The sequence below is a fragment of the Akebia trifoliata genome, chromosome 6 (assembly GCF_017979445.1).
Source record: "Akebia trifoliata isolate Shusen 1 chromosome 6, ASM1797944v1, whole genome shotgun sequence".
NCBI lineage: Eukaryota > Viridiplantae > Streptophyta > Magnoliopsida > Ranunculales > Lardizabalaceae > Akebia > Akebia trifoliata.
In genome coordinates, this window is record NC_141380.1 from 28803146 (window position 1) to 28925041 (window position 121896).

General features: G+C 34.2%; 9 protein-coding genes, 2 long non-coding RNA genes, 1 other non-coding gene and 2 pseudogenes across 23 annotated transcripts; 7 read left to right on the plus strand and 7 right to left on the minus strand.

Annotated features, from left to right (window-relative positions):
- Positions 1-6575: 6575 nt before the first annotated feature.
- Positions 6576-11573, plus strand: LOC147400660 (alpha/beta-Hydrolases superfamily protein). Of its 2 annotated transcripts, none has more exons than XM_086446444.1 (4): positions 6576-7111; positions 9353-9702; positions 10846-11042; positions 11159-11573. In XM_086446444.1, the coding sequence occupies exons 1-4, from the start codon at positions 6682-6684 to the stop codon at positions 11499-11501; spliced, it is 1320 nt and encodes a 439-aa protein (XP_086302570.1). In that variant the 5' UTR covers positions 6576-6681; the 3' UTR covers positions 11502-11573. The 2 variants fall into 2 exon arrangements, with proteins under 2 accessions (XP_086302570.1, XP_086302569.1); XM_086446443.1 differs by having other exon boundaries at positions 6580-7117.
- Positions 11574-14131: 2558 nt separating this feature from the next.
- On the plus strand, positions 14132-14234 carry LOC147400661 (U6 spliceosomal RNA). The gene has a single exon (XR_015179571.1). It is a non-coding gene; the product is annotated as a U6 spliceosomal RNA (small nuclear RNA).
- Positions 14235-16642: 2408 nt separating this feature from the next.
- On the plus strand, positions 16643-20044 carry LOC147400662 (uncharacterized). Its single transcript, XR_015179465.1, has 2 exons — positions 16643-16826; positions 19184-20044. It is a non-coding gene; the product is annotated as an uncharacterized LOC147400662 (long non-coding RNA).
- Positions 17533-19680, minus strand: LOC147400663 (expansin-A15-like; annotated as a pseudogene). Its single transcript, XR_015179464.1, has 3 exons — positions 19527-19680; positions 19126-19435; positions 17533-17894 (listed from the first exon to the last, which is right to left on the minus strand). The product of XR_015179464.1 is annotated as an expansin-A15-like (transcript).
- A 2963-nt stretch (positions 20045-23007) lies between the features above and the next one.
- LOC147400664 (SNARE-like superfamily protein) lies at positions 23008-29069 on the minus strand. Of its 2 annotated transcripts, none has more exons than XM_086446445.1 (5): positions 28748-29068; positions 28532-28646; positions 28045-28163; positions 25034-25094; positions 23008-23195 (listed from the first exon to the last, which is right to left on the minus strand). In XM_086446445.1, the coding sequence occupies exons 1-4, from the start codon at positions 28972-28974 to the stop codon at positions 25043-25045; spliced, it is 513 nt and encodes a 170-aa protein (XP_086302571.1). In that variant the 5' UTR covers positions 28975-29068; the 3' UTR covers positions 23008-23195; positions 25034-25042. The 2 variants fall into 2 exon arrangements, with proteins under 2 accessions (XP_086302571.1, XP_086302572.1); XM_086446446.1 differs by lacking the exon at positions 23008-23195 and adding an exon at positions 24376-24454 and having other exon boundaries at positions 28748-29069.
- Positions 29070-31909: 2840 nt separating this feature from the next.
- Positions 31910-41209, plus strand: LOC147400665 (2-C-methyl-D-erythritol 4-phosphate cytidylyltransferase). Of its 4 annotated transcripts, none has more exons than XM_086446448.1 (10): positions 31925-32069; positions 32182-32344; positions 32434-32555; positions 35983-36085; positions 36236-36295; positions 38494-38556; positions 38667-38867; positions 38967-39078; positions 39167-39384; positions 40855-41209. In XM_086446448.1, exons 3-10 carry the CDS (start codon positions 32440-32442, stop codon positions 40945-40947), a joined length of 966 nt encoding a protein of 321 aa, XP_086302574.1. In that variant the 5' UTR covers positions 31925-32069; positions 32182-32344; positions 32434-32439; the 3' UTR covers positions 40948-41209. The 4 variants fall into 4 exon arrangements, with proteins under 4 accessions (XP_086302573.1, XP_086302574.1, XP_086302575.1 ...); XM_086446449.1 differs by having other exon boundaries at positions 32182-32323; XM_086446447.1 differs by lacking the exon at positions 32182-32344 and having other exon boundaries at positions 31910-32069.
- Positions 41210-45703: 4494 nt separating this feature from the next.
- LOC147400666 (transcription factor Pur-alpha 1-like) lies at positions 45704-52271 on the plus strand. The gene is made up of 5 exons (XM_086446452.1): positions 45704-49077; positions 49201-49248; positions 50613-50753; positions 51548-51793; positions 51897-52271. The coding sequence occupies exons 1-5, from the start codon at positions 48823-48825 to the stop codon at positions 52047-52049; spliced, it is 843 nt and encodes a 280-aa protein (XP_086302578.1). The 5' UTR covers positions 45704-48822; the 3' UTR covers positions 52050-52271.
- A 3266-nt stretch (positions 52272-55537) lies between these two features.
- On the minus strand, positions 55538-58633 carry LOC147400667 (uncharacterized). Of its 4 annotated transcripts, none has more exons than XR_015179469.1 (4): positions 58276-58633; positions 56426-56495; positions 55973-56327; positions 55538-55878 (listed from the first exon to the last, which is right to left on the minus strand). It is a non-coding gene; the product is annotated as an uncharacterized LOC147400667 (long non-coding RNA). The 4 variants fall into 4 exon arrangements; XR_015179467.1 differs by having other exon boundaries at positions 58164-58633; XR_015179468.1 differs by having other exon boundaries at positions 55973-56495.
- A 1221-nt stretch (positions 58634-59854) lies between these two features.
- On the plus strand, positions 59855-71507 carry LOC147400668 (DNA-directed RNA polymerases II, IV and V subunit 6A-like). The gene is made up of 7 exons (XM_086446453.1): positions 59855-60102; positions 65853-65961; positions 68738-68771; positions 68882-69057; positions 69136-69187; positions 71022-71089; positions 71205-71507. The coding sequence occupies exons 2-7, from the start codon at positions 65927-65929 to the stop codon at positions 71272-71274; spliced, it is 435 nt and encodes a 144-aa protein (XP_086302579.1). The 5' UTR covers positions 59855-60102; positions 65853-65926; the 3' UTR covers positions 71275-71507.
- Positions 71508-73254: 1747 nt separating this feature from the next.
- On the minus strand, positions 73255-74028 carry LOC147400669 (vacuolar iron transporter homolog 3 pseudogene; annotated as a pseudogene).
- Positions 74029-77092: 3064 nt separating this feature from the next.
- Positions 77093-81798, minus strand: LOC147400670 (S-adenosyl-L-methionine-dependent methyltransferases superfamily protein). 2 transcript variants are annotated; one of them, XM_086446455.1, is made up of 4 exons: positions 81658-81746; positions 79601-79721; positions 78457-79509; positions 77093-77551 (listed from the first exon to the last, which is right to left on the minus strand). In XM_086446455.1, exons 3-4 carry the CDS (start codon positions 79476-79478, stop codon positions 77467-77469), a joined length of 1107 nt encoding a protein of 368 aa, XP_086302581.1. In that variant the 5' UTR covers positions 79479-79509; positions 79601-79721; positions 81658-81746; the 3' UTR covers positions 77093-77466. The 2 variants fall into 2 exon arrangements, with proteins under 2 accessions (XP_086302581.1, XP_086302580.1); XM_086446454.1 differs by lacking the exon at positions 79601-79721 and having other exon boundaries at positions 81658-81798.
- Positions 81799-85949: 4151 nt separating this feature from the next.
- Positions 85950-87913, minus strand: LOC147400671 (Pentatricopeptide repeat (PPR) superfamily protein). Its single transcript, XM_086446456.1, has one exon. It carries the CDS (start codon positions 87757-87759, stop codon positions 86218-86220), a length of 1542 nt encoding a protein of 513 aa, XP_086302582.1. The 5' UTR covers positions 87760-87913; the 3' UTR covers positions 85950-86217.
- A 3152-nt stretch (positions 87914-91065) lies between these two features.
- On the minus strand, positions 91066-105056 carry LOC147400672 (RNA-binding (RRM/RBD/RNP motifs) family protein). The gene is made up of 12 exons (XM_086446457.1): positions 104650-105056; positions 102238-102309; positions 100846-101088; positions 99510-99591; positions 99199-99378; positions 97871-98065; positions 97598-97774; positions 95954-96041; positions 94744-94802; positions 93702-93767; positions 92684-92788; positions 91066-91886 (listed from the first exon to the last, which is right to left on the minus strand). The coding sequence occupies exons 1-11, from the start codon at positions 104847-104849 to the stop codon at positions 92705-92707; spliced, it is 1446 nt and encodes a 481-aa protein (XP_086302583.1). The 5' UTR covers positions 104850-105056; the 3' UTR covers positions 91066-91886; positions 92684-92704.
- Positions 105057-114792: 9736 nt separating this feature from the next.
- On the plus strand, positions 114793-116796 carry GAMT2 (gibberellic acid methyltransferase 2). Of its 2 annotated transcripts, XM_086444533.1 has the most exons (3): positions 114794-115387; positions 115739-116032; positions 116348-116796. In XM_086444533.1, the coding sequence occupies exons 1-3, from the start codon at positions 114860-114862 to the stop codon at positions 116708-116710; spliced, it is 1185 nt and encodes a 394-aa protein (XP_086300659.1). In that variant the 5' UTR covers positions 114794-114859; the 3' UTR covers positions 116711-116796. The 2 variants fall into 2 exon arrangements, with proteins under 2 accessions (XP_086300660.1, XP_086300659.1); XM_086444534.1 differs by lacking the exon at positions 116348-116796 and having other exon boundaries at positions 114793-115387; positions 115739-116038.
- Positions 116797-121896: the final 5100 nt, after the last annotated feature.

The following is a 121896-nucleotide window of genomic DNA, read 5'->3' on the forward strand; positions in this document are numbered from 1 at the left end:
CCTCCTCCGACCTCTAATCGAACTCTTACCTAGATCCTAGATAGACTAGTATATGTACAATAGTCACTACAAAAAAATACATTTCCAAAAATTATCTTTCGGGTGCTCATTCACATCCTTTATTTAAAAAGAATGGTGGCTACTCCAAATCCATGTAATGGTGAAATTTAGACTCGAAAATCACGTAGCCACAAAATTGTTAGAACTCCAAAAGAATTTATATAATTGAAAAACAACAGATGGGTGGCTACATTTGTATTCAATTTGAAAAACAAAGGGTTATTTATCTAATATGAATCATAACATTGGGGGATAAATTTAAAAAAAAAAAATCAAAATGTTTAGTGGGGACTATAGCCACCACTCATCCTTACTTGACTCTGCCCATGACCTTGGCTTAACTCTTTAAAGAAAATCCTATATTTTTTCTACCCAAAATTCAATCAATTTCTACTTCCAAAAAAATCATATTTTGTTTTGAGGTTTAAAAGTTGAATTAGATAGAATCTTAATGCCGAAAATGACCAATTTTGAGAAGAAGAAGACGAAGAAGAGAATTTTAGTAATACTTCCTACTAAATTGGTTATATCAGGTTTATTCCCTTAATTGATAGTTAACATTCATTTTTGTAAGGGGGTAAATTTAATCTTCCATTTTGTACTGGGATAAATCTAATATTGTCAATTTCGCACTCATATTATAACCCCCCTAAGAAAATTTTCCTATAAGTAGAAGGTCATTTTAACTAGTTTAGTACAAAAGACCAAGTTCAAGGGCATTTGTAACATTCTTCAAGACGTGGAAGGGTATCTCTAAAACCGTAATTCTATTACACATAATTTGTTGCACATATTACTCAAAACCTAGAAATCAGTCGAAACCTGACCCAAAAAGGATCTGAACCCAGATCAAACCTGAAAATAAATTAACCAGATTGAACCTGAACCCAACCTATTTTCCAAAATCAATCCCAAAAATCTATCTTTTAAATTTTTTTTTTGTTGAAATCCCCTCTCTCACACTCCCAAAATTAATATATTTATAGTTTTATAATTAATTTCCTTATATCTACAACAATATTAAATTGAACCAAATCTAAAAATACCCATATTTTTGGGTTTGGTCTGATTTTGGATATGTTATGAACCTATATGGTTGATTTTGGTTATTTTTATTTTTGACCAAGCCCGAAAATTTTGTTTAGATTCGGGTTTGGGTACTCGAATGTGCATCTTTACTGACACAACATTTAACGATAGGTACCCGAATGTACAATCTTACTAATGTTTAATCCTAGAGATAGAGAGTAATTGGAACATTTATAAGGGAGGGCCTCAAGTTTGACCTCATTTCACACTTTTATACATATATATATATATATATATATATATATTATCAATGTTTAAAAGGGAATTTCGTGACATAACAGGTATTGAACCTTTGCCGTGCAAAACTACAAATTAGAAGGAGAAAATAATTGAGCCAAATCCAAAAAATACCCAAAATTTTGGGTTTGGTCTGATTTTGGATATATTACATGTGATACACCTGAACCCGAACTTATATGGTTGGTTTTGATTGTTTATGTTTCTAACCAAGCTCGAAAATTCGATTGAAATTCGGGTTTGGGTACCAAAATGTACAAGCTTAGTGATACAATTTTTAACTCTAGGTACTCGAATGTACAACCTTACTGACACACTATTTAACCATAGAGACAGAGAGTCATTAGAACATTTATAAGGGAGTCCAACTTTTTTTTAATAATGCTAAATTAATTTTAAGTTTGACCTCATTTCACACTATTTTTTATTAATGTTTGAAGGGGAATTTCATGGTATAATAGTTATCTCACTTTTGTCGTGCAAAACTTCAAACCAGAAAGACAAAACATAATTGAATCAAACCCAAACAAATATCCAAATTTTTGGGTTTGGTTTGGTTTTGAATATGTAATATGTGATACAGCTGAATCCGAACCTATATGGTCGATTTTGGTTATTTATGTTTCGAACCAAGTCCAAAAATTCGGTTTGGGTCTCCTGAACGTACAACCTTACTACACAACTGTTAACCCTAGAGATAGAGAGTCGGTGGAACATTTATAAGGGAGGGCCTCAAGTTTGACCTCATTTCACACTTTTATACATATATATATATATATATATATATATATATATTATCAATGTTTAAAAGGGAATTTCGTGACATAACAGGTATTGAACCTTTGCCGTGCAAAACTACAAATTAGAAGGAGAAAATAATTGAGCCAAATCCAAAAAATACCCAAAATTTTTGGGTTTGGTCTGATTTTGGATATATTACATGTGATACACCTGAACCCGAACTTATATGGTTGGTTTTGATTGTTTATGTTTCTAACCAAGCTCGAAAATTCGATTGAAATTCGGGTTTGGGTACCAAAATGTACAAGCTTAGTGATACAATTTTTAACTCTAGGTACTCGAATGTACAACCTTACTGACACACTATTTAACCATAGAGACAGAAAGTCATTAGAACATTTATAAGAGAGTCCAACTTTTTTTTAATAATGCTAAATTAATTTTAAATTTGACCTCATTTCACACTATTTTTTATTAATGTTTGAAGGGGAATTTCATGGTATAATAGTTATCTCACTTTTGTCGTGCAAAACTTCAAACCAGAAAGACTAAACATAATTGAATCAAACCCAAACAAATATCCAAATTTTTGGGTTTGGTCTGGTTTTGAATATGTAATATGTGATACAGCTGAATCTGAACCTATATGGTCGATTTTGGTTATTTATGTTTCGAACCAAGCTCGAAAATTCGGTTTGGGTCTCCCGAACGTACAACCTTACTACACAACTGTTAACCCTAGAGATAGAGAGTCGGTAGAACATTTATAAGGGAATCCAATTTTTTTTTAAATAATGATTAAGTGACCTCAAGTTTGACCTCATTTCACACCTTTTATTTATTTATTAATGTTCGAAAGGGAACTTCTTGGTATAACAATTATCGCACCTTTGTTGTGCAAAACTACAAACTAGAATGACAAAGCACAAATGAACCAAACCCAAAAAATAGCCAAATTTTTGGGTTTGGTCCTATTATGAACATGTTATATGTGATACACCCGAATCCAAACCTATATGGTCGATTTTGGTTATTTATGTTTATGATCCATAGGGACTACTATATGTTTAGCTAAATCCGCCCCCGGCTCCGATTATAATTTCTCACCCCGACCCCAATTCAGTTCATAATTTTTTTGCCCTGCACTCGCCCCGCCAATTATATAAAACTTTTAGCAACTATTCAAGAAGGTTTGAACCTGAGATCATGTTCTTGCGTCTTACCATTAAACCAAGCTCTAGCTATTGTTTTATAAATATATAACAATATATATAATATATTATCAATGTTTAAAAGGGAATTTCGTGACATAACAGGTATTGAACCTTTGCCGTGCAAAACTACAAATTAGAAGGAGAAAATAATTGAGCCAAATCCAAAAAATACCCAAAATTTTTGGGTTTGGTCTGATTTTGGATATATTACATGTGATACACCTGAACCCGAACTTATATGGTTGGTTTTGATTGTTTATGTTTCTAACCAAGCTCGAAAATTCGATTGAAATTCGGGTTTGGGTACCAAAATGTACAAGCTTAGTGATACAATTTTTAACTCTAGGTACTCGAATGTACAACCTTACTGACACACTATTTAACCATAGAGACAGAAAGTCATTAGAACATTTATAAGAGAGTCCAACTTTTTTTTAATAATGCTAAATTAATTTTAAATTTGACCTCATTTCACACTATTTTTTATTAATGTTTGAAGGGGAATTTCATGGTATAATAGTTATCTCACTTTTGTCGTGCAAAACTTCAAACCAGAAAGACTAAACATAATTGAATCAAACCCAAACAAATATCCAAATTTTTGGGTTTGGTCTGGTTTTGAATATGTAATATGTGATACAGCTGAATCTGAACCTATATGGTCGATTTTGGTTATTTATGTTTCGAACCAAGCTCGAAAATTCGGTTTGGGTCTCCCGAACGTACAACCTTACTACACAACTGTTAACCCTAGAGATAGAGAGTCGGTAGAACATTTATAAGGGAATCCAATTTTTTTTAAAAAATAATGATTAAGTGACCTCAAGTTTGACCTCATTTCGCACCTTTTATTTATTTATTAATGTTCGACAGGGAACTTCTTGGTATAACAATTATCACACCTTTGTTGTGCAAAACTACAAACTAGAATGACAAAACACAAATGAACCAAACCCAAAAAATAGCAAAATTTTTGGGTTTGATCCTATTATGAACATGTTTTATGTGATACACCCGAATCCAAACCTATATGGTCGATTTTGGTTATTTATGTTTATGATCCATAGGGACTACTATATGTTTAGCTAAATCCGCCCCCGGCTTCGATTATATTTTCTCACCCCGACCCCAATTCAGTTCATATTATATTTTCTCACCCCGACCCCAATTCAGTTCATATTTTTTTTGCCCTGCACCCGCCTCGCCAATTATATAAAACTTTTAGCAACTATTCAAGAAGGTTTGAACCTGAGATCATGTTCTTGCGTCTTACCATTAAACCAAGCTCTAGCTATTGTTTTATAAATATATAACAATATATATAATATATTATTGGGGCGGGGTGGGGTATATCAAAACCATCCCTAACTCTAAATCGAATAGACTTTTTAGTTTTAATACAAAAATCGATCCGAAACCGTTTAAGGTGCTAAAAAAGTGACCTTGTAGGGGCGGGTTAGGGTGGGGAAAATTTTCCATCCCTAATGACAAAGTCTAAAAATTGGATTCGAGTCTAGATATCCAAATGTACAACCTTACTGACATACTTTTTAAGGTTAGGTAGCTGAATGTTCAACCTTACTGTTACAACATTTAACTCAAGAGACAGAGAGTCGCTGGAACATTTATAGGGGATTCCAATTTTTTTTTTTTATAAAGAGAGAATGACTCTGAAGGACTCTTTATTGAGAATATGTACTAAATAGTCTTCTAGTAAAGAATACAGATCATATAAGTCCCACTTAATAAAATATTAGTCTATCAAGGATCTTTTGAAGATTTTTTTAAGAAAAATACCTGATATACCCTTTTAACAACTTTCCAAAGTGTTTGATATAAAAATATAGGGACTACAATAAAAAACTTGACTAATTTATTTAGTTATTAATATTTTGAGAAAAATAAAAAATAAAATTTTTATTTATTAAAAACTAATTCAATAGAAGTTTATTTGACTTATTTGTGTCAACGTCCTAATTTTTGAGTTGAATCAATTCGATGAACATTCAAGTTGAATTTTAAAATAATGTTTTAATTATTTAAAATTATTTATATTTTTTAATAAATCTATTATAGATAGACCAAATCAGTTTGATGATGATCATACTCATCTCCATCATCATTATTGGTGTAGTCACCATCATCTATGTGATTTAAAGATGACTAGTTTTAATAAAAGAAACACGTTTTTTTTTTATTTTAAATTTGATCTAGATGACCATAGTTAAGGGACATGTCAACATTGAAATTGACATCGTGGGGGACATTGGCGTGCACAGAACCATAGATGCTTCTCACTTGTATCGAGATGCTTCTCATTCGTATCTCGATGATAAGCATCTATGGTTTTGACATACATCCATGTCAGCAATGTCCCTCACAATGTTACTCTAGCACGACTCAATTATAAAACATAGAAGTAGCTCAAATATTCTCAAATAATTATGTTTCTTTAAATTTAAAAAATCATTGAAAGGTAATTATGGTATTTTCATTTCAAAAATTCTTTTTAGACTAATATTTGATAAATTGGATATTAAAGAGTCCATATTTTTTTTAGAAAGGATTTTTTGATACATATTTTCAAAAAATAGGTCTTTGTGATCATTCCCCCCTCCCCCCTTTTTATAATAATGCTGAAGTGACCTCAAACTTGACTTCATTTCACACTTTTATTTTTGAAAGGGAATTTCGTGGCATAACAATTATCGTACTTTTGTCATGCAAAAATACAAATAAAAAGGATAAAAATAATTGAACTAAACCCAAAAAAAACCCAAAATTTTGAGTTTGGTTCGATTTTGAATATGTTACATGTGATAGAATCCAAACCTAAATGGTTGGTTTTGATTATTTATGTTTATGACCAAATTTAAAAATTCAATTTGATTCTTGATAACCGAATGTACAACTTTACTGATACAACATCTACCCTTAGAGACTAAGATTCGCTAGAACATTCAATTTTTTATTTTATTTTATTTTGAATAAGGTTGAAGGCACCCCAAATGGTCAAATTGGAGCTCATTTCACATTTTTTATTTTTATTTATTTATTAGTTCGAAAGGGTACTTCGTGGCATAACCTATGTCGTGCAAACAACTGACCTGAACAACACTCAATTTTTTTATTTTATTTTATTTTTAATAAGGTTGAATGCAAATAATTATAGTCAAATTTGAGCTCATTTCACACTTTATTTTTAATTTTAATTTTTTGTTATTTATTAATGATCGTAAAAATACTTCGTGGCATAACCTATGTCGTGCAAAAACAATCCACCAATCTTACAAAGACCCATTTTGGAATCTCATTTTATCCGGCCATATCTAACCGGAAAATGCTCAAAATTCCGGCCATTTCTGCCTGGAAGTGGCCAGAAAAAGCAGCTCACAATCTCATATCAGCGATTAGTTTGATTGTTTTTGGTTTCTTGGATTTGTTGGACATTATTCTTTGCATATTTTATAGATTTTTTGATGGATTTATGGAAGAAAATCCCACTCCTTGTTACTGTGGAAACAAATGGAATGATAGAGAACAAGTTGAAATTTCAGAGAGTTTGTATCAGAGAAAGAATATATTTAGGGATGTTGTGATAATGGGTCTTCTTAAATTGAGGAGAAAGAGAGAAGGTTGTTGTTTTTCTAATTCTAATTCTCATTCTATGAAGAGTAGGTGGTCTGATTGTGATTGTGATTCTTGTGTTTCATGGCAGCAAAGTGGAAACCATAAGCTTCATGTTGTTGTAATGGAACCATCATCACAAGGTGAAGGTATATAAAGCTATAAACAACTCTCTCTTTTTTTTTTTATTATAAATTAATTTGCTCTCTTTTATGTTCTTCTTTTGGTTTAGTAATTGGTATCAAGTACCATTGATTAAATTAATTAATTAAAACATAATAATCAAATTTTTTGTTCCTCTCATCATCATCATCAACAAAACCTTTACCCAGCGATTTGGTGTTGTTTAAATGGTTCTTCTAAATGTAAATAGCCTAATATACTTTTGAGTCTCCATATGAACCATATTGAGAACTATATATCATTTAAATGGTTCACTTTGTTCTCAATTGTTGTAGTTGTTGCCCAAGTCTTTGTTGAGTGTATATTTTCCTTCACTTTCGGGTGTGTCATACTCCTGTTAAGCCCTGTAACCCTCTTATATTCATAGTTCTCCCCCTCTCCAACGTATTGGTCTTTTGGAGTAGTTTGTTGCTTACCATGGTATCAGAGCGCCAGGTTTAAATAGGTCATGGGTTCGATTCTTTCCACCCTTATGGGTGAGGGGTAGTGTTGAGTGTATATTTTCCTCCACTCTTCCGGCGGATCCAGGATTTTACCCATGTGGGGGCAACGTAAGCGTGAAATTTTTTTTATTTGGGGGGGGGGGGGGGGGGAGTAATAGCGACATATTTCTTTATCCGCCGATGTTATCTATCGCAATAACTCATTAATCCTTAGTAGATTTGAAAATTCTAAAGAGGGCAAGTGCCCGACTCTAAATCTGCCCCTGCTCTCGGGTGTGTCACACCCCAGTTAAGCCTCATGACCCTCTTATATCCATAGTTTTCCTTCTCTCCAACAGATTGGTCTTTTGGAGTAGTTGGTTAGTTAACAATCAGTCTTATCCCAAAATTTTGCAGTTAGCCAAGCAAGTCTTGTTTCTCCACCCAATTCCATGTCTCTCATACTCTTGTACTTCATTTGATTCTTATATAGTGGAAATTCTTGATCATCGTCGCTCATGGATATAGTCCATGGTAATAAACTATACGATTTTGTGTCTTGTTTATATGGTTGTTTGTTGGTTCTCTTATTTCTTTGTGATTGGCATCGATTTTGCTCAATCCACAATTTCCTCTGCACTCTCCATACTTCTAATAGTAGGGATACCCTCATATTTGACCCAACTTCTCCAATAATTGTAGAAGCTCTGAGTGTACATAAGAAATAAGCTGTCCCAACTTTCTAGTTAGCTCAAATCTGTCTGATCTTTATGGAGGATTAACCCTCACTTGTTATGTATTTATTTATTTTTGATAGGTAAAGATAATTTCATTAAAAAAAGCGGAGGTCAAGAAGACCAACCAAAATAAAACAAAAACAAACCTATCAAAAGGAGACAAACTGCCAAGGAAAAGAAGCAAGACTACCCTATATTTACAATACACACCCTCTCCCATTTAACAAGGAAATCTTCGGAAAAAATGCCCCTAAATTCCTTAAACCTCTTACACCAAAAGAATAACAAAGCTAACACATTCAAAAATTAGCTCATGCTCATCCTTAGCTTTGCTCACTTGTTATTGAGTGTCAATGAATCTATTATGTCCAAAGAATTTGGGCTTTAGAACCCTAATCAGTTGTATCGATGCAACACTAATCTTCTTGCAAATTTTTTTTTCAAGCCGATGATGAGATTTTCATGTTGGAGTTGAGAAAATCATCAGTCCATTGAGGAACCTGTAAATAATAGGTGTGATAATCATTGAATGCAATAAAATAAATTGCAAATTAAAATAAAAAAGCACATGTCATGGAATTTATGGGTGAAATCTTGTTCCATACTATTTCTTTTCGAGAGATTCTATTGCTACACAAAATTTTGCTAAGAGCACCCCCAATTCATATGAAATCAACAAAGAATTAGCATACATCTTGAGGTGCTCTTAGTAAAAGTTGGTGTGGCAATAGAAGATCTCTTCTTTTACCCTCTAGAATTGAAAGTTTAGATCACCTGTTCAGACTAATTTTTGGGGCTATCTTCATCCAAGAGGTGATCCGCCGATTAAATGGGCCAAGTATTGTGGTAGAGTTCATTGAGTATAGTGAACATTGTGGGGTAAATTAAATGGGTCTTTCCATTAAATCTATGTGAATTTTTTTTATTATTTCCTTTGGAGTGTAAAAAAAAAGGTGAAGAAAACCAATGGAATGGTTGTGCTTTTTGGACTTCCTTGATTTAAATGATAGCTATTAACATTATTTTGTTATATGTTTGACAGAAACCAATGATGACTGCAGGAGAAAGCCAGTCGAAAATGTAGTTTTCTTGCATGGGTTTCTCTCTTCCTCCTATTTTTGGACAGAAACAGTGTTTCCTAATCTCTCTGAAACTGGAAAACAGAATTACAGGTTGTTTGCAGTGGATCTACTTGGTTTTGGTAAGAGCCCCAAGCCTTGGGACTGTTTCTACACATTGAAAGATCATTTAGAAATGGTTGAGAAATCTGTGATCAATCAGTTTCAATTGAACACTTTCCACATAGTTGCTCACTCCATGGGCGGTATAATTGCATTGGCCTTAGCTGCAAAGTACATGAAATCTGTGAAATCGATCACCCTCATAGCATCGGTTAGTACATGAAACAATTTGATAAATATGTTTGCATGGTGTGCATGAGCATTGCAAAGAACAAATTAAAAAAAAAAAAATACTAAATGATGGTCTTCTCCAATTCTTAACAGCGGAGTTGGACTTCCTATTAGACATTTAGATCCCTACCGAAGAGTTACCGTAGCCACATTTCGAAGTCATGAACTTGTTTTTTACGATTTGTGTGAGAAACTAGTCATAATGTATTCATGTAATGGTACCTATAAAGTCTCCGCTTGCTGTGTGTGGGCGTGGGTGGGTTGGGGGGGGGGGGTATGTAGCAGCGCACATAGGTTTTTCAACATACTCCTTTATAGTGAGGTTCTGTCAGGGCCTAGGTTTGCTACTAAGAGCAACTCCAACCGGTCTCTAAAACTCTAAATTTAGAGATAGAGACATCCGAACCTAACTCCAACTGGTCTCTATTTTAGAGAGACCCCCTCTAAATCACTGTTTACATCTCCAAATATAGAGATCCTGAGAAATTTTAGTGGGCCTCTCTAAAGAATTTTATTTTGCTCACATTTCTCACAGAATCCAGGATCCACTAATCACATGAGCCTACATGATTGAATGCATTCCCAATTTACAACATTACTGTTGTTAGGCTTGACGTGGCACACGTTAGAGTGAGTACTGTGACGATAAATTCTCTGAGCAAAAAGTCACTCCTCTCTAAATCACTATTCATGTTTTCTAAATACCCATTTTATCCCCTTATTTCCATAAATGGCATTTTTGACCTTCTCTTTTTATGGAACATATTTTAAATACCATTTTTACACCCTTCTCTTTTCAACTTTTTTAGGTGAATGAATAATGTTTTAGAGAATGGATAGTGTTTTAGAGAAGGGGTCTGTTGGAGTTCAAATTGTTTTGGAGGTGAGCATCTTCTCTAAATTTAGAGAATACCAATTTGGAGGAAAAATTTAGAGACGTGAGTTGGAGTTTCTCTAGTGCCTTAGAACTTTTCAGCTTTCATTTGCTTAGTTTAACTTTTAAGTCTAGGTTGTTTGTCCATCTTATCTTGGTTTTTCTTATTTATATCATGCTAGATACTGTCTTATTTAGTTCATGGGGGAAGGATTTATTTATTTATTTTTTATTTTTTTGGATGTTCAGCCTTACTTCCCTCCATCAAAAGAGAGAGCAAGTTTAATTGCACTTAACAGACTGGCCGAGAGGAGATTGTGGCCACCATTACTGTTTGCTTCATCATTTATGTCGTGGTATGAACACTTGGGTAGAAGTGTCTGCTTCCTAGTTTGCAAAAACCACAGGAGATGGGAATGGATTCTAAACTTACTCACTCAAAGAAGGCAAGTTTGCATAATCGTACCTTCCAAAAAAAAAAAAAACGTTTGCATAATCGTATGTATTCTCTTGTTTAATTTAAATGGAAGCAAAATATCTCAACTGATTTTTAATGTTTCAGGGATCTGCAGTTAAAGCTTTTTGACTTGACGAGGCACACACATCATTCGGCATGGCACACTATGCATAATGTGATATGTGGGGGAGCAAAATTAATGGATGAGAATTTGGAAGCCGTGAGAGAATTGCGAGTAGTGCTGACGGTCATCCAAGGCGACAAAGACAATGTTGTCCCATTGGAGTGTAGCCACAACATGAAGTTGAAGGTTCCCCATGCCGACGTTAGGACTATCTTGAATGCTGATCACACTACTGTCATCCTAGGCCGAGAAAAGCAATTTACGAGGGATTTAGAATACATATGGATCTCTGTTGAAGAAAATTATAAACTGAAAGATATGTAGTTCATTTAGTAACAGAGCGAGTCTGGTCATGTTAGTATTATATTATATGTTGATGACATGGTTATTATATTATATGGTGGCCCTGGTGGGACTGTTAACCAATAGAATAATAATTTTCTAACTAGAAAGTCCTTACTTGGTCAATACTCAGAAGACGTGGTACAGATACGGAATCATAAATATTTTTCCTTGGGATACATAATTGCACATCTTTTACATTGTGTATCCCAAGGAAAAAGATCTATGGTTCCGTGTCCATGCCACATCAGACGAGACTGAGTGAAGACTTTCTAGTTAGAAAATCTGCCCTTTAACTAATATGGCTAAAGCTTAGAGGGAAGGATTGTCTAGAACATTTAGAATCCATTTCTTCTTCATCTCTGAAGAAGCTCTTTGATTTGGGCTCCTACTCAGTGAGAAAAGTTCAAGCTTTGGAAGAAATCAAAATTTCGTTGTTTTAAGATTGGCATCCTAACTAATGTGCTCCTCCTCCCTTGAGACTTTTTTGTCGTTTTTTTTGTTTCATAATTCCTTTTTGGTGTGTTTATATAGTATTTGATTAGTCGCGGCTAGGGGTGCAACTTGATCTAGTTCAACCGAGTTTGGTTTGGTTTATAATCAACTTCGATTCAGTTCTGGGTTAACTAAATAGAGAACCGATCAATTTGATTTGGTTTATAATGAACTTCGATTCAATTCCGGGTTAACTAAATAGAGAATCGACCAATTTGGTTATGTTCTTAGTTCATGCTTTGTAAGAATCGAACCAAATTGAGAACCAAAATCTTATATTAATAAAATTATAAATAAATATTATTAATCTATTTAATAAATTATACCCATTTTTTTATAGATAGATTAATGATATATATATTTTTGGATGGATGGGATTAATGACTTTCTTTAATTGATGAAAAAACTATTGACTTTTTTTTTAACGGATACATTAATGTTTTTTTTTATATTTTATATTATTAATGGATAAATTAATAACTCATTATATAAGATTTCATATTCATATCTATTTATTTTTATTAAAAATATGTTGATTCAATTAGATTTTTAAGATATTGGCAATCCATAGAATTGAACCAAACTTAACTTGGTTTGATTTTATGGCAATTTGGTTTGAATCAGATTCTCATTTAATGAAACCGAATCAAGTTGCACCCTTAGTTGTGGCTGTTGTAAGGAAAGAAAGTAGGCTGTCACGTTCAAGTTTTTATTTATGTCCCACTTCAAACGGTACAATTGTGATTTATTCTTCAACAAATTATAAGGAATGTGCTGACATATGCAATCTATATGGTCACACCCATGTTGAAAAAATAAAAAGAACAATGGGACCAAGAAACGAATTGAAAAAAATAAAGAAAAAAGACACAAATCACGCACAAAAACTCATAATTTTACATGGTTCCCTTAAGATTGAGGTATGTCCACGGATCACACCAATTCTACTATGAAGAGAAAACTCACAATTATAGATTATACCCTTTCATAAAAAACAAGAAATATAAGTACCCCAATACTATCAAGCTCCACAAACCACAACAACTCATGTGTATTATTCGAAATCCAATTTCCTCTGATGTGTCAAAATTCATAAGAGAGGATCCAAGTGAAGAGAACCGATTACAAGGATTTTAATCAGGCATCATTCAACCACAACAAATAATAAATAATCAACAATAATAATTGAAAGAGAGAGGGGGGCGGGGGGGGGGGGGGGGTTGCATATAAAATTATATGAAAGAGAGAGGGGGGGGGGGGGGTTGCATATAAAATTATACAATAATTTTAAGAGTCGTGATTTTCTGACTCCCCCTCTGTCTCATGCCCCCATACACCCCCTAATGTGGTATGGCCTAGACACATAGACTTTTTCCCTTGGGGTAAACAATTGTACATCACTACATCCTCATAAATATGTGCAGTTGTGTATCTCGAAGTAAAGAATCTATGATTTTAGCACATGCCACGTCGGGGGGGGGGGTTTAGAAAATCATTATTCAATATTAAACCCTACAACAATTTTCAAAATAAAATTATAAATCATAATTCAATCATCTTGGTAATGGTGTAAATCGATACCTATTAATTTTTAAAAATCTTAATAAATAATTACCATTTACTTATATTCCAAGATTGTCTAGAGGGTGTTCGGGTACCACTCAAGTGATCAAATATTTCACCTTACTTTTGAGTTTTGATCAATCAACCATTTGATCTTTTAGTAACCATAATTACTGTTACTCTAGACCTTCCCTCATTTATTTTTCACTCTTGAATTTACATAAATTGATTTGAAATTTATTTTTGTGGATAAGTTTTCTCCTCATATAGACAAATTCATTTTTTATGGTCCAAATGTTTCATAAATTCTCTTGAAAAGATTTAAAAAACTTCCAAAGTAAAATATATTTTCTTACAATTCTTACCACTGCTGGAAAGTGCCAATTCCTGCTCCATCTCCATACATACACGCGGTCCGTAATGGGCCTGGGCTTCTTACTCAGCCCAAAAATCCTTCGGTTTTTAGAGTAGGGAACTTTACGTAAGATAGTCCCACATCGACCAAATTTAAAGCTTTCTACCAATATTTAATAACAGAAGTAGAAAGAAACATTGTCTCTTCGGAGACATCCGATAAAATTGGAACGATACAGAGAAGATTAGCATGGCCCCTGCGCAAGGATGACACGCACAAATCGAGAAATGGTCCAAATTTTTTCGACTTTTTTTCTTTGAATTTGATCTGGAAAGAGAACCACACTGATTTAGAAACCCTAATTGATTGATTTCAGATTGAGAAATGGTTCGAATTTTTTTCCCCTTTTTGGTCCATAGAGAAATGCACGAGCAGCTAAGAGTTTGATTGAATTGAGGAGGTAAGAATAGAACCAGAGTTATTTAGAAACCCTAATTAATTTGATTTATTACCAATAATTCGTAATATTGTTGATATTGAGTTACAGTCGAGAAACACACACTTCTTGTTCGATAAGAGGCCCGATTCGCAAGAGTTTGCTTTATTTATTCTCTTTAGTATTATTATTATTATTATTTTTTGTGGTATAGATTTGAAGATGAGGTACCAATGGGTCCAACCTCTCGTAAATTGGAAACAATCAAAAAAGCTTTTTTGTTTTTTTTTGTTTTGTTTTTTAAGATGGATTTGTATAGGTCAAGGAATTGGAGAAATGCTGGAAGGTGATAATGTCCAGCTTTTAATGGGTTGCAGTAAGCAGTGGTATCGCTGGGATCAGCATTCCAGTGCATTAAGACGTGCAGATTCGAGAGAGTTCTCGAATTTGATATGGACCCAACCAATAAACCAAAAATACATAAGTGTTAGTCGTGCGGAAAGTTAAGCCCATACCTCTTTGGGTTATTAACATGCCACAATGCTCCACAGCTGGCATCTGCGGTGGCCCACTATGTGGTGGCTTTTGCTTTGGTACCCTATCTCTCGGTCCACCAATGCTCTTGGTGCCCACTTTGTGGTGGCTTTAACTTTGATACCCTTTTCTTTAGGCCCTGAGGTAGCCCTTTCCCTGAGTCACTCCTTCAGAGTGTTAGGACTATGTTATTAGATTAGTTTTTTATTTCAATTAGGATTTTCGGTGTAGGTTAATTATTGATTTTGTTGGTCTTTTAGTAAAAGTAGAATTATTAATTGATTGGTATTTTAGTAAAAGTGGAATTGGTAAGTTGTTAGGAATATGACTCTTTATTTATATATAGTTGTAATTCCATCATTAAAAATAATAAGTGAATATTTCTTTTAATCGTGTTTTTAGAGCACTCGAGATTGTCCTTTCTCTCGTTTGAGTGGTCACTTTAGGAACTAGGTTCCTAACACCGAGATTTGAACCTTGGCGAGTGGGCACTTTAGGAACTAGGTTCCTAACACTGAGATTTGAACCCCCCAGGTGTGGTATAGGCTCTAATACCATATGAGAACTAGGTGTTAGTGGTGAAGAAAGTTAAACCCCATATCTCTTTGGGATTGTAGCATAATTTTATAACTCGTTGTTGATGGAAGATAGTTTGATAGTTATAACTGTTGTTTAAAAATCAAACGAATTGAACTGTTGAGTTTATACACTTTTGGGTAGGAAGGGACCTTAGTGACCAAAGAGTTTCATTGGAAGCTGCAATCTGCGCTTTTGAGGGAAGAAATGATCTATTTTGTTAACAACTTGACATCTATTTCATGGAGAAAAAAAAGACAATAAGTAATGGATGGAAATATTGTGATTCTCTGTTAATGACAATGTCTTGTGAGCTTTTTTATTTATGTTTTTTTTTATTATACTTATTTCGAAGCTGTCTTTCATTAAGAAAATTTGGATTTTTGACACAAATTTTATAGGAAAAAATAGATCAGAGACTCTAAACCAGAAATATTAGAACAATGAATAAGGAAAAGCAAGATATATGAAATAAAGAATATCATGAAATTCAATATTTTAATCAGGTCATTTTAGACAAAATTATAACAATTGACCATCTTATTGCTAGTAGAAAAATCATTTTAGACTTCTCTGCTATGTTCAAATAAAATTGAGAAAGTGTTAACCACCTTCTCCTTTATTGTTCTGGAGCTTTAATTGTTTGGTCTCATTTCTTCTTGTTGTTCCATATGAATTGGGTTCTATCTTTTACAATTTCATAGTTGGTCTTCTTATGCTTTTAATTCTAAGGATATGACTTTTTCCCGAAGAAAATAAAACAAGTTGTCTGTGGAGATTACTCCATTGTTATCTGTTTGGGTATTTGAAAGGAAAGGAACTAAAGCTCTTGAAGGCATGGAAGGGAACTTGGAATCAATTGTTCTGAATGTTAAAGTTTTGGTGTGCTATTAGTCATCTATCTGTATAGAATGTAAGAATTAAAATTCGAGGATTTTGGTGTTAAGATGGGAAGGAAGTATATATGAAGGCACTTTTGAAATAGTAGTCTCATTGTCCAGAGATAAATATTTTTCCGAATCTTCTAATCAATTGGCTAATGCAAATGAAATTCGTATATTTTTTTATTTAATTCACAAATTTACTAACTATGATCTAGGGCTTTTTCTATTTTTCAGGGCTTGAATTGTTTGGTCGATGCAAATGAAATTAGTATAATTTGTTTAAAAGTGAGATTTTACTTAAAACTGATAAATTTGGCTAAAATATGTATTTTTCAAAGAAATATGTCTCACATATGAAAATGTTCCATTGGCCTAATAGTTTGATATAGAACCTTTGTTCGTCCCAAGAAAGGTAACCAATCAACACTGGAGACTGCATATATACTTTGTTGAGAACAAATGAGGTGTGTACCCAGTTTATAACCTCACACATAATTTATTAATTTCTACATTTCATCTGTGGCTTTTTTTGATACATTGTGCACATTTATTTAGTTGCATGTTTTTATGGACATCATGGATCCTATTTATAAGTTTTCAAACCTTTGAAATTTCTCAGCTTCGGAATTGGAAGTTGGTTAAGTTTCTACTGTTTCATTGTTTTTCTGCCTTTTCAAATTCTGAGATTCTATTTGTTATCTATAACAATCTTAGCATGAAAAAATTGAACAATTTTCATTCTCAACCAAAAAAGAAATTCAAATATCTCAATGGTTAGCACATACAGCAGTCAAGAAACTTCAGCCAAAAGCTGATTACTACAAATCCTCACCTCAAAAACCCTGACATGAATTTGTTCACCTCACCCCAAGCTTAAGCCCCGTCCCCCCACCCACACACACAAAATTCCTCTAAATTTAGTGAACGTCCTCTAAAGATAGTGGACTCCTCTTCACATCAGGCTTTGTGGCGTGTGTGGTGCTCTGCCACTATAACCCAAAAACAACAAAACTATTTCATAATTCAGGGCTATTTTTTTAAAAAAAGAACACATACCCTAATGTCATTTGTATTTTACAACATTAAAATTTAAAACTCTCATTACATGATATAATAATTAGTTGAAGACTTGGAAGTCCTGCTTAAGTTGGTGGGGTGGGGGAGGGGGGGACTATATTGAGAAGTGTTTTTGTTAGTTTTGGAGCAAGTTTGGTTGTGTGTTTAGAACTTAAAACTGTGTTCCACTGAAGGTTTGACCAAAAGTCCAATGGGGAGGAGCCACATTTTTGGAGACTAAAATGTGTCCATCACTTGTTGTGACCTTGAACGAGAGGGCTTGTCCATTGAGATAAGTGTGGCTTTGCCAATTTTGGCCCCAGTTTCTAGACATGACTTGCCAATCAGTCGTAGAGCCTTTGATGGATACAGCTACTACATCTCCAGCCCCACCAACATTCGTGATGAGGACAAGATTGAAGTAAGAGTGACCATTAATGGTGAATCTTATCCCACCAGTCTTCGTACAAGCAACCCTGCATGGTAAAAAAATTATATTAAAAGAAAAGAGAGCTTATATTGAGACACCAACCTTTTTTTTAAACAAATCAAACAATTGTGGTGTTTGGGTCAGAAAACATTATGTTTTTCATTTCTTATCTTCTAGTACATCTGCTCACTTCTACCTCTTCTTTTTTGACTTTACATCATAACATCATTTTTCCCTGGTGCTATATTCTTGTTTGGTATGTTAGCATGGTTGATATGATTTCATTAATGGTGTGTTTAAAAAATTTGTGTGGAGATATAAGATTTCAAAGAAAAATATGTTTTTTTGTGTTGAACATTCCCAACCAACACATAATTTCATTAATTGGTTGTGAAAGAGGTAGTGTGGCGGTATAAGATATCAAAGAAAAAAATGTGTATTTGGGTGTTCACACACACACACACACCATGGTTTCAAATCTCGTCCGGGTGAGTCATCCTCAGTATCATCCATGAACAAGACGGATAGATATGGCATCTCAACTGTGCAGAATCTTGGGAGACAAACAAGATGACTCGGGCAAGATTTTGAAAATCTCTTCGAAGTCAGTAAAACACGGCCAAGTCAACTGGGATTTTGTATATTTTAATTAAAATAAACAATTTTTTTAGAATCTAAATACATATTATCTAAATAAAATATGATTTCATGTCTACACTTTTCTAATACCTTATTTTATATTAAAAAAATATTTTAATTATTTTCATATATATAGGGTTGTGTTCAAGAGCCAATAGTTAAATTGTTTTGTCCTATATGGGCTGATTTTTGGTGAGGATGATCTCTACATCAAGGAGATCCTCACAAAAATCAGCCCGTTACATTGAAAAAATGTTTGGCTCTCTTTAGGGAACAATGCTGGATGAAAAAATTTGTCTATATGTATGGCTTAAAAGTTTCGGATTGGGGTGACTTTTTTGTGAGAGTGGTCTATATGGTTAGGAGATCATCCTCACAAGAAATCAGCCCAATCTGAAACTTCTAACCCTATTAAAAGTGAATTACAAATTAACGGTAAAAAATCAACGGTCTTCAATTTTAAACCACACTTGATGGAGTTAGAAGATTTAGATTGGGTTGATTTCTTGTGAGAATGATCTTCTCACAATGGGGATTATTCTCACCATGGAGATTATCCTCACAAAAAATCACGAAACTTTTTAAGTCATATAGGACAAAAATTTATTGATTCTTTTCTTTGTTAGAAATTTTATTACCTTCTATACTGAACAGGGATTATTCCTGCTTTGTTCTTGGCTATGTGTTGGAAAACAGGCTGAGAGAGATCAAAGTGTTGTTGGGGAGGATTACACTACCCTCCATTACTAGGAAGAACATTATTTGGTGGGCAAAAGTTGGTTGCAGACACTATGATAGAACCTGGTACACACCATATGGGGTCATTTACACATTTGATCTCATAACAAGCACCACAGCTCAACCCATTGTTGAACAAAGCAGTACTCAATGCAGCAGTATTAGTCCCATAACCCTGACTATAAAGGTTTCCATACCCACAAGCCCCTCCTACAAAAGCAAATAATAATAAAAACCAGATATTAACAAAATCAAAGGTAGGATATATGATTTGATTTGTGTGTGTGGTTTTAGTTCTTACCTGTTGTGCCAGAAGCATCATCACCTCCATAGAAAGTAGCATGGGCACTAGACCACCCACCTCCATGAACAGTCTTCAACATGGTGAGAAGGGCTAGTAGGGAAAATCCAAGAAAGTTCATTTCCTGCAAAAGAGAAAAAGAAAGAAACCTCATTTGAGAATTTGGTGTTTTTGTGACGGAAACTTTGAGAAAAAAAGCTTCAAAACTAGAGAAAAATAAAAGGTTTTGTGGGGTTAGAGAGATTATAGATGCCTGATATTGGAAACCCAAGTTGCTCAAAAAAGAGAGAATGAGGGAGAGAAGGTGAGATACATGTGTGAGTATGAGATGTGTATTTATAGATATTGAGGAAGAGAGAGGGGCCCATTAAATAAGGGGAAATTCAAATTCATTTCATTTGTTCTATCAACTTATCTTAAGAAACTTTCAAAGCCCTCCAAAGAAGAGAGCTGAAATCTTAGTTCAGATGCTTAGCAATAATTATTCGATCTTGTGGATCGGCATTTTCAGCTTGAGATTTTGTTTTTGATATTTTTTTAGAAATATTTTAATTGAGTTATTCAATTATATATATATATTTGATGCTCCACCTAGGCACATGAAGTGGGTCACTCTCCCAGATGTTCTTCCCATTAGAATTCATTTATTGATGATCGTTTACTCCGACAGCATACAGGGTTGGGATCCTTGATATTTCGTTTCAGGTAAATTAATCTTGAGTTTTGACACCATTGATGAAATAAGAATCTTTATTTACAGCAGAAAAATCAGGTAAGTTAACTTCATCACCTCAAATCTAGGATCTAAAAGATTTTGATCAAAAGGCTTTTGCATGTGGCAAACAGGCCCAGCTTAAAAAAAATTAATGAAAATCTGTCTCTCTTCTTTGTAATTAAACTGTCTTCTTAGCAAAATCTCAGCTGTACCGAGTCCACGATCCTCCATATTTTATGCTGACAATCAATTATACATAAAATCCTTTACAGCTTATCAGAATCAAAATAATGGATGGCAGGAATAATAGCTCTCTCTCTCTCTCTCACACACACACACACACACACACACACACACACATTGCTTTCTAATCCTTGTTTGAAAGTTTTTTTTTTGTTGCTTTCTAATCCACTTTCTCTTGTTAACAAAATCTCAGCTGTACCAACCTAGAGACCATGATCTTCATAGTTTTATGCTGAAAACCCATTAATGTATACAAAAATATACTCTTTACAGCTTAACAGAACAAAGATAATGGATGGAAGGAATGAAAGAGAAAAGGGTCAAATTAAAGTCATGGGTATGCAACTATGAATAGTTTTCAATTGGGTTTTAAATGATTTTGTATTAGAAACAATGAGTTGGGCAAAGAAAAATAATAATTTAGCAGAGATCATCACCTATCTGTTTCATTAATTATTCTTTTTTTCTTTTCCCAAGATGAGGTACTAAAACCCAACTAAGCATATAATCTCAAGCAATATATTAGGATCTAATATATGAAGGTGATGATGCTTAAATGGATAAACAAACATCTCAGTTATGTTACTCTCTCCAACAAATCAATGTGGTCATCAATTTTGCTTGTTTATTAATGAAAAGTACTCAGTTTGGGATGCTTTTGGTTTCTTGGAGATTTCCGAGGAATTTCATCCAGTTAATACTTCGATGTGGATGGTGATCTATTGGAAATTTTTTTGGTATTGGGTGCGCTTAAATAGATCGCAGCTTAGATTGATTGATCAAATGGACCCTAAGATTTGATTTTGAGTGTGTGAGTGTGACCCATGAATGTGATCCTTTAGTCACTATTTTGATAGATGCTGAAGTGTAAGACATTTTGAAATCTTGATGGGTTATGATTCCAATGAAATATGGTGTTCTTCATCATTTGTTCTCTAATTGCGGATTTCAGAGCTCCCATCAACTTCTGCTTCCAAGATAGGAGAAATTATAAATTACCAAAGAATTAAACATCGTCATCTTTCCATGGTGTGAGGAAGTTGATTTCCATATAAAAACAATTTCTCAAAGAAAACACCAAAACAAATGTGAGCAACCATTTTTTCGAGAAATTAATTTCCTTGGGATTTTCCTAACAACTAGATAATTACTATTGGAAGATCCTAACAAGTTCTAATATTCTTCCAAGACCTATTTTTTTAAGTAGATTTTTCCTATTTTAAATTAATTTTTAATCCTTCTATTAGGAATAGGATTGGTCATAGACTCATAGTTATATTTAGGCATCAGAGTTTAATTATAATTATCAGTCATATTTCTTGTGAATAACATTGTTGTAACCAAAGATTGGTAAGTTGATAATTGATGAAATTAGCTCAATAGAATAAGTTGAGAGAAATTATGAGAGTCGTGATAATCTGATGCCCCCTTGGACATATGCCCCCATCACAAAACCGTAGATCCTTTGCCGCGGAATACACAAGAAAAAGATTCATGGTTCTACGTATCCCAAGGCAAATTATCTACAATTCGGAAAAATCAGGGCATTATGTCAAAGGGGGGCATTAGAAAATCATTACTCAAATTATGATACCCGAAACATTCTTGATTGGGTGTTTCCCATCAAGCTTACAAGATGACATTCGACTTAAATGTAAAGAAGTTCCAATCAATAACACTTGTGCAGTGCAGGCCTTTGAACTAGCGTCACGATAAGAAGAATTAACTGTTAAGATGGACCCTTCCTGGTAGGGCTATGATAAATTAACATGGCAAAACATACGTGGCTGACATGGCAAGGGAACAGAATCATAGATCTTTTTCTTCAGGATACATGAGGAAATGATCAACGATTACAGACCAGTTATGTTTTGCCACATCGATTTATCATTAGTCTTCATTGTAGGCACCTGTTAACATTGGCACCAACAATAGCATCTCACGATGCCTTAAAAAAAAAAAAAACAAGCAATGGACCTCGATGGAGATGAATAATGGTATGTTATAATAGTGTTTTCTAGAAAATTATAGTGCACGTGAACATACTTCAAATAATATAAGATGTGATTCTATAGACAGAATAGAATTGTGGATTAGGATTCATTTAGCCTCTTCAAATCTTTGGCATAAAGCTTCGACGATAATGATGGACATATATAGCTTAAAAGAGTTAGGAACACATAATTCTACAGGTGTGGCTGGTGCATGTGAGAAATGAAACTTGAGCCTCAAAGGATCTGTATGATTTGAGCATGGAAAAAAAAAGCAGAAAAATGATTTTACCTGAAAAATGTGATTTACAAGAATATATTGCAGACCCTTTCACTGAATATAATCAAACAGTCAAATTCATATTCCCCTGAAAATGAACTATTTGAAATCATAGAGACCCTTGGAGACTACTAAAATAGAGAGAAGTAAAAAAAAAAAAATTGCTTCAAATGGAATAAGTTAGCAGGGTCCGTAAGTTTTGGCATCAAAGGGCATGGTGAACACTAAATCTGTTATAAGAAGCAACAACGATGGGGAAAAACAAAAAGGAAATTTGAAAAACCATGTTAAAATTCATTGTCACATTAATGTAGATTAATTACAGGATATTTTCATTCTCAACTCTTTAGTATTGTTCATCTCCATTCCCTAACCTCCGTGAACTTTCCAATAAATAGTTCCCAAGATTCCACCACCGTGACGAGCAAGAGATCAGTTACCTGGATGTCACAACTCAACGTAATCAGAGGTATAAGATGCTTTTACATTTCGATTTCAAAGAGATGCAGATTGACAAATGATTTCATGTTTATGAGAAACAAAGAAGGATTAAAGGTATAGAACAAAACAAGCCTATGGAACAACCCAAAAGAAATAAATGTAGAAGGGTGTCAACATTTATCTTTTAAAAGCTACTCGTCAGTTCAGATTCTATCACCGATGAACAGGTCATTGGCTTGTAGCTTGTCTACTTCTCGAAGGAATAAAAATGTTAGTTTTGTTTATAACTGATTATTTTCTGCAAATCCCCAAATCAAGGAATTGCTTTCCAAGGTTGGTTTAAGAGCTTTTAGCATTTTTCTCCCCATTAGAACCAGATTACCCATTAACAATGCGCATAACAGAAGTCAGATGACAATAGCTTCCATCACTTCCCCTGGGAGAGAAGGTTCAAACAGAACTCTCAACTCATTTTTCACAATGTCGAACTTGTGAACAACTTAGGTTTAGTCTCCAACAAATTATTTATTGGGTATGCGGAACCAATCCCATTGAAACAACCACGAGAAAATTCTGGCTCAATCTGAAATAATATGCTCCTCTACTGGGGTGTGATAAGAGGAAAATTAGAAGATATACAACAATTACGGGCTTACCTAGCCAAGCCAAAGAATTGTGTAGTCAACTCCAAAACACATTCCAAGTGGAATCAATACAACTATTATTGATGAAAGACACAAACGAAGAAATGTAAGGTCAAGCAATTTAAGCATTTGGGTGAGCCCAGTAGTTTCGAAAACATATTGGATTGTTTATATCATGGTTTAAAATCTTGTTTCAATCCAATCTTTCAGTTTATTCAAAAACTGAAACATTACAAAACATTCTTGACATTCGACACATTGAATTGATGTTTCTTAAAATAATAAGAACAAAAATCTTTCAAAAGAGACTGTGGTCAAGGGATATATCATCCATTTGAAACACAAGGGTATTTCAAATATTTACCAAAACTTGAGGATGTTATATATATAACCTAGTATTCCAAATAAGACCAAGGTCAAAGGCTCTCATTCAATTAAAACTAGAGGGAGCTTTCATTTTGAGATAAAAAATAGAGAAAAACCAAAAAACGAAGAAGAAGAAGAGGGATACCCTGACATGGGCAAAACAAGGTACCTCTGTGTTTGTGTGTATGTGTTTTTCTCCCCAGATCTCTTTTTCTCTGTGTTTTTCTCTCTAGATCTCTCTTGTAGATCTATAGATCAAGAGCAATCAGAAGAAAATGGACGAAACCTTGATTGTTTCGACTTGGTTATTGTTTCATCTTGGCAAAGCTAAAATTCGAAAACGTTTCATACGAAACGAGATGAAACTTTAAACCATGGTATATACTATAAAATGTTGATTATAGACAAAGACAATGGTATAGCTGACTTAATGGCACAGCATTTACCCTCAAATCATTTAAGCACAATAACCACACCAAGTGCTATTTTTACCCAAAGCTTTGAAACTTAATCCTTAACTTAGTTGTTTAAGAAGAATTTACACTTTGAAAAAAGAAAAAAGAAAAATGAAAAATGAAAAATGAAAAAAAGAAATTGAAGTCTGAAGTCGAATCACAGGTCGACCATAAAGATGAACAACCATCAACACCAGTGCACATGGGACAAGCAGTGGTTTCAGAAGCACCAATTGGTCCCACCTAGGGATTCACTTATTCCAGAATACACTGGATCAGATGATTTTATCATCTGCTTTCCCATGCCAAAAATAGATGGGTCGTACTACTATGCTGTTTATGGATAATATGGTCAAAAGTTGCCACACATACCTCAATATGTTATGCCAAGTTCTTCACGTATTGGTCAAGACTTGTATTGAATAGCTCACACCTGCACGTACGCACCCATAGTGCATTAACTAGTAAGTTAGATCACATCTTTTACACCGGAGGAGAAACCCATGCAACATGCACGATTAAACAAAAGAATCTTAACATACTCTATATAATGAAATCATAGCTTTGAAAAACAAACTACAACAAAAACTAGAGTCCCGATTATTAATAGTTACAAAAAAAACATGCAAAACAAATAGGAAAAAAAAACATACAATTCATTTATTTACAGTCCAGATGTTTGCAACAAAATATGTATATCAGTTCATTCCATCTTTTCATGTTAATGTTCAAAAAATATTTGGAGCATGGTCTTACAATCTTTAACTTGATAAAAGTAAAATCAACTTACAGTTATCAAGAAAAGAAGAGTAAAATCAACTTCATTTACCGAAAAAAGAGGGGGAAAAGAAACTCCAATAAGCTTCATGGTTTCATGGGTGTGGACTTCAGACTCTACTATTAACTGCAAATACAAAGACACTTCATACCTACTTATTTTATTGGAGTATATATATATATATACCACATGAAAATTGCTATCGTATCCACTAATTAAATCTATAGTATATAATATGTTGATTTCCAATTGTAATATCAAATATGGGTTGTAATACCATAGACATGGGATCAAAACTATAGAAACAAAAATATTGTACATAAACAGCTTAACAGGCGCGTGTTATAAGATACCCAAACAACAAATACACGGTTATGGACACAGACATGCGAAACCTGGCAACGACTCCAACCAAAATTTTATTTTTAGTTCTTTAAGCCAAGTATAATTTTTTTTTTCTTTTATAATTTATTCCATGCCATATGTAATGAATTGTCTAATATTGCAAAGAATTTTATTTTTTTAAAGATAATATTGCGGGGAGAGGTGTGTGGAGAAAGCGTGGGAGTTGCTTGCAGAGTGAAATTTGTTTTGCAAGAATGTGATTCTTTTTAAGAATAAATGGTAGATTGCGATGCAATACAATGGATGGGGAATTTTATTTATAGGATCTTTATATGGAAATTTCCTATGAAAATAAATTATGTAAAAAGGTAAAAATTCTAACTATTTATAAAAGAATGCATCTCAAATAACCAATTCCGCATCATCATAATCAAAGCCTTATTCCAAAAATTCATGGGCCAACTGAAGAAATATTGTTCCTTCATTCAATTATGTCTAAAACCCTATATTCTTTTAATTCAAGTGTGTTCCATTTCCACTCTCACCACATCAATCTGTTCTTTATCTTCTTCTCGATCTTTTAGAATGTTCAAGCCAGTGCTATAATCGACCTTAGTTTATCACCTATTTTTCACAAATGTGTTTATTACTAGTTATTTCTTAGTCTTTCTACTCATCTATTCAGCATCACCATTTGAGTTACATAACCTTTGATCATGTTGTTTCTTGATTGCCCAACATTAAACTCCACAAAGCATATTCGGTCTTACTGCCATCTTATGAAACTTTTCAATTAATTTGATTGGGATGTGTGAATTAAAAACACACACTCACTTTAATCATTCTGCTCTAATTCAACATTCTCCATCTCTTCATCCTTAAGTATAACAAAGCCAAGGTAACTAAAATGGTTCCTATGGGATATTTCTTGGCCATTGATTTTTTTTACTTGTTTGTCCCCTCTATGGTGTCATTAGTAAGTTTGCCCCTCACTTTGTTTCTGTAAAGCCCTTGGAGCAAAATAAAAAATAAACTTAAAATACTTCAAAGCTCTATTGTTGCAATAAATCCCTCTCAAGACTTATAAATTAACATTAAATTATCCATAAATAACATACACCAAGGGACCTACAATCAAATATGATTGTTAGTATTAAAGTTATGCTACACATCCTAGGTTCCACTTGTTCAAGAGCTCTTGGACTCCAACACAGCCCTTCGTGACTCGAGTTTTGTGTTGATTCTCCCTTTAGTCGTCATCTACAAATAATATACACCAGGATACCTGCGCTCTTGTATATGTGAAGTTACTTCATATATAACTAGAGCAAACAAATATGATCTCAAAGCTAGTGCCAGATATAAACAAATTGTAACTTGGAGGCTGGAGCTCATCTCTCTCCTCTCCATTTTCCCTCACACCATTCACAATCCTTTCATATATGTCTTTAATTATGTTAGTATATCTATTTGGGACTCCTAAAATTCTCAATACTCACCAAGTTAACTCTCTGAGTACTTTGTTGCATGCTTTCTCTAAGACCATAAAAATCATATGGAGATCCTTCCTCCTTTTTCTGAACTTCTCTATCATTTATCTAAGTAAAAAAGATTGCTTTGATGGCTATCTACCAGGCATAAAACCAAATTTATATACTAAGGTTAAAAAAAATTAGTTTTTATTACTCTTAATATAATATACCATCAACAAATAGAATAACACGACATGTAACGCACTACATTAAGTTAACACCAACCATTTACTTGTCCAGTATTAGAAGATCCCCAAGTCCCATCATGGTTTTAAAACTCATTTTGATGTCTCGTCTCGCCATGAACGAGACCGAATCGTCTGATTTGTTCAAGTTGTCTCATTCAACAAAGAAACAATAGACTGACTTTTGAGAAACACATCAAATTTGAGATAAGTTGTCCATCCGTCTCATTGGTGGATGATACTGAGATGAATCGGGAGTTGTCTTGGTCTCAGACGAGATTTAAAACCACAAATCCCATATCACTCTAATAGAATAATGGCAACCACCTGATCTATACACTACTTTTAAATAGTAATTATTTTCTTTCTTTGATCATCCAAAAGACCAGAAAAAATCAGTTCTATTAGTGGTGTATGCATCAAACAACGCAGTGTGGGTAGCACACATTTTGATATTCAATTATTCAAGATTTACAACAAATATTACTACAGTGATAATTATCATTTACCAAATTTATGAAGAATGCGAGTTAAAAGAATTACCTAATTGACGTTCCTGGAGTATAGAGTGGATTCTTGACCACATACTCCACATACAAGTTGTAAATGTACTTCAGTGACTCCCGTAGATCACCGGTCTTAGGTTGAGTAACCAAAATAATCTGCACCATCAAAAAATAAATAAAATGGTGCAATCAAAAATATGCTTTTCTTAATAATTATCAATTTTACTAAAGAAAAATAATACAGAAAAATAATAATAATTAAAAGACCTCAAGAAATTCTTAACAAGTGTGTTTTTCTTGATAATTAACATGTTTACTCAAGAAAATAAAGAAAAAAAAAATCAATAAATTATTAACAAATGTGTTTTTTCTTGATAATAATTAACATTTTTACTCAATTTTTTTTTTACAAACAATAGAAAAGATCTCATGAACTTCTCCACAAATGTGTTTTTCTTGATAATTAGCAATTTTACTCAAAAAAAAAAAAAAAACATAAAGATCTCAAGAAGTTCTTTGCTAACCTTTATACCAGAAGGACTCTCCATGAGACTCAGTTTATAGGTATTTGTGCGGAAGCTATGAAACGAACATCCTTGGCCTGGTAATTGAGGTACTCCAAGGTTTCCTTTATCAGGACTGCTTATTCAGATCAAAGGAAATTAAACAAAATTGAAACCCTAAAACAATGAATCTTTTTTAATGGTGAAGAGATTCAAAAAAGTAAGATAGTTAGTTACCTGATGGGATCCATCTTGGCTGTGAAGGATTTTAGGGAAAAAAGGAGACCAAACATGAGTTTATGATCTTGTTGAGAGTTGAGAGTTCTGAGAGGGCGATTCCACTCTCTGTAGAGAAGACAGATTCCGTTCCTGTTGAAGATGTAAATCATGTGGCCGTTATTGTTTCCTGATCCAGTTGGTAATGGTGGGGATGGGCTGATCTCTGATCCTCCAAAAAACTGCATTTTTCTTCCTTAATCTATCAATCGATCTAGTTTTTTTCAAATCGAGAGAGAGAGAGAGAGTTGTGAAAGTGTGACTCTCCCTGTCTGCAAATAGAACTAAAATGAGCTGTCTTTAGGAATTTGGGTGGGTTCCGTGGGCAACTGAGCATGGGTTTTAAAACTCGGTATATCGTCTATTCTCACCTCCCAATTGACTCGTTTGATTCATTAAATCTTGTCCGAGATGGAGAGTATCTTCGACCAACCATGGTTTTAAAACTCGTTTTGACATCTCATCTCGTACACGAACGAGATCGAGTCATCTCGGATGAGTTGTTCAATTTATTTGAGACATCTTGTTCAACATGAATGGGTTTAAGGCACCGGTCCGCCGATAGCTTTAATGCATGTTTCTTCAACAACAAAAAAAGAAAACTTAGGACATCATTAGAGAGGATTTGATAAAGAATCGTGATGAGTGCACACGGTTTAGGTACAAGGCTGACGTGACAAGGGCACAGAATCATAGATCTTTTTCTTCAGGATACACAAGGAGAAAAAAGATGTGCGGTTATGTTCCCTTGCCACGTCAGCCGCATACCCAACCACCTACATTCATCATTATTCTTTGCTAAATATCAAAAGCTTCTTTAGGACATGGAAGAATCTAAAGGAATCAAATGCTACAACTCACCTTAGCTTTGTAATCTGCTAAGGCCATCAACAAAGGTTGAAGTGAGTTCAACAAGCTTACAGGCCTAGAGGTTAACCTAGACAAGACCAATGTCTTCTTAGCTGGTGTGGATTTGAGAATTGAAGAACTCATCTTGGGAAGTCTGAAATTCAGTAAAGGTCACTTCCAGTTAGATATTTGGGCCTCCCTCTCATTCCTACTAAGCTCACAACAAGAAATTGCAGCCCTTAGTAGAGAGGATTACTCTACAGATTAGAAGTTGGAAAGCCAGATTCTTGTCTAATGCTGGTTGAATTGCGCTTGTCAAGTTTGTTCTTAATGCAATCCATATCTACTAGAGCTCCTATTTTGTGCTACTTGTCAAAATCATCAAAATTATCAAAGGGATCTGCTCTATATTCATTTGGACAGGCACCCAACTAACTAGTAAAAGATGTTTGGTCAACTGGAAGGAAATGTGCAAGCTGTGTAGTGGAGGAGGATTGGGGTTGAGCAATGTTAGATTATGGAACCAGGCTGCAATTATTAGATACCTATGGATGATTCTTGCTGATAAGAAGACTTCATGGCTCCTATGAGTCAAGACAAACCTCGTCAAGCGAAAGAATTTTTGGACTATGCTCTGTCCTAGCGAGGCCTTGTGGAGTTGGAGAAAAATCTTGAAAGCTAAAGGGGAAGCTGTGAAGAGTGTCCTTCGTCTCATTGAGGATAGAAGGAAAATTAAGCTTTGGGATGACCCATGGCATCCCATGGGTATTTTAAAAGAGGATTTCAACGACTAATTCCGTGATGGAGTCAATTTTATCGAATGGTTCTTGGTCCTTGCCAAGAGGGGTGGAGGCTTCGATGGTCCAATATCACCCTAGGGTTCCTATCCACCATGGAAGAGTGATGGATTGGTTTAGAAAGAGAACACAAATGGAATTTTCACAGTCAAATCTGCCAAAAGGGTCTTCAGATAGTTGGTGGAGTCATAAGATTCCTCATCAGAGCATTATAGTATAGCTCACTGATGCCAATTGTTGGTTTTGTAGACAAGGAGAGGAGGTCACTAGGCACTTATTCATGGGATGTCCGTATGCTAAGAAGGTATGAAGTTTTGTCTTAAAAACATGTCTTGTGAATAAAGCTCTGGGCTCCTAGGAAGATGAAATGAGATGGGTTCAGACCAATTTTAATGGGAAATTCATCCTTGATTCCATAAAACATGTGGCATTTTGTACCTTTGCTTACCATATATGGAAAGAGAAGTGTTTCAAAATCTGTCGATTAGAGTTCAAAAGTGTTGAGAATTCATTCTCCATTTGTTCCAAAACTACATCCACATCAAGCTCCCTACTCTATTGGATAAAGTAGAAGAGTCGGGGTTTAATAGAGACACAATGCTTCATTTGTTGTTCCAACTTGGAAATACTATTAAGTGGCAGAAGCCATTGGTTGGGGGCTGGGTTATAAATTCAGATGGTTCCTTGTCTATATAGTTCAAGGGGTGGACCATGTTGTGGAGGTTCTCGTAGCTACTGCTGGGTGCCATTCTTCACTTTTTGTTCTCTTTCATGTTCTTCAAGGAATTGAAGTTGGCCTTAAACTAGCAAATTAAGGAAATTGCAGCAAGGTAGTGGTCCAAGCTGACTCTAAGGTTGCTATTACAAATCTTGAATAGAGAATGCAAAAGCCCTTAAAGGTCGAGTTTGTTCATGTATTCAGGGAATCTAACAAACCTGCTGATTTGCTAGCTTCTTTGAATATGTCTTATGCGTGTCAAGCCCTTGACAGGAACATGTCGAGCCCTACCCTTTGTAATCTTTTGAGTCAGGATAAGAGAATGGCTTTTTAATAAACTAAAATTAAAATGTAACGGATGCACTGTGACCTTGCAAGCTTCAGCTTCTATTGATCTAGTACGTGGGGACAGCTTAAGTTCCTTATTTGAAGAAGAGATGAAGAAATGTTTCGATACCTTTAAGTAAGTGTGTACGATAAACATTTATATTGGAGGTTAAAATAGATTATTAAGTGTGTGCAAAGGAATATTTAAAAGTTATGGTGGGTATACAAAATAAGCCATTTCCGCGTGTGCAAATAGACACACACACTTTACTTTAACTTGTTATTTATTAAGGTGGTGGTGCATTAAACAACATATATTGGTTAGTCAAGACGTGCACGCAGTCCGATGTGTTTGAAATCGAATAAGAATGCGCCACGTAGATACCTAACGTTGTTATGATAGGAGTTCTAATCTGGATCGCGACTCTAAACATAAATATAAACCCTGACAGACAGAGACACGTGTTCAATAGCCGAGCATCTCTTCAACGGTTCAGGTTGAACCAAGACGACGAAGCAAAAGGAGTGCTAAATCGCCTACGTTCCTTCGCAATTTGCGAGTCAGGCTCTCAAAATCTCAGCTCCAAACCAGGTAATTCTTCTACGAACGTCTGATCTCTCTTTCTCTCGATCGGTTTTTGCTGATAGTTCACTTTCGTTTTATTTTCGTAGAATCTCTGAATCCTATCGTTCATTTTTAACAGAAATTCAGTTGAACTGTAATTCAATCGAACTGGAGTTATTGTTCAATAATTCTAGGATTGTCATCTGTGGACGCTCAAATTTGATTAACTTTTATTCACATTCGATGCGAGAATCCAATGTTCAGTTGATTTGATACCTAAAGTTCTGTTTCAGATTCAATTGGTGCGATAGTACAGGAAATCCAAATTACCATCTTTGATTTTGTTTTTTAAGTTTTAATTGTCGTTTCTGGTTTTATCTTCGAAATTCAGGAAGAGATGAAAGGAGTTCTTGCAGCCTTGGTTACCTTTTTTCTTGTTGCGGCACAGATACAGTTTGGGTTGACCTTTCCATCCACGATCCCTGCGTTTCTGTGGTCTTCGCACTCGCATCAGTACTGTCTCTTTGCCCTATTTCCTTTGGATTTTGTGATGAACAGTTCATATCCTTGGAGTTATTTGATAGTGTTATATTGTTTACTTGAGTGATTTGGGATCTATATTTCTTTCTACTTCTGTTTACTATAACCAGCTGCCATTGTGGTTTTTTTTTTTTTTATATAAAATTTTTACAGTGTCAATTGATGGGAGTATGTTTTAAATTTTTAGTAAGTTTATGTCTACTATCTGTTTGGTTTAAAATGTCGGAATGTATCGGTATCGGCCAAAAGCGATATGAAACATTGAATGTTTCGGGAATGTATCGGGTTTGTCTCAAATGTATCGGCCGATACCGTATTGATTTTTTAATAACCAAAACATTCAATCGATACGACATTTTTAAACCATGCCTTATAACGAAACTTATTATCTCCAAGATGTTGCTATAAAAAATGATGAATACTATTAATTGATATTTATTGATATCTTTATAAATAAGTGAAATTAAATATAGTAAAAAGTATTTATTACCATTTCTCGGTCAATCCACCATTCATCGCTCATGATGATGGAATAGCCGTTCCAACCGATTCCAGTTACACTCATTAGATTGGACCAAGCCTTCCAATCTAATTTTGTTTTGTTCCAATGGTTATTGAATTGTTTTTGTTTGAATTGAAATCTCGTTCTCTTGAGAAATTCATTTCGAACAAACTTCTATTCTAACTTGTCTAAAGTTGACCTATTCCTACGATCTTGCGCAACTACTTCGACACCTACTTCAACAAAGGTTTTGTGTAAATACGGGCTCCAATTTGCTTTACCTTTGTCACTTTGTATTGTAACTTGTTTGTCCTTGTTCATATTTGTTGTTTCAGAAAACGTCTTGAAATGAAAAACAAATAAATATGTGAAAAAAAACTTAAATAAATAAATAAGGAACATATTAATTATGTGTCAGAGAAAAACATAAGTAAATCAATAAGGAACATATTATCAAATTTATGATTATGATTTTCTTAATCACCTTTTCATGATGTTTTGTATTATGTAGCATCCCACATGCTCTTATAATAATAACCTCATTCTTATTATTATTATTATTATTATTATTATTATATATATCACAAGTCCCACATAGAATTTATCTAAGATCTTTATATTTGTAAGCTAACCATGTCTTTATTGTTCATAAGACTATCTCCATAATCTTTACAAGTATACAAAAAGTAAGAAAACTCAGAACATGAGAAGACAAAAAAGAAAACAACAAAAGAGAAAAATTGAAACACTATTAAGGGACTTCTCAAGCTTCATCTCTTCCCTTCTCATCCTTGGACTAATACTACTCATGAAGGGTATGAATTTGGATACCCATACACCCTTCCAACTATTCCAAAACACCCTTGCATATACCATCTCCCCAATATTAACATAGGGGGTGATGCACAGCAAAAACTATAATTTTGAGTGTAATATTGTTGTTGTTGATCTGACTGAACTTGTGATTGTAATTTGTATGAACTACCATGAAGTTGATGTATAAAAGTAGTTGCGGGAGGTCTACATGGTATCTCTACACCAGGGATGTTGCAATCGTATGAACTACCATTGTCAAGGCAAATGTTGCAATTGAACCAACCATTAAACAAATAAAAAAAAGAACCCAAATTTTCACACCAAACAATACAAATTCACAACAAATAATTAAACAAATCTCATAACCCTATTGAAGCAACGAATTTATGTTGTTTGTCATGAATGTTTATGGGTTTTCGGCCTAAAATATTTTTGAGTAACAACATAACCCTATCAAAGCAACAAATTTCTATTATTTATCGTGAATGTTTATGGGTTTTAGGCCTAAAGATTAAGAGAAATAAACCAACAGATTCATAATCATAAAATCCCTAACCTATTCTTGCATTAACCAACAGATTCTTACAAGAATCAATATGAGGAGAGAAGAGAGAAGAGAAAATTGCATGAAAAGTTCCGATCGACTTACCTATGAGGAGAGGACTAAATTGCTGCTGCAATCGTAGGAGAACTTGCCGTCGTAGTTGCCTGAGGGAGGAGATACTTTCGGAGGGAGAGAGATCTTCTCTTGAGGCCTCCAATCGAGGGTTCTGTCGAGGGTTCTAAATGAGAGAGACTCTGTCTCTGTTTCTGTTTTGAGGTTTGGGTAAAAAAAAAACGAAAAAGGGTTTTTTTTTACTTTTGAGGGTAATATTGGAACCGCATAATAAAAATGATGGAAAAAATTGTTCTCCACAAAAATGAAATTGTGAAGCACCAATTTCGGTACTTCTCATAAAAGTACTGTTTTGACTTTTTTAAAAAGTTGCTTTTCCAAAGCATTGGATGTCCAAATGATAGAATAAGTGCTTCTGACTCCCCGCCAGAGCCAAAAGCACTTGGAGAAGTCAATCCAAACAGGCCCTATCTTTCTACTCACAACATCTCTAAATACTCACTTCTGTTATCTCAACGTATGAACATGTTGTTTCTTTGTGGCCAACATTCAGCTTCATAAAGTATACCTGGTCATGCTGCCATCTTATAAGTACTCTTTTTATTTAATTGGTTGCTTGGTTACGTTGCATTTAGAAGTACATCACTTCAATCATCAAACTCTAATTCTATGGACAACATCCTTTTCAATCTCTCTTCCTGGATGGATAATAAAGCCAAGCTATAAAAAGAAATATTCAAGTTGTAGTTTCTAAAATATTCTATTTGAATCTTGGGATACTTTCAATTTAGTGAAGTTTCGGAACATCTTCAAAAGGAGCAAGAGGAAGACCCAAAAGAATGTGGACTGTGAAAGCAGATCTGAATATACTTTCAACTACATAAGACATGGTTCTAGAAGAGTGAAATGAAGGAACAAAATTCCTTTAGCTAACCCCAAATCCTTGGGTATGGCTCTTATGATGATGATCTATGCTGAATTGTACTCTCTCTCTCTTTCTCTCCTCTTACCAATCACATCCCATCTGTGCAGAAAATCTTCAAGGACGAAACCCTTATTCTTAAAATCATTTGCTCCATAAGAAAATGAGACTAAGATGCTAATGATCACTTCCTTCCCATAAAAAACATGTCTGTTTCTCTCTTCAACACAAAACAAAAGTGTCAAACTCCATTAAATCCTTTCCCTCAAATTAAGAGCTAGAGAATGCCAACTTTAGAAAAGAAGAGAAATCGAAGCAGGAAAATACCAAAACATGTGAAAAAGGGTTATGGCATGAGCCCAAATTTTGTGAGCGCAATCGTTTAGCATTTGATTGACAAACTCGCCACTGCTATCAAAGAATGCAGCTTGTGGTTGTTACTTGCTATTCCAAGTGTTAGTTATTTTGGTGCTTCAAATTAGTGAAATTAATATGAAGACCAATGGATCATTTTTTTTTTATATTGTTTTTATCTTACGTGCAGCTCTTTGTATAATGGAATGAGGGAAAGTGTTAACTATCATACCATCTCACAAAAGGATCTAGCCAAGTTTATTCTTTCTGAAGGGGGCTGGTCAAAATTACTGGTATTTTTCTTCTTTTCAACTAAGATTGTTGCAATTTCTGCTTATTTTGATTTTGTTCTCCTATAGCATTCTTCCCAAATACAGAAAGGGGTTTAAAACATTTTAATGTGGTACTCCTAAGTCCCTCATATTAGTTCGTCTTGTCCTTAGTGCTCAGGGGAGAACATTCAGCAGTCTGTGGATATTGCACTTGTCTTTGTTGGTAGAGAGGTAAGGACCTATAGAAGTCATACATCTAATATGGTCAATACTGACATTGTAATTCTTGTTGATTACTTCTGCTGCAACTGCATTTGCCTTATCATTGGACTTGTTGTCTGAGTTTGTGAAAGCCTTTGGTTACTATGCAAACAATGGTTCAAAGTTTTTTGCCATTTCAGAATGTTTTGTGGAACATTCTGGATTTGGCCAAGACCAGAATGAAGCGTAGACCCCGAAACATTGAGTGTTTTAGAATATTTCAGTCCAGACTCTTTGTTTTTCTCTTGGCTGAAACATTGCATCCAAACAAGATTTTAGGCCTTTATGTGAACTACAATCGATAAGAGCCAAGTTGATCTTTCCCTATGTTTCTCACTTGGTGATATTTGAGTCACATACAAAATATCTCTCTTTGATTTTTTTTCCCAGCTTGTTAAATTTATAAAATACTGTAGTATGGCTTTGTATTTATTTACATTTTCTTATAAATGATATGGTATGAACTAATATTTGTTTCTTAGAATATCTTCCAATATTGTATAATTAACTAAATGCACGATCGTGATATGAAGGGCAAATTATAAAATTAAAAAAAAAAAAACCATTATTTTTTTTAAATAATTTCCACCACTTGAAGTGGTGCATATGTTTTTGTTTTTAAAATTTCCGCTACTTAAAGTGGTGCAAATTTCTTTTTATTTATTTATTTTTTATTTTAGCTTTTCCACCACTTGAAGTGTACACATTTTTATTTATTTTTTTATTTTTTTAACTCCCTTACTTTATACGTTTGTTACATGCGCAAACCTTACTTTATGAATCCGACTATCATGATAAGATTTAAAATCTTACTATGGGTCTTTGGGCCCAGCAATCCAACTAGATTTCATGGAAAGACTCAAATTTGAACACATTCCAAAAAAAAAAAAAAAAAAAAAAAAACCCTTTTGAGCTTGATCATAGATGTTGAAAATGGATGGCTATCGAACTCCCGAATTTAGAACTAAAATTCAACGGTGAAAATAAACTCCTTAAATTTTTTTTTTTTTTTTAAGTTCTTAGCATTTTGTCCTTTATACACCTATGCATCAGATCATGTTTTTGGATGCCACAAAAAGATTTAAAAAAAGCAAAAAAAATAAAAAAAAAGGGCCAACTTTTACCAATGCCACACCAATTCCTATATAAATAAATAAATGTTTTTGGGACCCACATCATTGCAAATGATTAAACATAGAGAGCTACTATTGCCACACCAACTTTTAGTAATGCCACACCAATCCCTATATAAATCAGTAAATCACCAAAGAATTGCACACAATTGGGATCCACGTCATAAATTTCAAATTTATGCAGTTAATTAGTTATTTAACATACCTTGTAGTGGATTCTAATTTCTAACCACATCAATTTGTGGCAGGCAAAAACATGATCTGATGCACAGGATTATAAATGACAAAATTCTCAGAACTTAAAAAACAAAATTTATAAAAAAGGAGTTTATTTTCACCGTTGAATTTTTGTTGTAAAATTTGGAGTTCGATAGCCATCCATTTTCAATATCTATGGTCCAGCTCAAAAAGATTTTTTTTTCCCGGAATTTGTTTGAATTTGAGTTTTTCCATGAAATATAGTTGAATTTGTTGTTGGATTGCTAATTTGATAATCCATATGGGCCCAAAGACCCTTAGTAAGATTTTAAATCTTAGCAAGTTAGTCATGGTAGTCGGATTCATAAGTTAAGGTTTGTGCATGCAACAAACATATAAAGTAAGGGAGTTAAAAATAAAAAATGTGCACCACTTTAAGTGGCAGAAAAGTTTAAAAAAATAAAATAAATAAATTTGCGGCAATTAAAGTGGCGGAAATTATTAAAAAATTAAAAAAGAACTTGCGCCACTTAAAGTGGCGATTTGGGTTCCTTTTTGTAAATTTACAAAAATTTGTACTTTTTTTCTAAATACTTATTTAATTTGGTTTTTTTTTATAATTTTCCCTTGTATAAATATTTCTAAGCGACATCATATTTGAGATCCGGTGTCCATTTCTGATACTGACAAATGAATCCACATCTAAGGTTCTTTAGCACATCCTGTTTGCTGAGCAAACCAATTGTGGTTTGAGTTTGTGATCTACTTTGTGAACCTCAGTTTGGTATTTTGTCAGGTTCCAGGCTCTACTAATATGTACTCTTTTTCAATCTGTAGTTGCAATCTTCAGATATTTCTAGAAATGAGAATTCAGATCCAACTCTCATGGACTTCCTCAAGGTAATTCTTATGTGCTAAAATTAGATTGAATTGGTTTCTTGGCCAGAATTTTGAGGGTTAGGATCATCATAGCTTGGACTGTGCATTACAACCCTTCTTCATTTAAGCAGGTCTTCTTCACGAGATCCAATTTTTCCATGGCGTTCCCATATGTTGCTGCATCGGGAGAGGAGACAATGGAAAGTTCTTTGATTTCAGGGTTTACAGAAAGTTGTGGGCATGGCTTAGGAGTCAAGAATATTGCTTTTCTAGAGTCTTGTTCTGTCAATGGTGAAGATTTTCTGAAACTTGCAGATATGCATTCAGCCCATGTAAGTTAACTTGGAAAATGTTATATTATTCATTTCGAGTTGTGAAAAATCTATGATGAAGGTCTGATTTATTTTTCTTTATTGAAAAAAAAAAAAAAGGACTATCTGGTTTCAAGGATGGAAAATAGACAAAAGGGGCAAACCGATTTGATCTTTTTCTGCAATGGAGGCCCCAATTCTTTGGAAGAACTTGACCCAACTTGGTCAGAAGGTGTGTTAATCTAAAAATATATTTATATAAGGTATTTTATTCTAAATTCAAATTAAATTGCTTATTTCGGGTGTTACTGGATATGCAGGAAATTTTTTCTCCAAGCTTATCAGTTCAGTGGAACAATTGGGGGCATCGTACACAGTTCTATATGCTTCAGATCCATACAAGTCAAAGCAATACCCTTCTTACCGGGCACTGGATAGGTTTCTTTCTGAAGGTACCCTCGGAAATGCTTCAGCCAATGCAACTTTCTGTGATGAAGTTTGCCAGATTAAAGCATCACTTCTTGAAGGGGTTCTAGTTGTAAGTTACCCCTAACACTTACTTACTTAGCTGTTACTGATGATGGAACTGTGTTTGATGGAGTGGTAATTTGTTAAAGAGAAATATATGATGAACCTGAAGTCCATCATCCTCCACGAACCCATCCCTCATGCATCTGGACCTGTTCAATCTGTGGACATGGGGCATAACCAAGGTTTTAAATAGAGAGCTGCTATTGGCACCCCAACTTTTACTTATTACACGCTAAATTCTTAAATTATTTATCACACCCTAATTAAAGATTAAAACACACCATTTAAACATTACAGAAGTTTGCTTCAAGTTATTCCTCAACATACATTACAAAAGTTTGGTTCAAGTTATTACCCCTGTAGAGGTAAAATCTCTGATGCCATTGATTCCTCGAGATTTACCCCTAGCAATTGATCTCCATTGGGCACTGCTCTTTGGATTATGTATAGTTCTCCTTTATACTAACAATTATAGGGTCCACTTAGCTACAGTTTTGTGGGGAATAAACGTCCTATCGTGGGATGCACACTACGCACTTTGTTACCTTTCCTCTTCACCCCCTTCAACTTTATAATCTCCTCCCCTAAATAAAATCCCTTCAATTTTACTATCTTTCCTCTTTTACCCTAAACCTACTTTATTGTCTTTCCTCATCTCCCCCTTTCTTAATAATACCCATCCAACCTTATTATTTTTCCTCTTTTACCCCCTTAACCTCAAAGATTTTTAATAATACACCTCCAACTTTATTAATTTTTCGTTTTTACCCCCTTAACCCCAAAGAGGATGCCCATGCTGTATGCACGGGCGAACTCTAGTTTGAATATAAAGAATGTACTGGTGGAACCTTGTGGGCCTATTTGTAATTTCCTACAAATGGCTTTATATGAGGCCCTATATTGTGTGGAAGTCAAAAAGTTTTAAATTATGACGATAATTTGAATATTCCAAGATTTCATTCTAGTTTTGAGCAATTTCATAATTTCATTCTAACAGTGCCGACTAATCCTTACAATAATTCCAGTATTATTAAAGATTTCTTTTTTATTTTTTTCAAGGACAAAAATGATGCCAAAACTGAAATTTAAAGCTTTTGTGAAGTTCACACTCGTACAACTATAGGCACCTCTACATGTTGCACATGCAAGTAATCTGGACCTACCAAGAGTGAACTCTCTCTAGGATTGGATCTGATTAATTACCCTCACTGGCCCCAATAAATGGATTTTTTTCTTGACCATTAGATCAATAGAGCAGAAATTAAGTTCATTTATTTGGTAATTGGTCTCACTCAGTTGCCCCAATTTTCCGGTCTAAGAAATTTCGCAAGTGGGGCTCACAGATTGATGCGTTTGTGGATATGAATCTCTCTGAGCACTATTTCATACCATCTTTCTATTTTTCTTGTGAATCTAACTCCATTTCCATGACCAATCTCTTTCCTGTTCTGACATTTTTAGTGCCCTTGGTTTTCAGGGTATTGTTTTGTTAATAATCTTAATATCAGGCCTTTGCTGTATGATGGGTATCGATACTCCTACACGATTTGAGGCTCCCCAAGATTCTTGATGTGTTGTTGTACTCTTGAATGATACCTCACAGTTATGTAGCTTAGTCTTTCTTCTGAGGCAGTGATGAGATATCAATGGTTTGTAAGTTAAAATGTAACCATGCTGTTCATTCTTCTCATTGCATGTCACTTCTTCTCTGATTATGACATTATTATTTCATAATCAAGGGTTTCGATGGGTCTTGGAAAGTATCTGACACTATATCTTGCTTCTGAGTAGGATTTGGATCAAATAAATGAATTCTGTTAAATGGACTGAAACTTGCTTCAACAACTTTTCACTCTTCAGGATTTAAGCATGAAGTATCTTTGTATTTCTTAAAGTTGTTTCTTTGTTTGATTATTAATGGATTTTCCTATAAATTTTGACATACTTGAATTTTTCTTGATATTATTATGCAATATTAGTTCAATATTGGTTCAGAATCTTGCATTTGCACATCCACAACATGCTATAAAATGCCCACAAATGGTATGGTCATTAAAACAGTGGACCTTCTGATATTCAACCCACCATTGTTCTTTGATCTTTTCTCATTGATTATGGTTTTAATAAATCACAGATCTCCTTAGATTTTCCCTGTTGGGTTCTGAATTTAGTCTTAGAAAAAGCATGATTTAGTTATACCCCTCCCTATTTTGATCAATATTTGAGATACCCGTGTTTTTGAACTGATGGCATACCGCATGATTTTGGTCTTCTATGGAATACTAATAGAAAATGACCTAAATGCAAACTTGAGCCATCACCTTGAACTGAATGAATCTTGCTCCCCCATTGAACTTTCGACATGTCGTGATGAACTGGTTGTATTCTATTGTCTTAGTTGGCCGTTAGCGTCTTTTGTTGCATCTTCTTCTGAGCAATCTAGCTATATCTCGTCATAAGGTCTCTTGCAAATATTGCCACTGCACACAATGAACTATGATGCAAGGTGTTGCAAATTTTTTAGTTATTTCCAAGTGACCACAATGGAGTATCATTGGTTTTTTACGACATATCTTGTGCCCATCTACCATGATTTGCTCGTTGGGAATCTTTCAGCGGTTTCATTGTAATCAGACTTATTCTTTTGGGCAAATTATTCTAAGTACAGTTCGGTTTACTCTCTCTGATTTCCCTTTCTTCATGAGAGGTTTAGTAAATAAACCTCTTTCTTAAGTGCACCTACCAAAAACAAGATATTCTCCTTTACTTCATGATTGAACTTCTTTGTCTCTTTTTCTCTTTGTTCTTCTCCCCCCTCACATTCTTCCTCCTCCCCACCCCACCCCCTCTTATCCATATTCATTTGTTCTTTTGCTTGTCTTTATTTTAATCTACATCTATGAAGGTTTCTATGAGGGTTTCCTGATACAAGAAGCTATACTAGTAGAACAGGAGCAGTTAAATCTATTTTAAACATTTAAAAAATATCCGATCTTGCCATGTTGACACTGGACTATCGACATGGTAAGAACTAATGTCGACATCGGCTTATCGACACAGACCAAATCGGAAAAAAAAAAAGATTTTTGACATGGCTTGGTCTGTGTCGATAGGCTCTTGAAAAAAAAAAGATTTTTGACATGGCTTGGTCTGTGTCGATAGGCTCTTGTTAACATTACTAAAGCTACATCAACAGGCTCGTTGACACAGAAAAAAAACAGTATATTCTTTTACAAAAAATAAATAAAAAAAATCAAACGGTAAAAGACCAACCTCCATCGATTGTAATCTTCTAAAACCTTAATCTTAGAGGCTTTAGAGAGGAAGAAACAATCAGAAAAACATAATGTCAGTTGCCCACTTCATATTCTACACAAACAACGAACAAGAAAGTTAAGGATTTTTCTTCTACCAAAAATTGCGGAAAGCAAATGTCGATTTATTTTTAAGGTGGAGAACCTACCTCGAAACACCCTTTTACTATTCATCATATATAGATTATGTAAAACCATTAGTATTTTACCTTTCATATTTGAATTGTTGGTTTGATTGAGGTATCCATGTGGGTCATGTACCTGTTAGGGCTCCTCCAATTGGGTGTTATAGTCCTAGAGACATTGTGAATCTAGTATTAGGAGTGTATAAACTACCAATTCAATCTCTCTATAAAAAGAGACTTAATGACATAGGAAAGAAAAAAGATTCTTGGGTTTCCTCTCTCAACTGTCTTCTCTCTAAATGCTTATTGGATATTCTCTAGGTTTCTGCCAAACAGCCCAAGTGTTTAGGATGTAGATACCATCTTGATCGCTTTTAGAGTATCTGGGAAGAACCCTGAGGAATTGGCTCAATGGCAATTCAAATCTAATAAGTGGTGACTCCTTGAGGCCACCCACAACCCTCACTCACTTGGTGCATGTGATGTGAGGGAGTTGCACGTGCCCCGGGAAGGGACCCATATGCATTGGTATTGATAAAACATTCCAGTAAACAAATTTTTACCGTTTTGACTTATGGAGTCTTGAGTAGAATATCATATCAAAAGTGATCCAATTTCTACCCATCCTATTATATTACAATCCGATTAGATACCAAAAAGGTAAATGGATTCCGGATTTCGTCTGTTCTCTATGAATGAGATAAAGAAAAAATAATAACAAAAGGAACTGTAGAACAATATTAAGAATAGAGTTTATGTTTTTTTAGCACTTTACTTCTTTTGCTAATTCCATTGTTCAAAATATGATTTGCAAAGAAGAGAAACATTTTACATTTTTACCCACTTGTGAGTAGAAATCGCAGAATACGATTGAGAGTATTGATGAAGATGAATTTTTTATTATTTCAATCAAGGGCAAGTTGCATGCAGCAATGGTAGTTACCTACTACTAAAACAACATGAATTTAAAATAGAGTCGTGATGAATGCATGTGGCTGACTTGCAAGGGCGCTGAATCATAGATCTTTTTCATTGGGATACATAGCAAAAGATGTGCGGTTCTATGCCTTTGCTACGTCAGCCGCGTACCCAATCGCGTGCATTCATCATTATTCTTTAAAATAAATTATCATATTTAGAATATGAAATTTAAGATTCACTCATAACTAGGAGGAATGGCTTAAATTGTTTAGAGTTCATAAGGAGTATTATATATTTCTCTTGGGTTTCGGAATTCTACAAGGAGATATAGTCCTATAATTTAATTAGCTAGGGAGGGCCCTCTTATTCTAGAAAAATAAAAGATTGTATAAGATGAGAGTTCCAAGGGATCTATATAATGGAGGTTTAATTATTTTAATGATGGACTTATGGTTATTTTTAGTCCACAAAGCAGAAAACAAAAGTAGCTTTTCTTTTTTCTTGGCTTGAAGAACAAAGAGCTGTTAAAGGTAACTCTTGATACTTTACGTGTACGATAATCTTTAAAAAATCTTTCTAACCCACCTTGAAGGTTCTGTGCTTTTGTAAGGAAAGAGACAATACTGACACTTGGAAGAACATCTTTATTCAAAATATGGATTTTTAGAGGTCTAACTAGAAGTTTCTTCTTATAAAAATTCACCAAGATCTATAAGTTATCATGAAAAATATCTCTCTCTCCCTCAACGAAACAACTTTTCTATTTCTATCTCTTAAGGATATATATTATTGGATGGGGGATTGAAATGATTTATCAAGTTAAAAACATAATAATCATTAGGACTCTAAATGGATTGGATTAGAACTGAAATTCCCTCCGTTCTGATCTGATAACTTTGAATCTGGATTGAGGATTTGGGTCTCTATATAAGGATTTGATAAACTATTAGATTGATTGTTCCGAACGGATAAAATGTAAATTATACTATTTTGTTTAAATGTAAGAAGTTTTTTATATTTTGTATATCAAATGGGATTTTATAAACAATGAAGGGAAAAAGGTAAATCTGAAATCCACCAGAAAAGAGAAATTTTATTAAATTGAAGATAATTTTTTGTATTGCAGTTACAACATTTTAATATAAAAGAGTTCTATTCTTTGTAAAACTCAAAAATAATAAAAACAACCTAAACATGAAAATAAGAAAAATTGTTTGCTCATCTGGGATCCACCAATCACATATACCCATGTGTATTAAATGGCATCACTACACTTGCATCACCCACTAGCACCATTAAATTGTCAAATCTATCTTTTTTTCCTTCTTGGATTGTCAAATAATGTAGTAAATCCCTAGGGTTGGTGAGATGACCAAGACCTTGCCTTAGAGAGTGGAGGTCTTGAGTTCGAATCCCCCTTAGGGGTCACCCTCAAGGATTTATCCCAAAAATTACTCAATACGTGGCGGGGGAGGGGATTGCACGTGCCACAAGGATTGGTTGGGTGCTCTAAGAAGCACAAATACCTTAATTCCAAAATAATAATAATATAATAATAACGTAGAAACAAGTAAAGAAAATTAAACCTTTGCCAATATGGTGCAGTTTAATTCCATAAGTAGAATAGATTTCCCTTTTAAAGTCTTTATCTTTTGGGTTATTGGTAGGTGGGTGGGTGGGGGTGTGTAAGAGAGAGAGAGTGAGAGAGAGAGAGAGTCCTCTCCCTTTGTTCTTTATTCAATTGGACCAAAACCAGATCCTTCTAAGAGTTGTCTTCATCACCTTGATTGAAGATAATAATGCGTCAAATATTGGTATTTCAGTAATAATATTTAAATCACTGATTCTTCCTCCCTTGAACTCTATATAAGGCTCACAAGACTCCCATTCTATTAAACCAATATTCCCTTCATTTAAAACCTTTCTTCCTCCATCTCTAGTACTATAGCCAATATTGCTTAAAGAGAAAAGCAACTTTTGAAGATAAATTTAACATCTCATTTATGGCCTGACATGTGAGCTAAGAAAGAGTGGTGTAGCCAAGAATGACTTGCCTACTGTTTATGGATTTTGCTTCTCCTCCTCTAAAGGATTTGCAGAAATCAAGTTGGCAAGTTGTCTTTGGCTACATGTTCTTTTTCTTCTACTCTCATGCTAGGCCTATGGTGATTCGTCAACAACATTATTGCTCTTTCTCATCAACCAAAGTTGTATTACTAGATTTTGAAATCATGGTAGTTTGTGGCTATGTTCTTTTCTTCTTTGTATCTGCACTTTCAGCTATTAAAAAGATTTGAAATTGAATTTCAGTGTTTCCTCTTTCTTTTTTGTTCGTTTGTTTTACAAGCACAACCACCAACAGTCTTAATTAGGACCATAGTTTTAAATCTCATCCGAGACCAAGACGACTCGTCCGATACGTCTCGGTATTGTCCACCAACGAGATGGATAGTGGATAGACAAGTCAAACAACAAGATTTAAAATCATAGTTCATTTTCTCATTCTTTTATTATTATTATTATCATCATTTCGTTTTTAATTTATTATTATTTATTTTATTTTCATATTATCATAATAATAAAATTAAATTAAAAAGAGAGGATGAGAGTGAGAGTAGCCAATTTTCTCCCCTTAATGTAAAAGTTGAAATGTTTCAATTTTAGGAAGTTAGAGAATTGGTGAGTTAAGCTTTTCAAACACACAATATTTAGCAACTTGTAAGAGTTGCTAACTCTCATATGCAGCTTTCACTTATCAATCACACCTATAGGGAGTTGCTAACTCTCATGTTCAACTTTCGGTAATGTGCAGTAGTAACTTTCATTGTCAACTTTTAAGACTAGAGAGTTGAACGATTTTGAAAGTTCAACTCTCATGATGAAATCTTCCCTTCCAAACAGTACCCTATATTCAATTTACTACTCTTTTCCAAATATATACATATAGGTCAAGGTGACCCGTGAAAAAACGCATGATGTCAATCAGCTAAACATGAAATCCAATAGTTGGGATTTATAGTTAAGGACTATCTAGCACCCAAATATATGATTGGGTGTTGGATGAAGAACACAAAATTTTTAGAACTAAAACAAAGTTTGAAAAACCAATTTCGAACCTTTGAGAAGGGAAAGCTAAATCTAGATGAATGTGATCGTCATTTGGGCTAACATAGCAGTCCCATGCCCCAAACGAGGACTTTAGTTCAGGCTCTATATGGTCTTTGAGAAAAATTGATATTTGTGTCCAATAGATAATAATTCTTTTTGTTTGATATTTTCTAGTCCAATTTTTATTTTTATTTTTTTTAAATCTAAGTATGCAGTATACTTACCAATTAATGTCCAGCCGGTTTGAATCAATTTGGGTGGGATTGAAGAGGACAAGTTGGACGGACTTGAACTCCCGGATTAGGCTGGTACTAATCCGGTCCGAGCCCAAAATTTTGTTCTTAAAAAGAGCTACTATTGGCACCCAGCTTTTACTTATTACACCCCAATTAAAAATAAATAAGCAAATCAATTGATGAAAATATGTAAGAGTTGGTGTGGAAGATTTTTTTAGGCCTCACTCCTTGAGAAGCTCTCTTGTGTCCAATTGTTGCTTCATCAATCTTACTTCTTAGTTTTAAGTGGTGATGTCGGATCTGAGTTTATGGTAATACAGGTAAAGAAGGATGAGGCTCCGATGTGGTGCCTACCAATAATTCACCGATGATTAAGCTATAAATTGAAGTGATGTTAAGGTATAATTTTTGGATTTAGATAGTTTAGAAAAGATAATGAACAATGATCTCAAATGGGTAGTTTTTGTTAAACTTGCCTTAGCATTCAAAAATCTCCACCCTTATACCTTATTTTGAGTAGGGGTTTTATTGCCTCGAGTCTGGATAGATGTCACTACATAACTTGCATAGGTATATAAGTCGAGTAGGTCATGAGTTGGCTAGTATAGCTGGTTGCACTCTTGGGTTCTGCTCCAATACCTCATTAATGTTAGTAGTTGAGTTTGATTTCAGTTGCCTCAGTGTATTGATTACTAAACTGATTGGTATTTACTATTTTTAGAGTTGGTGAGTCATAAAATATTTTTGTTAGCACCGCTTTGATGTACTCGTGGATTCTACATTAAATGAAAGGATTTGATTTCATAATTGGACCTCATTTTATCCTTTATTACCGTTTTGTTCCCGACCTTTACCTTGCCTTATCTCTCTCCATCCTACTTTATCTTTCCGACTATTAGAGGTTAATTTGTCATGTTGGCCCTTAGACATTTAAATTCTTGATCGCTTGCGCATTTACTTGAGATGAAGTGTCTGAGCTCAAGCTCAGAGTTGTGGGCCAAGACAAGGCACATGTCCTTATCTCGAGGTTTGACAGAAATGGGCTCCACAATTGGGGTGCCAAAAGAAACTCTCTTGTAAGATTTTTATTAATTTGTTAGATTTAGGATTTTATATGAGCCTAATCATAATTGTAAATAATTAATGAAACTGTTTGAATAATTGTTCTAATGTTTTTGTAAGGTTGAGATATAATAATTTGAGCTAACCCTTTGTAATGTTTGAATAATGTGTGAGAAATAATTGAAGAAATTGGGATGTATTAAGTAAAAGTTGGGAGTGCCAATAGCAGCTATCTTCAGTTCCGCTCGCGTTCTTTCCCTGCTCGGACGTTACTGCGTAGGTTAAGCATCTGACAACACCAGCGTACAATAGCACATTACTCTGTACATATTTTACCAGGGAAGGTAAGAAGCCGTGAAGATCGAAAAAATGGTTAACGACGTGCCTTACTGAGCGTGAAAACGTGATTTTGTTAAAAAAGAGTTTTTATGTGCGCATGTGATGTGACAATGGGACTTGGTCAAACGACATGTCTTCGTATCCTAACCCTAACCCTAATTTGCAGAAGAACACGAAGAAGAAGAAGAAGAAGAAGAAGATCACCCATAATATTTCCAGATCTCTTATCCTGCAATGCCACTCCAGAATAACTAAATCACTGTTATTTTCATGTTGTTACCTTCTGTTATAATTTCTAATAACAAGTTGAATTTCAGTTAGGGTTTTGTTTGGTTGGGAAATGGAGGGGAATTCGGGTGGGAATGATGTAGAGTTGCTCTGTAAAACCCTACAAGTAGAGCACAAGCTTTTCTACTTCGATCTGAAGGAGAATCCTCGAGGTCGGTATTTGAAAATCTCCGAGAAGACTTCGTCGTCGAGATCGACTATCATCGTTCCTGTTAGTGGAATTGTTTGGTTCTTAGATCTCTTCAATTACTACGTTAATTCTGATGATCAGGAGGTTTTTAGTAAGGAATTGCAGCTAGACACCAAGGTATATTGGTTTTATTTTATTTTATTTTTTTTTAATTTAATTTTGTTATGTTCTGTGTGTCGTTCGAACTCTGTATATAATTATAGATCTGTGACAACTGCAATGGTGCTTGTTTTCGTTTAGGTATTCTACTTTGACGTCGGTGAGAATAAAAGGGGTCGCTTTTTGAAGGTATTTATTTTTGAATTATGTACTAATTCTGTGTGAATGATATATTTTGCAAGTCGATTTTGAATGTGAAGATTGTTACATTTTGCAATGATTATGTAATTTAACTAACTGAATGGAGTCGTCGAGTTAAGAAATTTGATTGGTTTAGGTTGCTAGACTTTGCGAGCCCTAGAATTACAATTCTCTGATATTTCCTAGTGATTCAATATTGTTACCTGGATTTTCTTGCCTTCCTTTGGAATAAATTGGCCAATCCCCATCATTCTGAATCCTTGGTTTCAAAATACTGTCAACTGATGTTTTGATTTTTTGAAATAATAAATCTTTCAATATGTCTTCTTGTGAGTTTAGAAGAACAAACATGACCAGGTTAATTCCTTATAGAGGGTAATTTTTCTTTATAGTTAAGAAGTAGTTTGGAAATTTGAGATGGAAAATATAACTTTACTTGGAGTTGTGTAATTTTATGTAGAGTTTTGTTTTCCATTTTTCTTTTTCTTTTTTCATTTTTGGGTTTTAAATTTGGGGTATCGAAGACCATTCAGTGAAGCCCAAGAATTCTCTTTAAATGCTATTATATGATTTATACTTTATGCACTTAGATACCCAGCTTGTTAAGGATATTTAAATTTCTGCTCGTAGTTGCTTTGAAAGTTTGTTTACCTCTTGGAGTCAACGAAACAATGTTTATTAGGGTTGCCTAGTTTATTTTTTTGCTTGCCTATTCAAAAAAGAAAGAAAAAAGTGAAAACACTATTCAAAGTTAAATAAGTTCTTTATCTCTTTTCACTTTGTTTATGGCCTTTCCATCATTACTGAGGTTTTCACTAGGGATTCTGAAGCCCAGGCAGTGTTTTCCTTCTATTTCATTATAAGCATTAGTGCTCTAAACTATTACTATCTCAACTTATTATATGTGTGTGTGTGTGTTTCAATGGAAGTACTTTGCTTTGAGATCGCTCAAGAAATACTTCTATACGCCTCGGGCAAGTTTGGATGTATCCTTGTGCTAAACTGGGTGGTTTTCTTGAACAACTCAATCAGCCTCAAGTATTTGTTAAATAAAATATTTGTTTAAAGGGAAAAATTCTGAAATAGTTCCCTCAACTTCTAAACCTTAAAATGTTGGCTATGATCTGGCAAGTATGTGGAAAACTTTGTGGGCTTTTGGTGGTCCGTCTTTGAATAGCTTTTCCTGTTAATCCTTTTTTTTTCCACATCGTTATCTCCCAAATCCTTGGGATGAGGCGTTGATGATGATCTCCCATTATTCAAGTGTGTAAAACTATACATTTGAGACTCCCTTCCCTGCCTGAGTTTGTCATGCTCCATTTCCTCTTCTGACATAGTTGTGAATTTGACAGGTTTCAGAAGCTTCTGCTAGCAGAAGCCGTAGTACGATTATTGTTCCTGCAGGAAGTGCTCGAGATGAAGGGTGGGCTGCATTTAGGAACATCTTAGCAGAGATTAATGAAGCTTCATCGCTCTTTATTCTACCCAATACGGTTTGTCTCTCTTCTTCTTTTTCTGTTTTTGTGTGTGTGCGTGTGTGTGTGCGCATGTGCACATGTGTATAGAACAAGTTTGATATGTGCTCATTGGGGGAAAAAACTATGTGAAGCACCAGCATGGACATGTATTTTAGACAACTTTCATCTGAAATTTACATTTTGTAAAAAAGTAATTAGCTATTATCATTGATATTTGATATAAAGTTTGATGTCCATCTGAAAATGTGTTGTGTAACATATTCAATATGACTCAATACCCATGATATTCAGACCATCACTTGTTTGACCTATTAATGGAAGAAAAAGTCAAATAGTTCAATTAATTAGCCGAAGACTTTAGTTGAGTACTAAACATGATTCACACAACGGCGAACAATCTATCATGAAGAATTATCAAATCTAACAATTAGAAGTCAATAATAAAGTAAAAAAATGTTGCCTATCAAAATAATAAAGTAAAATGTTTATGTTATTCTGTTGCCACACCAACGTTTACTAAGAGCACATTGGCGTGGCAATAGAATCTCTCTTATGTTTAGTCCACCAAACATCCCTATTATTAGTGTGCCCAATTGAGTGTGCTACAAGACATTTTAAGGAGGGGGGGGAGGGGTGAACTCTTTGTAAAACTAAAACTGCATATTCAACCCTACGATGATGTGTTGCATCATCGAACTTCAACTCATGTTTTGTATGCATATGTGTCCCATGAGTATTCTTCTCAGAACCATTAGCTTGTTCTTTTGAAAGATCCTCATGTGTCATCCCATCCGTTTGTGTTGAAACAGCAAAGTTCTGAACCTTCGGAAAGTCTAGCAGGGCTTTCAGATGATGTGGGTGCCGGTTTCATATCCGGCCACAGTACTCAGCCTGCCCCAACATTAGATTCAATTGCAGACAGACTGGTTGAATTGCCCCCACAAGATGAACTTACTGGTAATGTGGGGGTTTCCAAAGTGATCAGAGCCGATCAAAAGAGATTCTTCTTCGATCTTGGTAGTAACAACAGAGGTCATTTCTTGAAGATATCGGAGGTATGTTCGTAGGAGGAATCTATCATTTTCACCATTTCACCACACCACCCCCGAATTTTTTATTCTTTTTTGGCACCAATTTTAGCTCAAATCATGATTGCAGGTGGCGGGATCAGATCGTTCATCCATCATTCTTCCCCTATCAGGGTTGAAGCAATTTCATGAAATGGTCGGTCACTTTGTGGAGATTACTAAAGATCGTATCGAAGGGATGACTGGTGCAAATGTCCGAACGTTGGAGCCCCCAAGGAGATAATGCTTTTTATAAAATTGGGTTTGGTGAAACTCACAATATCATGATTGTTACAGCTATTCTATTTATTATCTGTTTGAGTGTTCTAGCTTGGTTTTCTTCTCTTTCCAGTTTGAAAAATAATCTGATTTCTCTATTTAATTATTAGAGAAATTCAAGTTTGTTTGCCATGTTTAGTTTGAACAAAGAATAACCAAGACAGACCTGAAGTCTCTGTTATTCCTCCATGTCGGTATGAAAGAGTGGCGTTGAAGTTTAGTTTAGGTTTTCTTTTCTTGGTTGGAAATTAATAGTTTCTCTAGCTACCTGTTTCAAACCATCAATATTTTTTCCCCTCAATATAACTGAGGTCGATGGGCTGTTACGGAAAATCGGGGGTTGTCGGTCATTTTTTATTAGTCTCTTGTCGAAGACTAAAGTCAAGAAGGATGTCATCAGTTTGAATATTTGAGATACACAGCCATTGCCTCTTCTAATAATAATAAAACATATGGAAATATCCTTGTTGACGGCCTCTCACCAAAAGAGTGAGTTTTGATTGGGATTGGAAAATAGGAGGAAAATGAATTTCCTTGAAAAATACTTGTGTGTTTAATTTTCGATCGGATTAGATTTCCTATCCAAAGGTGAATTTCTACTGTAGGAGTGAAAATATATTTCCATGCCGGCCGGTGAGAAAATGATTTTTCCTACAATGTTAATAGGGAAAATTACAATGGACCTTAACGGAGGGATTTTTGTTTAATTAATCCCTAAGTTTTAGGACTTCTCGTATAATTCGTTTAGTGAAACTTTTTTTTTCTAATCAGTCCTAATACCCCTCCACTCCCCACATTTCTCATGATTGAAATGGCAAATCTGTCGTAACTGTTTGGATTCACTTTTTTCGTAAAAAAAAAATTGATTTTCGACATCCCAATTGAGTTTCAAAGACTCCATTACATTAGAGAGGATTTGAGAAAGAAGAAAAAGTCATTTTCAAGCATTTTTTAAGACAAAAAATTAGGATTTTTTCAATTGTTTCTTTTTTTTTTGTACTTCGGTTTTAGATGAAGATAAATCAAGGGTGGTTCTTTTGGTTTGATATTATCTAGATAAATCATTATGTCAAGTTTTTAATCGATCTTTCCATGTATTTTAGATGGAAAAACTCGAAAAACGAAAACGGGTGGGTTTTACTCACGTCGAGTTCATTACTTTTTATTGTCAAGCTACCACTCAAAACTTAGAGACTATTTAGAAAGAAAACCCTTCGTTGGGGTCTTTTAAGTGATTTTCCCATGTTATCATCTCGAGTACCCCAAATCCAAAACTTGAAAAGATCATAGTTTTTAGACTAAAAAAATAATTCAACGTGGATATTCTCATTGAGTCAAGTTGGCAATTTAGTTGAGTCGAATAAAAATATATTAAGTACATAAATATTTGAAAAACTAGTTTTTAATATTTTAAAATAGATAAAATATTAAACTTTTGTTCTCCATAAAATATTATACATGTTGGAATAACTCGATCAAGTATCTAACTTGAGTAATTGCATTCTTAAATTTAGTTGACCAAGATGATTGGTTGAGTTAGTTCCATCAAATTTTGGCATTGACCCACTTTGAAATCCAAACAAGTCTAGTTGACTCAGTTAAGTTTGAAGTTGACTTGATGAATTTTAAAACTATGCCAAAGAGCAACTCTCATTTTGATATTTTCTTAGGCACAATCAAATGATGGAATTCTCTTTTCCAATGTACATTCATTTTCCCAAAGATTTTGTATTTCCTTGAAAACAAATTCCCAAGCCTTTTTCTTTCCAAAGAATCAGGATCTAGAACAATGTCCCGTTCAATAGTAACGATGTTTAGGTGGCAAGTTTCGGTCAGTGTTAAAACACATTTGAAACAAATCATTTACGCAGCCCTTTGTGTTTTAAATCCAACCAACACTTACCCCATAGACATCGTATGTTGCTCTAGGAATGGGACACCGTTCTGGATCGTGACTCTTTTCCCAAGATCTATCAATTTCTTTCAAATTTAGGGTAAAATATTTTAATTTCTTTTAGCAATAAATAGTTTTTTTTCTTCAAAAGCAAAAGGGGTTGAAAGAAATCATCTTAAGGTTCGTAGTTAAGGCACTTTAACACTCTGTTTGGATTGAGAGAAGCGGAGGGAAGAGAAACTCATTAAGAGAAGGGAAGGGAAGAGAAGAGAAGACTAGTTTCTCCTGACCTTGTTTGGATTGAAAGAGAAGAGAAGAGAAATAACTAAGTTTCTCCTGTTTGGTTATGATTCATAAGAGAAGAGAAGAGAAATTATTCTTGTCAAATGACTATTATACCCTTCATAGTCTAAAAAATAAAGTTCTATTTATACAATGATACAAAATATAAACACCTAAACTCATTTGTAAATAACATGATAAATATTCATTTTCCAACCAAATTCCATATCAAGAAATTATTTTTTAATCCAAATGACTATTATACCATTCATAATCTAAAGAACAAAATTCTACTTGTACAATGATACAAAATATAGACACCTAAATTTATTTATAAAGAACGTGATAAATATTCATCTTCCAACCAAATATCATACAAGAAATTATTTTTAGTCCAAATGACTATTATACCCTTCATAGTCTACAAATAACCATTACACTTAAATTAATAGCAACTTTCTTTATTTAGGGAAAATTACTTAAGGGACCCACGTAGAAGGATTTCTTTCTACATTATCCCTAAGTTTTGCGTGTTAGCTTGATAGGACATTTATTAGTAAACTTTTTTCTTTCTTAACGGTCTCTTGTACTGATGAATTCATAATTTTTACTATTGAACTTGATGGTTTGTTATTTAGTATCGAGTTTGCATTTTACTGTTGAGCTCACTACTATTTATTGACGAGTTCACTTTTTATTTACTGTCGAACTCAACGCTTTTTTAATAACTATCAAATACACCGTTTTTTCAAATAAAAAATTGTGAACTCAACACTGATAAAACCCACCCATTTCCAATTTTTGAGTTTTTTCGATTAAAATACATGGAAATATCGACTTAAAACTTGAGATAACGATTTATTTAAATGATTTCAACCTAAAAAAGAACCATTATTGATCGATTTTCATTCAAAAACTAAGAAAAAAAAAGTGAAAAAAATCCTAATTTTTTACATACATCTACAAAATGGTTGAGAAACACCCTCGAAAATGACTTATTTTTTCTTAAATCCTTTCTGATTGAATGAAGTCTCCGAAACTCAATTGAGATGTCAAAAATCCAATTTTTAGATGAAAATGTTGAATTCGAACGGTTAAGGCATTCAATCGTGATGTCATGATATAAAAAGTATAGCAAATGATTTTATTAAACATGCCTCATAAAACTCTATATTGAAGAATGTTTGATAAATTATATCTCTATTACATAAAGAATTTTGGGGAGGGCACTCTAACCACTCCCCATCCCCACAAAAAAATAAAAAATAAAATAATAATACACTCAACAAACTGAGTCTATAAAATAAAATAAAATAAAAATCCATATCCGATTTCAATAATGAACTCTATACCAAGACTATAGGACTAACGTTTGTTTACTGAGCTGGATGAAATTTTATCTTACAATCAAATAACTCAACTCCCATTTCTATTTCAGACAATCTTTGCATTTTCAAAAGTACGATATCCATCCTTTCAATGAATCTTCACGTCTGCTAAACAGAATGCTAATCCACAATTTGAGTTTCACCCAATATCATGGGCAACTGTTAGAACTAAATTGCTTTTGATGCACTGTTCTTGTTGCATGATGTCAAAACTGGGAGTGCTGTATATTCTGTCACCAAGGAAAAAAAAAAGTATCATCAACCAAATGGGTTCGAGAAATTCTTTAAGAAAGTGGTCACAAAAGCATGAGCAAACCAACAGACCTTGTTAATATGTCACCTTTGTCGGCATATTGTCATGCCATCTCCAATGGGTAACTAAATTTTTTCCCAAGTTTTACGAGTAGAACTTGTTGATGAAAACAAAGTGAAGAACTCAACAAAAAAGTATATATACCCACCATACTAATGCTAACACGTGTGACCTCCATTATACTTTTATTGAAATTTCTTATGCTGATAATCTTTGGGTCATTTACCTACTCAACAAAATACTACTGCATAAAACTTAGTTTCACAATAGGTAAAGTTTCAAGATTATATATTGGTGTACCATTGGATCACCAACTTTCCCATGCCAGAGGACATTATCCATCACAATTACACCCCCAACCCTTACCTACAAAAGGATATCAAAATGACACATCAGATTAAGCAATCTGGATCAAATAGTATAATTCTATAACTGAATGTCGAAACCATAAATTCTATTTTTACCAATTATAACAGCAACTCATAATATTCATGATACATTTTCTTCTCAGTATCAACAAATGCAAAATCATAGCTGCATAAAGAAGACATTAATGGAAAAAATTATTGAATTAAAATCAAAACTTCCAAACAGCATGATATATTACACACATTAGTAAGAATAGGAGTGGAAATAACAACCAATTTACTAGTTTATTAACTCTATAACCTAAACCGGCACCCTTGAACCTATGATTTACTCTAAAAAAAGTCCTAAACACTTAAATTAATCACTCCAAATAGAAACCCAGCTATACCATCTCAGAAGCCCTATATAATAGATAATAGCTTATCCTTATAAGAAGATTAAAATACTTAACCAATACATGAACCCATCATCATCAATGCCTCATACCCAAAATTTGGGGCAGGATACAACATGAATGGAAAGCTGCTTATGCAGAAACATGCCAAATTTTTTTTTTTTAGTATGAGGACAGCATTGAGCTAATAGAAAACCCATTTTACATACAACATGAAACAAAGCAGAATTGAAGAAATATGAACAATAAGACAATTTTAACAAATTTGCTACTTAGATGCCAAACCAAGCAAAATAGAATTAATAAATCAAACTGAAATCTTTTATAAAAACTGAAAGCTATATATATAAACCCAAATTTATACATCAAAGAACAATATGATTCATAATTTGCATTACAGACCTACGGAAAAGAGAAAAAAATATATATGTGAAGACTTAGAACTACAATCCAATAAGAGATATTTGAATTTTTTTTTGTGATAAAAACTTCAATCACATAAAAATTCTCAATTACAGGAAACCATAACCATGGATGATTTCAAAACTTATATAATATGGTATAGTTAATATCAAGAACAAATGAAACCCTAGGATACAAACCAATGTGATAAAAACTAGGAAGAAGATGCAGAAAATTAACTCCCACATCAAGGGGGAAACCTTCAATTTATTAAATCATAGACTGATTGTTCTTGTTACCTCCAGACATGGATGACTTCCTACTTATATAGACTTCTTAATAAGCGAAAAACAGCAACTAACAGAAATTGAAACTAAACCCAAAAACAGAAGCAATTAAACAAAACAAACTAGAAATGAATCCTAAATAGAACTAAGACAGAAACTACATATTTTATTCCATCCCACTCCTTGGGCACATATCACAATAATAAAAAAAACTCATCTTCGAAGCTAGATTCAAGTAAAATCGAAACAGTGAAAAATTCCCATTAAAGTTCGACTATGTTGCTCATATTCTAAGTTCTAGTTCAAATGTTGGGGTCGGAAACATGAATCATTTCCCTGTTCAACTCCATCTAGAACTATATCTTCAAATCTTTCCTTATAAATTAGGGTTGCAAATGCTCAAACATATCATACGCATCTCATGAACTCGTGTTCCATGTAAGTAAATCACCTAAAACAATGATTTTTTAATATATTTATTTATTTATTTATTATCCTTCTTTGATTTTTCACAGTTCTCAGAGTTACAGAAGGCATCAAATATTAATACCCAATCTAAAAAATTCTTAATTTCTGTATCTGAATCATACCCAAATCAGGTTTAAGAACCTAATGACAAGAGAGAGAGAGAGAGAGAGAGAGAGAGAGAACCAAAAATGAAAAATATAAAAATAAAAATAAAAAAGTTGAGAAGGTAGTAGCTTACCCACCAACACCAGAAACAAAGAGGTAAAGGAGAGAGCTTCTTACCTTAACGATTTCTTCCACTAAACCCTACATCAAATCTGAGTTGAACAAAGTTTCTAGGGTTCATGGAACCAAATGAGAAACACCAGAAGAATGAGAGAGAGAGTGATAATACCTCGGGTCATCTCCGATTCGAGGTCGTCTCCTTCGTTTCACTCTCTAGGGTTTCTGAAATCGGCCTAAATTTGTTAGCTTAGTTGGTGTGTAAGTAGCAATAGCTGGTCTGTCAATATTACTTAACTTTGGAAATTTGGAGAATGAGGAGGACAAAATTGGAATGTAAAAATTTGGTCTCTTCCCTTCCCTCCTCATCTCTCCACTTTTGGAGGAAACAAAATTCGGCACTTTTTCCCTTCCCTTCCCTCCGTTTTTCTTCTCTTCCCTCCTTACTTAACAATCCAAACAGGAGAAAGGAAGAGAAAATAGCATATTTTCTCTTCCCTTCCCTCCCTTTCCCTCAATCCAAACACAGTGTAAGAACACAACAAGGGATATAAAAGTAATTTTTAAAAAAATTGAAGGGTATTATTAAAATGAGAGTTTGACGTGGCATACTAATTAAGAGCAGTGTTTTAAAAACCAAAGTAGACTGGGTTGAACCGGCCTCATTAGCTCCTGCGGATTGAGTCAACCTAAAAAACCCAATTAAAATAAAACAATTAATCCGTTTGATGCTAGTGATTTAACCATTGACCTTATCGGGTTTGTGAAAGATCCGATTCAAAATTTGGGGAATTTTTAAATATCCCTTCACAATTTATTGAATATTGATGTAGGAACAAAAAATATTGATCCTAGGGATTAGAAAAGGAAACATTCTGACCCAATCCAAACCTAATAACCCAAGTGGTTCAAACTTACAATGGGTCTGACCCATACCTCAATCGGTTCGACTAAAAGGGATCTAACCCTTTCAATCTCTTGATTCACAAGGTGGTTTGGTCTCCATAGGAGCCAACCCCTTCAACCTCTTGTTCGTAAGGTGGTTCAGCCTCCTATAGAGCCAACCCCTTCAACCTCTTGATTTACAAGGTGATTCGGCTTCCTAAGGAGCTGACCCTTCAACCTCTAACATAGGGTGATTCAACCTCCATAGGAGCTGATCCTTTCACCCAAATATTCATGAGGTGGTTTGACAGTCATTGGAGCCAACCCCTTGACATTTCACTATAAGATGGTTTGGCATTCTCAAGGAGCCAACCCTATAATAATTCATCATAAGATTGTTCAATCTCCTCGAGAAGTCAACCCCCTAAACATAATATCTACATAAGGATCAATCCTTTTAGGGTCTGTTTGGATTGACTACTCTAAGGGCTTTTTACTTTGGTGGAGAGTCAAAGGCATTTATTCTATCATGTCTCGTGCTTTTGTAAAGAGTAATTTATTAAAAAAAAAAAGTCAAAATAATATTTTTACGAGAAGTACTGAAAATGGGATTTCTCAAATTTGTTTTTTCGAAAAAACAATTTTTTCGTGCGATTCCAATTTTACCCTCAAGACTAAAGACTTAGGGGGCGTTTGTTTAACGCTGAAATAAGTGCTTAATGCTGAACACAATTCAGCATCAGCAATCTTCCGAAATCAGTGCGTTTGTTTGAAATAAAAAATCAGTGAAAAATGCTGAAAAATATATCAAAATTTTCAGCCATTTTTTTTCACTTAACGCTGAATGCTATTTGCGCTCAGCACCGTTATATATTCGGACGGACAAATATACCCTTCTAAATTTAAAAAAATTACAGCAGAATATCCTTAAATCCCTAATCTCTTCTCTACGAATAAGAGAACCAGCGTTGAACAACAGCCCATCTTTGCCGCCGAACGAAGTTCATCGCCATCGCCGAACAAGATTTATCGCCGTCGCCGACCGAGATTCATTGCTGTTAGAGGTTCATCGTCAAAGACAAGCTCGCATACAGAAGCTCTCTGCAATCGTTAGGTACGTTCAACAAAAACCCTCTTTCCTATCTGGTTCTTGGAGAACTGATCTGTTGTGATGATTTTGGTTGTTAATTTTCTGAAATTTCTTAGCTGTAGCATCCTCCTCCTTCGAGACGAAACATTTGATCCATAAGAAAGCACCTCAAAACAAGCTCTCATACAGTTTTTCCTCTTTCACCTCCTAAACCCCAAAGAAGACAAACTCTAGTATGTAAATGTGATTTTAGATTGTCATATTTAAGAGTAATCAAACCAGCAAACCTTATTTTGCTTGATAGACTAGCCATTAGTAGTACCCCCCAAGCTTTCTTTCCATCATTCATACTCTGGCATGGAATAGAAGGACAGGACCCTTCCATTTTTGTTAGTTGCCTACAAGGCCAATTAGGCGTAATTAGATACATATTTTTTCTTTAAGTTTTTAAATAATTCTTCAAATTAACTAAACTTTGCATACTAACTTTCACAATTAGTGTAATAAATTCCGCAAGGAAGGATGGAATTTTGAGCAATGATGGCCAGAATGAGTGAATGAAGTTAATAAGTAGACCCTTGATGTGGGAACCGTCGTGATCTTGCACGATGACCAAAATTGAATTATTTCCATTACCAATGAATGAAGCAATCCAGAAGCATAATTTTAATAAATAATTGGAAAAAAGACATCAAACATGATCGGTCATTATCATCAAATGGCCATATCTTAGCTACTTTACATTGTCATAATCCTTCCCATGTTGCAATCCAAGAATCTGCTTTATGTGCTGGATTTCAGCATTCTCCATTATTTGCTTATGGCTTGCTTCCCTTACATTGAGCAGCTTACCTCTCAATGGGAACACGCCATAGTTGTTACGACCCACAACAGATATACCTGCCATCTGTATAAGTTCAATAGTTGTTTGAGTTTTTGGTTTTGACTTTCAACATATTGTTTAATCTGTTTTTTGGTATGTTGGGATTCAAATTTTTGGATTTGGGTTGATGAGTTGGGTGCATTTGGGGAGACAGTGAGAGTGTGTGTTGAAGAATTTGTTGATGCAAGGTTGTTATTTGCCCAATTTTAAATTTGGGTTTCTAAATTTTCGTGCATTTGGGGAGTTTTTTTGGGGGGAAGATTAGAACATGAATTGTGAAATATTTGTTTATCTGAAGTTGATTTTGGTGCACTTTGGTCTTGAAACTTTGTTATGCTTTGGTGAGTTTATAGAGGCTTGACATTTTGGGGGTTTTGTTGATTCGTTTGTGATGGAGTTTCAGATATTTTGTATTTAATTTGGTTCATGGGTGGTCTTTGTTTTTGCCTTATTTATATATAGTGATGTGTAATTTGGATTTTGGTTGGTGAGTTAAGATTATGCATTTGGGGAGTAATGGGCTTTGTTTTTTGAAGGTTTAGGGTCCTTCTGATGTTAAATGTGAACCAGAAATTTATCAAAAATAAAAAATAAAAAAATGTGAACCAGAAAATAGATTAATTAGTGATGAGAATCAGCAGGGAATGTAATAGGGTTGAAATATATCTTGAGTTTTTCAAGAATTGAGGTCGTGTAAAATTGCTCTAGTTGAGGATGGACATCTTGGTTGGCAAATGTCATATTAGTAGTTATTAAATTCAACATAGTGCCTTTAATTAGGAAGCTTTGCAATCTAGAAAGATCTCTTATTCGTTGAAAAAGGGATGATGAGATGGTAAGTTCTTGAAGGTGTTGTAAATCAATGGAACTCTGGAGTCAACAAAAATCTATATATACGAAAGGTAATAGGTCCCCCACTGTATGGACTATAGAGAGCAGTGGAGTGTATACTTTAATTTCAATTTTTGGTAAATATGTTGAAATGTTCAAGGAAGTAGGTGGAGGCATGGTTTAAAATATCGAATGTATCAGCCAATATCATATCTATTTTTTCATTGGCAGAACATTGAATTGATACGATATTTTAAACGTTGGGTGGAGGATCTGATGAAATCTTGACCCTCAATTGTAAATATGGTCGACTTCTAAATCGGTCAGGTGTTGAGACACTCTAAAGATGTAGTAGTAATAGTAATAAGAAGAGTGGGAATTGTTTATCAACAAGAATTTGTAATATTTGGCAGTTATGGCAATTCTTTCTATATCATCCTCGCATTCGTAGAATTAGAGTTGACATAGATCGAAGGTTGTTGATGTAAATGAGTGTAGTTTTTTTTTTCTTCCCTAAACACACGAAACACAAATCGAGGCTCCACACGAAACGCGAAAGAGATAGAGAGGAGACTCTCGTTCGACAAGAGCCCTCGAGAGTGAAGTCTCTGCCTCGGGCGACTACGGTGGCTAGTGCTCCACCAACGGAAACCCTCAAGGAACCTCGACAGAACCCTCAGCGGTGGTGAGATCTCTCTGATCTTTGAAACCCTCAATAGAACCCTCGACTGAACCTAAGGTTTGTTCTAATTCTAAGAAATTTTTTAAAATCTCATCTGAGACGACTAAAATAAATCGAATATGTCGTCCTAGATGATTTGTTCTCATTCATGGACGAGACGAGACTTCAAAACGAGTTTTAAAAACATGCCTTCATCTCGAGGATTTAGCCATGTGGTTTACATCATCATCAACTTATAAATAACAGTCTTTTTATCCTTTAAGGTTTAAACCCTTCATTCGTTAGTCTCTCTCTTTCCTCTTCTACTTTGCTAATCTCATCGTCTTTGGCAACAGGTCTCTCTCTCTCTCTCTCTTCCTTGAAAACAGCAATTACGTTATTTATAACATAATAGAGTACTAAAGACTACTTAAAATGGTTATAGAATTTTTTTAGGGTTTGTGTTTATTAGTTATTGAATTGGATGATTTGATGTTGATAATGCGGTATGGTGGAGAGAAGAATTTTTACGAGATGTTTTTTATGAGTAGACATCAAATCTATATTTGTAATTGAGGCCAAATCATAATTACTTTTATAAATCAGAATGTAAAAAAGTTTTTTTTTCTTAATTTTTTTTATTTTGAGGTTTGGTGGTTAGTAAGGTGAAGGTTGGGTTAAAGGGAGTCGATATATAAATATAAAAGAGTAAAAAATAAATATTAAAAATTATGAAAATGTAATATATAATATATTAGGCATTTATTTTAAGTTTTTAATATAGTTTTTGACCAAAAATACTATTGTATAATGAATATGTAGGAATGATAACACGTTTCCACACATAATTTTACATTTTATGATTCTAAAAAAAGGTTTAACCATCAACATATTTTTTGAGCAGAATAAGATACTATTGAAAAAATTTAAAGAAAATCTTAACATTAAGACATTTATCATAAAATCTCACATTAAACAGCATTTTTTAACCAAATCGCAAACAACATAAATGCTAAAAAAATAACCATAGGCCTTCATAAAAATGGGTTTATTATTATTTTAAATGTAAAACACACATTTAAAATGTGTGTATATCTATATATATATATATATTTTTTTTTTTTTTTGAAAAAGAAGATTTTTTTGAAAATTGTTTTTACAATACACATTTTAAAGGACACTTTTTATAAAAAATGAAATTTTTTTTAAGGAGGCGCAAAACGTTAACCAATTGAATTATGAGAAGCAAAGCCAAAATTAACACCTATAGGTCTTCATGGATTTTTAAAATGCAATCTACTTACAATAGATTTTTAAGCGAAGCTATGCATTAACATTATGATGTCTCTAACAATTGGGATTGTTGTTGGAGATGGCACAACTTGGATGAATGGGTTGGGCTTGTAGCTGAATTGGTTTCTCCATTTTCGAGCATGACTTTTTTATCGCCCTTGATAACAACTACGTAGAAGCAATTTTCCCAAATTAAAGTATGGTCAATGATGCCTATCTAAAATTCATTGAGACTCTTGGAAGAGGGAGTTGATGGATTTTTGAGTTTATCAAGAACAGTGGCAATAAGGTGGATAGGTAGGAAATGCTACTAGGTGGTCTTTCTTGTAGGGCTCCTTTGTTTGAGATGGATCTCTGTTGTACCAACTACAATGCATCTTTGAGAGTAATAAAGGGTGTTTGGGCCTTTGAATTCTTCTTTGGGAGAATTTCTCTACTCGAAATTTGTATTGGATGTTTATTTAGAATTTGGATAATCACCCTTTTATATCAAGATTTTAAGAAACTGAAGGAGATTTTAGAATTTCTTGGTGCCAATCTTGTATTTCTAAAGTATGTGAATAATCTACACGATATCAACATCAAATCATCCAATTCAATAACTAATAAATACAAACCCTAAAAAAAATTCTATAACCATTTTAAGTAGTCTTTAGTACTCTATTATGTTATAAACAACGTAATTGCTGTTTTCCAAGAAGGAAGAGAGAGAGAGAGAGACCTGTTACCAAAAACGATGAGATTAGCAGAGTAGAAGAGGAAAGAGAGAGACTAACGAATGAAGGGTTTAAACCTTAAAGGATAAAAAGACTGTTATTTATAAGTTGATGATGATGCAAACCACATGGCTAAATCCTTGAGATGAAGGCATGTTTTTAAAACTCGATTTGAAGTCTCGTCTCGTCTCGTCCATGAATGAGAACAAATCATCTAGGACGACATATTCGATTTATTTTAGTCGTCTCAGATGAGATTTTAAAAAATTCCTTAGAATTAGAACAAACCTTAGGTTCAGTCGAGGGTTCTATTGAGGGTTTCAAAGATCAGAGAGATCTCGCCACCGCTGAGGGTTTTGTCGAGGTTCCTTGAGGGTTTCCGTTGGTGGAGCACTAGCCACCGTAGTCGCCCGAGGGAGAGACTTCACTCTCGAGGGCTCTTGTTGAACGAGAGTCTCCTCTCTATCTCTTTCGCGTTTCGTGTGGAGCCTCGATTTGTGTTTCGTGTGTTTAGGGAAGAAAAAAAATGATAAAGAGAGTCTGATTATCCTACTTATTTTGGTCAACTACGTTATATATTTTTGGATTGCCATGCCATCATGTCCTTGTATTAAGTTAGTTTACATATGTTCTGATTTTTTGGACAACCCCCAGATCCCCACCTCTCTCTCAAAACTATCTTAAGCTTCCCCCTCTTTTTACGCACACATACAAGCTTGAATCATACTCTTTCCCGCAAAAGTAAGAATAAATTATATTTTTCTTTACTCTTTCTCTTTTTAATCCTTGTATCACTTAATAACACTATCATGGTAATTCAAACTTTTGTTATTTCTATAATGAGCTGAATTTCACACTTTCAAGAAAAAAAAAAAAAGATATGGCTTTGGGCAGAGTGGACTGGAGGAATATGATTCCTCTTACTGAACCAAATCTTTGCAATAAGGCTTTAATGATGATATGTATTCTAGTATTTTATTTTATTTTTGCATTATGTTGCTCTATGAATAACTGTAAAGTAAATTACTACCCAAGTGGTGGAGCAATGGTTCATCAGCCTGGGTTTGCTCCACAGGGTTGTATGATTGAGTTTTCCCATTTGTGACTTTATTCGATACTTTTTTTTTTATGGTAGTAGAGCGTATCTGCATGGATTAGTCCCCCTTCCAAGGGGTGCGGGGGCACCCTGCCACATAAAAAATAAATTGCATGTTTATGGTTTGATTTTAATGAATTGTGATCCGATTTTCTTTGGAGAAATTTTCGTGAAGAAATTCTGCATAAATATTAATATTGATTTTTCTATTTTCATATTCAATTTTTTTACCCTTTTTAGAAACTTGAAATGAAAGGTAAATATCATTCTTCTAACTAAGGGTTCTTGACAAAGGGAGACGAAGTTAGGGTTTTCAAGAAGAACACTCCCAAAGACAACCAAAGGGGAAAAACTTCTCTCTCACAACCATGGCGGATGACGACTATAATGACGCGGACATAGGGTTTGTTTCTCGCTCTAATTTCTCCTAATTGTATCTTGTAGTTGTTTTATTTAGAGATTTGTTACTCTAAATGTCAACTGATATCTATGCTCTTAGCTGGCCCCGTGCTATTTAGATGTTATTAAATTTTGGTTTTGGTGTATTTTAATTAACTTGGAAATGGAAATATTTTGATTAGTGTGGAAATAAGAGCATTTTTATTTAACTAATGGAAATGATTGAAATATTTAGAAACTTTTCATTGAAACTATAGAAAATGTCTATTGTGGAATGCTCGATCTCACCTTTGAGGGGAGGGGGGCGGGGGTTGGGATTTCTTGGGATCTTGGGTTCATGAGGAACTTTGATGTCTACGAGGCTCAATCTATTGCTAATCTCATGTGTTAGATTTCTCATATCCCAGTACCAACAGTGGGACAAGATAATTGAAAGTAGATATGTTCTCGGGATATGAAGTTATCTATTAAATAATTCTACCACTCCGTGGCAAACTGTCATGCTCTCGTTATGTGCGAGTGTTCTTTCATTTATGTGGGGAACATAAATCCCTTCTAACGTTGTGTTTTTTATTTGAGATTGCCAAGGGGGTCACTTGGTCAATTATTGCCCAATGTGTCCGTCCATTGTTGAGTTTGCTAGTCATCTTTTGATTCATTGTGGCTTTGCTTCAAGGATTTGAAGTTATTCATGTCTCTTCATTTATCACAGTTGTCTCTTATAATCCTATCTTCAATTGTCTTTGTTTCTAAGTTGGTCTTCTATAATGCTTTGGTAGAGAGAGTTCTTTGGGAATAACCATATCTGCGATAGGAAGATGGGTTCCCCTAAAGAAATTATCATCTTTTTCATTGTTCTACTATATTTTTGGTGTTTTGTATTTAAAGAGTTGAGGGAATCTTCTTTGATGATTTGATAGTTGGGTGAGATTCTTTATTTAGACAGGAGAAGTAAGTACTATAACTCTATATTATGGTGGCCGTCTAAAAATATATTTTAATTTATTGTTATTTTTAAGAATAGAAATATATATTAGAAAAAAACTGTATTATATACACCTTCAAATGGAGCAAATGCTTAAAGGAACAAATTATCAAATACTACATTATGCATTATTGTATTCTATTTTTAAATATTTATTAATATTACTAAGATACCAAGAACTTAGGACTGAGTGTGCTAATTTCCTTAAAATAATCAAAGAAAGATGGTATATAGATCACGCAATTTATATATATATATATATATATATATATATATATATATATATATATATATATTTTTGATAAATATAAATTATATTAATGAAGAAAGCGAGAAGAGGAGGCTGAGTTAGCCCCTAAATACAAGACAAAAAACAAAAAACCACAAGGAGAAAAACAAAGAAAGGAAAAACCCGTCTGCTGAGGAATGGAACTAAACACAAATAGCTTCCCAATTAAAAACAAAATCTTGGAAGCACATTCCCTCAAAATCTCTACTCAACTTTGACCAAAGAAAAAGAAACCCCAGAATATCTAAAATCACTGTGTGAGTCGAATTCTGTTTGCTATGGAATACCTTGTTGTTCCGCTCTTTCCAAAGACCCCAAGCAATGGCTGAAGGAAGGATAGCTTAGAGATGCCTCTTTCTCGAAGAGAAGATATTGAAACTCCAACCCTCTAAAAGCGCAAAAAACGATAAAGGAAGAACCCAATCCACTTGAAAGCGAGAAAAGAAAAACATCCAAACAACACGGGAAAAAGAACAGTGAATAAAAATATGATTGGCAGACTCCCTGTCCCTCGAACGAAGATAGCAAAATTTTGGGATAATCCACCCCCGGCAAATCAAATTATCTAAGGTGAGGATTCTACCCAAAGAGGCAAGCTAAACAAAGAAAGACACCTTAGAAGGAACAAAAGGGGACCAAATGATAGAAGGAGAGAAAGAAACCTCAAACAATGGAAGCAGGTAATGATAGGAAAGATGAGACCTCCATCAATTCCCAATCATTGAAATTCCTCCTAAATCCTAGATCCCAAGAATATGTGTTCCCGTTCCGAATCAGACACTGCCTTATCGATTTTTTTTTTTTTTAAAGAACAAGCGTACAAGGATGGGAATTGAGTAGACAGAGATGAAGTTCCACACCAACAGTCCTCCCAAAATCTAACCTTATCCCGTAACCCAACTTTGAATTTAATCTCCTTATCAAACTTATCAACTCCTTTCAGAATCTCTCTCCACACACTACACCCGTAACTTCCTTTAGTCTCATCACTATCAATTTATATTTATTATTATATATATATATATATAAATTTTTATCACTAATGTTAACATATTTAAAAAAAAAAATGAATATTTTTATTGAATTTTACTTGTCATTGAAATATTTTCACTGAAACCTTGCGTGCTTTTATACCTGAAAATTTTACTATTTCAGTTGAATTTACTTTTCACTGAAATATTTCACTATATCAACAGTAATTTCCATTAAAATAAATATTAAAAGAAACTTTCAGTTAACTTGTGTCAAACCTTGTTGAAATGGAATTATTTTCTTATATTTCTTGAAAATACATCAAAATTTAATACTATGGCTATCTGGTTGGTATTTACGGATGGTCATTTGTATATATGTATGTGAATGTACTTTCTATCTAGGTTCTTGTTGCCACCATATGTTGTTATGCGGTCCTTATGATCTGATATTTGAAATCTAATCATTATGCGGCCATTAATCATCTACGAATATTTGAAATCTGAAGTACATGAATTGATGTAAAACTTTCAGATATGAGGAGGAGCCAGCAGAGCCTGAGATTGAGGTAAAAAGCTCAAACTTGAGTCTGCTTCCTTACCATTGCTTTTGGTGGACTTGGATCTTTGTTCCATGTAATAAACTAATTATTTAAAATATCAATTGTATACTTGGCAGGAAGGAGCAGAGGAGGATGTTGATAATGTCAATAATGATGATATCCCTGATCCTTTGTTGGGAGAAGCTGAAGAAAAAGAGGTGAAAGAACCGGTAGAACGACCTCGAAAGACATCCAAGTATATGACAAAGTATGAGCGTGCAAGAATACTTGGTACTCGTGCCCTACAGATCAGGTTTTAGTTCTGAACTTTTCTAGGATGGGTTAGTTGATTTGAGCTTTGTTATAACAATAATTCACCTTGGTTGAACAGCATGAATGCTCCTGTGATGGTTGAGTTGGAGGGTGAGACCGATCCACTTGAGGTAAGTTTCTTTTAGTACACCTTGTAAGGTGACGAGAAGTTTGTTATTCTAAAAGCCTTAGGGTTGCTTCAGTGTGATCAAAGCTTTTGCTTAGGTGACACCTAGGTGATCATATCACCTGGTTGGGATGTTTGAAAGGTGAAAGGTGTCTGCAGAAGTTAGTCAGTTTAGACTTATTTTATGAGTTTGGATCCGCGTCAAGGAGTTTGGTACTGTTTTACACTGGATATTAACCTGATGCCACACTCCATCCATGTTTGTGACCAGTAATTGGGTTACCAATGGTTCAAGCTGGCCCATAGCTATCCTAATGGTCGACAACGGTTCGGGCTTCAGCTATGTGTGGTAGGCCTGTTGAGCTGACCCATTTATTTCTTCAATGTTAAATTTTAACATTTTGAAGTAGAGGTATTTTAGGGTATTTCCATAAAATTATAATGGTATTACACCATGAAACAACATTTTATAGAATATTAAATGATAATTTTATCCCATGTTGTACCCCATTTTATGTTAGGTCTATTTTTTTCCCCTTTAAATATACATAAATTTGAACTTTTATAGGTCTTAAACATGGTTTTAAATCTTGTCCGAGGCTGAGATGACTCGCCTGGTCATCTCGGTTTTTTTCATAAACAAGTGAAATATATAGTGTGACTCAACTTTCACATCATATCGCGGACGATATGATATGTATAGGACTAGATATTGAAAATCTCGGATGAGATCATCGAGATCTCTCTCTTTTTACATAAAAAAATTGCAAGAACGCAGGAGCCACTTTAAATCTCTTTGAGTTCATTTGTCATCCATCTCTTCTCTTTTTCTCTTGTTCAATTTTACTTTTGAAGAGCATTACTTCAGTCATCCCCGGGAGCCCTAGTGTCAAATCTCTCTTTATCCTGTATAGCTTCTCCTTGCTTCACTATCAAAAGATGATCCCTGGTTTGTGCATGAGAGTTCTTTAGCTTCCTTTTCAATCAGACAAACAAGGGTTCACATTAAATTATTACTGGAATTTCCTCACTTAGAAGCAGTTAGATCTTGAAAGAGCAGATTTCTTCACCAACCAGTCCATAAAGGATTCATCCTTTAATTTCCTCCATCACTTCTGGATCGAATGGAAATCAGTTAGCTACCTGTATATGCACATGAAGAAAAGCTGGGGAGCTAAAATAGGATTTTTATAAGGTTTTTTTTCCCTAAAAAAATTGGGATTAATCTTGTTTGTCTCGTCCTAAACTGAGATGACTTGTCTGAGACAAGATGGCTCAGTCTCGTCCATGAACAAGACGAGATGTCTGATTTGAAACCATGGTCCTAAAAGCATAAATGGGCTTGGCCTGTCCCTACACACAAAATGGCCCAAATGCATTTGGATGGGCTCAGACATGCAGTTGTTTCTACAGTCCTGGTGCGTCCCCGTTATAAGACTGTCTAGGATTGGGATAGTTTTTGGGGGGCCGTTAAAAATCTGCCTGTTTAATTCTCTACTCTGTCCATTGTCTCCCCTAATCAGCCATTCAAAGCTAATGTCCAGTCAGTGGTTTTCTGTTTATTATTTTAATCAACTAAATTAAAATTCAGTTGCTAATTGCTGAGGTGAAGAAAATCCCTTCATTTTACTTTTATTTGGCGACGTCGTCATTGCACTGCTATTATAAGTTTTCAATACAACACATGAAAGATTGATTGTGGTTTGACATATCTTGAAAGTGATTTGTCTTTTTTAATTATTAAAATACATAAACAGGTCCTGAGACGCCTACATTATTTGTAGAAATTCTTGTCATGGGGTATTAGATCTAATCCTTACCTGCTTCAATGATTTTAGATTGCAATGAAGGAGCTTCGGCAGCGGAAGATACCCTTTACCATTCGTCGCTATTTGCCTGATGGAAGGTAAGATTATCATTTAAATCTCGCTCACGATTGTCTTCGTACTCAGAAAAATGGAAACAAAAATGAATAATATTGTTCTACTTGGCATTCTTGACCGGCCCTATGAATCTGACAGTTATGAAGATTGGGGTGTTGATGAGCTGATCGTTGAAGATTCTTGGAAGAGGCAAGTGGGCGGTGACTAATGAAATCTCTGCCCTATTTTCAAATGTGCTTTGTGCCCTTGAAAGGTTTGGTTTTGTCGATGGTGAGACTACAACTATAATGATCTACCAATGACCGCTAGTTTCTATAATAGCTTTGTGCCCTTGAAAGGTTTGGTTTTGTCAGTGGTGAGACTACAACTATAATGATCTACCAATGACTGCTAGTTTCTATTATATGGAAGTATGTACTGTTTGCAGGTTTTAATGCCTAAGCTCAGCGATCCTTATTTGTGGTGTGGCTAGTAAAACGCTCCTGCAGTCAAGACATTTGTGGTGTGTTTTACACTTTTCGTGGCTGTTTTCGCACTGATCATTACTAAAACCTGGTTAAGTTGGTTGACATTTTCAAAATATTGGCCACAAAAGCGAGCAGTGAATTAATTCTCTAAATTATATTTTTGTTGGGAAATTGTTTTCCTGAAATCACATAGCCCCTAAATAAAATATTAGTGCAATTAAAACAATCAGAACGGATTTATATAATAATGACCAAACATCTCTCTAAAGAATATATAATATCAAAAGCAAGTGGACAGATGACAGATCCAATGGGCTTTACCTGTTAATCAGAACAATTCAATCTTCTATTACATTCTTTGAGACATTTTGAAATCCGTAGTTCTCATTAGCTAGTTTCATCATGGTTTCAAAACTTGTCCGAGATTGAGATGTATCGTCTGAGTCTTCTTGGTTCGGGCATGGATGAGGTGGATGGACAAGTCAATTTTTGGAATAAGATTTAATATTCACGTTCATTTTTCAAATATTTGGATGAGCTGTCTCAAAACATATCGGAAAACTCGTCCGAGATGACTTGGTATTTGGCATGGACAAGACGTAATGCAAAACCAAGTTCTAAAATGATGAGTCTCATCAATCTATTGGATGACCTTATCAATAAAAAAAAATTTGTGCAAGTTTTCGTATGTTAAATACATTACAGTAGTGTGTACCTAAGATACAATCTCAACCAAATGATAGTGTCAATGCATCATTAATCAAAAGTTGAGGATTATAAATGATTGTAATTTTGTTTGCTTACTGCCCAAATTAGGGAAATCCAAATTGATTAATAAAAATCACGTCAAAGAATTTTTTTTGCTATATGAGGGATGTCCATCTAATACATATGAGAATGGTCCATAAATCAAGAGAAAGCCAATTAAGATGATTCGGCCACATTTCAACAGGGTCATTTACACTCTCATATGGGCAGAATATGCAAGTTTAAACTACTCAAAGAAAGAAAGAAATAGGACGCAAGTGAATGTGGATTGAAATAGTGAAAGCGGATATGAACACTTTGAGAAACAGAAGAACAACTCTGAAAGAAAAGAAAAAAAATTCAAAGAGGAACTGTATTTTCATTTAAGGAAACTAAGATCCTTGGAATAATATGCTTAGACATTGTCGATGGCTGTCCATCTAGGAGCCCTTTGTCCTAATTGGAATCCATAAATCATGATTTTCTTGTAATTTTTTTTAATAATGTCACACTTACTTACACATAAACATGCATTTGACATGACAAAGGAACCACCTTCACAATTTTTGCTTATAAATGTGTTTTTATGACGAGCTTATAAATGTTTATAGCCTCTCTTATAATACTTCACTATAAATCATCCCCTGCCTCCAAAAGAAGAAAATATTAGTTACATGTGATACATTGGAATAAGTTAAAGCAAGAAAAGAGGTGACTTAGAATGTTAAAACCACTTATTTTCAGAATAAGTTTATAAAGATTAGAGACAACTAAATAATTTCTCATCAATCTAAATTGGATTTTACATTCTTGTATCTAATAACATAATAAATTTCCTTCACGTCATGATGGCCCAATTCCTCATGCATAATATGATATATGGTGAAAGAGAGACTAATTTATTTCTTCAAACCCTGAATTACAGATAGAAAAAAAAAAGAGTTGCTCTTATCTTTCTTTCAACAAACCTCACAACCACAACAACAATACACCTATCATAGGCCCATAAAGCTAATCAACTTTGTAAACCCAAATGTTATAGCCATAGCTAACCATCCCCCAGCCAACACCCTTAAACAAGACCTCCTCATAGGAGCCCTCCCTAACACTGCCCCAACCCAACCAAACACCACCAAGGCTAAGCTCACAGCTCCCACCACCACTCCCAACCTCACCTTATATTCCCTTATAAATGCAGCCGATAGCAGCGGCACCATTGCACCAACCGAGAACGCTAGGGCGGACGCTGCAGCTGCTTGGGCTGGATTGGGTAAATTCTCCTCACTTTCGCCACTGTCCTTCGTTCCATTATTCTCTCTTTTCATTTGAGCTAACTCTATGTCCAATTGTGAGTACACGGATACGTATTCTCCTATAGCCATACTACATGCCCCACCTATCAAACCCGCAAAGCCAGTTAGGATCATGATCTTAATATCCTCTCTCACAGCTCCAACTCCCATCATTATCGATCCGGTTGAGACCAACCCATCACTTGCTCCAAGTACTGCAGCTCGAAGCCATTGTGCTCTTTGGGAGTAGTCAATATCCTTTTCTTTGGGTTCCAGGCTTGTTTGTTGTTCGACATTGTCGTGATTAAGGGATGTTTGATGAACTTCAATGACTGCCATAATGAAGGGAAGGAAGGATATAAGTGAGTAAGATGTTAATGAAGAGAAGTGTGGAAGGCACACGCTCTCTACATGCTATTTATGGAGATAAATTGTACTGCAGAGGGGATGGTGATGGACCCGAAAAAAAAAAAAAGGAGCAAAAGTGGTGGGTCTCATTGAATACTGAACTTTTAGAAAATTTTAAATAAAGAAATAAAATGAATGAATGAAGGGAGACTGAGAATAGAGATACCCAACAAATTATAAACTTAAATTCATTTAATTTACCAAGAGAACGAGTCGAACAAAACAATTTTTTACTTCACTTTATTGATTATTAGTTACTAGAGGGTAGATTTACATCATCATTCAGTTGAAAGAGAATGAATATTCATTTGATCTTAATCATTTTGAAGCAAAATAAAAAGGATTGCTCTATTTGCACCTACCATCGGTATAATCTCCACTTCAAACCAAGAAAAAAAATATATATTTCTATGTCCCCCGATTTTCAATAGGTGCACCAACCACTTTCAAGTTTCGAACAAAAACTGCTAACCTCACGTTTGTGCGTCTCATGTAGAAGATGAAGTGAACCACTCAAATTCTTGCATTTTCAATGGATTCTTCTAAAACCCATTACATCAATGGAAGTAGGTTCCTATCGACACAGACAATTGCTTGGAAATTGCTCTTTGTGTAAGTCATGTCGGATCCCATTTATTGACATAGACCAATTTTTTTATGCACTATTTCGGGCATAGGCTACTTTCTTCCAACGTCCTTTTCCATCAAAGATAGTAAAAAGTAGAAAAGGAGATGAAATGAAGAAGGGAGATCTATCTTGGTTACTATGATGCAAATAAGATAAGAAACTATGGTGGTGTTTCATTTGCTAACATAGGAGATTAAGATGACGGGAAGAAGATGAGGTTGGGTATTCCAAAGAGTATATGAGTAGGTGCACTTAATAGGGGTGGTGTACATATTAAAGTATTATAACTTATTAAGAAACATGCGGCATGTACAATGGTGAGTGTAATAAGAACTATTCAACAAAAAAGTTTGATCATTGGGACATTAGACGACGCACCATTCCGTTTTAAGATGTTAAGTTATATTTTTAACAAAAAATGTAATGGTGTATTTAGATTGTGGTCATATAGAGTAACAAGAGTAGATCAGAAGAGAGTCTATTACTTGATTACAATAACCAGTCAAGAACTACTTAGACCATGGAATACATGTAACCTGAAAAGATATTATCAATAAAAAATCTTTGTTGTGTGTGAAAAATGACAATCCAAACATGCCTTAAATCTTGTAAGAAGTATCTAAATCACCCAACAAAATTTGAGACTTGTAATAAGTGATTTATACCTCCACTGAGGAACAGAGAAAAATTGGAGGAATCTCATCTAAAAAGAGAGAAAAAAGAAAGAAAGAAAAGAAAATGCTTTAAGGCAGTTATACCAGACAAAGAGCTTCATGTCTTAGGCATGACCACTGACTTAAAATAAGACAAAAGACCTAACTATATTTTGTTATAAATGGTGTGATTGTGAATCCTATACACCAGGAATATCCAACTCTGTTTTTTTTTTTCCTTTTTTTTTTTGAACAGGTGGCACATTCTTTTGGCCCACTGATGCATGAATGGTTTAGGTTTAGCCCATCCTTTATTGGACCTCCACTTTGAAAATAATCTTCATTTGTCAACACGTTTTAGGGAGGTTGGAGATAATGGAAGAAACCCAAAAACATCATTTGTCTATTACCCAAACTTTTCCCTATTTTATTCACAAATGTATCTGAACCAATCCAATGAAAACCCCACCAAATAATCATCGATTTTGATCTTTGTCACTTTTGTTTATAACACAAAATCACAAGCGCATTAGAAATGTAAAATACAATATAAGTGAAGAGAAGTCATATTTGATGGATTGGTGAATAAGAGAGCACTTGGGAGGAAAGTGTAGTGGCAAATAATATTAGTAAATGTGAGGGAGTGTGCATTCCACACCCCCTCCACACCCACCCCAAATTTTCTAATTCAAAACCAACTTCGTGCACTCACTTTCCTTTAAAAACCACTAACCTCCCATTCAAAACCCCTCAGGTTTTCTGTTATGAGATGATTAATTAAGGTCATCGCACTCACGTGATGATTTTTGATAAGGAACTAAGTATATGGCCGACTAATAAAAATAAAAACAAAACTAAGTGTATGGCTGCTTGGTTTGTTTGTTTTTTTTTACTTTGGCAGGCCGCACGTACTATCCCACCTAACACTAGTACAAATAACCACCTTTTTAGGATTTAAAGTAATGACCTGAGGAACAAACCCAGTCAGTCTTTCCATCTCAACTAAACCCTGACGGGTGTATGGTAGCTTGGTTATTTCCATCTTTCTGATAGAGTTACTGTTAAATTTTCTCTTATAAGTTCATTTCTGATTTCCTTCCATGTTGTTTGTCTCATCGATCACAATAACTTCTTTATCATCTTGTTAAAATTGACATTCGGATTGATAAATACATATACATCAAATTCTCTACCACTCATAACTTAATCCATCTCTTCATATTAAATCTAATTACCCCAAAAGAATCAAGTGGCCCTGAGGTACAAACTTATCAAAAAGAATCAAGGGCTGATTTGGAATCCTTTAAATTATAAACCATATCCCACCTAGCAACAAATTCCTCAAAGAAGATTCCGTTAAAAACTGAACAATTTACCCCAAAAGAACAAACCCAAAATGGACAGCAGAAGGTCATGAATCGCTAGTTCTTTCCCCTAAACAATGCATCTATTTCTCTCCTTCCAAATACCCCCAACAAATGGCAAATGGGGTAAGACTCCAAAGGACCTGTTTCGAGCCTCTGAAAGAGTTACCCCACGCTCCCCAAGTCTCAAAACACTTGTTAACCGACCTCGGAAAAAAAACCTTTCAATCCGAAGAGACCACTCTTTATTAAAATTGATGCAATATTTTAAGTATTTCATCAAAGAGTCGCACTGGAGAGACATTAAAACTGACATCGATTCACACATTGTTGACATGGAGGTGCACCCAAAACCATAGATGCTTTTCACTTGTATCTCGATGAAAAACGTCTATGGCTCCATACATAGCAATGTGTGAAGCGATGCAAATTTTAATATCACTTCAGCATTTTACTTAATCAAATAATGCCACAAAAGGTCCTTACAAGGACAATGTTTTCAAGATAAATCTCAAGTTCTCAACAGACCCATAGATCTCATATAATAACCAATCTCTTTTTCGAAATATAAATCCACTTTTTGGTCTGTTCTGGGAAACAGTATCAACAGATGATGCTCTCCGTCAAATATAAGCTCTCTCTCTCTCTCTCAAAAAAAAAAAACAAAAAAAAACAACTGATTTTCATCAAGATGGGTTATGAAGCCACATCAAGGAATAAACAGTGTCATATGGATAACGTAAGACACAAGGGCTAACTTCTTGGAGAAATTTCCTACAAATTTCAGGATTTGATTGCATTATTCCCCAATGTTTGTAAGTTCCAAGCATTTATAGGAACATCACGTCTTTTTAAGAATGATACACCAATTGGATTTGTCATAAAATTGATCAACTATAACTGCATTTGCTATCCCAGAAACTAACCTGCAAAAGAGTTCAACAAGAGGAAAGAAGAAAATGAGTATCTGCAGTATATATTGCTATTTACAGATGCCATTCAAAAACAAAAAAAATAATGAAGACAGATTCCTCTGGATTTATTTAAAAAAAAAAAAAAAAAAGTTGTGGACGAGTTTTAGACTACAACGACTAAGGTTGCGCTGTGAACACCTTCCATCTGTGCCATAAGTTCAACATCAATTGCTACTTACGTAAAAGCAAAAGCGAGTTAAGTGTCTCTACTTCCACCACAAAGTGTCTGCTTTTATTCTATGTATCCATATAATAATCTCGTATGGATGAATTATGTTCAAGGCATTAGCAATACCAGAAAGGAGTGAGTCCATCAAAGATGATAAAAATATGGGTATCTCTTGAAAACATCTATTACTCCATTGTTTTAGTAATTCATAGAAGACAATGTTGCTTGACATACCTAACTAATTTCTGTTGTTTGGAAATATAGATATACTATACACATTGACAGCTCCTAAATATATGCTAAAGTAAAATAAAAATCATAAAAAATATAGCAGTGATGACTACAAAAAACAAATATAGAGATTAAGAAATCATTACAAAAGAACTTGGAAGAAATTATATAAATCTGTTTTCTTGACTTCAGCCTAAGAGATACATGAGAAAAGATAAATCAGGCACGCGTTCAGTGCATGGAGGACAAAATATTGTTAAAAAAAAGGAGTGTCACTATTGTCTAGGTATAGATAATTAAGTTCACTAAAGTGACACTATATATTGCACAACTAAAAGAGGCAGACAATGTGAGCATCCATTCCAGTAAACAGATATGCACACATGACAATAAAAATATGAAGATGCTTATATGTAAAGTTGAAAGGTACTCAGTCATCGAACGATGCTTTCCATACCTTTCGAGCTCGCCTTCGATAAACACATGGTAATATCGATTGTACACCACAGCACCCTTTTTATTATCCTTTTTAGCCAGCCCACTTGCCAAAGCACAAGCAGAGTCGCCACTTATTTCAGCACGATGATACGGTAAGTGCCACGGAACAAAAAATTCTTGCTGGCTTTCAAAACAGTTCATTTTCTCCTCAAACAGTTCAGTATCTTTTGACCGATTTTGTAAACCGTTCTCCTCAGTTTCCTGAATGCTTTCTAGTGTAAAGGTTGAAGAACTACGTGCACGGGGGCTACCTGGTCCAACCCACTCTTCAACATACTTCTGATTAAGAGGAGTCCACTTGTTAACCAATGATCTGTCCTCTTGTTCTACAGCCCAAACTGTTATAAGAACCATACCACCCTTCCGAACAACTCGGACCAATTCGTTTATAGCTATTCTCCTCCGACTTTCTGTGCTTAGGTGATGTAATACGGCAATAGAGATTGCAGCGTCACCGAAATTGGTCCTGTATGGAAGATTTACAGCATCGGCAACTATAACTTCTTGTCCTTTTTCTGCACATATTTTGATCAACGGAGGGCTTATGTCACAACCTATGTAAAAACAATCGGGATTTAAACCCAAGTACTTTCCGTTTCCACATCCTGCATCCAAGATAAGAGATCCATGTGGCAAGGAATTCAAAAATGTGGCAACTTTAGGCCACTTGGCGAATCGGGTGGAACTAAAGTGAGGTGCAATAGCATCGTAAACATGATGAACGTACTTCTTTTCAATATCAGGCGTGCATTGAACTTTTGAGAAACATTTCTCGTCCTGACTCACTGACATAGATGGACGGATATGAGATTTCTTGTCCGATACAAGAGAAGACAAGCTAGAAACGCCATCTACTTGGACATCTGTCATAGTATTGAAGGCTCTCCAATGATCAACACTAAGTATTATGCCAATGGAAGAAGTGAGGATTTCCCGAGATCTATAAAAGCTTATCCTTACACTTGTGAAATTAAAGACCATTAGAGTTTGGTATATACCCTAATGTTAGCTCCTGCAAAAACACCATATGTAGGATAAATGAAAACATAATATTACATCTTGTCCATGCAGCAAAAAATGGTTTGAAGTGAACAACACTTTACATTGGAATCTACAGAAAGAAAGGAGCTGAATGTTTGAAGGTGAATTTCACACCATCGATGAAGTTAAAAAGCCATTAATCAAATTTAAGGACTCTGATTTTGACGTGCCCAAGATTAAGAACTGCAAATACGAACAAGTACTGCAAAACTTTGATTAGAAGAAGAAAGAAAAAAAAAACTTCTGCCAGTCCGAATTTATGTGATGCCAAGTGAACAACATCCAAGTGGTTTATAGATTGATTACCAAAATCATACAAGTCAGAACAAGAACTGTGTAACGGACCCCAAATAAGAGGGACATGACTTTGTTGATTGAATGATGGCAATGTTTTCAGAGGTATTTGAGGCGTGGACCTTGAGGCACACCAAAACCGTGCTGAGGTGGTAGACTAAGGTGTCTAGACACTAAAGGCATTAATGAGGTGTTATGAAGCGTTTAAAATGCGTACACCTCAGTCAAGACGTGACTGAGAAATACGTTTTAATGCTGAGGCATGAGCCTGTTTAGTTTTTTTTTATAGGAAAAATAAATTATTGAATAAAAAAGGTACAACTGGGGGCCAAGGTACTCATCCCACAAGGAGACCAAAAACATACTAAAAAGGCAAGATAGAAAAAATGAGTAAAACAATCTCCACTCAATCAAAACAAATTAAGTCCCATATAAACATGAAATCCTCAAAGAAAATCCCATTCAATTCTTTAAAGAATTTGCTCCAAAGAAATATAAAATATCACCAAATGTGAATAGAATGACCTCATGCAGAGAATGCTCTTTCCCTTGAAAGATCCTATTGTTTTGTTCTATTCAAATTCCTCAACAAATGGCTAATAGGGTTAGAGACCACAGGATTCTTTTCTTATGAGAAATTTCTTTCAAATATCGGCCCTGAAACATTGATAAAATTGAGGAAAAACACCATGCAACTTGGAATAGCAAAAAGAAGTGGATCCAAACCTTTCTTCAAAATGGACAGTGGATAAGGAGATGATTGACTGATTTCACATTCGATTTACAAAGAGGAGAACGATTGGAAGAAATAAACCTCTTAACCATAAGATTGTTATCCATGGTAAAAGTCTTCCCTAATATGGTGAACAGATGAAGAAGGATTTCTTAGTTTGGAATTTTGGTCCCCTTCTAGCAATGTCAAGAAATGACGATGATCAGGGGAGGAGTTAGTGGGGGAAATTGCCCGAACAAAACTTTGAGATACCCCATATTTTAAACTAATTACATGCCTCATTAGCCCCTACTCCATCACCTCCCTACTCATTTGCCCCCACCCCCTGACCTCCCTCCTATATCCCTCCTCAATTGTTTTGAGATGACATTGCCTCTTGACTGGGCCGTTAGACTAATTGGAAATGACCTAAATATCCTTTTCTTCAACTTCCAACTAAAAACCTCTGAATTTCCCCCCAAAACCATTTATCTCCAAGCTCTTGAAAAATGCCATCAACTATAGTTTGCCCCCACTACAAGAAAAGCCTGGCTCACCTCTAACGATGATTGCTTGAAAACCAAAGAATTATAGAAAGAATTTACAATGAAAATGTTGTAAACAAAATTATATTTCTTAACTTATTTTTATATTTATTTTAAGTGTTTTTCCATACCTATGATTCCTATACTACTGAATAGATTGCATTTTTTTGCTTCTATTTTGATGTATTTTTGAATTACTACTACCATGGTAACATTGCATTTATAAAGCCAACAAGCAGACTGATTTTCTATTTTTTAATATAAACTATTTATATATTTTATATTATTTATTTACAAATTTCATGCACACGAGACCATCACCTTACACCTCGAGGCACGAAAGATCCCAAATTCTTTGATAACTAAAAAAAAATTAATTGATGGAGTCGACAGAAACCAAATTCATCAAGAACTGAAAAATAAACATTCACAAGTAGCACCAATTTCACATTTCTATCCAAGCTAAATATTTAAATTATAAAAAAATAAAATTAAAAAAATGTTTTATGTGATGAGGGGAATGGCAATGATGAAAAAGTTGAAGCAAGATTTGAGAAGGAGAGAGTACCTGTTAATGTTCTTCATCTAAGGAATTAGGGTTAGGGACTTGGGAGGTTCTAAGAAATGAGGGAGAGAACAATATTTGTTTCGGTTCGAACCCAATACAAGTGGGTATCCAAAAGATTAAACAATTCGATTTCGGATTCTATGGATGGAGTAGAGTCGAATCTGTCCATTTATTCTAATGGGTCATGGGCTATGAAAAAATGGATCCAAGTTCTGGTTAAATGGGTAAACATTCTGTATATGCTATCATTTCAAATGATTAGAAGCCAGCCTAATAATTGCAGGATTAAAACATGATCCTATTTATCTTTAATCGTTTGAAACAAAAATAAAATAAAAATCTCAACGACTTGATTAAAGGTAGAATTGATGAAAAAGGGATTTAGAATTGTGAAACTTACACAAAGGACCCTAGTGGAGAGGTTTCTTTCTTAATAATCCATCTAGTAAATTTTTTCTTCCGTTATCTTCGTGGACTTATAATGTTTTTGAAATATCCAAGTTACCCTTTTGAGTTTGACGATAATTATCGATGAACTCGATGTTTTTAAAATTATATATTATAGAATTCAACAATATTTTCATTTAAAAAAATAAACTTGTTGAACTCGATATTGTAAATGTTGAACTAAACAATAAAAAGTGGTGAACTCAACACTATAAATGTCATATCGATTTTTTTCAATTTTCTTTTTTACTTTGATAATGGATAAATCTCCTTGAAATACTTAATATGCATAAGTCATACTTGCAAAATAAGCATTACAATGTAATCATCGAAAGTTTTAGAATCTCAATTTCGTTCTTCATTTTTTTTTATATAATCATCGAAATAAAAAATATATATCTAAATGTTCAAAATTAACTATCAGAAATGATCACAATTGCCATTGGAAAACCCAACTATGTGAAGAAAATGAGAAAAATGATAGCTTGGGTAATTCAACAAATTTATAAACTGAGTTGAGGTCTAGGGACCATTAACAAAGAAAAAGTTTACTAAATGGATTATTTAGATATTGTCGAAAACTTAGGAACAAATTAGAAAGAAACCCCTCCATAGGATCTTCTTTAGAATTAGATGTACTTCCGCCATTAGATTAAGCAAAAGGAACCCTCCTTTATGTACCACTATTAGCTTAGTGATGGAATAAACAACTATATATAAAATAAAAGGTATTTTAGAAATACTCTCCTATTAAATTACTGATATTAGGTTTACCTTTTTACAAAATGCAAGATTAGATTTACCCCATTGATCATAAGTCAACGTTGTTTTTTCTTGATGATTTAACAATCAAAATTTTGATTTAGTAATTTAAGTATGGGAGCCATTCAAGTGCCAACATGTTTTGTCCTGCATGAGTTATAAGCTTTAGAATGGGCTGATTTTGGATGAAGATGATCTCTATGTTGAGGAGATCTTCCTCATAAAAAATCAGCCCATTCCAAAACTTCTAACCCCATCGAAAGAGGGTTTACAAAAAATGGATAGTTCACGATTCTTCGACTCATAAACATAGGGTTAGAAGTTTCAGAATGGGCTGATTTTTGGTCTCCCCATCACATGGATCGTTTTTACCAAAAATCATTCCATTCCGAAATTTCTAACCCATGTAGAACAAAAAATGTTGGCAAAATAATTGGCACCTGAACGTGACCCTTTAAGTATTTAAAGAATATTTTGAAAAAAGAAAAAGAAAATCAAATTTTACATTTAAATCATCAAAAAATACAACAGTCAAGGGGTTTAACCTAATCTTGCATTTTGCAACAAGTAAACCTAATACCACTAATTTAACATGGGTATTTCTAAAATACCTTATAATAAAATACAATGATAGATCCCACTCTCTTTATCCTCTACATAAAAGGGTTGACATTTAATATTAATACTAATCTCGAGGGTCATTTCTAACTTTATTCTCTTTCCTCTTCTTTTCTTTTTAAAAATACCTTTCTAACTTAGTGTATTTCTTCTTTTGTCCCTTCCAAAAATATCCCTCCAACTTTAATGTCTTTCCTCCCCTATCCCTTTCTCAAATAAGACCCATCACACTTAGCTCATTAAGCCAATCAAAATATAAAGAATATTTTAGATAAAAATATTCTTTATATTTTTCAAAATGATTCAATTTTAATTTCATACTGAAAAGCTAAAATATGAAATAATTCCAATTGAGATAGATATTATAATACTGCATGTACTTAAAGCCGACTACCAATGTGAATCTTATCAATTGTGTATCAAACAACACTATATTACACCATGTGCCTTATGTTTGAAGGTAGTAAATAAGGGAAAGAAGACCAAAAAGAATGTGGATTGAAACGGCAATAGGGAATATGAACACACTTTCAATAACATGAGGCATGGCTTTTGAATAAAATTTAATGGAAGAGCTATATTTTCATTTAACTGACCTCGGTTACTTAGGATAAGATTTCGACCATGATCATGATGGTTGTCAATCTAAAGCCTTGTTCCCTAATTTGAATTCACAAATCATGTTTTTCTTGTTAACATTTTAATCATGTCACACTCATTTTCACAAACACATGCATTTGATATGACAAACGAACCACCATTACAATTTTTGTAGAGGTTTGAACCCATAAATGTTTATTCAACTTTCTGCTACTACAAGTTATTATCTATCACCATATTTATATCCATCACTCTTGACTTCAATTATGATTGTTGGTGGGAGAAGTAGAAGATATTAGTTACACATGGGACATTAGAGTAAACTAAAGCAAAATTAAACGTAAGATGAATGTTAAAATCACTTGAACAGTTTCATTTCTTAATTCATTTGATTTCAGTAGGTATACACCAACATGGATGACAATTTGATTGCATTGTGAGATGAACTTAAAACTTTAAAAGGTCCTGATGAATTCATTCGAAATAAGAATACACATATGCCTTTAACAGAAATAAACTACCCAACCAAATTGAACCACTAAGTGATTTTATTAGAGGAAGTTAGATTTTTTTTTTTTTCTTAAGCTTATTTGGACCAAAATCTACTAAAATGTGTAAAATGAGCATTTGTATGTGGTGACTGGTGACATCCCCTTTTGCGTATGAGGGTATTACATCCGATTCTTTGATGATGAGATACGTGTCTTGCTATAACAATTCAACAGATGGAAAGTCTTATTATTGTTGTGTTAACTTTTATTGGGTATCAACAATAATTTGGTGTGTCAAATGAGAAATGAATCATTAATAATTTGTTGTGTGATGTAGTGGCAATTAATATCAAGTTTGAAGATTCCTTGAGAGAGACAAACTTCAATCGATGATTCTTGCTGGCATGGGAACTTCGTGCGACCTTCACTCATCCAAGGAGAGTGTATTGCTCCCGGTCTAAGCCTTGTGGTTTGTAGTTATTATTTGTGACCATGATGGTGTGGTGTTGGCTGCTAGCGAAGGTTGTGTCGATCTCATCTCGGTCCTCTTTCATGAGATGCAGTCTATTCATGAAGGGCTTAAGCTATGTATTGAGAAATGATGCCTCATCATTCGGCTCCAATTTGACTCCATTATGGCGGTTAATGTGCTAAACGATCGTTGGAGTATCCCTTGGAGTGTTCTTCACCATATTCTTGCTATCAGAAGGCTCTTGCCTAGGTTCCTCATTGTCTCATTCACCCATGTTTTCAGGGAAGCTAACCGAGCGACTGATCAACTTGCATCCTTCCATGTTTCTATGGGGTATGTGGTTTTAGAAAATGATTCTCTGGCATGTAATCTTGTTTTTTTTATTGCTCAAGATATTAGAGGCTTCCTCTCCCTTTGACACAATTGGATTTTGATGCGACTCTGCCACAAAACTTGATGGAATCAACTCTCTTGAGTTGACTCATCAATTCGACAGAGGCAACATGAAAGTTATTTTTTTAAATCAAAAAGTTTACTAAGTTACATTGCCATAAATGATATTTTTGAGAATCGAAAAAATTGTTTTATTTTACTAAGTTATGACTTTATTGGGTTTTTAGAGTTATTGAACTCATTAAAACGAGCTTATCAATCAAATATGGGACATGATCCCTTGACTCCTAGGAATGACTCATGAAAAAAACACATGATCCCAACCCTTTAAATGCAAAATCCAATGGTTGAGATTTATCCTTAGGATAAATATCTTCGAGATTTGTATTATCAAGATAATCATAAATCTCAACCATTGGATTTTGCATTTAAAGGATTGGGATCATATGTTTTTTTCATGAGTCGTTCGTAGGAGTCAGCGGAACCCAACCCATCAAATATATATATATGATCATGAAATTTTAAAAGGAAATCGACAATAACTAGTGTGTTTCATTCATTTAATAAAGCTACCTCATAAATTAAAACACCATATCAAGAGATTTTAACTCTAAAAACCCAATAAAGTCTGATCTTGCTTTGATATAATGTTTTGGTACCATCAAATATGCAAGCAAATGTAAAACAGAAAACCCTCGAAAAGCAAGAACCCAATAAAAATCCGATCTCATTAATTTCTCTTGAGGGGTTTTCTATACATGCAAGAAATCCACAAAATTATTTGAGTGTCCTTGTGTGAGTTACCAAATTCCACTCTGCCAAACTAAGACCAGGAACTTTCAAAACGTTCCTCTCATCCATTAACCTTCTCACCCTCTCAGCATCCTCAAACCGTCCATCCCCAGCAAAGATATTAGACAAGAGCACATAGTCTCCACCATACCCTCTCTCCATTTCCAATATCTTTCTCATAACTCTCTCACCCATCTCAACATTCCCATGAAAGCTACAAGCACCCAAAAGTGTCCTCCAAATCACCACATTAACCATCTCCATGGGCATCTCCATTGCCAACTTCTCTGCTTCATCCAACATCCCTGCTCTCCCCAACATGTCTATCATGCACCCATAGTGCTTAATATCTGGTATTATCTGATACCCATTGACCATCTTATTGAAAAACTCAAGACCCTCCTTTAGCAATCCTCCATGACTACAAGCATTCAAAACACTCAACAAAGTAACCCGGTTCGGTCTCAACCCTTGACTCTCCATCTCCTGAAACAATCCAAGAGCTTCTTTTGCCATCCCATGCATTGCAAACCCTGAAATTATAGAAGTCCATGTAATCAAAGTTTTTCTCTTAGAAGAGATCTCATCAAAAACTCTAAATGCACCTTCTATGTACCCACATTTTGCGTAAGTATCAATGAGAGAATTAGTTACACGAATATCAGATGCATTAAACCCACTTTTCTCACCATACCCATGAATTAACTGACCCAAATTAAGATCCCCGAGGTTGAAAACTGCTGGTAAGACAGTTAAAATTGTTATTTCATTTGGTTTGAAACCATCTATCACCATCATTTGATTAAAGAGAGTAAGAGCTTCCACAGACCGATTCATTCGAGTGTACCCATCAATAATTCCAGTCCATGAGACCACGGTTCGATGGGGCATCTTATCGAAGAGTGATCGAGCAAGATCTAACTCACCCCATTTTGTCAACCCAGTGATCATAACATTAAAAGTGATAGAATTTCTTTCAGGCATTTCATCAAACAAACTAATAGCTTCATCCAAACATCCACAAAAGGCATACATATTCACCAAAGCTGTCTGCACATAAACATTAATTTCAAACCCAATCTTGATAATGTGTGCATGAATTTGAATTCCTTTAATAGGTTGGTTCAAATTAGTGCAAGCCTTAAGCATGAAAGAGAAGGTAAAGGTATCAAAGGGTACAGCTAAAGTGGAGATCTCATGGACTTGTTTATAGAGTTTGAGAGATTCATCAGGAAATGGACCATGTGAGTATAATCTGAGCAATGTGTTCCAAATTATCATCCCTGTTTGGTCGATTGGACGATATCGTTGTAATCCATTTGTGATCAATTGAGAATGAATTTGAATTGATTGGTGTCTTGTTGGGTGTTCAAGTAACAAAGAGAGTAAGTGTTGTTGATTTTGTTGAGGCAGTTGAAGATGGGTTGATGTGGATAGTTTTGAAGAGAGGATCAATTGAAGAACAAAAGGTTTAGTTGTTAGAGTACAAGAATTTAGCAAAAGTGATGCCGATCTCAACCACAGCATAATAATTCAGGCCTGTGGAAACTGGTTTGTGTGATGGGAACTTTGCTTTCAAGGGGGGATGAATTACTCGAGAAAAATGATTATGGAAAAATTAATTTCTTAGGAAAATTAATTCTGCCATTTGATTACGAAAGTGAGTTGGGGTGGGAAAAAATATTTTCTACAAGAACCCAAAAAAGCAAAATGCACAATCACACATCTAAAAATCACGTTTGATGGTCAAAAGTACCTAAAATGGCCAAATTACATCCACTTCAGTAATTTGTTAAAAAAACAAGTAAAATTATAATTTTACCTTTTCATTTTGGCTTATTATACGCACCTTCACTTATAAAAAAGGTGTAGGGTATTTTCACTTCTTCAAGGTTCATCGATAAATTTGAAGCAATGGAGGTAAGTTTTATTGGATTTTTATGATTCATCTTCTTTGTTTACAATTGTTTGACATTGTTATTTCATATGGACTGACCAAAGAACATAATCACATGAAATTTGTTTTATTTTCAAGTATTATTAAGATTTAAAATAAATATTAGAAGTAAAAGCTCAATTTTTAATCTTTTTGGTGTTGTTTGATAGGGTACAAATTGAATATGGAAAAATAGGTTTGGTATGTACTTACTGAATAGCTTGATAAAATTCAATTAATACTAGATAATCACTCAGTGGATCATATCAAGTGTACCATAGAAAGTTCGATGCATGGGTACCAAACAAAACTATAAATTTTGTCAGAGTTTGTTCGGTACAACAATATTGAATGTGTTGAAACGCGTTCGGTATGTACGTATCGAACAAAACTAATTTAATTTTTAAAATTATTTTAATTCTCTAAGTTCTTTTTAATTCTTTAAATTCTTCTAATTATTTACTAATTGTTTAACTTTATCAATTATCTAATGTAATCGATCATATGAGATATTTTGAATCGGATCAAATTTTTCATAATTGAGATGCCGTATGTAGATGAGTGAGAGAATTTGGCAAGACTCTTGAAACTAACCTAATAGTCTCAATATCTTATCATGAAAAGGGTAAGAACCCTAGAATTTTCTTCGATTATGAGAGAAGTGGCATTTATGAAGTGTCGAAAAAGGATGGCGATGAAATATCTACTAGGCAATTGAGTACCAAGAGATGTGGATACCATTTTGTTCGAGATGTTTGAAACTACTTGTAGATGATCAGTGGAAGATCAAGGTGATATGTGGTTCCCACAATCACGAAATTGTCGAGCATAATAGGGGGCATTCATTTATTAAGAAACTATTACCAAGGTTTGAAACTACCTGTAGATGATCAGTGAAAGATCAAGGTGATATGTGGCTCTCACAATCATGAAATTGTTGAGCATAATAAGGGACTTTCATTTGTTAGGAAGTTACTACAAAGCGAGAAACAATTATTGTCCAAAATGACAATGTTAGGTGTTAAGTCAAACAGATTCTCCAAGCAATCAAGGAAAGAGATCGATTCGATATTACAAAAATAAGGTCTATTTAGAACGAGAGGTCAAAATTGAAAAAAAAAAATTATCCACCCAAGGAAACCTTATTTCAAAGTCAACCCCCACTGATAAGAAAGACTATTTACAGCATGCATCAAAGATGGAAAAAGATGACATGTTGGGTACCGACACATCAAAGATAGATTCACCTAAGACTTTTTCATTTCAAACTAAAGCAGCACCTTCTTTTTCTAGGTGTAACACTAATAAGGTATCGATCAAGAAACATCTTCTTTGTTGTATAAGGTCATCTAATCGCGATAGATATATTTACCATTTTTCATATTAGGTATACAAGTATATTGTAGATGTAAAGAATGTACCCGGGGATGGAAATTGTATGTTTAGAACGGTTGTTGTGATTTCAAAGACGAGTTGATCTTATTTTGAACTCATTAGTTCAGATATTCGGGGGTGAGGCACGATTTGATGACCTGGAGAAAACATTAATTTTTTTTACAATTTGTGTAGCGATCATTATCGGATAACTATAACGTTATCTTACCTCATATATCAAGGCAAAAATGCTAAACCTTTTTGCCTTTACGATCAACAGCACTAACGACTGAGGCACCAAAAATCATTGTGATCGGTTACATAGATGATTATTTTATTCAGTTTTTTATGCTAGAAGAGTGTCCAATACCTCCTATCACCGAGGTTTGGAGAAAGTACCATGATCCATTTTCTTCAAATTGGGCGAGTATGTTCTTAGATATGATTGAATAATTTAGAGAAATGATTGGATTAGAAATTACGCTATGTGAAGGTCTGATAATCCTTGACAAGGATAGTGACTGAGTATCACATTTATATTGGTTTTTGAGGCCAACGAGCCAATTTGTTATAAATGTTATGAGGCCTGCGAGCCATCATATTTAATATTTATATTATAACAACTTGATATGAATGTTGTCGTTACTTGTAAACATTGGGTAAGTGCGAATTTAACCTTTGTTCGGTACCAAAAATACCAAATTTAACATATCATACTCAATAGGTACATACCAAATATACCATCCAAATTTCGATACAGGATAATCGAATAGAAACTTTTGAATTTAAAGGGTTTAGTGTTTGTTCGGTACCTTTATAGAAAAAGTTTTATTGAGTACTCGGCTGTAAATACTGAATACACTATACAAAATTCGATACTAGATTACCAAACAAACTTAAAAACTGTAAAAAATATTATTCGAACAATATGACTTACATATAGATCAAATGAAGTTAATTTACATGTCCTGTACACCACAATAAGAAACCCTAGAAGTTTTACAAATAAAAAAAAAAGATTATGTGCCTAAATCATACAATGATAAGCGAGTAAAACACAATGAAAGTTTAAATTATAATATTGGAGATGAAAGAACTTTCGTTTTGGATGAAATCATTCGGTTTGGATTAGCATCAAAGATGAGAATGAAAAATTAGGTTCGGGTGTAATCGTTTGGTACCCAAAAGTTGTGTGCAATTAGTTATTGTAAAGAAATTAGAAAAATAATTGTGTAGATAGTCATTTTAAAGTTGAGGTGTGTATAACAAGTAAATGGGTGCACTTAACCATTTCAATGTGTGCAAATAGACCGACCCTTTTTAATTGGTTTAGACTTTAGATGTATTTGTAGGTAAATAATTTATAAGAATTTAAATATTTATGACTGACATAAAATGAAAAGTTGTGTGGGATCCATAGTGTCAAACCACTTCTATTCCGCTTTCTCTCAGAAATATAATTTACTTACTTTTCTCACATTTTGTGGGTTTCAAGCAGTATCCCACCACTCCACATGGGAATATAGTTGTAACATAACTAGAGCCAGAACAAGACATTATACACAACATTTTCAGTTCCAGTTCCAGTTTGGATGCTGAAATGGGGTAGATTCAAATGCAAATACAGGACATAATGGTTTCAAAAATCATCCGAGACCGCGATGACTCAGGCATTTGTGAGTGAGACAAGAACAAGATTTTCTTCTCCTCCAGTTCAACTTATCTGGGAGAAAAATATCATCTCGTCTGGAGATGACACACCAAGTTATCTTAGCATCGTTAGTGGCACAGGCCAGGTGAAGAACTGAGATTGAAAACCATGGGGGTCATGGAGCCGCATATCATTTCTTCTATACTCAAATACATCCATATATTTTGAGGCTTAACGATTAATGGAAAATGGCCACCCAATATTTTACATTCCACATTTGGAGCTCAAATCATCCTTCATCAAATAACACACTGCAATTCTGAATTCTCAGGATTAGGCCCACCAAAAGCATTGAAGATGCATAAAAAAGGTAACATTCTCCCAAAAAATACAAATCGAAAAACAGATCATATTTGTGTTGGGAGCGAAGCCTGTTGACTTTTAGCCTAGTTGGTACGACCACCTTTATGTACACTCAATTTAAAATTATGCCTTTCCACTAGATTTGCGTTGATGTGCCAGTACGGTCTGCAATGAAAAAATAACTTCGGAAAACCACGGAAGCAGTCGAAGTAGAAAGCCTTCTGCTCTCTGATAAGGTGGAGAAGAAGGAGCTGTAGCCTCATAAGACCACCAACTGAGGGCATATATTCAACCTTTCGAATTCGAGTTGATGTATGACATGTGTCTGCCCTGTAATGCAAGTAGATATACGATGGGCATTTAAGGAATAACTCGAACGAAAATAAAGCAAAGAGCTAGAAAGTAATTAAAAGATAAAAGAGAATTGAGTTAATATGTTTTTGAATAGCTTGAATTTCATTTTTGAAGTTTGATAACTTTATCTTAACAACTTAGAAACCTTCTAAAATACAAAAAAAAATAACTTTCCTAATCTATCTATTACATAATAGCAACTCTCTAAACTTTTTATAACTCAATTTAGACACTTGTAATTATAGCCTAAATAATAAAACGAATTTAGGAAAAAAAACATAGAGAGCTAACAATAAATTAGAAACTTTCTAAAGTTGAAATAAAAATACTACTTAGAATTTGCAAATAGAAATTCTACAAGAACCTGAAAATAGAAATAAATCCTACTAGAATTAGGAAACTAATTGAGACTCTTTAACTAAAATTTTAGATGTCCTACATCAACTCCCCACTTCCATAGGAGGAAATTGGGTCCCACGATAATTATCATTAGTTATATCTCATCTCAAGTATCGGGATTGCAACATTAGCCTTGCCAACATCCAGCAATAAGAAGACTTCTATTATTATTTTTAGTTCTCTAGATTATTAGAATCTATTCTCATACGAGGAGAAACAAATCCAAATCCATAATTTTGTTACTGAACAGATTTGTGGGAGAAAATTATTGTCGATCATGGACCAGTTAATGATGTATCTACAGAAGGCCTTCAATTGGATGATGCTTTGTGGTTTCATTCCGAAATTACAAATCACAGAAAAGAATAACTAACCAGAGTCTGTAGCATGAAAATTTAGTTTGCTTTTCCAGATGTAGGATTACGGCCAAACTGGATGATCATTGGTTTGCTTTTGAACACATATCCATTCACTAGATTCTGCAACCATTTATAATCATTGTTATGGAGAACAAGTTCATAAGAAATGTATCATCATTTACCTATCAAAAATATATATATATATATATCATCATTTGAATGAAAAGGAGAATGGACTATTGGGGAATAAAATTTCAGTAATTTATTAAGATCCTTAGTCAAACTCAGATTGACAGATAGGCCATGAAGAGGTGTTCCGGTGGATTTGCATGGATCACAAGGTAATATGTGGCAGCAAATGATGTAAGTGGAAATTTGACCCCCCACAACCATGTGGACAGCAAATTATTTACAAAATTTCGTGTTATTTAAAAAAAATCCAAGAAATAAAAGTGCTGCAACTTGATTTCAACAAATGTTCACCATCAATGCTGTCAAAACCAATTCCACAACGGATAGATACAAAAGGCTTTAGCGGAGGCTTTAGGGAAAGGGGTTGATGTCGCTAGGTCAAAGAGAATTAAAGAACCCCGAACAAAAATTAGATACAAAAGGCTTTAGCCAAACTCAACCACTTTATTTATAAAATTGGCATTTATCTATCAAAATAATAATAATTAAAGACTGCTCCCCCTCTCACAAACCCCGAACAAAAATGTATGAGAGAAAGAATAGCATCATAAGTTCTTGAGGATAGAGTTCTAACATAATGTTACCAAATGCTTGAAAACCCTATTCTATTTCTTTACGTATTTGTCACAAGGAAGATGGTTAGCAACCGTTGTTTTTTATCTCATTTTCAATGATGCATTGTTTTGTTTTTGATTACTAACCAAATGAGGAAATAAAATAAAAATTAGTAAGGAAATGAAAAAGAAGAAAGGAACCATAACTGGATCATAAAAGAAACAAATCCACAACAACCTCGAAAAAATAAAATGACGCATCAAATCACAGTTTGGAAGCTACATACCAAAGCACAATGAGCAATATCAACTGATGGGAATGTTACAAAAGCTTGACCTCTCATTCTTCCCTCCTGAAATCCCAAAGGTTAACTTTTTATTTAGAGGATCAGAGATTTATGTAACTAATTACAGCTAACAGGCAAAATACTAGCCATTCCAATAACCATTCAAGATCGTCCTAAAGAAAATTTCCAGTAGAAATTTTCCTCATTATAGAAATGGATCATTTAATAACGCACAATTGGATGCATGCACGCTCGCACATACTTTCATCATTATAGAAATTGATAATTTAATAAGACACACATGAAATAGACATTATGGAAAATTTATTAAAAAAGGTGAAGCAAGGATGTTGATATTTCCAACTCAGAGAAGCAAACAAGAAAAGTGGAAGTCAGGAAAAAAGGGTAACAATAAGAGAACTTCATTGGAAAAAAAAAAGATATTTAAAGCCATTTTTTTATGGGTAAACTGAACCTTTTCCTACGACCTCGAAGTTGTTTTGCAATGTGTCAAACCAACTGAGCTATGGGTCTAGGCCCAATATTTAAAGTTGTTAATTCTAAGCAACTTACTAAAATTTCCAATCTAATTCATTTCTTATTTAAAATCATACCTTCTAACCATTTGATTTACAAAACCTTTCCCTTAACTTTTCCTTACTAAAGATCCTACAATTTCCCTTAACTTTTCCTTACTAAAGATCCTACAATCTAATTAGTATATTTTAAAACACTAACTTATAAGTTCTAATTCTTTTTTTTTTTTATCAATTTATAAGTTCTAATTCTTGCAGATGTATTAGAACTCCAAACTTTTTTCTAAGATATTCAAAATACCATCTATCTACTTTTCAAAGGTTTGACCTGTATCCCACTTTCACGTGTGAAAATTTAAGAACTAACAACCAAAAAATGTGGCAAGGGCCATAGGGAAAAGCAATTTTTTTTTATAGGTAAAATAGATTCATTAAAGCATAAAAACCAAATGCATTAGGGAAAAAAAAATGAAACCGGAAGAGCCACATGAACCAAGAGACCTCACCTGCATTAGCTTAACACTCAGACTGGATTTTGCTGCCTCAGCAGTACCAAAAAATGATCCTGCAGCACACCATGTGTAAGAGAAATTGAAGCAGAACCGCCTTCATGATAAAAATTTGCAAGGAAAGAAGGTAGCAATCTAACATTCAGGATCCACCGATTTGAAGTTCTAGAGAATAATCAAAATCAAGGTTAAATTTCCATAATTTCCTAGAAATTTCATGAAATATTCTCCCTTCCCCAAACACCGACCTTGAGAGAGCTGCATTTCTCTTCTCCAAAATTTCCATCAGAATCAATATTCATTTTGCAAAATTTTGGTTAACAATATATTTCCACTGAAATGTTAAACCTGCCCTAATTTCCTGAAAATATGCCGTTTTAAACCCGTATTCTAACATGGGGACTTTCATTTTACAGGGTTGAGAAGTTCAAATTTCCAGCATCTCAAAAAAGTTTTCAATTTGTTTTTTAGCCAAAAATAAAATAAAATAAAAAAATACCATTGAATATCTATGCATGATAACATGTTTTGATACATAATTATACATCTTGTGATACTAAAAAAAGTCTAACCTTCAACATGTTTTTTAACCAAAATAACATACTATTGAAAAAAAAAAAAAAAAAAAATTAAACATATAAAAAACACTTCTTTGAAAAAATTGCATTTTCTTAGTGTTTTAATAGTCAGAGGTACAAAATGTGTTTTAAACAAGACTTAAAAAGCAGGGGGATCTACGCACTTTTAAAAAAAAAACGTGATTCCCTACATGTATTTAAGGTAAAAATAGGTAATTTTGATTTGATAGTTCGGGAATGAAGTATCAAGGATGCTTCATTTACGTAGTCTATGAACTTATTTATTATGACTTAATGATTTGGGAGTGTGTTTCCATGCTTGTTTTATCAATTCCTGGGGTTTCAATGAAAAGTTTCTCAATATTTCCATCATTTCCCTAAAAAAATGCATTACTTCCACATTAGGATCAAACATTTTCCTTTCCTAAGAGATCAAAATATGTGTCAACATTGAAATACAATCTATTTGCGAAAACAAGCTACTTGGTAATCTGCACCAACTCAAATAAAGATAACTCTTTTTCATATTTCGAAAAATAAAAGAGAAATATTGGAGAGAAAGTTAAGGTAACATCAGATTCACATTAAAGGTAATTTTTACTTGCTTTAGCATTTTAAGGAGAGCATACCAAATATGTAGTAGAAGTCATCGACAACCACATCTTTTGCCAAGTTCTTGATGTACAGCACAGTAGCAGGATTCCCAGCTGTATAGTTCTGCAGGAATACAAAGTTAATGCTTCAAACTAGTCACTCAAACGAGAGGTTTTCTTTTATGTCAATGGTACTTAGGGTCTTCTTGTTCGCTCAAAAATTCTGCTGGAGGAAAGAAATTTCCAAGGAAATGTGAATTTTTCTATGTTTGTTTTGCTTTGCTGAGAAAATGACTCTTTCAGAACCCCATTTCTCTGCTATTGCAGAAAATTATTTTCCCATACTTTCCCCACCTCTGGAAAATGAATTTCACATGGCAATAAAATCTGAGGTCAACTTGCATATGTTTTGGCCCAGTTCTGATCTGTTTCTTGCCGAAATCCAATTTTTTGAGGCAATAAAATGCAGGCAGTCCTTTTTCACAGGAAAATCGATTTGCTCAGAAAATCATGGCAAATGATTTTCCTGTGAAATATTTTCTCAGCAAAGATACCTTTACCAGACCCCACATGTACCTCCCTTATGATTAGACGATACATACAATGCATACAACTTATTTTTAATGGTGTTTCCCAGAAATTTTTACAGGAACATATTGCAAGCAAAATAAATCCTAAACCCCATGAAAGCTTCACACTACTAAGGGCTAGAATAGATAAGCAATGCAGTAATGAAAGTTAAAAACAAGGAATCCAGATTGAAGGAGCCAACTTAGTGAGTTGGTAAAGTCTGTTAAGAGGTAAAACCACAGACCTAGTAGGGATCAAAACCCCAACTTCACCAGTCTACCTATCAGGAATATGGTTCCATTATAGGAAAATGATTAAATATATTTATAATGGAAGGTTTCAAGAACATCTCTAGATGGATAGAAATACATTTTTTTATAGGTTTAAGCATGAAGGTAGGATTTTAATCCCAGGTCTAAAAGGTACTACCACGCACAGACTTTACAATATCGCCATGGTGGCGCCTGCAATGGGTAAAAATACATTAAAACCACACAATAGAATACGAAAATGCACCAAATATTAGTCTGAAGAAATAAAGTACGGTTTTTCCCTCATCTTTGTGTTGCAAGGCTGTCTTCTCGAACATGTTACAGAATGTATTAAACACTACTTGTTTTCATTGACAAAATAATGGAGTTCATTTCGACGCAGATCTTTCTACAAGGCACCCTTTTTTTTGCTAGGAAAGCAGGATTAGTGGTCAGTAATTAGTAATTAGTAATTAGTAATTAGTAGGTTGGCTTAGTTTGAATTCGGGTTCGTGGTACCCTACTCTTGAACGAACCTGGTTCGTAGAGGTAGTTTGTGGTGGATATTTAAGTCATTTATGCTAATCTCGTAGAAGACGACTTGGGTCAAAGGGGCATATCATCAGTTTAAAAACAAAGGGGTATCTTTAATATTTGACCAAATCTTCGGATTTCTAAAATAAGGGTTATCTCCAATATTGACCAAATCATGGAGGCATCTCTAAAATTAACCAAAATAAGGGAGTTTGATAGCTTCGCTGTTTTTGACGAACCCACTATGAACCGAACCTCGAACTGGTTCGGTTCGTACCATTTCACTGGTCTAGCATATTTCATCCTTTTACATCATAGCTGATACCTTGAACATTGGAAGTGATAATATCTCCTCTGGAGGCAACTTTCCACTCTCTATTTCTTCTTGTGTTGCATAGGGCTTTAGTTCCAAACCCACTTGGGTTGGCTCCGCTGGATCTTTCATGCTGTCATCATCATCTTCTTTAACTTCACTCTGTATTGGTTTGGGAGCAATTTTGATCTGCACAACCAAAACAAGAACAAAAGCATTGAAAAGGTTTTGAGAGAAAAAGTGCATCTTGTTAATCAATTTTCTCATGAGGGTGAGAGCTATAACCTGCATCACAGGGTTCTTCTTTTTTATCATTGGAATCTCTTTTGGAACCAAATTAACGGGTTTCAATCCAACAGCCTCATGAGCCACATCTTTATCAACTGCTGGACCTACAATAGCTTCTCGCTTGGCACGCTTTCGACCACGGATTGTTACTCTTGGAGCCCTGACAGAGTAGCTTTTACCATCATCACCACCCTGGAATAGACAAGAAAAATTAAAATGTTTCTACAATTATGGTCTAAAGGTTAAGCAGAATTATATTGCACAGTATCTAAATGGGTGAAGCACCCATGAAAACAGATTTTGTCTTCTGAGAATCCAGTGTCCAAGTTTAACATATCCTTATTTTTTTTCTTGATTGAAGATTACAGAAATGTACGTTTACCCCAGGTTTTGAGTGCTACCTTTGTTGTAGAAAGATTTATATGAAAATTCTTAACGCCACATTTATTATAAGTTTCAATGATTATAAATTTGATATGAGACAATTTAATATCATTATATTGCCCATTACAAATGTTGAGTGTATATTTTCCTCAACTCTCAGGTGTGTCATTCTCCCTCGATCCTGTATTTCAAGGTTTTCTTGATCACAATGCATCGTGAATGGAGTGGAATCTTTTTCTTGAGGTTAGAGAAGTTTTATCTCTTGATTTGTAGATTTCTACGTCATTTGTTCCTTCTTTTGAAGAAGAATTCATGGGATCTGGAGTTATCTACGTGTCTAACGTGTGTTTTGGAAGAGAGAACGTTGTTGATTGTTGATAAGAATCCTGCGCAGGGTGTTAATTATCATATCAGTGAAGTTTTCTTTGAAGAACTCAAAACATTTCTTCCAATTAGGTTAGAAACTTTCGAAGTTATCTTAAAGATGTTCTTTTCTACCATAAAGATCGGTCTTTTGGAGGAGTTGGTTTGTTGACATGGTATCTGAGCGCTAGGTTCATATAGGTCACAGGTTTGATTCTTTCCACTCTTATGGGTGAAGGGGAGTGTTGAGTGTATATTTTCCTCCACTCTCAGGTGTGTCATACCCCAGTTAATCCCCGTGACCCTCTCATATTCATAGTTCTCCCCCTCTCCAACCAATCGGTCCTTTGGAGTAGTTGGTTGGTTGACAACAAACATATTATTGTACAAAATATTGCCTTTCAAAACTGATTAAATATACAGCTTGGCCCAAGAATACCACCTTTCAAGGTTCATGTATAGCAACACACAATTCTCGTATAAAATTCTGACAAGTGTGTGAGTTTTTATGCAACATAGAGGGCAGTTACAAGGTACGGTAGAGGATTGATAAAATTTAGTTTAAAAAAGAAAAATACCTCTTCAGAAGACTCCCATTCAGACTCATCACTAGATAGATCTGCCAAATTAGGTTTTGCAGCTAAAGTAGGAGGTGGTGGTGGCGGCGGTGGAACGGGTACTGAAGTTGGTAGAGGTGGAGTAGGCAATGCTACTCGGAATGGAGCTGGAATATTCATTTTGTTCATCAAATGTAATACCTGCAGTTAGATGTTTGAACTTAAGAAGTTAACACAATTTCTAGACAACTTACAATTATCTAAATCAAATCCATTAGTACGATATGAAATCAGGAAAAATGAGAGAGCTTTGAGAGGAACAGTGAAATCACCTGTGTATAAAAGCGAGGAACAGCTATAAGAGCATTCACAATGTTTGTCAATATGTTTCCATCTGGGGGTGGGTATGCATACCTGTAATAGAAAGAATGCTATTCAGCTGAACACATAAAATGGAAAAAAAAAAACTTTCAGCCAGCAATAATAGCAGTATTTCAGGAAGAGCACAAAAAATATACTATTTATTTAGATATTAGAAGTACTTTTTTGACTATCAGTAGATAAATCGAAGGCAAAAAATTACAGTTACCAAAGAACCCAAGTTCTCATCCCCTCATAACTGCGCTTCCTCCACTCCATCCCTATTCACAACAATGTGAGTAAAGACTTTGAGGGTCGGTTCTTTGAGGATTTTTTTTCAAGTGAGAAGAGTTGTGCTCTTCGTAGTGTTGAGAATGTTGGAGCTTTGTTTTTTGTAGCCTTTTTCTTTTCTCTTTGTCTGTCCTCTTCTTTTGGTCTCTTTTGTAGCCTTGCGGATCACCTTGATCTCCTTTCTTCTTTTCTAATTAACTTATACGTATAAAAAAAAATTGTAAAGCCTCCCTCGTGAGGTTGTGTGATTAATGCTGATACAATCGTTTATAACTTGCCACCCATGCTTGTTTATAGGAATTAAGACCAGATATGAGTATGTCCATATCCATATCCGATTTTTTCATCTGAATCTGACTCGGATCCTAATAGTTAAAACTATATCCGAACCATTTTACTTTCATTAAATCTATATATGGATCCAATCCGACCAAATAAATTGATTCAGGTCGGTCAGGTCGGATAACGTCAAACCATTCAAGGTTATTTCAAATAAAATTGCTAAAATATGACCAATAGTGATTTGAACTCAAGATCTCTCTATTTTGAATAGAGGTCTTGACCACTACACCCAACTGTTGTTGGTTGATGAAAAATAACTTGAAAAATATAAAAATGCAACTTGCAAAGTAACGTATCATTCGGATCTTGATAGATATAGGAATGGATCCGTATCTGGCCTGGATCCAACATATTGGTCTTTTGGAGTAGTTGGTCGGTTAACATGGTATTAGAGTGTTAGGTTCATATTGGTCACGAGTTCGATTCTTTCCACCCTTATCGGTGAAGGGGGGAGTGTTGAGTGTATATTTTCCTCCACTCTCAGGTATTCATATCCCAGTTAAGTCTCGTGACTCTCTTATATTCATAGTTATCCCCCTCTCCAACAGATTGGTCTTTCAGAGTAGTACATAGGTTAACAAATAAAAATCTATACGACATATGGAATGGCATCGGATGATAACATGAATGATTGATTGATAATTGGAAGAGGGAATAAAAAAAGAAAGAGCATACTCAAGATGAGGAGGAAATGGGTAGTCCACGCCAAGTCTTGCAGCAATAGGTTCACCAGTAGGGGGTAAGCCAGGATTGTCTCCTTTAGTAAGATTTCCAATTAAGGGAGCATCCTTGATCAATGATGCAGGTAGACAACTTGAGTCCTTCCTGAATTGTGCTTCTTCGCTTTGTTGATTCTTATCATTCGCTGTTGGCTTGCTCGCTCTTTCTACTGATAAAACTTTCCCAAGAAACCTCAGCCTGAGATAATTAATCAGCTAAATAAGGTTAAATTGAAATATTTCGTATATAACCTTTGCTGTAAAATAATAATAATTAAAAGAAAATTATATGAAATGATAGCAAAGTGGCCTTTTTTAGAGGCAGATCAAATGAAAAGGATATGAAATTAAAATTATTGGCACCCCAACTTTTACTTATTACACCCCAATTAAAAATAAAGAAAATAAGTGAATGGTTGAGAATAAGTAAAAGTTGGGGTGCCAATAGGAGCCCTCTCATTTTTTTTACTAGATTTCTTAGGATTTGATATGAGCCTAATCATAATTGTAAATAGAGAGATTTACTCGACAGACCTAACTGTTGCACTTTTATTACAAAAACTTCCTTGGAGTTCTGACAACTCCAAGGGAACCTGGCTTTATGAAGTTCGTTACCCACCAAACCTCACTTTATCAAGTTCGTTAACGAGCAAACCCTGGAGCGCAATCCATGTTATAAATTTCTAATTTTGTGCAGTTAATTTGTTACTTAACTTACCTTGCAGTGGATTCTAACCACATTAATTTGTGGCGTTTAAAAACATAATCTGACGTACAAGATTATAAAGGATAAAATTCTAAGAACTTTAAAAAAGAAAGAAAAAAAAAAAAATCACCATTGAATTTTAATTTTAAATTTGGGAGTTTGATATCCATCCATTTTCAACATCTACCATCAAGATCAAATAGAATCTGAGTTTTTACATGCAATATAGAAGTCTGTGTTGTTGGATTGCTAATTTGATTGTCCATGTGGGCCCAATGACCCTTAGAAAGATTTGAAATCTTACTAAATTAGTCATGGTAGCATGATTCATAAAGTAAGGTTTGTGCAGGTAACAAACTAGATAAAGTAGGGAGTTTTTGTAATGAAATTGCAATAGATAGATCTGCCCGGTAAATCTCTCTTGTAAATAGCTACTGAAATTGTTTGAATGAGTGTTATAATGTTTTGTAATGTTCAAATTATAATTTGAGCCAAACCTTTATAACGTTTGAAGAGTGTGATTTAATGTTTAATTGGAGTGTGATAAGTAAAAGTGGGGGTGGCAATAGCAGCTCTTTAAAATTTGCAGTAGCAAGATAGTTGAGAACCTGTTTAGTTCTTATTTAGCAGAAAAAAAAAAACCTGTTTAGTTGGGATTGTGCTCGTGAGGCCAAAACTTCATCCTTGAAATCCACAAATGCACAGTTCCTCAACCTTCAAAGAAGCATGAAAATTTAGAACCAATTACTAATAAATTACAACTAAATCCTCACCATAAAAGAAAAGTAAGGAATAAACAAGTTGGGTTCCGGGTACCGGTTGACTTTTTTCTGATAAAAAATAAGTTGCATTTTGGTTAAATTTCACTGATTCTTAAAGAAACTTAGAAAGGATCGAAGCATTTACCTAGTTTTCTATTTTCCTTTTTCGCTGATAAATATAGATTCCAATAAAAAGTAAAAAAACAACAAATACAACAATACTCCAAGGGGGGAGGATTATAACAAATAAACTAAGGAGACAATCCGAACAGCTCTAATGCCCATAAAACAGCAGAATCTTATCTGAAAATAATGCTATTGAAAAGCATCTCTTTTAATTCAAGAGCAATAACCTTTTGAACTTAAGACCTTTAATATCAAAAATGATGGCTTCCACCTCATCATCCCTACCTTCAAAGACCTTGAAATTTCTCATCCTCTAGAAACCCTAGCAAATAGAAAACGGAAAAAGCCTCCAGAGAACACGAACTCTAGGGTAAACAAAAATGACCAACTAAAAAGAACACCCATCATTATACCATCAACAAAAATGTGCAGTTGAGATAGGTATAGGAAGTACAAGAATATGGGTTAAGATAGATCATGCTAGAACAAGTGCTTCATGGGTTGTAAACAACATCTAACAAACCCACATCAGTGAAATTCCAGACTTTTAAAGTTAATACAAATGCAACATACTAGAATCATGACATCTATCATAGTCATAGTCCGCTCAAGTGAAAAAGAGCATGTATCGCCAGAAGAATTGATAATAAAAAAAAGTATCATGTCATTTGAAGAATTAAAATATGCGCTGAAAAATTACTACTACGTATCATATTGTACAACTTAGAAAATAATGAATATTATCCCCATCACCATGTAAGCCTTGTCTAGAGACAATTGAACAAATCCTACTCTTCCTTGTTAATTCAAGTATCTTCATATCAATAACTCAATCCACATCCCTTTTGGTTTTCCTCTTACTCTTTTAAGACCTTCAATTTGTGTAATCCTTCTTACTAGTATTTTTAATGGCCTATTTTGTACTTGCACATGACCAAACCATCTCAATGGACTCTCCCTTATTAATCAATTATTGAGGGATACTCCTACGCTTAATGAATGCATTCATGTATGATTTTATCTCTTTTTGTCTTTTCATTCGTCCATATCTCTGCTATACTCATTCTATGAAAAATTTGTTTCTTGATTACTCAGAATCCTGCTCCATAACGATCTTATTGTCATCTTAAAAATCCGTACTTTCGTTAGTCTAGTTTGCACTTGCATATGAACCATTTCAATGGACCTTCTGTTTTCTTTTTTCTTTGTTTTTTTTTTTTTTTACTAGATTTAAGTGTGAAGAACACAAGGCTTTGATCCCAAGTTTGTGGTATTATAATACACAAATTTCACCACCTCGCCGAGGTGGCACCTATTGGAGCTACTACATTTTCATCAATACATTATATTTATCTTTTTATCCTCTTTCATCTTTCCATTCATCCATCTCAACATCGTTATCTCTGCTACACTCATTCTATGAAAAAATTGTTTCTTGATTGCCCAAAATCATGCTCCATATGGCATAAACAATCTTATTATCATTTTATAAAATTAATATCCAGACACATATTCAGTACCATAATTAGAATAAATTAATACCCAAACGAGATATGGTATTAACTTTCCGCACCACTAACACCTAGGTATTTTTTGTGTATTGGCTTGGTTTGCATCATTTGTTATCAGAACCAACACCATGTCTCTGGTTCAAACCTCGAAAGGAACCACTTACAAAAAATGGTATCATAGTGAAACCACCAAAGTGGGCCACCACGTATGCCTACAACCCCAAAGAGATACGGGCTTAACTTTCTATGCCACTAACACCAAAATATTTTTGGCATAGATGAGAGTATGGGTTATCGGAAAAATTGTTCTAAAAATTAATTATAAGCAACAATCTAACAAAACCCACATCAAACGAGAAATTATTTTATATGGGTCGCTGAACAACTTGTTCAAAATCAATTATAAGCAACAATTTAACAATACCCACATCAAATGCGAAATTATTTTATATGGGTCTCTTAAAAACTGGTTCAAAATCAATTATAAGCAACAATCTAACAATACCCACATCAAATGAGAAATTATTTTATATGGGTCTCTGAACAACTGGTTCAGAATCAATTATAGGCAATAATATTCTAACAAACCAAAAAGCGATCAAATGAAATTGTGAGGTTTGAAAGGCAATAATATAGTGGTAGGAGTAGTACGGTACCTTCCACCAACGCAAGGACGGACAGAAGAAGCACCGTAGTGAGAGAAGAGGCGAGAGAGAGTGTCATAAGGAATCCCTTCTGGAAGATGCCGAACCAAAAGGGTCGCTACTGATTCTGATTCCTGTAGAAAGGGCTTCTGTGTCTGCATTTGAGGATCAACTTGTTGTTGCGAAGGAAGAAGACCACCAGAACCCATCATATTGTATTATCAAACAGAGAGAGAGAGAGAGTACTTGGACTTGGAGAGAACTCGGACGATCTCTGAGTATGACTGGCAGTGGATCGGTTCGTACCGGATCCAATCAATGAATAATCAAACCAAATTCGAACCGATCCGGTTATACGTTTTGGGAAGAAATACTTGGGGTTTTGCCCCTTTTAGGCTGAGGACGATGGATTTAGGGCATTTTCTTCTTTCTTTTTAAAACAAAAAAGAGACATTTTTGTAGGAGAGGACAATGGGTTAAAGTTTAAAAAGAGCTTTTTTATTGGGTCTCTAAATTTACAATCCGAATCCGATCCAAACTTCTAAAATCCAGAACCAAATCCTATTTTTGGGACCAGATTATTGCCGGTCCTAGCTCTAAGTAATGCAGTTCAGACCCTTATTAGCAATCTCCCGTTTAATTCGTAAAAAATTCATGAAATTTTCTCATTTTTTTTTCCAAGGGTGAGTCTATTTGTACACACCGAAATGATTTTTTTTTTTTTCATCTTTTAAGAAATAATAATATGTCCCTCTACATTTATTTGAGTATCATTTTAATTTTTCAAACTAAGACTTTAATCTTTTTTTATAAAGCAATGGAATAATTACTTCAATGCCTTATATCATAACCTTCACCATCACTATTAACATTATTATCATACTACCGAATTTTTTATTTTCGAATTTTTGAAATGAGACAGATAATACATGTATAAAGCATATGTTGCATATTTTTCGTTTATTGAATTTCAGATCCAAAATTTTACAACCCAAAATCAAATAGAACTCAAATTTTGCACATATTAAATTTTTGCCGTATTTTGAATTGCTAACACGAGTTCAGACACTCAGTTCTCATGTATTTTGAGATACCCCTTGTGTTTTCATAATAAATGATCTTCTATGAGAGACTAACAGGAGATGGCCTAAATACCAATCTTCAACCTCAAAGTAAATTTCTTCGACCTATGCAACCTCTTCTTCAATCATTCCATTTTAATCTCATATTCAAACTCTTGTCCAAAAACCCTTGATTTTTCTACCCAAAAAATAAAATAAAAAACCATCATTTACACACACACAAAAAATTCAAAAATCATCTAAGTCAGCTCCTTGATTTTTTTTTTACTTTTATTAAGGCAATCAGAGTCCAATCCTACCTAAGAGACTTGGGCTGGCATGGGTTGTTTTATGGGCTTTACAAACGTACACTTTAAATTCCACGGTGTCGCATCTTAAAAGGTAGAAGCAGAAGATGCTTGTACATAACTATGATGTAAGGGTGTCAATTGATCCCGCTTGCCTTGCCCGACCAGGCCCACCAAAAAAGCAAAGGGTTAGGACATTCATATTGAGCCTGCAAAGGTAGGGTTGGGTTAAATAATTTTAAGTCTGTCAAATCCAGGTTGTACTAGGTTTTTTTTTTCTTATCGTGGGTATTCCCACCCTTCGGGTGAGATTAATCCCACGATCACACACACCACCACCCCCTCAAAAAGTCCCACGTGCAATTGATTGAGCCGAGGGTAATGCACCACCCCCTAGGGTTACCCAAGCCACTACAATAATTTACAAATATAGTCACACAACATAATTAGATGAATGTTTTTCTAGTAAAACTTAAATAAAGTAAAATATATTATATAATTACAATTTAACTCCTGTGTATAACCATTATAAATAGGTTAAAAAAAATATTTAAAAACTATGATTTTTTTTTTTTTTTCATTAAAAACATTGAATTCTAGTCATTTATTTAGCCTGAGTCCATTGGGTGTTTAGTACTTAGCTGACTTCAGCCCGATAAGATTATAGGGCTGGTCTATGGTAGAGCCCACCTCTTCAAGGTTAGGGGTTGTCGACCAAGCGTGTTCTGAACCAACCCATTGACGGTCCTACTATGATCCAACCAATTTTTGTTTTTTTAACAAGCAAGCAAATTAGTTGTTAATAATTAATTCATGAAGGGATTTGAGCACCGGTCATGGAATCAACTACCAACACTCACAACTTAAACCAACTTAGCAAGCTCGCACCTTCTACCATCCTATACTATTACTATTTATTATTTCAAAGATAAAAAGAATTTGAACAAGAGTCGTGCTAGAGTGACCTCAACATTGTACCTCATGTCGCACATCTTGACCTGAAACCGTGTAGGAGCCATAGATGTTTTTCATTGTATCGTACACGCTTTCACGTCAAGATGTGCGATATGAGGTACAATTCTGAGGTCACTTCAGCATTATTCTTTGAACAATTAAGCTAGAGTGCATTGTTCCCTCGAATGCATATACGACTACCTCACCCGTAAAACCACATCTTCAATGCCTTGGTCGACTATCTATATAATTATTATTGGTTATGCAATTGCCAAGAACGTTTAGATGCACATTATAGAGAAAGTTCAATGCAGGAGAAGTTGGTGGTAATAGAAATTTTAAATAACAGATGATAATTAGTAAATAGTTGCTCAATGCAAGTCCAGAAATTGTTCATGAGATCGTGTCAGGAGAAGAGAAAAAACTAGATGAACAATTTCAATGTGAAATTTTGATAGATAAATTGTCACCTTCTTAATTAAAAGGGACTGCAAGAATACTCTTAGGCACAAAATCAAACAGTTCTATATAGAGATTTGTTGTTACGAAATTTCTGTGTTAAGCTGATGAACCAATGGCATGACGCCACGTGCAGTGAAAAAATAGAAAGAGTGATTGGTTAGTAGAGAGAAAAAGTTTGGGCTGTTTTAGTGTTTGGATTTTACTTGCTTTTGAATACACATGGCATCATGCCATCGGGTCATCAGCTTAGCATAGAAATTTCATTAATATATAGCAAATATTTGTTCGTCCTCGGGACCAGAGAAAGAAAATATATGGAGGTTCTATCAAGATTAACATTATTGAAGAAAAGCAAAATAAGAACACGAAAACCCAAATGTAATCGAGAATAGAAATAGAACCACAATATTAATCAAGAACAAAAAAGCATTAGGATTACTCCAAGGTTGTTATATTTTAAATGAAATTGGATATCTAATCTAATTTTTGTGGTCCACAATCCAATATGCGTGAGTTTTCGACCGATGAGCCATCTCTAGCTATGATCACTGAAGTAAAATTGACTTGTGGTATGTGAAGGGAGGTGGGCAAACACAAGTGCTTCTTGGCATGGCTACTTTAATGGAAATTGATTCAAATCCTACCCAAGTAATGATAAGGTAATTTGGTCAAAATGGGTCAAATTCACATAAAGTTGACCAGGCAAGATCTTTCTCTTGTCCAAATAAGGTTTAGTCAAACTAACTTCCACAATCTTTGGGATTCAGTAAAGATGATGAATGTGCTCTCCTCACACTTGCAGTCTTAAATTTCAACTAACAAGTCACATGTTCACATGTCCTTTTAAGTATCTTTTGATGCCATGGAACATGAATATATGTTTTTACCCAAGAGAGTGAAAAAGATAGAATTTTGAACCTGAGATGTCCAAGTCAAAATATCCTTCTACCCTTTTCTTTATATTAGAAATGACTGGTAAAATGGAGATGAAAATGACCATATCTACCCCATGAGTGATGAGTGAGTGGAAGGATGACCAAAAAGGATTCATGCATTTCCTCCCTTTTGAGTCAAAATATCATGGCTGATTTAGACCTTACCTTCCACCTTTTGGTGAATATTTGAGATGCTGCTTTGTTTCAAACTCATGACATACCCCTTGACCGTGGTCTTATATGAGAGAGTAAAAGAAATGATTGAAGCACCCTCATCTTCAACCAAAAATCCTAGATTTTCTTCATCAAAAGTCTCTTCAATCATCAAAGATGTATTTATTTTCTTCTCATTTATTTTGAAGCTGAAATAGTAGAGAAAATCAACAAGTGGTGATCTTGTCATCAAAACTGTTAGAGCATTAATATGATCCATTGTGATAAGTTGTATTTAAATACACCATATCATATGTAGGATGTATTGTAATAAGGTGTCTCTTGATAGACAGGATCATCAGGCGATCATTAAAAAAATTAAGTAAGATTAGGATCTAATATAAATTGATTAAGATAAAATCTTATTTGATGTAATAGATATGAATGTGATTCTTTTGTTCTCTATATAAATCCCATTAGGTTTATATCTGCAATCATTAATCAAGAATCAATAGATTTTCATTCTTCTTTAATCAAAATCTAATAAAATCTTATCATAATCCTAACTTAATATTTATCATGATCTCTAGATGATCTAGTATATCAAGATATACCTTATTACAATACATTTTAAATACATCTTGTTTAATCAAATATAAAGGTATTTTCTTATCATAATTAGTCTCAGATATAAAAAAGATCATAATCAATATAATTAAAGGGTATATGTTAAAAACACTTCTTATTATAAGAAGGGTAAAATGGGTAAGTAAAAAGAAAGAAAAAGCATCTCTATCATATAGAGATAATAAAGTGAAAAAGATAGATATTAACAGATGAAAAGGACTGAAAGAAATCAGAAAGCTAACAAGGAGGTTGAAAGGCACTGAACCAAGGGGATTGTCTGACACAAAATGGTGAGGAGTCCCATGCCTAAGCATATATCAACAACTAGAGAGAAGGAGAGATAGATAGGGGAGTTTTGGGGCCATAAAGAGATAGATAGAGATAGATAGATAGGTAGGGGTCGGGTCCGTATAGTTAAGAGTGAGTGCCAGCCTTTGTGAGATAATTATGAAGTAAGAGACGCAGATTTTCTCTGCTTGTTATACAGTCAGACTCTGGCATCTACTTGTTTCTAAGACTAGAAGAGCATCGAAGGTGCATCATTTCATGACTCATGAGAGAGGAGAGGAGGGCCACATGCAACTAAATCCTTCCCCTTGCATGATGTGCACTGTTGTTCTTGTCTCCCTTCTTACTCACTTGACCGTGACAACTCATTACCAGGCCATCTTTCTTTCTCTCTCTCTCTCTCTCTTCCTCTACAGGACCACCCCCTCTCACTCTCTCTCCACAACCAAGGTGGTAACAAAAGTCATGGATTGAAATTCTTTTCATTTTGATGAAAATGACTTTGATAATAGTAAGATTAAATGTAAAGAGAGGGGGGGAGGCTGTGTGTGCAACAAATACTTTTTCGGCCTTCTCTCATTATGATGGTAAAGATTTTGAGAAATTTTAATATTGGGTAGGGATATGTAGACTCATGGAAAGGGAAGTCATATGTTCACTAACAATCTTGACTTTGTTTATGAAAAATCCAATTAATGATTGAGATAAATCTTAGAGATATGTGTTGGATTCTTGAGATACATATCTTATCTCAACTGTTAGATTTCATGTTTACATGGCTGGGATTGTTAATTAACATATGATGAGTCTACCGATCCCAGTCCTTTAATATTAATTTACAAAAATATAATTTTACAATGATAAGAATGCCATTGTTTTCTCTCTTTTTTTATTAAAAGGCTAAATAGTAAGAGATTTTTTAAGAGTATTTATGAAAAGTCAAGAGTTATACTTAAGGCATCTGTACATGAAAACTTATAAATTTAAAGATAGTTGGAATAATCTCAAAGGTCTTTTTAACATTTAATTTGTTCTTAGTACATTATTTGGGGTATAGTATGCCTCTCAAATTTTGTATGCATGTCTTTTAATGCACCTGGCTTTCTTCCTTAGCAAAACAAAATAATAATAATTAAGAATTTTTTTTTTTTTTTAAACATAATTATAGGAGGTCGTGTCCAGACATTAAAGGGTCCTAATAAAACATCACTAAAGTGGTTAAAATTCAGACATAAAAATAATATAAAATTTTACAATACAAGAGCCATTGGTCATTATATATAGAATAATTTATCAAAACGGTAGAGTTTTCAAAATTAATTACTAAAACGGTAAACTATAGCAATTAATTTTGAGAACAGTAAATTGACTAGCATGTGCAAACGCACATATATCAAAAGGATTTACCTATAATTTAAAATATTGATTAAAAGATTTTTGGATATTAAATAATAAAAAAGATTTTTTTTTTTTAATTTTGAAAACTAAAAACATGTGATTCTAGACTCTTGGGAGGTAATTTCTTGATTATAAAAGGTTTAAAGGTAAAAGTGGAAAGTGGGGGACATTTGTGGTATCCAAATTTTGGTGTCGAGCCACTCCTCCTTTGCCTTCTCTCATCTTTACAATTATAATGAGAGAAAACGGAGTAAAAGTGGTTTGAAACCAAAATTTGGATTCTAGAAATTCCCCCAACTTAAAATTTAAACTTAATATAACAAGGTCATTTTAGCCAAAATGACCTTGTTATATTAAAGAAAATTGCATTCACACGTCTTTAAAATTAGTGGGTTCGTTTTTAAAATTATAAAAATATATTTTTTTTACTATATAATCTTAAAACCACCCTTTAATTATTATTTTAAAAGTCCTTCCAGCTATATTAACCAGAAAAAGGAATAGAGAATCATCTCTGTTTGGGTTTATTGGTTGAATAATAATTGCCACAAACAAGTCTCCTAGTATCTCGGGAGAGTGGTACAGACAACATAGCGAAGTAACATAGAGAGCACGATGGGTGTCTTAGCCTCTTAGGTCTTTCAAACCCTAGAATAATAGAGTGGGACATCCACTCTCTCCAGGTGGTGTATTTATTATGTATAGTGCTGAAGTCATATTGTTTGGGGACATCAAACCCTCACCCATCATGAGAGACAATTGTAGCTAGTACTTTTATTAACAATGTAAAAAATAGAGATTCTATTGGCACACCATCTTTTACTAATAAACACCATCCTTTTGAAATCAGGTTATATTTAGATTAGATTGGTATGTTAGAAATAAAGATTGGTGTGTCAATAGAAGCTCTCAACTTAATTGTATAAAGATAAGGAATACTTGTGGAAGCAAAAGTCCCACATTTTTTTTCAAATACTCTTTGAGTTGTTGAGTTTAATGAGATTCAATATTAAAAGAAGTGGAGTTGGGTCCATTGACAAAGACATCCAGGTTATCTAAAGTTGTAGCTTTCCGAATAAAGTGGTAAGATATATATATATATATGTTGTGTGTGGCCACTATGGCCATTTATGCATTATGGAGAGAAAAATGTCAAAGGATTTTTGAGGGCTGGAAGATACAAAATTCAAACTTTTCAATTGATTGCCCAAGATATTGTTGAAATCTGATTTTGATTGATAACTTCAACACTACCTTCCTTTTGAGATGAGTACGTCGATATGATACAATGTATCTCATGTATCATAATATGATGCATCATATTCTCTTAAAGATATATCAAAAATAAAATATCAGTTCGATGGATCAATTGTTCCTACCAAAGATTTGGACAAAAGCAAAAAACTTCTTCCAAGCTTGGGATTGAAATTACACAAACTTTCACAAAGTCGGTGGTACGTATATTCTCCTACTGATGGTTTTGTCAAAATAAACATAGATGGTTTTCATTCGGTATTGGGAAATGGATTTGGTATTATTGGAAAGAAATTTTGTTTGGTGCATGAGGATTAACGTTTGAAGAAATAGTTTCGATTGAGTTCCATGCAGTGCACGAAGCTCTAAAGTTTACAAGGATGCATAGATAATCAACAGCTACTCTTGAGTGTAGCTTCTTGCTATGTGGTAAAGGAGGGAAATTTGATTGTGGATGGAAATATAAGTTCAAGGTGAGAGGTATCTAAGACCTAATGCAAAAAAATTGCTCAATGTGATATTGAATTTTTTTTTTTTTTTTTTTTTTTTGGGATTAAAACAAACAAAGCGGCGGACTATTTGGCAAAAAGAGGAACTATTGATAATAAAAAAATTTGTTTTGCTTGATTCACTGCATGAAAACTGGAAAATTCGATGGGCTAAGGCCCACAAAATTTAGAAATTGAATTTCGAAGGCTTGGGATTTTTGAATTTTTTTTATGTTCCCCAGATTCGACGGCTTAGAGTCATTGAATTTCTCCCATCCTCCATTAATTTGACAGTTTCAGCCTATCGGAAAAAAAAAAAAAAAAAAAAAATTTGACAATGAAATATTTGATGCCTTGGTCTGTCAAATATGAGTTTTTTCACGTTGTGATTATAATTCCTTGCCAAGTGATTTGGTTAGAGTTTTACATGATGATGTATCTTGCAATTATGTAAGATGACTGAGCTTAATATTATGATGGGCCTTTTTAAAACTCCAACTTACCGATATATAAAAAATTCCTACATTCATTGGCTCGTAGAAGGGGATTAAAATATTATGTTTTTATTTATTTATTTATTTTATTTTTTTTTTTTTTTAAATTCTACCAAAATCAGTGATACAAAGAATACAGTGAAAGGAATCACAAACTCATATGGTGTGTGGATGGACTTGAACATTTTTAACATTAGAGAACCCGAGGATGCATGATTGATTCCCTGTTCTAAACATCTTCCGTATTATCTAATAAAGAGAGAAAATAAAGTTACATTATTTGGACAAATTTTAGTGACGGATAAAAACAAATTCTCTACTCTTGCTTGCCCCCACATGGGCAAAATCTTCACACCGTCCCTGCCACTTAGGGCAGTGAAAGCGAGGTTGGACCATATGGTTGATCCAAATTTGGATGGCAACACTCAATGTGCATAGTTATATATTGTTTCTCAACGAAACAAATTAAAACACTTCTAATGAGCCATAATTGTATGAAAGATTGATTATTTCCCACAAGTAATTAATTGTGAGAAAGAAAATTAATTGTACAAAATAATCAATTTTGTTAGCCAAATTAGCAAATGGGCCCCTATTATATTTACAAACAATATTAGAATCTTCTTTCAAAAATATCTTTAGAAAAGTAGAAAAAACACCTTAGCCTTTATACCAATAATATCTTTTAACAGACAATGAGAATTTAACTTGAAACCCATCACTCTTACGTAATCCAATATTGTGCAATAATGTAATATTCGCAAAGCACTTAACAAACACACAATCAGATACTCTCTTTCTCTCTCTCATTCTCTCTTCCTGGCCTTTATTCTTTCGATTTCTATAGTGGGACCAGTTCCACTTCCTAGTCTACAAGACACGTTCCTTCTTTAGTCCTCCACTTGACTATAAACTTAATTGAGTCAACTCAACTCTTTTCACTTCCTACACCTATAACTTGTTTGAACCGACTTGTTTAGTCAATTAGGGAATGCACTGATTTGGGATAAAGTCTAGAACGTGATTATTATTTTTAAGAGTTGTGATTACTTTTTGCTCCCCTTTTGACATACGCCCTCTATGCCCTCATCACAGAACCGTAGGCCATTTGCCCTGGGATACACAGGAAAATATATATGATTCTACATATCCCGGGGCAAATGGTCTACTGTTCTGTGATGGGGGCGTTAGAAAATCATTATTCTATTTTTAAATTTCAAGTAAATTTGATATGTATATTTCATATATTACGTTAGAAAGACCATCTATATATATGCTTTATATAGTAGAATGTTGGGCAAGAAGAAAAAAAACGTATGTTAATTAAGTAGGCACTTTGAGGATGTAGATTTTAAGATGAATGAACAAAAAGTTTAAGAAAGATAAAACTAGAAAAGTTAGAAAATGTATAGTTACTTTGATAGATAATAAATTAAGAGAAAGTTGATTAAGATTTAAAAGTAACACCCAAAAAACACTATAACTTACTTTTAATGACATAGGACTTGGTTCTGGAGGAAATGGAATAGATGAACAAGATTCATTAAGCCACCTAATTCAAATAATCATTAGGATAAGGCTATGTTGTTATTTGTTTTGTTATATTAATTGGACTCGTGAATTGTCGTGGACTTGATTTGACTCAATGGAAGGACTTCTAGTTGGGCCGAGTTTTCATGTTTTAAAACCAAATGGTTCCTTCATTCATTCATTGTGTGCCTATCAATATAAAAACAAACACTAGGAACTTCTACTCTCTCTCTCTCTCTCTCTCTCATATAGAAGGATTCACCAAGGGTGATGACCATGTCCACCATTAAAGATACCTTGGAGCTCAAATACTTGAAGAACGAGTACCAGACATGGACTGGGGGGCTCAATAGAATACTATGTATGCAAGGTGGGGACGACGACGGTAGCTATGCAAAGAATTCAGAAGCCCCAGCATCAGCAATCACCTTATCAAAACCTTTACTTCTTGCAGCAATTCAATCCATGAAGCTTTTCAAGGGAGAGGAATCATTAAGGATTGCAGACTTAGGTTGTGCAACTGGATACAACACGTTGGCCACAATTGATTTAGTTGTAGAAAGCTTGAGGGGAAGATACAATGAAGAGTTTGGTTTCGAACCCGATTTCGAAGCTTTCTTCTCTGATCTCCCATCAAACGATTTCAATTCTCTCTTCCGATCGTTGCCACCAATCTCCGAAACCAAGAAAAGGCGGTATTATGCAGCGGGCGTGCCCGGTTCATTTTATCATCGTCTCTTCCCTAAAGGAAAGCTTCATATAGCAGTTAGCTTAAGTGCCTTACACTGGCTTTCTCAGGTTGTTCAACATATAAAACATTTCTTCTCATTTTGTTGAGATATATATATATACTATATTCTATTAATTTTATAATCTTATGTGCTGAGATCCAAACTAAAGAACATGGATTTAAGTAGTGAAAGCTGATATGAACATACTTCCAATAACAAAAAACATCACTCTTGAAAAGAATTGGATTGAATTTATTAATTATGATGATGATGATGATATACTAAATGGGTTCATCATATAAACATGTTATATTAAAGGGTCCAAGTCCATCTTATTTGATTTTCATTCCTAGCTAATTTTTTTATTTTTATTTTTATTTTTTATATAAATAAATAATTGGGTTGAATCGATATATAGATACCCGAGACGGTGCTAGACAAGAGATCACCGGCTTGGAACAAAGGAAGAGCTTGGATCGATGGAACGAAGAAGGAGGTAGTTGAAGCCTATACAAGGCAATCAAAGGAGGATTTGGAAGCCTTTTTACGATGCCGAAGGGAGGAAATTGTGGAGGGAGGAATTCTGTTTATATTGATGGCTGGTAGACCGGGTTCAAACCAGCCAGAAAACCAGCTAGGTGACCCTGATTCAAGGGCCAAGCACCCTTTCAATAGCTCAATGGATCAGGCATGGGAAGACCTATTAAATGAGGTATGAATACATTAAATATATGAGGATCTTGTTATTAAATGTAAAACCTCCTCTTTCCCACCTTAAAACCGGCATGACATCACATCTCTTTGCCTTTTTCTTTCTCTCCTCCTTGTCCTCATCTGATCTCCTCATTATTATTCACTTATCTATGTTTTGTGCTTCTAAAGTGGGAGACTCTTTAAGTCAATAATCCATATGAAATTCCTTTGAATTTGATGTGACATATATATCTTGTTCAAGGGAAAGATTTAATTAATTATAACTTGAACGAGTATGTCTTTAATTTGTTCTAACAATTAATTATTTGATTAGGGATTGATCGATGAAGAGAGGAGAGATATGTTCAACATTCCCTCGTACATGAGAAGCACGGATGAGATCGAGGAAGCTTTTCATCAATGTGGTGGGTTTGAGATCCAAAGGCTAGAGTATCAAAGAATTGTCGAACATTCCAAGGAAAAACAAGAGGAGTGGATCAAGGATCCAGTTTCTTATGGAAGAGCGAAAGCCAATCTGGTTCGTGCGACACTCAAACCCATTGTCGAGGCTCACCTTGGTCATGAGCTCTCCGAGGAGTTGTTCAAGCGGTTTGAGAAGAGAGCCTCCGGAGACATGGCAATGCTTCATAAGACATGCTACTATGGTGTCATTATTGTATGTGCAATTAGGAAATAAATCTACTCGCACACACACACACATTGATTTCCTACTTAACTTTTAAACCTCCATTCCAATTAATTATGAGAAGCTTGCTTTTACCATATGGGTGATTATGAGTTCATACAAATTGACTACTAAGAAAGATCACAAGACATGGTGACTTTATATGACTAAGGATGTAACAAAGTGAAAAGGACCCATTTTAATGTGCACCACACGCGTGTTATTCACGAGGAAGGGTCGCTATCTTCTTGGTTTGATTCCAACATGTCAATGAGATAAGATTGATCCTAGTGGAAAGTTAGATGGGAATCATGGATATTGGGTTGTTTCAGGCTGGTTATTTGAAAATCTTTGATAATTGTGAACCATGTGACTTTCATTTAATAGGAATGTATAAGGGCCCCAAAATACCAAAAACAAAGATGGTCTGAAAACAACCCTTCACTGATTTTCCACTGCATCTAGTCCTAATGTCATATAAAAAATGATCCCCCCTGCAGGTCGGCACAATGTAGTTGAGGCATGGTAGGTCCTGAATGATAGAGATTCTTCTCTATGATTGAACTTCAGAAAGTTGAATCTGAGCACTTAATGAAAAAGATTAGCTTTAGAAGAGGCGATTGACATTTCACATCATAGTTAAAGCACTCAATCGATACAAATCAAGCAACAAACGTCTAGTACAGAGGACCTTTGGGTCTATCTTCCATGGATGACGAACTATGCACAACTGCTAGGAAATGCCTTATTTTGTTACATTTGTAACAAAAAAGGTTATCATGATGTAATAAACCAATATGAGATTGTGAATCATCACAATTAAAACCTTATCTCAAAAATTTGGGGTCAACAATATGAGATGCATTCAATGTTTCAAGAGTCATGGGGTCCCATACTACCATGGGCATTTTAAGCTGGTTTGAATTTATTATATATTTTATCGTAAAAACGTCACTTTAGCATTAAAACGCGAAAAAACAGTAGCAAAATCATTATGATTATGAGAGAAAACTTTTGTCAAAAGCAGCTTATGGGCAAGAATCAGAACCATCCAAACAAAAATGCCCTAATTAAATAGAGCTTCTCATGGGAATATCCTACTTGATATGCTCATAAACATCTTAAACCCATTGAATTGCTTTTAAAAAATAAAAATAAAAATTCATTTTGTCCCAATTCTTTTTGGGATGAAAATGTTTAATTTGTGTCATAAATTTCTTCAAAGATAAAAGATAATTATATGGAGAACAAGCAAGTACTTAGATACCCTTTGTTTTAAGCCCATTTATAAAAGAAGACTAAGTTTACAATTTTGGATCAATGGAAACCTTTAAGTGACAATTCCAACACATCAAAGGATATGAAGATATGCTTTTTGAAGGGAGGGTACTAAGTACACCTTTCTTTCTGGACCTCAAAAAATAATTGCACAATCTACCAATGTGAATGAATGGCTAAGGGTCCAGCTTTGTAGGGTTTCTGTTAAATGTGTGGGGAAACAGGTCATCTGGTCCCACATACACAGATGGGTGTAGATGGGGTGGGGAGGGAGAGAAGATGAAATGATGGTTCCTTGACCAGTCAATCATTGCCAGCCTTGACTTGGTGGGCCCCAATCTATCAGCCATCACATCATTTCTGTTAGTTCCCATTTATCATCACTCCTCTCCTATAGCTCCAACTGACTTTCTAAGGACCTACTATCCATGTGACAATGTCTCCAATAGGGGGAAAAATGAGAAATTAGGGCAAAATATTCATTTACTTCATTATGGATCTTTTGGATCATGTATTCTCGAGATACATATTATATTCTGATAGTTGGATTTTATGATCTAACGGTTGAGATTTCGTGACTCTTGATGATTTTTTTTAATGAATCAAGTAATATAAATGGTATTTCAAAATTTATTTATTTTTTCAAAAAGTATTTAAAATATGGTTTTTCTAACATTGATCGGAGTACGTTCAACACTTGGTTTGATGGAGAGGTCTCAATCCTCATTTGTAGCTAGTGTTTTCATCTGAAAATAATTACATATTAAATCTTTTTAATGAAACTAGAAAGGGATTGACTAGTTGCACACCACCCACTACTAATTGCACTCCATCACTTAAAATTTTCCCTTTTGACTCCTTTGTTATTTGTTTTTCATACTTCTTCAACCATACGCCCATAAATTATTGGTGGTTTAATAATTTTTGTAAGAAAATATTAGGTCATATAATAAGCACGCTTACAAGTTACATGCTCGAGCAAAGAAAACAAGTTAAGTCATTGATACCAACAATTAATGAAGTGCAACTAGTAAGTTTAAAAATAAGATTAGTTTTTTAAGGTTGGTGTGCACTCCTTTGTACGTTATTTATTTTTCTTACTTCTTCAACCATGCTCACATAAATTATTGTTGGTTCAATAATTTTTGTAAGAATATACTTGTGGTCGTATGACAAGCATGCTCACAATTAACATACACAAGCAAAGAAAACAAACTAAAGTCACTGATACCAACAATGAAGTGCAATTAGTAGGTTAAAATAGAAATTATGAAAAATAAAAATAAAGAGTTATTTTACCAGGTTGGTGTGCAACAAACTAATAGTGGTATGCAACTAGTCGGTCCCAAATGGAACTAGCTAACCTTTTCTTCGTCTTCTTCTGGAAAGATCCAGACCTTTTTTATTTTTTATCACTACATCTCAAAAAGTCCAACATGGTTCATTTGATTCTAGTGGCATTCAACTTGACTTTTATGAATAACCAAATCCACAATTTTGCACAAATAATTATGGGGAAAAAATCAACAAAATTAGATATCTGCCAACATCAAATCAACTACTAAAGTAAACAATTTTACGAATAAATTCGATTATTCAAAAGAAATGATGTGATCCTCCATTTGTGATATTGGCTAAATTATTAATCAATGTTTGAGACATCAATGGAGAAAGAAAAAAAAGAATGGTTTTTGAAGAGAAGTTCTACGCATTTGAAAAAAGGGAGAAGAAGTTGATGGAGGTGAACAATATTTTCAAAGGTCCTACTCCGGGCCTCTCTCAAATTAGAACTTAAATCTAAGTTATATTTTTTTATTCAACTCTATTTCAAATTTAAAATTAACACACGGCAGGTATGTCGTCATTGATTTTAAATCTTTAATATTCGTTTTTATTATGAAATTTATTGAATGTTAGAGAGCTAAAGATTTGTTAATGTGGGTATAATCCCAACAGGGGCATGGCAACTGACCTCTTAGATTCTATAATTATACATTATCCAAAAGAGTATTTTAGAAATACCCCCTATTAAATTAGTGTAATTAGGTTGACCCCATTGTAAAGTGCATGATTAGGTTTACCCCCCTTGACCGTAAGTCATTGTTGGTGAAATTTTGATTTTTTTTTTTCAAAATGTTCTTCAAATACTTAAATTACTATTTCAAAATTTGGAATAAAAACTCCATCAAACTTAGTCAATCAAATCCATTGGCCTTTGAGACTTTGACCAACTCATATTTTTTTTAGAGAGAAATTTACATATTCATGAAAATCATGAAGTTGAGACATATATCAAAATAATACAATTCGTGCGTGATGATTTGAAAGAATGTGATCGATTAATTGAAAAAATGCTTCAAACAAACCAAATCATGTCTCTCATGATGTATCATTTTAACAATGAATGATCAAATGCAATTGACCACCCCTTCTCAAAATCTTTATCTCAAATAGAGGGATTTATATCAAACATTCAAGAGTTAATATATGATCAACCCCCACACTTATATTCCTAGAACTAAGAAATAAATGTCAACTTCACCAAGTAGGGCAGGAAAGATTCAATAACAAGATGTTCAATGTTGAAGAATATTTTGAAGAACAAGTGAAAATTGATTTCATGTTCGCAGTTGAAGTTGAGGTATAAATTATCAAGCCAATAGTTTTCGAAAAGCGCCAAGACACCAACATCCAAGAAATTGATTCCAAGAAACGAGTAGTCTAAAAGACACATGTTAAGATAGTTGTAATTCTTCAAATGCCATTTGGGATCTCGGGAACTGTTGGCCTTGAGAATAAAGTCATTTTTAAGAGGGGTGGCTATGTACCTAAATATTGGCAATAAGGAGTATAACAATTGTGGAGATCATTTTCGTCATGCAACACGATAAGGACATGTGTCTTAAAGAAACGAAAGGAGGGCTCCACTTAGGGTTGTAAGTCAGTTTTTAATCAAATCAGTAAGTAAGAAATTATCAAGCTCTACACTCTAAACTAGGTATGCTATAGAAGGAAGGAAGTTAGTAGTTTGTAGGCTTGCCATAAAAAGTGTGAAGCACGGTTTTAACCAAGTACACAATTCAATGTCTTAGCCGAGCCAAGTACCCTCACTCAAGAAATAATTAAATCTAAAACCACGTGAATAAAATATAAGTTCAATACAAACCAAGATCACCAAAAAATAGTGTACGGCAGGACCTTAAGTTAAGAAGTGTAAGACAACAAACTACGACCGGCTTGCTAGACACCAACTAGATCTGTCAGACCTCAGCTCGGACTTAGAATCCACAGCCAACAAAGGCAAACCTGGAATGAATAAGAGTTCTTTCATACTTCAAATCCCCTCATTTGTAAACAACGGAAGCAAAATTTATCAAAGTAAGAGAGTATGAGGAATCTTTACACATCCACCCCCAAAAGTGCAAAACTAACTTCATAAGAATGTAAAGCCCGAGCTCCTGAACTCATTTAAAACATATGTAAAAGCAATCCAAGTTTGAACGATACCATATATTTGACCCTAACCCAAGCTAGTATTCGATTCCTAACCCGTTCCTAATCTAAAATATGAGGTCGTATTTACCTTAGTTCGTTTCCAACAAGACCCTTAACTCGTATCCCACTAGACCCCGAGCAAGCATCTAAACCCGAGTACATATTCTCACATGGATAAGTATAAGAACAATATTATCAGACTGATAACATGTCAAAGTCCTATATTTTTCTACTTTGCATTAATGACTTGTAACACTTACACATCATGTAACAATCCTCCTAACAAGTGATGGATCCATCTTCTAAAACACTCAAGTACACCCCAACTAAACAACTCATCAAAACACTTGTTTCATCTGTATGGTGACACCTGTATCTGAATTTTGTCTATAAAAATCAATTTACCAAATTAGGAAAATTGTGGC

Coding starts and splice junctions, on each gene's coding strand:
- LOC147400660 (XM_086446443.1), top strand. CDS start 6,682: ATGCTCAAAATTCCGGCCATTTCTGCCTGGAAGTGGCCAGAAAAAGCA. Junction 7,118..9,352: donor ACCATCATCACAAGGTGAAG/GTATATAAAGCT, acceptor TATGTTTGACAG/AAACCAATGATGACTGCAGG. Junction 11,043..11,158: donor AACTTACTCACTCAAAGAAG/GCAAGTTTGCAT, acceptor TTAATGTTTCAG/GGATCTGCAGTTAAAGCTTT.
- LOC147400664 (XM_086446445.1), bottom strand. CDS start 28,974: ATGCAGTTTTTTGGAGGATCAGAGATCAGCCCATCCCCACCATTACCA. Junction 28,647..28,747: donor GCCAAGATGGATCCCATCAG/GTAACTAACTAT, acceptor CTGAATAAGCAG/TCCTGATAAAGGAAACCTTG. Junction 28,164..28,531: donor AGAGTCCTTCTGGTATAAAG/GTTAGCAAAGAA, acceptor TTGATGGTGCAG/ATTATTTTGGTTACTCAACC.
- LOC147400665 (XM_086446447.1), top strand. CDS start 32,440: ATGAAAGGAGTTCTTGCAGCCTTGGTTACCTTTTTTCTTGTTGCGGCA. Junction 36,296..38,493: donor TTGTCTTTGTTGGTAGAGAG/GTAAGGACCTAT, acceptor TTCAATCTGTAG/TTGCAATCTTCAGATATTTC. Junction 38,557..38,666: donor CTCTCATGGACTTCCTCAAG/GTAATTCTTATG, acceptor TCATTTAAGCAG/GTCTTCTTCACGAGATCCAA.
- LOC147400666 (XM_086446452.1), top strand. CDS start 48,823: ATGGAGGGGAATTCGGGTGGGAATGATGTAGAGTTGCTCTGTAAAACC. Junction 50,754..51,547: donor TCTTTATTCTACCCAATACG/GTTTGTCTCTCT, acceptor GTGTTGAAACAG/CAAAGTTCTGAACCTTCGGA. Junction 51,794..51,896: donor ATTTCTTGAAGATATCGGAG/GTATGTTCGTAG, acceptor TCATGATTGCAG/GTGGCGGGATCAGATCGTTC.
- LOC147400668 (XM_086446453.1), top strand. CDS start 65,927: ATGGCGGATGACGACTATAATGACGCGGACATAGG. Junction 65,962..68,737: donor TATAATGACGCGGACATAGG/GTTTGTTTCTCG, acceptor TAAAACTTTCAG/ATATGAGGAGGAGCCAGCAG. Junction 71,090..71,204: donor CGCTATTTGCCTGATGGAAG/GTAAGATTATCA, acceptor TGAATCTGACAG/TTATGAAGATTGGGGTGTTG.
- LOC147400670 (XM_086446454.1), bottom strand. CDS start 79,478: ATGGTCTTTAATTTCACAAGTGTAAGGATAAGCTTTTATAGATCTCGG. Junction 77,552..78,456: donor ATCGAAGGCGAGCTCGAAAG/GTATGGAAAGCA, acceptor ACTCTTTTGCAG/GTTAGTTTCTGGGATAGCAA.
- LOC147400671 (XM_086446456.1), bottom strand. CDS start 87,759: ATGCTGTGGTTGAGATCGGCATCACTTTTGCTAAATTCTTGTACTCTA.
- LOC147400672 (XM_086446457.1), bottom strand. CDS start 104,849: ATGATGGGTTCTGGTGGTCTTCTTCCTTCGCAACAACAAGTTGATCCT. Junction 101,089..102,237: donor GCACAATCCCAACTAAACAG/GTTTTTTTTTTT, acceptor TAATTATCTCAG/GCTGAGGTTTCTTGGGAAAG. Junction 97,775..97,870: donor AGAAGAACCCTGTGATGCAG/GTTATAGCTCTC, acceptor TTGGTTGTGCAG/ATCAAAATTGCTCCCAAACC.
- GAMT2 (XM_086444533.1), top strand. CDS start 114,860: ATGACCATGTCCACCATTAAAGATACCTTGGAGCTCAAATACTTGAAG. Junction 115,388..115,738: donor CCTTACACTGGCTTTCTCAG/GTTGTTCAACAT, acceptor ATCGATATATAG/ATACCCGAGACGGTGCTAGA. Junction 116,033..116,347: donor GGGAAGACCTATTAAATGAG/GTATGAATACAT, acceptor TTATTTGATTAG/GGATTGATCGATGAAGAGAG.